Source organism: Salmo salar, chromosome ssa04 (genome assembly GCF_905237065.1).
Source record: "Salmo salar chromosome ssa04, Ssal_v3.1, whole genome shotgun sequence".
NCBI classification, from domain to species: Eukaryota; Metazoa; Chordata; class Actinopteri; order Salmoniformes; family Salmonidae; genus Salmo; species Salmo salar.
This window is the reverse complement of record NC_059445.1, coordinates 42,837,475-42,974,169: the sequence shown is the minus strand read 5'-3', so window position 1 is coordinate 42,974,169 and position 136,695 is coordinate 42,837,475. Positions and strand designations below refer to the sequence as shown.

General features: G+C 42.1%; 6 protein-coding genes across 19 annotated transcripts; 2 read left to right on the top strand and 4 right to left on the bottom strand.

Moving 5' to 3' along the window:
- Positions 1–3,255: 3,255 nt before the first annotated feature.
- Positions 3,256–7,294, top strand: fkbp2 (FKBP prolyl isomerase 2). The gene is made up of 6 exons (XM_014196461.2): positions 3,256–3,408; positions 5,556–5,713; positions 5,886–5,998; positions 6,209–6,255; positions 6,465–6,500; positions 6,627–7,294. The coding sequence occupies exons 2-6, from the start codon at positions 5,558–5,560 to the stop codon at positions 6,686–6,688; spliced, it is 414 nt and encodes a 137-aa protein (XP_014051936.1). The 5' UTR covers positions 3,256–3,408; positions 5,556–5,557; the 3' UTR covers positions 6,689–7,294.
- Positions 7,295–7,541: 247 nt separating this feature from the next.
- On the bottom strand, positions 7,542–11,782 carry ppp1r14ba (protein phosphatase 1, regulatory (inhibitor) subunit 14Ba). The gene is made up of 4 exons (XM_014196463.2): positions 11,088–11,782; positions 9,640–9,723; positions 9,402–9,434; positions 7,542–9,179 (listed from the first exon to the last, which is right to left on the bottom strand). The coding sequence occupies exons 1-4, from the start codon at positions 11,280–11,282 to the stop codon at positions 9,093–9,095; spliced, it is 399 nt and encodes a 132-aa protein (XP_014051938.1). The 5' UTR covers positions 11,283–11,782; the 3' UTR covers positions 7,542–9,092.
- Positions 11,783–22,942: 11,160 nt separating this feature from the next.
- Positions 22,943–72,712, bottom strand: slc8a4a (solute carrier family 8 member 4a). The gene is made up of 9 exons (XM_014196458.2): positions 72,070–72,712; positions 71,657–71,762; positions 48,529–49,941; positions 47,791–48,308; positions 27,249–27,355; positions 26,568–26,689; positions 25,961–26,060; positions 25,445–25,717; positions 22,943–25,303 (listed from the first exon to the last, which is right to left on the bottom strand). The coding sequence occupies exons 3-9, from the start codon at positions 49,864–49,866 to the stop codon at positions 24,924–24,926; spliced, it is 2,838 nt and encodes a 945-aa protein (XP_014051933.1). The 5' UTR covers positions 49,867–49,941; positions 71,657–71,762; positions 72,070–72,712; the 3' UTR covers positions 22,943–24,923.
- A 4,763-nt stretch (positions 72,713–77,475) lies between these two features.
- On the top strand, positions 77,476–82,720 carry bada (BCL2 associated agonist of cell death a). The gene is made up of 4 exons (XM_014196457.2): positions 77,476–77,954; positions 78,325–78,475; positions 78,648–78,874; positions 81,494–82,720. Exons 2-4 carry the CDS (start codon positions 78,334–78,336, stop codon positions 81,593–81,595), a joined length of 471 nt encoding a protein of 156 aa, XP_014051932.1. The 5' UTR covers positions 77,476–77,954; positions 78,325–78,333; the 3' UTR covers positions 81,596–82,720.
- An 8,344-nt stretch (positions 82,721–91,064) lies between these two features.
- Positions 91,065–94,162, bottom strand: zgc:77262 (RNA-binding protein 4). The gene is given in 3 exon segments (NM_001173948.1): positions 91,065–92,757; positions 92,759–93,479; positions 93,986–94,162. Coding segments are annotated over 2 exon segments (951 nt in total). The 5' UTR covers positions 93,347–93,479; positions 93,986–94,162; the 3' UTR covers positions 91,065–92,394.
- An 11,419-nt stretch (positions 94,163–105,581) lies between these two features.
- On the bottom strand, positions 105,582–131,094 carry mark2a (MAP/microtubule affinity-regulating kinase 2a). 14 transcript variants are annotated; one of them, XM_014196448.2, is made up of 19 exons: positions 130,959–131,094; positions 120,343–120,516; positions 116,430–116,483; positions 115,920–115,968; positions 115,654–115,719; positions 115,401–115,471; positions 115,246–115,302; positions 114,552–114,788; positions 114,320–114,439; positions 114,031–114,169; positions 113,536–113,648; positions 113,306–113,441; positions 112,989–113,140; positions 112,806–112,894; positions 111,634–111,771; positions 110,122–110,385; positions 108,821–108,847; positions 107,461–107,499; positions 105,582–107,081 (listed from the first exon to the last, which is right to left on the bottom strand). In XM_014196448.2, exons 2-19 carry the CDS (start codon positions 120,478–120,480, stop codon positions 106,646–106,648), a joined length of 2,325 nt encoding a protein of 774 aa, XP_014051923.2. In that variant the 5' UTR covers positions 120,481–120,516; positions 130,959–131,094; the 3' UTR covers positions 105,582–106,645. The 14 variants fall into 14 exon arrangements, with proteins under 14 accessions (XP_014051923.2, XP_014051920.1, XP_014051925.1 ...); XM_014196445.2 differs by lacking the exon at positions 130,959–131,094 and adding an exon at positions 129,583–130,914; XM_014196450.2 differs by lacking the exon at positions 130,959–131,094 and adding an exon at positions 129,583–130,914 and having other exon boundaries at positions 114,067–114,169.
- Positions 131,095–136,695: the final 5,601 nt, after the last annotated feature.

The following is a 136,695-nucleotide window of genomic DNA, read 5'->3' as shown; positions in this document are numbered from 1 at the left end:
TGTGGAGGGCTTGGGCTGGTGTGGTTACACGTGGTCTGCGGTTGTGAGGCCGGTTGGACATACTGCCAAATTCTCTACAATTATGTTGGGGGGCTTATGTTAGAGAAATTAACATTAAATTCTCTGTTAATAGCTCTGGATCACATTCCTGCTGTCAGCATGCCAATTGCACGCTCCCTCAAAACTTGAGACATCTATGGTATTGTGTTGTGACAACTGCACATTTTACAGTGGGCTTGTATTGTCCCCAGCATAAGGTGCACCTGTGTAATGATTATGCTGTTTAATCAGCTTCTTGATATGCCATACCTGTCAGGTGGATGGATTATCTTGGCAAAGGAGAAATGCTCACTAACAGGCATGTAAACAAATTTGTTCACAAGATTTGAGAAAAATTTGATTTTTGTGTGGATGGAACATTTCTGGGAACTTTTATTTCAGTTGATGAAACATGGGACCAACACTTTACATGTTGCGTTTATATTTTTGTTCACTATAAATACGTGGTGTTTATAGACAGTATGTACAATATACAAGTAGGACAAATATATGTACAGCAGTAGTTATATAGGATGAGCTATGTTGAGAATACAGTATGTACATATAAAGTGTTCAATTTACATAGAGTAGCAGTCTTTAAAGTGCAGGGTAGAGTACCGGATGGAAGCTGGCTTGTGACGGTGACTATGGTGCAAGGCAGGGTACCAGGCGGAGGCCGGCTAGTGATGACTGTTTAACAGTCTGATGACCTGGAGATAGAAGCTGTTTTTCAGTCTCTCGGTCCCAGCTTTGATGCACTTTTACCATCTCTGCCTGCTAAATGGTAGCAGGGTGCACAGGCCTTGGCTCGGGGGACTGAGGTCCTCGATCTTCTTGGCCTTCCTGTGACACCGACATGCTGTAGATGTCCTGTGCTCATGGAATGCATGCTTTGAGCTATTTACATGTGAGTAATGAATGCCATATGCTGCATTTGCTATTGGCCTATTGTTTACCTTTTTGTTGGTGACACTTTGATATCTTGATAATATGCAGCTGTTTAAAGGGTACTCCACAGATCAAACAATAACAAACGGGTGCCCTGCCTCTGTTTTGGTAAAAAGCTGAGGGATGGGCCTGGAGAAATGTAACCACTCTCAGATTAATAGACAGAGCTATGGATGCAAGGACCGACCATCCACGATATCAAAAGTATTGTTTTGACCATGTTATGAGGCTATACAGTGTTTGTTTACATTTATAATGTTTACAAACATTGGAGAAAAACAAGCTTATATTTTGGGTTCTCATGGATTGTGACAGTTGGACTAAGCTCATGAGGTATTTATAAATTATATTCTTCAAGAATCAATGGATACATATATATATATACTACCGTTCAAAAGTTTGGGGTCACTTATAAATGTCCTTGTTTTTGAAAGAAATGCAAAAATATTTTGTCCATTAAAATAACATAAAATTTATCAGAAATACAGTGTAGACATTGTTAATGTTGTAAATGACTATTGTAGCTGGAAACGGCAGATTTCTTTAATGGAACATCTACATAGGCGTACAGAGGCCCATTATCAGCAACCATCACTCCTGTGTTCCAGTGGCATGTTGTGTTAGCTAATCCAAGTTGATAATTTTAAAAGGCTAATTGATCATTAGAAAACCCTTTTGCAATTATGTTAGCACAGCTGAAAACTGTTGTGCTGATTAAAGAAGCAATAAAACTGGCCTTCTTTAGACTAGTTGAGTATCTGGAACAGAAACAAAGTACTTTCTTCTGAAACTCGTCAGTCTATTCTTGTGTTGAGAAATTAAGGCTATTCCATGCAAGAAATTGCCAAGAAACTGAAGATCTCGTACAACTTTGTGTACTACTCCCTTCACAGAACAGCGCAAACTGGCTCTAACCAGAATAGAAAGAGGAGTGGGAGGCCCCGGTGCACAACTGAGCAAGAGGACAAGTACATTAGAGTGTCTAGTTTGAAAAACAGACGCCTCACAAGTCCTCAACTGGCAGCTTCATTAAATAGTCCCCGCAAAACACCAGTCTCAACATCAACAGTGAAGAGGCGACTCCGGGATGCTAAGTCAAGGGGTCTGAATACTTTACAAGTGCACTGTAATCCGTGGTCTGTGGGATACTTGCAGCTGTCATATTGCTTGACCTGTTTTGATGGGATTTGTCTTGCCACTGTGCCGTACAATACTCTGTGACAGCATTAAACATAGTTCAATAAGTCTGGGTTTACAACAGAGGTAAGTCTGTTTCCTGGATATTACCCCTTTCATCCCTCTGATTTCAAAATTAAGACGTTACTTAATGGATTCCCACGGGGGAAGCCTGAAGCCAAGTCTATTAAATGCTCATCTCTCATGTCAGTTCTCTGCTCTCATGCAAAAAAGGAGGCCACATACACAACAATATGAATAATGCTAATAGCCCAACAGTCAAACATGGATTTTCTGATTATATCTTAGGCTTGAGGAGGACTGTATTTGTTTTGGTGGTGGAGAGGGCTCATTTTATTTAAAGTATCGGTGAGGCTATCCACAAACTGTCTTTTCTTAATGAAAGCAATCTGCTGCACATTAAGAATGGCAGTGTGGACATGCATATACAGTATATCAAATATGTTTAATCAGTCAGTTCTTTTTCAGTGTTCATTTAGGAAGCCTAATGTCTTTATTTACTAATAAGTAATCATAGACATAAGAAATCATTGAGAAGCGAGAGGGGGAGACCAATGCAAAGACAGTACATTGGTAACAAGAGGAGAAATGGAGTCAGAATGTAGAAAGAGAGAATGAGGCAGGCTGTATATCTTTGGTATGCATGGCAACGACAACCTTTTATAATGGTTTCTTCACCTCTCTGTCCCTTTCATCTCTCGCTCTCTTCAGTCTCTCGTTCTCTCACACACGTCTGAGTCATACGAACCCTAATGGAAAACCTTATTGGAAACGAATACAGTAATTACAGTGTAACTGAGGGCTCATCTCTAAGGGGAAAAGTGTGCAGGAGGACTTTCAATCAATATGCTGCTTTAGATCATAAACATTCCTGCATAGCTACATAGCCTGTGTTTGTGTTTGCGTGTGCGTGTGTGAGAGAAGTGTGTGTGTGAAATGATAATTCCAAAGTTTGGGTTCCTGTTTTTATTAATACACTGTAGATACAATATACGTAGCAGTCTGCTTTCCATTCCAACTTTAACGCCACTTTGGCACCACCTGGGGGAACGTTCAAAATCGACTATTTTCTCTGCTAGCAGGCTCTATGAGAACGAACCAATAGCAGGAGAGAAAGTCAACGCTTAGACATATCGCGACATTCCATTGAATCGTTCCATTTCCTCTTCCGAAAATTTTGAAGCACACCGACTATCTTCTGTGTGTAATTCAGTTAAAACGCTGGTAAGCTTCTTGGAGACATTACTGATACGTAACTAGCTTTTTGATCTGAAATTGGTTACGAATATTTATGAGCGAAACGCATGGCTAAATACATGTATTAGGGTAACTAAAGCAATTGCCACAACCGATAACGTTAGCTCGGCACAATTGTGGGCCATCGTTAGCTGTATTAAACATTTTCTGTGTTTTGATAATGACAAGTAACACAACTTGCCCAACTTGTTGGAGCTGTAGGCCTATCAAAAAGCTTCAATTTTATTATTGCTATAAGCATGTGCCCATTGATGATGAAGTGTAACAATCCTATGTTACTTTCAAGACAACGGTGTATCGAGAGAAAAAAACAGTCAAATCATGACGTGATCTTCTTCTCGTAACGTTGGAGGTCTAGAAACACCTGCCAGATCTTACAACGCATGGATATGTATGTATCAACGAACCACATATTATAGAAATCTGTCAGTCCATGACACTGTCGATTGGGTGTTAGGCACCCATTGGTCTACGCATACAACGTCTGAGCAGGGAACGTGACTATGGAACGCCGTTTGGGTCATTGCGTGTCAAAAAAATATACATGTCAAATCACACTATGTGACGTGTCGTGTAGCACCAGAATATGACTGCATGTCACATAATAATTTTACCTGTTCATACATTTTTTACATAGTTATTACACATTGATTACACTATCACTCGTATTTCATATGTCACAACGATTCATCGATAGGTATGCTACGATGCTGGTGAAGTTGTCTCGCGCATCTACAATGCTGGTCATTACAAAAAAAGCTAGCTAGCTCATGGATGCAAACAATGTTCTTCCCCCAAAACATAGAAAAACGACATAATCTGTATCCGTAGCTAGCTAACTATATAGCTAGGTGTCATGCTCTAAAATAACTCAAATTTATAAGACAGTTCTTATTTGTTTAATGGTGGTCAGACCCATCTAAAATAGCGACAAGTTTTAGCTTGGTACCTTAAACACACTAGTGGACTTTGCGGGTAGCCTTCAAAATAAAAGTAAAATGTCATTGACAGTGATGCAAATGAATACAAATAGTAGAACTAAGCCATAATTGAATAGATCATGCTAAACGAGGTTGGAATGTTATATAAAATCAACAAAAGACAATTTGTTAATTTGACAAAAATATGTTGAAATCACACTGGATATATTATACTTTAGAATTGCATTGGGGGCATACTTATTTCACTGTACAGCCTTACCTATGGATTGGGGATCAATGACATGTGGTATCAGTCTACTCAGTGACACCCAGAGAACGTTGCGGGACTCTGAAACAACCGTGAATTGAGCCACATTTATTGTCAACCTATGTGTATTGAACACTATTCCAGAGGAAAAACAATACTGCATGGATGTTTTGGAGTCTGATAACTCTGAGGAGGACGTTGGGAAAAAAATATCTTGGCTATTGAGTAGACTGATACCCCATTTTATTGATCCCCAATACTCAGCTAAAGCTGTACAGTGCAATATGAATGTCAGTACACACAACAGGCTGACTGGGGAGGGGATTTCACACAGTCACGTGATAAGAGCTACAACGCTAAGATTTGCGTAAACTCTTCACAGTTGTGTTCTCTGGCTGTCACCAAGTAGACTGATACCCCATTTCATTGCTTCACATTCCAACCTTGTTTAACATTATCTAGTCTAAATATGGCATGATTCCACCAATTGTAACCTTCTGCATCACTTTCAAAGAGGTACTTTTATTTTGAAGGCAAACCGCAAATTCCACTCTTGTGCCTAATCCATATTGTGGCTAGCTTCACAACACATAATCCGGTCCGGTAGAGCCTCACTAGCCAGATGAACCTAGCTGGCTGCTAATAACGTTAGCTTTGGGCGACAGGGTTAAGTAGCTTGCTAGCTATTTATTTTCATGAACTGAAGTTCAGTTTCAATAGGCGAACAACAAGTGGCTACCTAGTTAATACTTACAAGGATTCCTAAATCATTGCTAAGAATAATGAAAATGACTGCATGTTTTACTGGTCATTGTTTTCATGCTGGTTGTATTGGTGCTAGCTAGGTACCAAGCTAAAGCTAGAACGCGACCTATGAGATGTGTGCATACTTTGACGCTCATTTAAGTCTTTCACGTGTTCCCCAGATATGAGGCTGTGTCTGCTGTTTGTGGTCACTCTGTTGTCCTTGGCCCCGGCAGTTCGTGGTGGCGACAAAAAGAAGCTCCAAATTGGCATCAAGAAAAGAGTAGACAACTGCCCCATCAAGTCCCGTAAAGGGGATGTGCTGAACATGCACTACACTGTGAGTAATAAGGAGGATGCTTCACCTTTTGGACATTGAATGGAAAGCAATATATCTATTTCCATCTAATGCTCATTCAATGAATGTCATCCCAATATAATGGAGATCCAGAAATGTACACATTTGAACAAATGACAGTGTGTTTAGTCAATAACTGTGTGTTTGTCTGCAGGGAAAGCTGGAGGATGGAACAGAGTTTGACAGCAGCATTCCAAGGAACCAGCCCTTCACCTTTACTCTGGGAACCGGACAAGTCATCAAAGGCTGGGACCAGGGCCTGCTCGGGTTGGTGCCTGTTTTTATAAAAAAAAATCTTTGCCCCTATGGACTTGTGTGCTCATGCATGTGACTGGATGACTTGTGAAGGTATTACATTTGCAGACAGTGTAAACACTATAGAATGATGTGCTTTTGGATATAAGGTGTAAAAACAAATTGACCTTTGACTCTTGCATGTGAAGTTCTTAATCCACCAATCCCACTTTCTCTCATTAGAATGTGTGAGGGAGAGAAGAGGAAACTGGTCATCCCCTCGGAGCTTGGTGAGGTTGCACACTGATACTTCACACTGTTCCAATGGTCACTTATATCTTTCCTATGTTCTACTGATGACTACATCTAGCATGCATTATCCACGTAGATTATGTAAACCCAATCAGTTATCATGCAAGATAAAAAAGTCTTATAAGCCTTGGGGTCCATTTTGCCAGCCTCTGTTCTGACCTCTCCATTTATATTACTCCTTTTGTAGGATATGGAGACAGAGGAGCGCCTCCTAAGATCCCAGGTATTTCAGATATTTCTCTACATCTCCCACTGGCTTTCTCTACAAGTCACTCTCTGAGGTAACCATGTCTTTATTGTGAAGCGCTTTCTACTCTCTGTGTTCGTAACTACCCCGTTTCTCCAACAGGTGGTGCCACTCTCATTTTTGAAGTTGAGCTGCTCAGCATCGAGAGGAGGTCTGATTTATAGTGAACATTAACTTCAAGCAAAATAAGCGGCCTGTTAGTGCTGGTTTTAAGTCAGTGTGCTCTACCATAACTCCTAGACCAACGCACAGGTTGACCGTTTCTCTTTACCATTAGTCATTGTACTGAGGACTGTATAGTGCTATAAGCCATTGAAGACCCTGCATAATATACATACTATTGAACTATAACTAAGATCATATGTAACTGTGGTACTCCCTGGTGAATTTGAACTCCCAATGCCTTAAAAATGTCATCATTTTTAGTTCAGCATTCAAAGTTGCCCCTTACCTCATTCCTGTGTTACGTTTTCCTGAACGTTATGCCATGACCAGCTCTTGCTCTTTGACTTAAATTGTATCATCATTCTCATTTTGGAGTAATTTACCAGCCTGATAAGTGTAACTTACAGGGTACGTATCATGCTGAGACAACAGACAACACACATGCTATATGGTCGCACAAGATAAGCGATGGGGCACTATTCAGTAGGTTTTTGGGCTCTATTGAAAGGATTATTTGTAACAGATTTCCAATTTCACTACACTGGTATACAAGACTTGACCAATGGTCTTGTTTCAGTAAAAGATTAAAGATTTGGATTTTTAAAGTGTGACTTTTTTTCCCCAGAAGATATTTAGCTACAGTACCTTTACATTTAGCAGACTCTCTTATCCAGAGCGACTTACAGGAGCAATTAGGGTTAAGTGCCTTTTACGTCGACAGATTTTTCACTTAGTCGGCTCACGGATTCAAAACAACGACCTTTCGGTTACTGGCCCAACGCTCTTAACCGCTCGGCTACCTGCCGCCCCCCCCCCTTACAGTAATATCTGAAGTGCACACAAAAGTCTGAGTAGGTAAAACATTGAATTTTAATAAAAATGTAACAAATTGGCCAACAGCACCAGTAAGTATTGCTACATTACATGACTACAGTCTTGCAATCACATCTTGAACACACACACCACAGATAATACAGTCCCTACCTCCAGCAGATATACTCAATGGTTTGATTCAGTCTTCAAGGTGGTACACTGAATATGGTAGTTAAAAGTCTGCCCAAAATAACATCACAATGGGTCCCAAAAGAATAAGGAATGATGTTTGTCAGGTATACAGATGGTTATGATAGTCATATGGTATACAAGGTTGATTGACCTATCATGGAACCTTCTCGTATACAATGGAAACCAGAATGTTGTACATGGCTACGCTCCAGGGCCAACTGTCATACATCTCGAAAGACATCGCTTCAGCCACAATAGTCAATACAATCATCACTTTTGTCTTCTAAGGCCTTTCCAATCCCTTTTGCAGTGGTTAATGATATAGGTATATTTGGTTTGAGATACAAATTTAAAAGCTATGCAAAGCAAAGGCCTTTCTACACTCTCAGATCAGGTCTGAGAGAAACAGACCCCCCCCCCAGTCTCAGGCACCAGGCTGGTGGATATGGAGGGGGAAACAGTTGAACCATATGTTATGGTAGGACTCAAAAGCATTTACTGTTGTGATAGTTCATGTAATGAATTTCAATGGAGCCTAACCATTATTTTCCAATGTTTTCCTGTGTTTTATAGAGTCAGTCATGCACTACTCTCTAAATGAAATAACAGTATTTGCGCCATGAAAACCCGTAGGCTACTGATGTCATTACAGGAACTAATGTGTGGCATGCTGGTGTTTATATTTGAGTACTGTCCACACTTGCTCATGTCAAACGTATAACACAAAGTATAATGATCACTCCAATTAGTCCAGTGTAAAATGTTAAAAAGCCCTTCATGCTACCTCTCAAAAAAATGATTTGACAGATGAGTGCTCGGCTTGACATCATTACACAGACTTAACTACCGTATCCCACATAAACCATTCTCGGTAACACTTTGCTTGATCTATAAATCTCATAGTTAAAATGGCATCGTAAAAATGACATGGCTCGCGCTAATATCAACCAGTGACAGTTCACTATTTCAAGCTGTCATTATACATACAGTAATGTAAGTTGACCAATCAACAAGTTAGATTTGTTAGACTGTGTAATGTTGCCTCTTGTTATGATTCACTATAAGCTATCATTAGGTTTGTGTACTTGTCATGCTCCGCTTCTGACTTGTATAGCTCAAGTTAAACGTTAGCATGTTCTTCCTCCGTGTCAACAAATCAGTTTATCAATGCTATACTTTATTATTATGTTGTAACACTCATCACTTACTACTGTTTATGTATAACATGATTATATATCAACAAGAAGTTGTTTAAACAAAGAAAGAGACAGTAAGTGATTGGTCGATCCTCTTCCCTCTATCAATCCTGCCGACTCCGAGGGATTCTAGGTGCTGAGGGATTCTAGCTGGGTGTCCCTGTGTAGAACTGAGTTGTAATAGGTTGGAGTCATTCTGAGGCTAAGGGGGAGATTTTTCATTCTTTTTGGGCGGAGTGCTGAGTTTCTGCAGACCTTTAACCTTCTCCAGGAGAGCCGTGACAAAGGCCTGAAGTAAATGAACAATGGAACATTTTGTGAGACACTGAACAATTGTTATTATGCATGTTACTGTATTACAATGTTTTTCTAGAAACTTGGTCAAAACAACGTATGGGAAGTTGGTTTCAGACAGTTATTGCTTTGTTTCAGTGGATCAGTTGACCCAATGCTGGGCTTAAATAAATGCTTAACAGTAGCAGAGAATAATCTGATAGAATTTCGAACTTACATCTGTAGGTTTGTAACAGTCAACCAGCAAAACCTGCAAAACAATAGGAAGTGAAAGAGGAAATGAACCTCATTCAAGGCCAGATCCTAACTTCAGATCCACATGGGTAACTTCTGCGTAAATCATGTAATGATATCAATGGGAGAATTGCGATCAGCCTGAAGTTAGGATTCAATCCCTCAATACAAAAGGACAATAAGAGATGTGTAGTCAACAATGATTAAGGTTTAATGGTCACCTTGACCCTGGAGGCCCGGTCTCCATCAGTGGGCATATCCAACAGCTCATCCACGTCAATCTCCAACTCTGGAATCTCCTCCTCCTGCAAGAGGCAAAGGGAGAGAGTGATGGTGATAGACAGAAAAGCAGAGAAAATTGAGAAAACAACAGAGAGGGAGGGGACAGGAGGAAAAAACAGTGGTGAATAGATCAGACAGGCTTAGGATCAAACTAAATATTTCTGCACCACAGTCTCACCCCCTGAACATCCTCCACAGGTCCCCAATGTCCCTGGCTTCCCCCCTCTGCTTAACACAACAGGATGGGCTGAACCCCCCCTATGTGGTATGTACTGATAACAATGCAGTGACTTCCTGACCACTGCCTTGCTGTCTACTCAATTGAACATGACAGTAGAAGCCATCACTATAGAAATACAATCTGGTTTCCAGTTCATTGTATTGATGTTTAACTAACTATAGTCTACAGCCCAGGAGCCTATTCACGAGGTCATACTCTGGCACAAGCCTGAGGCCCAGAGTCTGTTGCCTAAATCAAAGGCTGATAAATTACAATATCTCCCACCATATGCCACCTTCTGCTCCTGCCAGGGTCATGATTAGTCCAATTAGCTCTTTACTTGCCCAGATGGTCTCTTTGAGGACCATTTGACATAGGTAATGGTCAATTTCATTACAAGAGCAATAATGTGTCATGTGCAGGTGCTCCATGTTACTACTCAGTCTATAATGTTGACCACTTTGTTCCCACTAACTTATCTGATGCATAGGTGCTACTGCGACCCTTTTATGTGAATAGTTCACGTGTTAACCATGTCAAGATGCCTATATCTCTCCAGTGGTCTGAGGGGTGTTGCCAAAAAAAACCTGTTGTTTACAGGGGTCTTTAAATGAAACCGATTACGTCATACTGGCTGAGGTTGAATGTGCCTCCTGCATTTCCATGGAGCAGCAGAGGGTGGGTGGGAAATCTATCCATAGTCATGTATATTTCCTTTGTTAGAGACAACCAGCTATTACCATTATGTAACATTAAAGTGGTCATATATCATAATCCTACAGAGCAGAGGCTGTACAGTAGTTGCTTTGCAGGTGCGTTGGCCATATTGCTCTGTGCCAAGGCCTACTTATCAATGAATGATGCACACCTTTTATTGGAACAGCACATTCTGTCCATCACTAATTGGGCAGATACCGAATTTCTTCAATTGTTTAGTACAGTATTTCAATGATGTGGCCACACCCTACATGTTGTCTGTAATTCCTATTCATATTTGTTATATTATTGAATTATTGTATTGCCCTAGGTTTTAATATTACTGCAATTATATAGCATGCATAAACTCCAATCAAAGTAGAGATCATTGAATATTGTACAACAACAAAAAATCTGTCATGGGGAATAGTCTGTGGTACACAATGAATCATAGAATGTGTCATTGCTTACCTCACAGTCATATAAATCCGTTAACTGCTCAATTATCCACTCCTCCAAATTGAGTCGCTTCCTCAGCTCTTTTCTATCGTATTTCACGGTTACCCGCCCTTGCTTCTGGACGACTTCTGTGTCCTCGGTACCGGGAGGCGTTTGGAAATAAACCCGCGCTTGAGCGGTTGAGTCCTGGCTTGTTAATGTTGCCATAGTCCTCCTATGTCCGTCTAGATAAGACTGGTTCGATTTTAGATGGGGTTATTTGGTCTTTCTTATCAGCAGTTTAAATACCGGGTGACGCTATTGTTCTCTCTGACCGAATTTGCATTGTATTTCACCAATTACTGAACTACTCATTAAAATAACGTAAGCTAGAATATTCACGCAAATGCTTCACACTAATTTGCAATTAGCGATGACAAAAGATTACAGGCTGGTGAAAAATAAGTAAGCATTTTGAGGATACAGAGCATTCTCCCTCGTTCAGATGTACAGTCCTATACCCGTGTAGGCAAGGTAGTTGCACCGTCCAAATCCGGTATTAGGCCTTGTCACTTGGTACATTCTAACACGCCGTTACATACCAAGTTAAATACTTTGTGCATTTCATTGTACAATGTATCCTACAAAATTCGTATAGATAAAACACATGTTAATAACTGTTATATAATTCATTGTTGCAGACTCCCATACCCCATATTTCTATTTTGGACTATCCCAAGTACCAAATGTCATTGACTGCACCTTTACCCCACCTTTTTATGGATAGTCCACGCAATATGAATGACATATAGGCCTGTAACTGAACAGTGTTTTGTAATTCCCTCCCGAAATTAAGACATAATAATTGCAACATTCAGACTGGGTGGAGTTTAAAGGGCTATAGCCGGCAAATCCAAATGTAATGCATTGGATATACCTTGATACTTGCATATAAAAACAAAATACAGGATAATTAACACATTTCCAGTGTCAAATTTATAAAGAAGGCAATACATTATAAGTGAGAATGCTAACCGTGGAAAAAGCAGATTTACCACCAGAGGGCAGACTGCAACCATTAATCCTATCTTCCTGGGAAGCAAAACCTTATCTGCATTGGCTTTGGTCAGCTGTGTAGTGTTGGATAAGATTTAAACACTTCTTTGGAAATATGGTCCCGAGCCATGTCCTCTATCATCATGCCATATCAATAAAACATGGTCGAAAGGTTACTGAGATACAGTTTGGCCAAGGCACACCTGCTGTGTTGAGCCTTAAGATTTCATCTCTTCTCTCCAGCCAGGCTCATGCTTGACAGTGGAGCCTACAGACAGTATCCTAGCTGAGAATGTGCCTGAGCAAAACCTGTAAATTCCGTCTGTTTATTGCAGTCTGGGGGGGTTCAGAGTTTGAGTGTGCCTCATCCCTTCATCCCTCCTCTTAATGCAGCGTGTCATTGGCTCAGTGGCCTTTTGTATCAGTGATCCCAGAGCTGCATGGTTCTCTAGGGCTGGGTCCCCCCCACCCTCCACGTGCACCCAGTGCAGTTTGGGAAAACATCCTCTAGGGCACAGCTTCCTCCTCCCTACCCATTTTATGTGAATAATCTTTGTAAAGTGAAGATTGCACTGTCCTACGAAAAGCCTATACAAAATACATGAGGTGTTCACAGGAGTGGCTCAGTTGTTTAAAAGTTAATCAGCAAAATGTAGCAAAGTGTAAAAATTTAAAATGAACTTCTTTGACTCTATTAACTCTTCCTTAAGTGGGTGGAAGGGGATTGAGAGTACATCTACCAGGACAGAAAGGCTTTTAGCTTTTCTCTTTTCTCTCAAGTCCCAAAAAGCCAGACAAACATTTACTCTCTAAGCAGAATATACATTTCGTTCCCAACAATCTGACAAGCGTAAGGAGCTGTGGTGCCTTACTGTTCAAGGGCTGCTACTGCGACACTACATGACCTAAATATGTGGACACCTGCTCATCAAACATCTCATTCCAAAATCATGGGCATTAATATGGAGCTGGTCCCCCCTTTGCTGCTATAACAGCCTCCACTCTTATGGGAAAGGCTTTCCACTAGATGTTGCAATCTTGCTGCGGGGACTTGCTTCCAATCAGCCACAAGAGCATTAGTGAGGTTGGCCTCGCAGTTGGCGTTACAATTCATCCCAAAAGTGTTTGATGGGGTTGATTTCAGGGCTCTAAGCAGGCCAGTCAAGTTTTTCCAAACCGATCTTGACAAACCATTTCTGTATGGAGCTCGCTTTGTTGCTCGGGGGTATTGTCATGCTGAAACAGGAAAGGGCCTTCCCCAAACTGTTGCCACAAAGTTGGAAGCACAGGATCGTCTAGAATGTCATTGTATGCTATAGCGTTAAGATTTCCCTTCACTGGAACTAAGGGGCCTAGCCCAAATGATGAAAAACAGCCCCAGACCATTATTCCTCCTCCACCAAACTTTACAGTTGGCACTGTGTATTGGTGCAGGTAGAGTTCTCCTGGCATCCGCCAAACCCAGATTAGTCCGTCGGACTGCCAGATGGTGAAGCATGATTCATCACTCCAGAGAATGTGTTTCCACTGCTCCAGAGTCCAATGACGGTGCCACGTTGAAAGTCACTGAGTTCTTCAGTAAGGCCATTCTACTGCCAATGTTTGTCTATGGAGATTCCATCGCTTTGGGAACAATTTTAATACACCTGTCAACAACGGGTGTGGTTGAAATAGCCACATCCACAAATTTAAAGGGGTGTCCACATACTCTTGTATATATAATGTATGATGATCATAAAGTATGTGGGAACTCTAGCAGGGCGTTTATACTTGTTTTAGGCACCAGACGTTTGGGAGAACTAGACATTGATTCTCATCTTAGCTGAATGATGTGTGCTCTATGGCAACCAACTCACCAATATTCAAATTATTACTGAAATGGAAAACATTGGCTCAAGTGGTGAAACATAGTATAGCTGTGTATCATGGTTAACCAAGTGGGATTACTTTAGCCATGTATTTGGGTTGGTTTTCTCTGTGTCTGATTCATCCTCGCTCTTGGAGGTGGCACTATGATGATGACTAACAAGATTCACCATGTGACTCATTGCACAAAACAACCAAGTTAGTTCTGATAAATTCTAATATATTTATATCTATACCCTCTGAAACTCTGCCATGTTCTCTCTGTGGGATGTTAGAGAGAATAAATCACACTTTTGCTCATATGGAAATTATAATGTATTTGTCATGGTTCTGAAGATCATTCAAAAACTCTGCATTTACTTTTGAGAAAGAATAATCTGTGTTGATGAGGAACAGACAGATATTACTGTATATTACTGTACTCTTGATTTCGATATTACAGTATATTACTGTACTCTTGATTTTGATATTACTGTATTACTGTATATTACTGTACTCTTGATTTTGATATTACTGCATATTACTCTATTCTTGATTTTGATATTACTGTATTAGTGTATATTACTGTACTCTTTATTTTGATATTACTGTATTACTGTATATTACTCTACTATTGATTTTGATATTACAGTATATTACTGTACTCTTGATTTTGATATTACTGTATTACTGTATATTACTGTACTCTTGATTTTGATATTACTGTATTACTGTATATTACTCTCTTGATTTTGATATTACAGTATATTACTGTACTCTTGATTTTGATATTACTGTATTACTGTATATTACTCTACTCTTGATTTTGATATTACAGTGTATTACTCTACTCTTGATTTTGATATTACAGTATATTACTGTACTCTTGATTTTGATTTACTGTATATTACTGTAAATTACTCTACTCTTGATTTTGATATTACAGTGTATTACTCTACTCTTGATTTTGATATTACTGTATATTACTCTACTCTTGATTTTGATATTACAGTGTATTACTCTACTCTTGATTTTGATATTACTGTATATTACTGTACTCTTGATTTTGATATTACTGCATATTACTCTATTCCTGATTTTGATATTACTGTATTACTGTATATTACTCTACTCTTGATTTTGATATTACTGTATATGTAGCGGGTACATGCTATTTTTACTAAACAAAACAGACCCATGTCCCCACTGCAATATTCATTTTCCAATTACATAAGTAATTATATGAAATTGTTTTAATTCGTGACACTGAACAAAACGTGTGCCCTTCGTGTGTCAGATGGCTAACACCTACAGTTTAGATATATGGAACATGACAAGCGTAGTTGTACAGAATGGAATCAATTTCCAATAACCACTATGTGCAAGTGATCCGCTGACCCTTGAGTTGCTCATGAATTGCTGCCGTGGCAACTGTGATGGATGACAGTGAATTTACAGTGGATGTGGTTGTCACTGCGGTGCAGGTGAAAATACAGCTGGCAATAACAGAGCTTAGCTCAGGTCACCGTATCATAATGTTTTCATCATATTTAGCTCCCGCTGTTAGCTTCTGTTCATTTGTTGGGTATTTTATTAGGATCCCCATTAGCTGTTGCAGAAGCAGCAGCTACTCTTCCTGGGATCCACACACAACATGAAACATAATATAGAATGACATAATACAGAACATTAATAGACAAGAACAGCTCAAGGACAGAGCTACATACATTTTTTTTAAAGGCACACGTAGCCTACATATCAATGCATACACACAAACTATCTCGGTCACATAGGGGAGAGGCGTTATGCTGTGAGGTGTTGCTTTATCTGTTATTTGAAACCAGGTTTGCTGTTTATTTCAGCAATATGAGATGGTAGTAAGTTCCATGCAATAAGGGCTCTATATAAAACGGTACGCTTTCTTGAATTTGTACTGGATTTGGGGACTGTGAAAAGACCCCTGGTGGCCTGTCTGGTGGGATAAGTGTGTGTGTCAGAGCTGTGTGTAAATTGACTATGCAAACAATTTGGGATTTTCAACAGATTCATGTTTCTTATAAAAATAAGTGATTGCAGTCAGTCTCTCCTCAACTCTTAGCCAAGAGAGACTGGCATGCATAGTGTTTATATCAGCCCTCTGATTACAATGAAGAGAAAGACGTACCGCTCTGTTCTGGGCCAGCTGCAGTTTAACTAGGTCTTTCCTTGAAACACTGGACCACACGACTGGACAATAATCAAGATTAGACAAAACTAAAGCCTGCAGGACTTGCTTTTTGGAGTGTGGTGTCAAAAAAGCAGAGCATCTCTTTATTACGGCTAGACCTCTCCCCATCTTTACAACCATTGAGTCCATATGCTTTGACCATGACAGTTTACAATCTAAGGTAACGCCAAGTAATTTAGTCTCCTCAACTTGTTCAACAGCTACACCATTTATTGCCAGATTCAGCTGAGGTCTAGAACTTAAGGAATGATTTGTACCAAATACAATGCTCTTAGTTTTAGAGATGTTCAGGACCAGTTTATTACTGGCCACCCATTCCAAAACAAAGTGCAACTCTTTGTTAAGGGGTTCAGTGACTTCATTAGCTGTGGTTGCTGATGCATGTATGGTTGAATCATCAGCATATATGGACAATGTAACTGAAGGAGCTCAACAAAGAATAAACATACTGTACATTAAACACAAGTAAAAGCAGATTTTGGTAGCTAATCCTTACAGAATCCACTCAAACTACAGGTAAAAACCAGGAAGTTTCATTTGAGGCAGAATCCTTTTCTCAGGATGAAATACTTGTTGCTGGTGTCGATGAGGGGGCTTTTCCAAACTTCTTTCAAAGGCTAAAAGAAACAGTGTTGCATAACAATACTAATCCTAAACACAAATGCTGGGAGACATGAATCCACTTGGGTGGTGAGGATCTATGTGGATTGGATACGCCAGTGTTGGGGATGGGTACACTGCACGCTCAGAGAGGGAGGGAGGGAGGGAGGGAGGATGGGGGATCTCCCATGCAAAGGCAGCCGTGAGAAGGCTCACTTGACAGTCCAAAGGCGCTTAGCCATCACTGAGAAAAAGCTGCTTTTCCTATGGGTGAAGCCGCACATTAATATGCAGAGAATTTATTAACTAGCAGCCATACGTCTGAGTTCAGCTCTTGTCCAGGTCTGGTAGTTGATGTGCCAGAACTCTCCATCATCACAGCAATATGAATATATCTTTGAGTCTGGGACTGACACACAAACAGTTTCCACACAAAAATAGATGAAAAGACCAGAAAAGATCCAGATAGACAAGAGATGCAATACTCCCACTGAACTGGTGGTTGTGGCAGTATTGTCAGTGGGCCACAAATAGGCTGGCCACAAACAGGCAAATAACAGTGCAGTACAACAGTGGTGTGCAGAACGACATCCCGGAATGCACAACTAGTCGGTTTGTTGTCACGGATGGGCTATTGCAGCAGACGACCACACCGGGTTCCACTCCTATCAGCTAAAAACAAGAAGAAGAATGATTTCCTGGCACACATTAGGTCTCTTGATACGAATTTAAACAACATTTCTATGCCCAGAAGAATTCAGGCTGTTCTGGAGTTAAAGGGGGGTCCTACCCGGGGGGTCCTGTACCTCAGTCACTATTAGAGTTGTTACAGTATCTCCACTAATATCATCTACAATTATTTTGCTACTATTCCCCTATCACCCTGGCCTAGTCGTATCTCTTTATAGTCATGTTTTGACAAGTTTCTGCTGCAGTGTTCTGAAGTAATTGAATTAATAGGGGTATTTACGGCCCTGGGAGGCTTCCATCCTCTGTTTTAATTTCTTTCTGCAATTCAGACATTTCTCTCTTCTTCCTTTCCCTTTCCCTCCCTTTCTCTCTCTAATGACTGTTTTGCACTGCTGTGCACTTCTCCTGTCTTTGGGGGAATAAGTCTGGGTCGGAAACCATCTGTCAGACATTCTGGTAACACCGGATCTTAGAAAGCAATATCATGTCTCTCCCCATTCATGCATGCATTTTCTTTTCATTAAAACGTAGTTTCTGCTTTTTTGGACCTTTTTATATCGCATCTAGAGTCAGGACTAAATCCCTTCTTTTTTTGTATTCATTTAGCTAACCCTCCGTAAATGTGTTTTATTGGGTCCAATTAGCAGGACTGAGATAAATGTTAGTAATAAATATTCATGAATATTGGAGTTGCATAACACACACTAACTCACTCATCACTCACTCTTTGTTGGGAAGTATATGCACCCAGAGCCCGATTCAGACTTAAGATAAGTAGACTTAACACGGACTTAAGTCAATAAAACATAGACTTAGGGCAGAAGTATCGGGGAAGATCCGCGTTATAGGCTATGTATCACTGCCTGGTACGGCAACTGCACCTCCAGCAACCGCAGGGCTCTCCAGAGGGTGTTGCGGTCTGCCCAACGCATCACCGAGGGCACACTGCCCGCCCTCCAGGACACCTACAGCACACAATGTCACAGGAAGGCCAAAAAGATAATTAAGGACATCAACCAACTGAGCCATGGCCTGTTCAGCCCGCTATCATCCAGAAGGCGAGGTCAGTACAGTTGGGACCGAGAGATTGAAAAACAGCTTCTATCTCAAGGCCATCAGACTGTTAAATAGCCAACAATAGCCGGCTACCACCTGGTTACTCAACTCTGCACCTTAGAGGCTGCTGCCCCATATACATAGACATGGAATTACTGGTCACTTTAATAATGGAACACTAAATCAAATCAAATCAAAATGTATTGGTCACATACACATGATTAACAGATGTTAATGCGAGTGTAGCGAAATGCTTGTGCTTCTAGTTCCGACACTGCAGTAATATCTAACAAGTAATCGAACAATTCCACAACAACTACCTTATACACACAAATATAAAGGGATGGAATAAGAATATGTACATATAAATATTTGTCACTTTAATAATGTGCACATACTGCTTTACTAATTTCATATGTATATTATACTGTATTTTAGTCAATGCCACTCCGACATTGCTCGTCCTAATATTTATATATTTCTTAATTACATTATTTTACTTTTAGATTTGTGTGTATTGTTGTGTATCGTTAGATACTACTGCACTGTCGGAGCTAGGAACACAAGCATTTCGCTACACCCGCAATAACATCAGCTAAATATGTGTATGTGACCAATCAAATGTGATTTGATTTATAGCTCATTAGAAATGTAAAGGCAACGTTCCTGCGTTCGCGGACACGTTAAACGCTGCATATGTCGGCTCAATCGGGTTACCTTGAAATCTTTACGCGGCTCTTCCGCCATACTGATGGAATCCAGACGTTAGTTAATAGGCCCTCATAGACCAGAATACAGAATACAGCACTATGGGGGGCTGCTGGTATCAAAACACCCCCCAGGGGGAAAGGAGTTCCAATGACGGACCTTAAGGTTATTATAGCTGGGGGTGGTGTGGAGGTGGACGGTTGTCAAAAACATTTGCTGAAAAACAGTTAGTGAGAGAACGAGGGTAAATTGACATATAAATACATCCCAAGATTTATGCCCATTGGTTGAGCGAGAGGAAGGTGATAATTGCAAGAGTGAGCCCATATGTTAAACCGCAAGCGTGCGGAATGTGCATAATTGTGCCGTGCTTATAGGCTATAGGGTAAATAGGTGAATGACATTCCGCACATGGCTAATAGGAAGGAGGAGAATAGACAAGATGATCATTTGTATGCCTTCCCACTAAGCCCGTAGAATAGGAAACAAAGTGAATTATGTTATGTTTACTGGATGATGTTAAACGAGCATTCAGACCAGCCTTCCTGATTGAACTTCCGCAAACTACATGACAATTACTGAATTACCACTTGGTGTTGAATAGGTATTTCTGTCAAATAGTATTTCATAAAACCAAGGCCAGATTATCGCAGCATTGCTGAAAAGACAAACTGGCCAGCCAAATATAGCAATATCAACTGAGAGAGTTCAGAGCATAGCGCCACACTAATATAATACAGAGCACAACACAAACAGTGCATCTCTCAAAAGACTCTTTACATAGGAAGTTGCACTACATCATATAAATAAATATGCCATTATATCATACAGTTGTTGTGCTGCTAAACTTTCCTCATGGGGACTCTATCCTAGGGCATCCGCCCCTGGGTTCAGTCTCTCCTACTCTATTCCTGAGTTCTTTTGAGCTCCCTCTTTCTCTTTCTGGGTTCAGGCTCTCCCAGTCTATCCCTGAGCTCTCTCTCTCTCATGCTATCTCTCTCTCTCGCTCTCTCTCTGTGTTCAGGCTCTCCGAGTCTATTCCTGAGCTCTCTCTCTCTCTCTCTCTCGCTCCCTCGCTCTCTCGTTCTCTCTCTGCGTTCAGGCTCTCCGAGTCTATTTCTGAGCTCTCTCTCGCTCACCCACTCGCTCTCTCGCTCTCTCTCACTCTCTCTCTGCGTTCAGGCTCTCCGAGTCTATTCCTGAGCTCTTTCTCTCTCACCCTCTCGCTCTTTCGCTCTCTCGTTCTCTCTCTGCGTTCAGGCTCTCCGAGTCTATTTCTGAGCTCTCTCTCGCTCACCCTCTCTCGCTCTCTCTCGCTCTCTCTCTGCGTTCAGGCTCTCCGAGTCTATTCCTGGGGTCCCTCTCTCTGCATTCCAACAATATGACATTCCTAATCAAAAATCAAGAGATAGCTATTTTGGTTTGAATGCGAACTGCTTCACAATAGCTAATTTACTCTATATGCTGTGAGTCAGAGTGAGAGAGAGACGAGGAGAATGACCTTAAATGGAAATTACAACCAACACGCCCACCTCACTGCACTGACACCAGACAACGCAATGACAGAAAGACAATGACTCTTTGAGAGGTTGCCTAGCAACAAGAAGTACTAAAAATACATGCAGAGGTGCGCACTTTATATTGCCTGTATTTGCTACAAGTATATGAATAAATGTATTATACACACTCTGAAGTATAAGCACATAAACTTTTGTTGTTGCCTAGTGACCAGAGAAATCCTTTTGAAGCTACAGAGCAGGAAACCTCCTTCCCAGGGGCGCCCCATACCTGAGGGAACCAACAGGCTACTGATGTCTCTGTATGACAAATGTTCCTTTCCTACAGTATTTCTGGTGATGTCCCAAAACAAATCTGACTGAGGACAATATCAACAACATAAATATGAAGGATGCACTGTGACGTTGTGTTTTTCTGTGATTTCTGTGTCGTATCCAATAGACCATAATGAATAATACATGCGTTCCTGTGCTAGCTAGTAGTCTTTTGATTGTTCATATTGACTATACATTCTCTTGAAATTGAATTGTGATTTTTACCCTCCTGTGCTGTGCTTGGTGTCAAACCAACTCTTGATACTGAAAACCGTCTGGAATAACAATTGAGCTGTGACATTTGACATCTGGCTGCAGCAGGCGAAGCATCTAAATGACTGAAATGCATTGCTACTCTCATAGATAAGAGAGAGATCATTAAATAGCATTCCACTGATGAGACACCATAGTAACCAGCATCGACTGGGTAATAGGGGAAAAGACCAAGTGATAAAGAGGGGATTGGAGGGAAGAGGGAATCGTGCCAGGTGCTGCAGGGTACACAGGTGCCATGGTTTCACTCCAACAGAGTCACAGTTGCCCAAATTGAGGCGTTCTGTGGCTTAATTTGCATAACTTTGACTTTAGTCGTGGCCTCCAGGATCTTATTTGAGAAACACAGACATTCAGTCGAGGCAGATTTACTATCCCCACAGTTGATTTCAGTTACACGCTACCAGAGTTGGGGACTTGCGTCTCAGACTTGAGTTACACCTAAGGCGCAAAAATACAGATTTGTGACTTGAGTCGGACTATGACTTCAGAACTGACTCAGATTTGTGCTTGATAACTCTGAGACTGAATTAAAATGTGTTCTAATACTGTTCAGTGAATTAAATCCAAAGACCAGCTAAGGTTAACTAACTACATGTAACTAATCAACTACAGGAATTCTTGTAGATTTTTCCATGCAGGATTCCTGTAAGATTTCTGTAGGATTCCTGTAAGATTTCTGTAGGATTCCTGTAGAATGCTCACTCTACTTGAAGCTGCTGTCGCAGCACAAGGATCTACATCAAAGAAAAGTGGTTAACGTCAGAGACATCCCTCCTTGTTACAGACCTGGAAAATGTATTGTCTGTGGGGAAACGGGGACTCCACTGAGATGGTTAGAGTAAAAGGTTATCAATTCCCTGCTTGTGGTGTGTAATCCATTGGGATGCCTAACCACAACAAGCAACATGAAAACTTCCTGGAGCATATGTTCCAGGTTGATCAGAGCAGATGGAGGAGGGTGAGGAAATGAGGACGCAGAGACTATGCTTAATGATTATGTAATGTAAGAAAAGTTATTTATGGACACTCTTACGGTGAATAAAAATCGAACAGTGAGAGAGCAATGAATGGGTCAGGTGTGGCATACTCTTAGAAAAAAAGGGGCTATCTAGAACCTTAAAGGGTACTTGGGCTGTCCCCATAGGAGAACCCTTTGAAGAACCATTTTTGGTTGCAGGTAGAACCCGTTTGGGTTCCATATGTAACCTTTTTACAGAGGGTTCAACATGGAACCCAAAGGGGTTTTTTACCTGGAACCAAAAAGGGTTCTACCTGGAACCAAAAAGCTTTCTCCTATGGGGACAGCCAAAGAACCCTTTTGGAATCTTTTTTTCTAAGAGTGCAGTAACTGGGTTAATGAACCTACTCAGTCATACAGTGGTACCCAGTCAAGCACATTCTTTTACACTGCCAAATGTAGTTCAAATTTACCAAAACAATGTTTACCGATGTGAATCAATAAGAACCGTAGCGGCTTACTGATTCAAACACGCTTTCTCTCTGCAGGGGACTGCATTTTTTACGTATCCTGTAAGCTCAGCCACCAGTTATGATTGAAAAGGGATCCGAGTCCCGATTAAGGAATAAACCAAACTCAATTTTGAGAAATGATAAATAAACAACTTTTATTTCCATTGATCATACATTTAGCGTGCATATTAATCCAAATAAAAGCATCAATGATCATGTAACTATGAATACATCTAGAAATGATAAGAATGGATCGGAGGATCCTAGATTTCAAACATAAGGTCTACACACTGTCCTTATGCAAATTATAGGAAGGTTTGGCAATCATTTGTTTGTGGTCTTTTTTTCATAACAGTACAGTATTGTCATAGTTCTTCTGTTACCATTTTCAAACCTGTATATTGGAATGTATGTGCTATGTTCAGGAAATAAACGAATGCTTAGGCTTTCAAAACGTTGTTTCTACTACGATGCAGTGCTTTGACATGTAGCAGTAATATGTTCAAAGCCTGAACGTGACGGTGACTAAACATTTTTTTTTGAGAGGATTCCTTGGAACATAACTCAGAAGTGTAGACATTTCATCATTGAAATCCATACCCCCTTGGGTAAACATTTTTTGATGGTATAAAGGCATGCCTTCCATCAAACTCTGAAGACAAGAAGTACAAATACCTTGAATTATCCACAACAATGCGCTCGCACACTCATACAAAACTTTAGGAAAAAATTAGCTTCAACATGGTCCCAAATGTATATTTCAAAGCACACTTTTCAAAAAGCAGGAAAACTCTGGCAGGTCTTGTCTCACATTGATTAGTGTCCTGTAAAAAAAAAAAAGGCTATTGGAAGAAGTCCTTACAAGACTAAGAGGTTGTCCCCAGACGGAGTCTGGGTCAGGGAACCAGGCAGTGTTATTCATATGTTGCTGTGCTTAGCTTGGAATCACATCGAGACTTTCACTCATGATGATAGCCGTATTAAAATGTTACATACAATACTTCAAAATGTTTCTATCATTCAATTCTTCACTCGATACATGCAAAACAACACACTCATGATCTCACTCTCCCACATGTACACAACTAGAAGGAGTATTAGGAGTATTATCTTTTACATGATATACAATAAATAGTTTGAGATAATAAATATGAACATTAATCTTATTAACAAACACCAACAGCTTTGTTCAACTGATCTCCATTTCCTGAATAGCATCTGACATTATTTTTTGCTCTCAGTGGCTGCTAATTCTAATGCAGTACCATGCAAACTGTAGTTCTTCCACTTCACAACCCCCATCACAAGTTCGCTTTTCAAACCGTGTTCCAAGATAATATATGGCAATGTTTTATCTACAAACACTTAGATTTTTCAAACATCTTTACTATCTTGGCATCATTTTCCCCCCCAAAAAATCCACAAGACAACCACATGACGTTGTTGAAAAATAAGAGAGAGGGTTAGGATGAGGGTGGAGGAGGAAGTAGTCAATGTTCAGGGCAGAGGCTGAGAATCTTCATGGGAATGATTGTGCTTGGTGGGCATCAGGGGTTAGAGAGTTGATCAACCAGGAACCAACGTTAAGACATGGGGAGAGGGAATATCTGATCCGGCTCTGATCTCTGAGTCAGTGTGCGTCATCTCCAAGACATTCAGACTGATTAACTAGGGCCGTACTCTATCTGAATGCAGAGATGCAGGAGAGAGGCAGTGGGGCTAAAATAGCTAAGGGTTCAGGATAGGCTATAAACAAAACGGGAGCATTCTCAGAAAAGTCAAGGGTCATTTTATTTCCCTCGTTTGTGCAGACAGCCTGGTTAGATAAAGCTACGCCTCAAGGCATGAGTCCTCCCAAGATATACATCAAGTCATTAGCTGGTCCCAGTATGCTTCCAACAGAATGACTAAGGCTTCCATCCACGTCATTGTAAATGGGATAGAAGTCTTCAGAGTCAAGTAACCACTGTAGCAATAATAATAACAATAGAAATACTTCATAACACTCAGAAAAGTACACAGAAATGAGCGGGATAGACATGTAAACAATTGGAGACAAGCTTTCTCCTTCAACCTCTCTCTCTCTCTCTTTCTCTCTCTCTCTGTCTCTCAGAAGCCTGGCACGTGGCAGTAGGCCTCCAGGGAGGCCAGCATGATGTAGAGGAGCCAGAGGGAGAAGAAGAAGAGGGAGGTGAGGAGTTTCGCGGTCCGCGGGCCCCCCAGTTCACCCCCTGCCACCCCGGCCCGGCGGCGGTACATCAGCACCAGGACGCACACGAACGCCATGATGGTGAACAGGGTGACGGAGAATGCCAGCGAGCCTGGCTGCACAAGGAATTTCTTGCCCTTGGTCTTCCAGTAGACGGCCGCGATGGTCCACGCCACACCGATGCCCAGGAACACATTCACTGCATTACTGCCTGTCACATTGCCGATGGAGGCGTCAGCGTACTGGTCTTGGATGGCCGCCACTTTACTGGCAAAGGTGTCTGAGAGAACATGCAGGAAGCAGAAATAGCTGGTTAGAAAACAGTGATTCTGGCACGGTTTAAAATTGGGACAACAGAGGCAGATACAGCCCAGAGAAAGACTGATAGAGAGAGACTACACAGAGATAGACAAGCGCCCACCTGGAACGGAAGTACCCAGGGCCACAAATACGACGGCAGTGACAGAGTCCTTGAGCCCCACTGTGCAGCCAAAATGAGAGGCCAGGTCCCCGGTCACAGCCGTCAGTACACCAATCAGGGAGATGGACACAAAGAAGCAGGCCCAGCCGTTCCAGTACTCTGTGGGCGGGACAAAGGCGAACAGAACCTTCCAGAACACTGTGAGGAAGTGCATGATGTAGTCGAAACAGGACGGCAGGCGCTCCTCCCCACTCTCCTCCTCATCATCATCACCTGGGAGAGAGAACGAGAGAGGTGTTTACACCGTTTCAAAATTCATGATCCTTTTGTTGCTTCAACTTGTATCTATAAATTCTCAAACAGCAACTTGCATGTCTGTGACTTCATTACCGCTCCTAAAGTAGTGTGACTTCTCTGCCCTGAACAACACACCTCTGACTCTCCGTTAATGCAAGAGCATGCAGCTTTAATGAGTCTGCCCCAGAGATGGTATGTGAAGGAGAGAGAGGCACTCACCTGCACTGACAGTGACAGCATTGACAAACTGCTCTCTCCAGCTACTGCTGCCCACCACCAGAGCAAGGTTAGTCTTCTTGATCAGCTTATCCACTGTGTTCTACACACACACACACACATGAACAAACACACAAACACACACACACAAACAAACACACAAACACACACACACATGAACAAACACACAAACACACACACGAACAAACACAAACACACACGAACAAACACACACACACACGAACACACGAACAAACAAAAAAGCAAGAAAATAACGACAATCCGATTTCAGCTATCGTAAAATAGAGTTATCAATTCATAGAATGGACAGAGAACTGTTGTATGGGGTGGATGAGGTCAGGGTTGGTCTGATGTTTATGCGGTGTGCAATGTCATCTTGCCCTGTTTGTTTACTACATTTGTTTGTTTAGTAATCTTTAACAGAGGGCAAAGACGCATCTGTTGGTTTCAGTGCAGATGATCTGACTGGTCTTTCTTTAATAAATATCATGCTGCAGAGACGGGATTAGACTGGGGGGGGCAGATGAGGACAGAAGGGAACAGAATAGAAAGGACTGCGCGTATGTGGGGGTTTGTTTTTGTGGGTTACCTTGAACTCGTAGGACTCCTCAATCACCACCTCCAGCTTGGTGTGTTCTCCTAGGCTGGGACAGCCCATCTTGGACACCTCCTCCTCATCAGTTCCTGCTGGCTTGTTGTCATTGGAGTCTCCTGTGAAGCAGAGGAACAATTCAATATCAACCTATCCTTACCTACTGCTATATAGCATGTATCGGTATACAAAAATGCTATGTAATTGACTTATCAAATGAATGCTCTGAGAATAAACAGTATACCAATGCATCGATACACAGAGTTCTGTGAGGGGGGGGGGAGTAAAAATGTTTTTCTCGTGGGTATCACGTTGCAGGACAACGGCACTGAGAATATTAAATCAGTGTGTGTATATATGTCTTTTTGTGTGTTACTGAGGCTTTCATCTGTATAGAAAACGTTAAATATAATGTTTGAAAGTAAGAAAGCAACATAACTATATTTGGAATAAAATCAATTACTGGTTAAGGATGTCATGTGTTGTGATTCTATGTGCCACAACCTTATTACTTACAACATGGAACTGCCGAGGTCAAATAAAACCTACAGCCCTTCCACAACTACCATTCTATCCTTATATACAGCCGTTGTGTTTTTCCAATGACTGATCGTGTGAAACAGAACATTTGTGACTGACAGAGATAACGTGGGGCTGCTCCTTTTGCTCTGCACTGACCGTGTTTCCGTCCAATCTCCAGCAGCACAGGTTCCCCCAGCTTGATGATGAAGGTCTTGTTCTTCTCATACTCCTCATCATCAATGACCTTCACCTCCAACAGCTTCCTGCAGACGGGGGACAGACAGAGAAAAGCATGTTGGGTAAGAACCAGTTAGCTCTTTCGAAGGAGAGAAAGATGGGGACAGAGAAGGGGGAAGGGGCAGAGGTGAGGAAGGGCAGAGAAATAGATAAGGGGTGGTGAATAGCAGAGTGGAGCGATGAGAGAAAACAGCTTGCCATCCTGTTTTTTTCCTTCCTTTGACTGGAGGAGAAAGTGAGAGTGATAGAAAGAGGAGAGCAGGGTGGGCTGCACAGATGTCCAGGATGCTAGTAATTAGGGTTCATTAATAATGAAGAAAGCCACTAAGGCAGACAGGGACAGAGACACTGCTGGGAACAAACAATTAAGCAGTTAAGCCATTCACATTATGGCCACGATGCACAAACACACACACACACCACCCCTAATTTTCCTCCAACCTTACCACTAGCTACCTTTTAAATTCATGTGTCTGAGCCTTATCACGTAAATGTAATTCACTATCGTCCTTTCTATCTCGCCCTCTAACCCAGACTCGTTGCTTAAGCCCTCACAGAGGTCACTTTAACTACATTTAATAAGAAATCGTCTGTATTGGTTGGCACGGTATTTATCTCATGACTTCCCCCCACCCCTCACTGCTCTCTCTCTCTATCTCTCTGTTTCCTTGATTAGATTCCAGTGACCCAAAAAGCCTGTCGGTGTGGTGACTCATATCAGTGTAAATGTGTCTAATGCAGCCTTGTCGCTCACTGGACTATTCCCATGGGTGGCTGAGCTCTGAGCTCCACTCCCTCCGCATGCCAGCCAAACACTTCAGAGCCAAGCTGATAGTGGTGGATAGCTATCAGAGAGGCCTATCAGCCCATGTTAAGACTGCAGGGCTGGCTCCAGCAGATGGGCCAAGCCACACAGCGTAGAGATAAGAATAGACCTGGATCCATTGTGATCCTATGCCCAGCAGAACTCTGGTACACACAGATGAGAGCAGGTGACAACTCTCCCTGTCGACACACTCCACACACAGACTGACGGGCCATCCCAGAAACCAGGCAGAGGTGCACACAGCCTGATGGAGACGGATGATGAGAACAGGAGGAATGAGAGCGAGCAGGAAAGCTGCATTTGTGCAGTTAACGTATTAAGCAGGAGGCCCTGGTCCGACACTATGGCCTTCAGGTATTGAATGGCACTGTTATTCACTGGAGCAAAAACTCTAACAGACACGTGCGCAAAGACACACACACTGTAAATAGGTAAATAAACAGGTAAATATAAATATATATAGGTAATTAACCACTCCACACACGTGCAAATTGACTTACTCCCCTGAGTACATCGCAACAGAACGCTCGCATTGAGCAGAGCAGTGAACCAAATAGCGAGCACGAGATTTTGCATAGTGTCTAACGAACCTACTGATATTTGACATGTTTTGAATGTTGATAGATACAAAATGTTATTATGGAGTGTGAAATAAATGTTTTTGGTGAATTCTAATGTGCACGCAGATAGTAGCCTAGGGTAGACTGTGTGAAAAAGTACAGCTACAGATTGAATTCCGTTTTTTTTTTTCTTTCATCAGAGCCACTGTTTGTTTTTATAAAACTTAAATTACATTTGTGGTGATTTAGAGTTTGGCCTCTTTCCGGGTACGCCTGCGATAAATCAACCAATTAGAGAACAAACTCTCCCGTTGCATTTGATTGCAGCCATCACGACTGAAGTAGTTACAAGATCATGTTCTGAATAAATACAATTGCACCACTCAGAATATTAAATGGCAATTCCACGGTAACGGAATTACGCTTTGACTCAGCGTCTTCATGTTAAAATGTATGCCAAACAAAAATCCACTGACTTAAATGTTTAACAAAACATACAAATCTATGCACAAGGCATACTTTTAACAACTTCCACTGAAAAAATGTACAAAAATGAATTTAACTGTGCAGATACAAACTTTGGTAACGTAATAATGGTAAAATCTCCCTCAGGTTTTTAATGCAAAATCACGTAAAAGCTGGGGTGTCAGCTATGACATGGCACCTTGAGTTTGAATTACATCATGGGTCCCTGATCTGTACTACACAGAAATGCATAACTATGGGTATGAATGTCATTCTCCTCATGTTTCACAAGTTTGGACATCACAGCACAGCACAGCACAGTAGAGAACAGTAAAGTAGAGTATACTCTACTCTATTGTACTATACTCTACCTTTCTGTACTATACTCTATTGTACTGTATTGTATTGTACTGTGCTATCCAAATGTGAAACATACGTCTATGATAGGTTCAGATTTGGTCCAGTCCGGCCCTTCAGTGGGCCTTAACAACAAGGCCAGGGTGGACTGAGCAAATTTCAACTACTTTTCAACGTCCATGGACGTCCCGTGTTGGTCGGTGCTCAGTGGGTGAGGATGCTGGTTAAATTAAATGGGTAGGTGTCAGTAGGAGCTGGGAGAGGTGACATTAACTGGAAGGAGAGAGAAGAGAGAGAGGGGTTGTCCAGACTCAGACTGTTTTAACACTTGGTTTGACCTCCAGAAAACAGAAAGAGAAAGAAAACAGCTATGAGCTGAACATAACAGTATGTCAGTGGAAGAGAGGACAGTAACAGGAGACACTATGAGTTGAACATAACAGTATGACAGTGGAAGAGAGGACAGTAACAGGAGACACTATGAGCTGAACATAACAGTATGTCAGTGGAAGGGAGGACAGTAACAGGAGACACTGAGCTGAACATAACAGTATGTCAGTGGAAGAGAGGACAGTAACAGGAGACACTATGAGTTGAACATAACAGTATGACAGTGGAAGAGAGGACAGTAACAGGAGACACTATGAGCTGAACATAACAGTATGTCAGTGGAAGGGAGGACAGTAACAGGAGACACTGAGCTGAACATAACAGTATGTCAGTGGAAGAGAGGACAGTAACAGGAGACACTATGAGCTGAACATAACAGTATGACAGTGGAAGAGAGGACAGTAACAGGAGACACTATGAGCTGAACATAACAGTATGTCAGTGGAAGAGAGGACAGTAGCAGGAGACACTATGAGCTGAACATAACAGTATGACAGTGGAAGAGAGGACAGTAGCAGGAGACACTATGAGCTGAACATAACAGTATGTCAGTGGAAGAGAGGACAGTAACAGGAGACACTATGAGCTGAACATAACAGTATGTCAGTGGAAGAGAGGACAGTAACAGGAGACACTATGAGCTGAACATAACAGTATGACAGTGGAAGAGAGGACAGTAACAGGAGACACTATGAGCTGAACATAACAGTATGTCAGTGGAAGAGAGGACAGTAGCAGGAGACACTATGAGCTGAACATAACAGTATGTCAGTGGAAGAGAGGACAGTAACAGGAGACACTATGAGCTGAACATAACAGTATGTCAGTGGAAGGGAGGACAGTAACAGGAGACACTGAGCTGAACATAACAGTATGTCAGTGGAAGAGAGGACAGTAACAGGAGACACTATGAGCTGAACATAACAGTATGTCAGTGGAAGAGAGGACAGTAACAGGAGACACTATGAGCTGAACATAACAGTATGTCAGTGGAAGAGAGGACAGTAACAGGAGACACTATGAGCTGAACATAACAGTATGACAGTGGAAGAGAGGACAGTAACAGGAGACACTATGAGCTGAACATAACAGTATGACAGTGGAAGAGAGGACAGTAACAGGAGACACTATGAGCTGAACATAACAGTATGACAGTAGAAGAGAGGACAGTAACAGGAGACACTATGAGCTGAACATAACAGTATGTCAGTGGAAGAGAGGACAGTAACAGGAGACACTATGAGCTGAACATAACAGTATGTCAGTGGAAGAGAGGACAGTAACAGGAGACACTGAGCTGAACATAACAGTATGTCAGTGGAAGAGAGGACAGTAACAGGAGACACTATGAGCTGAACATAACAGTATGTCAGTGGAAGAGAGGACAGTAACAGGAGACACTATGAGCTGAACATAACAGTATGTCAGTGGAAGAGAGGACAGTAGCAGGAGACACAATGAGCTGAACATAACAGTATGTCAGTGGAAGAGAGGACAGTAGCAGGAGACACTATGAGCTGAACATAACAGTATGTCAGTGGAAGAGAGGACAGTAACAGGAGACACTGAGCTGAACATAACAGTATGACAGTGGAAGAGAGGACAGTAACAGGAGACACTATGAGCTGAACATAACAGTGTGTCAGTGGAAGGGAGGACAGTAACAGGAGACACTGAGCTGAACATAACAGTATGTCAGTGGAAGAGAGGACAGTAACAGGAGACACTATGAGCTGAACATAACAGTATGTCAGTGGAAGAGAGGACAGTAACAGGAGACACTATGAGCTGAACATAACAGTATGTCAGTGGAAGAGAGGACAGTAACAGGAGACACTATGAGCTGAACATAACAGTATGTCAGTGGAAGGGAGGACAGTAGCAGGAGACACTATGAGCTGAACATAACAGTATGTCAGTGGAAGAGAGGACAGTAACAGGAGACACTATGAGCTGAACATAACAGTATGTCAGTGGAAGAGAAGACAGTAGCAGGAGACACTATGAGCTGAACATAACAGTATGTCAGTGGAAGAGAGGACAGTAACAGGAGACACTATGAGCTGAACATAACAGTATGTCAGTGGAAGGGAGGACAGTAACAGGAGACACAATGAGCTGAACATAACAGTATGTCAGTGGAAGAGAGGACAGTAGCAGGAGACACTATGAGCTGAACATAACAGTATGTCAGTGGAAGAGAGGACAGCAGCAGGAGACACTATGAGCTGAACATAACAGTATGTCAGTGGAAGAGAGGACAGTAACAGGAGACACAATGAGCTGAACATAACAGTATGTCAGTGGAAGAGAGGACAGTAGCAGGAGACACTATGAGCTGAACATAACAGTATGTCAGTGGAAGAGAGGACAGTAGCAGGAGACACTATGAGCTGAACATAACAGTATGTCAGTGGAAGAGAGGACAGTAACAGGAGACACTGAGCTGAACATAACAGTATGTCAGTGGAAGAGAGGACAGTAACAGGAGACACAATGAGCTGAACATAACAGTATGTCAGTGGAAGAGAGGACAGTAACAGGAGACACAATGAGCTGAACATAACAGTATGTCAGTGGAAGAGAGGACAGTAACAGGAGACACTGAGCTGAACATAACAGTATGTCAGTGGAAGAGAGGACAGTAACAGGAGACACAATGAGCTGAACATAACAGTATGTCAGTGGAAGGGAGGACAGTAACAGGAGACACTATGAGCTGAACATAACAGTATGTCAGTGGAAGGGAGGACAGTAACAGGAGACACTGAGCTGAACATAACAGTATGTCAGTGGAAGAGAGGACAGTAACAGGAGACACTGAGCTGAACATAACAGTATGTCAGTGGAAGAGAGGACAGTAACAGGAGACACTATGAGCTGAACATAACAGTATGTCAGTGGAAGAGAGGACAGTAACAGGAGACACTATGAGCTGAACATAACAGTATGTCAGTGGAAGAGAGGACAGTAACAGGAGACACTATGAGCTGAACATAACAGTATGTCAGTGGAAGAGAGGACAGTAACAGGAGACACTATGAGCTGAACATAACAGTATGTCAGTGGAAGAGAGGACAGTAGCAGGAGACACTATGAGCTGAACATAACAGTATGTCAGTGGAAGAGAGGACAGTAGCAGGAGACACTATGAGCTGAACATAACAGTATGTCAGTGGAAGAGAGGACAGTAGCAGGAGACACTATGAGCTGAACATAACAGTATGTCAGTGGAAGGGAGGACAGTAGCAGGAGACACTATGAGCTGAACATAACAGTATGTCAGTGGAAGAGAGGACAGTAGCAGGAGACACTATGAGCTGAACATAACAGTATGTCAGTGGAAGAGAGGACAGTAGCAGGAGACACAATGAGCTGAACATAACAGTATGACAGTGGAAGAGAGGACAGTAGCAGGAGACACAATGAGCTGAACATAACAGTATGTCAGTGGAAGAGAGGACAGTAGCAGGAGACACTATGAGCTGAACATAACAGTATGTCAGTGGAAGAGAGGACAGTAGCAGGAGACACTATGAGCTGAACATAACAGTATGTCAGTGGAAGAGAGGACAGTAGCAGGAGACACAATGAGCTGAACATAACAGTATGACAGTAGAAGAGAGGACAGTAACAGGAGACACTGAGCTGAACATAACAGTATGTCAGTGGAAGAGAGGACAGTAGCAGGAGACACTATGAGCTGAACATAACAGTATGTCAGTGGAAGAGAGGACAGTAGCAGGAGACACTATGAGCTGAACATAACAGTATGTCAGTGGAAGAGAGGACAGTAGCAGGAGACACTATGAGCTGAACATAACAGTATGTCAGTGGAAGAGAGGACAGTAGCAGGAGACACTATGAGCTGAACATAACAGTATGACAGTGGAAGAGAGGACAGTAGCAGGAGACACTATGAGCTGAACATAACAGTATGTCAGTGGAAGAGAGGACAGTAACAGGAGACACTATGAGCTGAACATAACAGTATGACAGTGGAAGAGAGGACAGTAGCAGGAGACACTATGAGCTGAACATAACAGTATGACAGTGGAAGAGAGGACAGTAGCAGGAGACACAATGAGCTGAACATAACAGTATGTCAGTGGAAGAGAGGACAGTAACAGGAGACACTATGAGCTGAACATAACAGTATGTCAGTGGAAGAGAGGACAGTAGCAGGAGACACAATGAGCTGAACATAATAGTATGTCAGTGGAAGAGAGGACAGTAACAGGAGACACTATGAGCTGAACATAACAGTATGTCAGTGGAAGGGAGGACAGTAACAGGAGACACTATGAGCTGAACATAACAGTATGACAGTGGAAGAGAGGACAGTAACAGGAGACACTATGAGCTGAACATAACAGTATGTCAGTAGAAGAGAGGACAGTAGCAGGAGACACTATGAGCTGAACATAACAGTATGACAGTGGAAGAGAGGACAGTAGCAGGAGACACTATGAGCTGAACATAACAGTATGTCAGTAGAAGAGAGGACAGTAGCAGGAGACACTATGAGCTGAACATAACAGTATGTCAGTAGAAGAGAGGACAGTAGCAGGAGACACTATGAGCTGAACATAACAGTATGTCAAACTGTGGTTTGTCACTATCATGATTTCCCATTGTAGCCAATTCAGTTGCAGTAATTCCGTTACAGATGTTTTGAATAATACCATTACCAAATAGGTAACGGAAGTATGAGTTTTAATCACGTAAGACTTCATAAACAAAATTGATATCAGTAAAATCACTATACCATTATGTCTTACTTCTGTGAACTGTCATTATCCTCCTCCTCATGAGTGAAAGAAATTATACTTTTTTTTTTAAAGATATGTGGATTTTTGGTAACGGAATTACAAGGCACACGCAGGGGCGAAAATCTGATATCAACTTTGGGGGGGACAATTACATGACATTTTCTCAAGAGCAATTCCTGAGGGGGACACCAAAAGTAGTGCTGTAACACATAGCCTACATTGTAATATGGTAAATGTATATTGAGGAACCAAAGAAATAAGGTGTTTGCCGTACTCCTAACTACCGGTACCCAAAACTACACAACTACTCACAACAGCAATACCATTGCCTTTAACAAATCTTAGTTCAGTCACCAGTTTAAGTTGAGAGTGGGGGTATCCATGGCATTTTCCAATTATGTTCCTATTTTACAAGTAAAAAAATGGAGAACCTTTCATAATGTTGCCAAACAAAGACTCAACAAACTTACCTGAGACTCCCCGTCTCTGCCAGTCTGTCCCTGCATATCTGTCCCCAACTCTGCTGTCTGTGTGCCATCTGTTGCCTAATCTGCCTAATGACATCATTGTGAAACATTTCCATTAGAATTTCATTTATTTCTTATTAACATTTTATCAACTAGTCTTTGAGATATTAGGCTACTAGGGTTCTTACTTTGCGTTTTGGTGTACTGAAAAATACTCTGATGTCCGTCTTTTATTTTTCTGCCATTTTTCTACCTGGCTGGCTGGCTACACACACACACAGTGTGTAGGCTATTTACAGTAGGAGATGGGCTTCTATCATCTTATCTTTTATCATTCTATTTGGGCTTCGATCTAAAAGGTAGCTAGCAAATGTGAAACGGATTAAAATGACAAGAGTTGACAGCTGTATGAGTTCACCATTTACACAACATATGCTGCAACCTTTTGTAATTTTAATAGTTTGTTTCATATTGGCTGGCTTCCAACAATAGCTGAATTTGCAAAGCTAGCGAGCACCAATTCAGTTTCAGTGGTGTTTGCTATAATCTTTGCTACCCGGGTTAAATAAAATAAATAAATAAAAGTTCCCTTGCGACAATTTAGCTTTTGCAACGAGACCATTAAATATATTTAAGACAATGGTAGAAGAGAGTGTAGTTCTGTTCAGTTTGGACTTCAGTTTATCGCTAACCTTATCACAGGGACTTTGAAGCACTAACTTACAGTAGATACACCCCTCTGTTACCTTGCCAGTGGATCAAACCATTGTGAGGAAAAGGGTGGGGGGGGTCGCAATCTTTTGAAACTTCAAAACGCGCTATTAAGTGTCTATAATCAGCACAATTGCTTTCATTGCGTATTATTAATATTATTTAAATTACATAGTTATGTTTCAGTGATATATTGGGGGGGGACAAATCATATTTTTCCCAGGATGGGGGGGTCGTGTGTCCCCCGTCCCCCCTGCGATTTCCGCCCCTGGGCACACGGCAATATTTCTTATAGTTACAGAAGGTAAACAATTTCTCCAAAACTAAATATAAAAGTGTTGATGTATTTTTTATCCCTTTTAAGACTTTTTCTGGTAGATGTTTTCTAAGACCCCTTTTCAATCTGTTTATCCAGAAATCAAAGCCTTTAATTATTCCTCATTTTTAAGATGGAAAATATAGACCCTTAGCTTTCATCTGACACCCAATTTGATATGCTCCTACTTACTTCACGTTATCTATAGAAATGCCCCAAAACACCAGAGCAAGGATTGGGTGGGATCACAACATTTGTTGAATAGACATTTCCAAATGTTCAATACATTATAGTTGAGTGTGTGAGTGGGGGGGCCTAAATAATTTGTGGTTCTCCAGCTTCGCGGGGGTTGCAGGTGGCCTCCAGTACGCCAGTCAATGGGAGGGGAATTCCCCGAAAATGATTTATAGACTGACCAGTATGCCTTTCTCTCTGGTGGGAGAACATGGAGAGATACAATATCAGGCAAACATAAATGTGTTAAGTAAAATTGCCTGCTGTGCCAAAGGTGAGCCTGTACAAGCACCGTCAAATTATGGTGTTTCATGCGCTACTGTGAGTGAAGTGTATGAAACACAAATAAATGGGGTTGGCATGGCAACAGGTAGCAATAATGTATGTTCTGTTAAAAAGTCATGGCCTTTGGTAAGCTAGCTCTAGTCTGAGCGTGGAAGAGGTAGAGGCTCTTCATGTTTCTGTTGTAACCCATCTCATATCTATTAATGGTATTGAAATTATATGAGTGCTTTGAAAGACACCAAAGACTGATGACAAACAACAAGCATTTTGGTGTGAGACCGATCAAAACTGACCTTGTTTTTTCCACCTTCACATTTATGTTGGATGAATCCTTGTCTCATTGTGTCTGTGGATTTGTGTCCCTGAGGGGTTGCTAGTGACAAGCTGCAGTATGGGTTCACCTGCAGCTCTGGTTCATCGTTCTAACACGGCATCTATGTTCCTGACTCAATGTGCTTCTGGATGAATGATGAAAAGGAGCTGGCGAATCCCTGAGGACTGACGATTAGAGAGAATGAAAGAATAGCTGGCCCTCTTTATGTCTACTGTCTTGTTCCCCCTCTTCTTCTTTACCTCGTTCTTCTGCAATACCCTGCATGTCTATTAACAATTCTTCTTTGTTCACCACTCATCAACTATTGATTCCAGCTGCTTCCCTCTTCCCAGATTAGAGCCTTTTTTCTGGCTCATGCTGCTTGCGCTTGTTGTTGTTGCACAACCACTGGATGGTTTCTCTAAAGAAGCCCAACTGACTTGTGATGCGTCTCTGTGAAATATTCCTCTTTGTTATTTTTCTTCTATTGCATTAAAGTAGAGTTAGTGACGCCTCACATCTGGGTTTATACGGTAGTAATGCGGCTTGAGACAGTGGTGAGGTCATTCTACTGCTCTGTGGGCCTGAGGCTAATGCATTGTAGGGGCAGGGCTGAAAAACGTTATACCTCTCCCAGGAGGAGGCTGCTCTGGCACTGGGAGGGAGACTCTGGAGAAAGTGTATATTAGGCAATATATAACTTTTTTTTTTATCTCTGTACTTCTCCATTACTAAAATTAATTTAGTATTCTTGCATGGCCCAGTACGAACGGCGCTTGTTCCCAATAGGCCGGCAATTTTGTCTGTGTCAGCCATTCTCAATGGCCAATGTAACGTGTGTGCTGGGAGTCGGGAAGCAAGTTCAGGGAGTGCATATTTTAATAAAGAAATGAACAAAACAAGAAAAACGAACAACGCACAGACAGGAAACTGAAACAGAAACAATGACACCTAGGGAAGGAACCAAAGGGAGTGACATACAGTTGAAGTCGGAAGTTGACATACACCTTAACCAAATACATTTAAACTCAGTTTTTCACAATTCCTGACACTTAATCAAAGTAAAAATTCCCTGTCTTAGGTCAGTTAGAATCACCACTTTATTTTAAGAATGTGAAATGTCAGAATAATAGCAGAGAGAATGATTTATTTCAGCTTTTATTTCTTTCATCACATTCCCAGTGGGTCAGAAGTTTACATACACTCAATTAGTATTTAGTAGCATTGCCTTTAAATTGTTTAACTTGGGTCAAACTTTTCAGGTAGCCTCCACAAGCTTCCCACAATAGGTTTGGTGAATTTTGGCCCATTCCTCCTGACAGAGCTAGTGTAACTGAGTCAGGTTTGTAGGCCTCCTTGCTCGCTCATGCTTTTTCAGTTCTGACCACACATTTTCTATAGGATTGAGGTCAGGGCTTTGTGATGGCCACTCCAATACCTTGACTTTGTTGTCCTTAAGCCATTTTGCCACAACTTTGGAAGTATGCTTGGGGTCATTGTCCATTTGGAAGACCCATTTGCGACCGAGCTTTAACTTCCTGACTGATGTCTTGAGATGTTGCTTCAATATATCCACATAATGTTCCTCCTCATGATGCCATCTATTTTGTGAAGTGCACCAGTCCCTCCTGCAGCAAAGCACCCCCACAACATGATGCTGCCACCCCTGTGCTTCACGGTTGGGACGGTGTTCTTCGGCTTGCAAGCCTCCCCCTATTTCCTCCAAACATAACGATGGTCATTATGGCCAAACAGTTCTATTTTTTGTTTCATCAGACCAGAGGACATTTCTCCAAAAAGTACGATCTTTTGGAGCAGTGGCTTCTTCCTTGCTGAGCGGCCTTTCAGGTTATGTCGATATAGGACTCGTTTTACTGTGGATATAGACACTTTTGTACCGGTTTCCTCCAGCATCTTCACAAGGTCCTTGGCTGTTGTTCTGGGATTGATTTGCACTTTTCGCACCATAGCATGTTCATCTCTACGAGACAGAACGCGTCTCCTTCCTGAGCGGTATGACGGCTGTGTGGTCCCATGGTGTTTATACTTGCGTACTATTGTTTGTACAGATGAACGTAGTACCTTCAGGCATTTGGAAATTGCGCCCAAGGATGAAGCCGACTTGTGGAGGTCTACAACTTTTTTTCTGAGGTCTTGGCTGATTTCTTTTGATTTTCCCATGATGTCAAGCAAAGAGGCACTGAGTTTGAAAGTAGGCTTCAAATACATCCACAGGTACACCTCCAATTGACTCAGATGATGTCAATTAGCCTATCAGAAGCTTCTAAAGCCATGACATCATTTTCTGGAATTTTCCAAGCTGTTTAAAGGCACAGTCAACTTAGTGTATGTAAACTTCTGACCCACTGGAATTGTGATACAGTGAATTATAAGTGAAATAATCTGTCTGTAAACAATTGATGGAAAAATTACTTGTGTTATGCACAAAGTAGATGTCCTAACCAACTTGCCAAAACTATAGTTTGGTAAGAAGACATTTGTGGAGTGGTTGAAAATCGATTTAATGACTCCAACCTAAGTGTATGTAAACTTCTGACTTCTACTGTCTATAGGGCAGGTAATCAAGGAGGTGATGGAGTCCAGGTGAATCTGATGACGCGCAGGTGTGCGTAATGATGGTGACAGGTGTGCGCCATAACGAGCAGCCTGGTGACCTAGAGGCCGGAGAGGGAGCATACGTGACAGTACACCCTCGCAGACCAAAATGACGATTCCAGGGATCAGGAGCAGACCGGTCACCTCTGCTGAGGCGTGGGAAACCTGTCAGTCTGGCTGAGACGCGGGAACATGGCGACCTAGAGCGCCGGAGAGAGAGCATACGTGACGGTACTCCCTCCCCGGCGCGTTCGGCTCCAGCCGCAGGACGTCAACCAAAGGGACGATCCTGGATCTGTTCATCTGTTGAGTTAGAGTAAGCTCAGTGAAAGTGATGTTGAGTTAGAGTAAGCTCAGTGAAAGTGATGTTGAGTTAGAGTAAGCTCAGTGAAAGTGATGTTGAGTTAGAGTAAGCTCAGTGAAAGTGATGTTGAGATAGAGTAAGCTCAGTGAAAGTGATGTTGAGATAGAGTAAGCTCAGTGAAAGTGATTTTGAGTTAAAGTAAGCTCAATGAAAGTGATGTTGAGTTAAAGTAAGCTCAATGAAAGTGATGTTGAGTTAGAGTAAGCCCAGTGAAAGTGATGTTGAGTTAAAGTAAGCTCAATGAAAGTGATGTTGAGTTAGAGTAAGCTCAGTGAAAGTGATGTTGAGTTAGAGTAAGCTCAGTGAAAGTGATGTTGAGTTAGAGTAAGCTCAGTGAAAGTGATGTTGAGATAGAGTAAGCTCAGTGAAAGTGATGTTGAGATTGAGTAAGCTCAGTGAAAGTGATGTTGAGATAGAGTAAGCTTAGTGAAAGTGATGTTGAGTTAGAGTAAGCTCAGTGAAAGTTATATTGAGTTAAAGTAAGCTCAGTGAAAGTGATGTTGAGTTAGAGTAAGCTCAGTGAAAATGATGTTGAGTTAAAGTAAGCTCAGTGAAAATGATGTTGAGTTAAAGTAAGCTCAGTGAAAGTGATGTTGAGATAGAGTAAGCTCAGTGAAAGTGATGTTGAGATAGAGTGAGCTCAGTGAAAATTATGTTGAGTTAAAGTAAGCTCAGTGAAAGTGATGTTGAGTTAAAGTAAGCTCAGTGAAAGTGATGTTGAGTTAGAGTAAGCTCAGTGAAAGTTATGTTGAGATAGAGTAAGCTCAGTGAAAATTATGTTGAGTTAAAGTAAGCTCAGTGAAAGTTATGTTGAGTTAAAGTAAGCTCAGTGAAAGTGATGTTGAGTTAGAGTAAGCTCAGTGAAAGTGATGTTGAGATAGAGTAAGCTCAGTGAAAGTGATGTTGAGTTAGAGTAAGCTCAGTGAAAGTGATGTTGAGTTAGAGTAAGCTCAGTGAAAGTGATGTTGAGTTAGAGTAAGCTCAGTGAAAGTGATGTTGAGATAGAGTAAGCTCAGTGAAAGTGATGTTGAGTTAGAGTAAGCTCAGTGAAAGTGATGTTGAGTTAGAGTAAGCTCAGTGAAAGTGATGTTGAGATAGAGTAAGCTCAGTGAAAGTGATGTTGAGTTAGAGTAAGCTCAGTGAAAATGATGTTGAGTTAAAGTAAGCTCAGTGAAAATGATGTTGAGTTAGAGTAAGCTCAGTGAAAGTGATGTTGAGTTAAAGCTCAGTGAAAGTGATGTTGAGTTAGAGTAAGCTCAGTGAAAGTGATGTTGAGTTAGAGTAAGCTCAGTGAAAGTGATGTTGAGTTAGAGTAAGCTCAGTGAAAGTGATGTTGAGATAGAGTAAGCTTAGTGAAAGTGATGTTGAGATAGAGTAAGCTCAGTGAAAGTGATGTTGAGTTAAAGTAAGCTCAGTGAAAGTGATGTTGAGTTAGAGTAAGCTCAGTGAAAGTGATGTTGAGATAGAGTAAGCTCAGTGAAAGTGATGTTGAGTTAGAGTAAGCTCAGTGAAAGTGATGTTGAGTTAGAGTAAGCTCAGTGAAAGTGATGTTGAGTTAAAGTAAGCTCAATGAAAGTGATGTTGAGTTAAAGTAAGCCCAGTGAAAGTGATGTTGAGTTAAAGTAAGCTCAATGAAAGTGATGTTGAGTTAAAGTAAGCTCAGCAAGAGGCCTCCCAGGTAGCTCCGGTTCGGACACCCGGACCCGACATCACCTCCAACACAAAAAACTACAAATAAAAAACATCCCCTGGTGTGTCCCTTTGGTGAGGCGTCATTCTGTAATGTGTGCGCTGAGTCAGGAAGCAAGTTCAGGGAGTGAAACATTTAATAAACAAAACAATAAAAACACACAGACAGGAAATTAAAACAGAAACAATGACACCTGGGGAAGGAACCAAAGGGAGTGACACATATAGGGCAGGTAATCAAGGAGGTGATGGAGTCCAGGTGAGTCTGATGACGCACAGGTCCGCGTAACGATGGTGGTAGGCATGCGCCATAACGAGCAGCCTGGTGACCTAGAGGCCGGAGAGGGCGCACACGTGACAGCCAAGATGAATGACATCTCTCTACGGTCTCTTCTTTCTCTGGAAACATCTTTCCATCTATTCTCTCCCACATTGTCTGTCTGGTTTGTCTGACGCGAATGGAGTAAATACAATTGCTTTTCTTCCAAAAAATTACTATTTATATACACCTATACCACTCTAAAATGTTAAAGTCATACATCATAAGCCCTGTTTTATCGATACTTTTTTATTTTTCATAGAGTAAGCCAGAAGGATAAAGCAAGCAAAAAGGAGCTGCTGAGGCGGAGAGAAAGCATCTCACGGAAGAGATGAGAAGAGGGCTTTAGGGAACAACTCTGAAACAGAGCCTCCTCATAATTACTGAGAGAGAGAGAGAGAGAGAGAGAGAGAGAGAGAGAGAGAGAGAGACAAAGAGAAAGAGAAAGTGAAAGAGAAAGAGAGAAGAAAGAGAGAGAGAGCGAGATCTGAGGTATGATATAAGATTATGAATGTAATGCATTTTTCCAAATGTTCACAGTTCTCTTCCCTGGCATAGGAATCATACACCTCTGTAGTCCCTAATTGTTTAACTTACACTGTGGGGGTGAGTGGCTGGGGGAGACTGAGCGGGAGACGAGTAGCGAGCGAGGGAGAGAAAGAGAAAGAAAGGCTAAACAAAAGGTGATAGTGTTAATGGCTAATCCAGCACGCAGGGCGCTATCTCTCCATATATCATCAGCCTGTCTTCTCTCTTCCCGCAGTGAAATACTTCTCTAATCACATACATCTGATGCTAAACTATAAATGCTCTACTCAGTGAATCTGAGGGGGTGATAAAGACAGAAGTATATATGGAGAGAGAGACAGGTAGAAAGATATGTAATCTGTTGAGTTAGAGTAAGCTCAGTGAAAGTGATGTTGAGTTAGAGTAAGCTCAGTGAAAGTGATGTTGAGATAGAGTAAGCTCAGTGAAAGTGATGTTGAGTAAGCTCAGTGAAAGTGATGTTGAGATAGAGTAAGCTCAGTGAAAGTGATGTTGAGATAGAGTAAGCTCAGTGAAAGTGATGTTGAGATAGAGTAAGCTCAGTGAAAGTGATGTTGAGATAGAGTAAGCTCAGTGAAAGTTATGTTGAGTGAGCTCAGTGAAAGTGATGTTGAGTTAGAGTAAGCTCAGTGAAAATGATGTTGAGACAGAGTAAGCTCAGTGAAAGTGATGTTGAGATAGAGTAAGCTCAGTGAAGATTATCTGTGTGATTTCCCCTGATTTAGTGGCAACAACACACTGTTGAAAGATCTACAGTACATAGTTCTGTAAATGCAGTTGTGTTCATGAGTCCTAACAGCAGACATAGTATTGTGGTAGCAGCATAGCCATGGTACATTAGCAACAATCACCATGGCACAGTAGCATGGTAACGGTAGCTTTGGCAGCACGATCCTGTGACAGAGATGAAGTCCCTAGTCCCTACTTACAAGCTTCCATGAACTGCGACAGAGCATCCAACGTTGTGTTTGATTTCCACGCCACATGTTTGTGTACGCAGTGTTAACGGCCACAGGGGGGAACGTAAATAAACCAGGAAGAAATAACTGCAGTGGGGTTCGAAATGTGCTGTATACAGGGGGCTGTTCAGTTTCATGCAGCAAAACATAGTCGCAGGGCGGAACACTTCCACCACCTTACCGCTGCACTAGCAATATTTGCACTGGTGTGTGTGGTAACAGAGTTTTTGTGTGTAAATGTGTGTTGTTTAAGTGATACCTTGCTGTGTTGTTTCATATTACGTTCAGTGGCGTACGGAAGGCATGGAAGCACCCAGACACACGGTAAATGGGTCTGAATCTATACATGTGTTTCTGCTGTGCTGTACTCTATTGTAGGTCTCAGTGGGAGCCCATGTGTTTGCATCAGCCGTCCACACTCCCCTGTACTCTCACATTATGTCTGTTTCTCTCTCTTCCTCCATCTTCCTAACGATATGTGGGCCGGCTGTCTATTTGTGTCCACACACAAAGAACACAAGCTTGGACACACACAGGCAGTGGTTTGGCGAGCGAGAAAAAAAAGAAGGCTTTTACCGAAGAGTCAGCGAGACGCCACACACACCCTCTGTGTAATGACTGAGTAGAGCATGCCAATAAGAGAACACTGAACTGCACTGAGGAGGGGGAAGAAGAGAGAAGCTACAGACTGTACTGTACACAGACATTATTTACATTTTATCCTCAAATAAATGCGCAAGAAAAAAAAGAGCAGGACAAAGCGAGGCAGATGTACAGTCTACAGACCCACATCAGATTTCTCCACACAGCCCTGAAGGCTGAAGTGATTGAGTGAGGCATGGAGCAGCTGCTACGGTGTGTCATAGAGGACCTTGGAGGGCTGGGGGGTAGTGGGTGAGGAAGTGGGGGCGCAGGTCACCCAACACTGCCTGCTAAGTCTAGCCAGGTCCAGTCCTCATTAACCACAGAGACACAGGGGTGCAGGGAGACGGAGACTTGGGAGCATGACCAAGTTTTTGACAGATAGTCCATGGTAACTCAGATACTGTATATTTATTGTTATGCGTTTGTTTCCTGCTCTACTTACACAGGAGGCTGTGAAATTGGACACACCCTTTTAACATCTCACCATAAGCCCAAAACATTCACAATGTAAATACAATGAAAATAAAACAGATGAATCCATCAAAATGATCTGACACCTCTCCTGATTTGTGACATCCGATACATCTCCAATGTAATGACACGTTTGGTTTTGGCAGAGGTATTGAGTTGCTCATCACTGCAGCTGCACCTGATGGCGTAGGGATTAGAGGCGATTAGGTTTCAGTGCTTTGGCAAAAGACAGCGTGTGATCTGAGCCGCCGTTTGATCTAGGCTGTGAGAGTAAGCAAACGGATAAAAACAAAATCAAACAGACTGCAAATACTAATCAAAGCTGTCACTATCATGGGGGGGGGGGGGGGATTCCCCAGTCAATCTGTAATTCCCTTCATTAAGAAAAGTAATACAAGTATCGTTATTGGAGGTGGCAGAATATTACCTGCTTCTTTTCAGATATCCCCTCCCTCTGGTGAGATAATATCATCCGTCCAATTAACACATTAAGGTGTGTACGAGTGTGTGTACTTGCGGTACTGAATTTGTGTATTCATGTGTGAGAGTGTATACAGTATCAGTCTTTTGGCTGAATCCAGGGTAGAGGATTTGGTTAACACATCAAAAAGACCAGCTAAAATGAGGGAATATGATTATGTGGATTAGGATTTGAATGTATTAAACACTATAGCTGCAGTATCTGTGTTTTTCCCCATACTGTGAGTGTCCTAACTAATTTACGTAGCTAGGTAACAGAGTGTAATTGCTATTCCAAATGACTGCCAGACGAGAAGCATGGGGAGATACGAGGCAGTACAGAATAAGAAATAAGGACAGGGAACAGAGGAACATAGAGAGATGAGAAGAGAGAAAGAAACCTTTGACATCTACTGTGAATACTCTATGCTTTTCACCTCTCCTAAAGATCTGTATTACTTAAATAGAACAAAACCGGTGTGTTCTTTCAATATCTCCAAAGTGTGTCCATAAGTTCAGAGCTTCTGGTTGACTCTGGTGAATTTCAAACACACTCATTTGCATTCAAAGCACTACTAACCCCTGACCCTGCCACTGTGGAGAGTGTGTGTGTGTGTGTGTGTGTGTGTGTGTGTGTGTGTGTGTGTGTGTGTGTGTGTGTGTGTGTGTGTGTGTGTGTGTGTGTGTGTGTGTGTGTGTGTGTGTGTGTGTGTATCAGAATGCTCAGGTGGTTATCGATCCAGTAGTTAGTGTAGCCGTAGAGCCAGAGTAGAGAGGAATATGACTGTATTGATCCCCCATGTAGAATCTGTCTCTCTCTCTCCCAGCCGTTAGATCTCTGCTTATATAACTGTCCCCTTTCCCCGTTTCCTTTCCTTTTTCATCGGATTGTTTTATGCTTGTTTTCCCTCTCCAACCTCCAATAGGAGAAGAGCAGATACACACTAATCCACAAAACTAGGGAATGTGACATCTCTCTGTATTTGTTTTTTAGGATCGGAGGTTTGTCTGTATAAATCCCAGTGCATCGATTGGAGCTCAGAACTGCAGGGCAAACGCACAGTATACTTCATGCATCAATTTTAAACTCATTCATCCTGGCTCCTTGTTAGTTTGCCTGTTAAAGTTGGCCTCCACCTTTCCTTCTCTCTCTCTCTCTCTCTCTCTCTCTCTCTCTCTCTCTCACACCCACATACATACACCCACACACACACACACACACACACACACACACACACACACACACACACACACACACACACACACACACACACACACACACACACACACACACACACACACACACACAAAGCCCCCTGGACTCGTGCTGGCTGGTGCCAGGCTACTTGAGTTGTGACTGTCCAGGGAGAGCCCGTTAGAGTCTGTTACGCTGTTTAGAAGAGAGGGTTCATCTGTCTGGTCAGCAGAAAACACTGACAGATAGATGCGCTAGCACACACAAACACATACACACAATAATGTCAATTCTCACTTACAGTACTACACAAAATCTGCATTCGAATGCAGAAACGTATACTCCTGCCCACTCAGCTACTCAACCAACCAACCCACACGCACGTGCGCGCGCGCGTTAATGTTCACACACACACACACACACACACACACACACACACACACACACACACACACACACACACACACACACACACACACACACACACACACACACACACACACACACACACACACACACACACACACACACACATCTCAGAAGAATGGACAACACATGCACCTGTCCCTCCACCCACCCATCTAACACACGTATACGCACTGCACTTTTTTCCAGCCCATGATTACCATCGCTTTTCTCGTCACACATTCCATGAAGCACCCGCCCACACACCACTCTCTGAGCTCTCTTCCTCATCAGTCAGCCAACCCTGCCTACAGTGAGAGATGAATGCTAAAACACTGCTTTGCACTCTCATCCCCTCTCTAACTCTCCTTCCGCCCTCTTACCTGCCTCTCTACCTCGAAATCTATCTAATTTTTCTCTAGTCTAAATTATCACTCAAATCATTACCATCACACAAACCCTTTTCATTTTCTAAAGCCACTGCCCTTCCTTCAATCAGTCCACTATTCTTTATTTTACATCATTTACATATTTGACTACACCCTTTTCAGCGATATTCATTTAGTTTCTTTTTATGGTCTCTCTTTCATTTCACTATATTGCCTTCTCTCTATGAAAATGGCGAAATCCCAAATGCCACACATTGTCTATCCATTACAATGAATGAACTCCCATAGAAACAACAGTGTTCTAATATAGCTACATGTATTCTTCCCTTTCATCACTTCCCATTCCTCTCGCTCTCTGTCCCCCACACCGCAGCCCCACTGTTAGATCTCCTGCTGTTTATCCCCTCTCTACGGCTCTCTCCTCTTCCTCTCCAATTCTGTTAAAAACGCTATACCCCTCAAAACTCAACTCAGGACCTAGAAGCCAGTTTCACTCATTTTTTCATTGTTCCCCTCCAATCAGGGACTGATTTAGACCTGGGACACCAAGTGGGAGCAATTAATGATCAGGTAGAACAGAAAACCAGCAAGAGTGGAATACCCCATATTCTATACCATACCAATGGGCCATATAATATCATACTGTAACACAACACACAAGTCATCAGCAGCAGAGCAGCGTACACAACAGGAAGTGGTGTTACTCACATGGTCTCGTCGTTCTGGAACTCCAGTTTCCCAGCCACCTCCTCGTAGTCCTCCCCAGCCTTGGCGGTGCCCTCCAGGGTGTGGTAGGGGATGGCCACTTTACCCCTGGCCCCGGACATCCGGTGCACCTTCACCTGCATGGTGCCCACGCTCTCGCTCACCCTCATAGACTCTACTTCAAACGTGAAGATGCCTGCGTGGTCGTCGTCATAAATGGTTACCGTGGCAGTGTGGGCGTTGCCCAGGGCGGCCTTGGGGGATACGTGGGGGGAGAGGTTCCTCATACTGCTGGTGGTGGTGATGGTGCTGGGCTCCAGGATGGCCACCTCGGCACGGTGGACGATGCGAGGGTTGCTGAGGTGCACGTAGAAGTGCTCGTCCTCTTCGAAGATGTCGTCATCAATAACCCCCACGGTCAGCTCCTTCAGTGTCTCACCAGGTTTGAAGACCAGCGTGCCCTCAGCAAATTCATAGTCTGAGCCGGCGTTGGCCGTGCCGTCCTCTGTCCGGTAGTCCACCTGAGGTGACCCAGGAACAAAATCAACTCAATGACGATTCAATTAATTCACTAGACAGGAGTAATTACTGGAGAAAATGGCCCCCTGGCTCGACCCTTATCTCATCTAAAAACCTTTCCCATTATTACATTTAGCTTGAGTGATTTTCAACATAATAATCTTTCCATTATACAGTACAATAAATCACAAAGACAAATATGAGTAGCTTGTCCCCACTGACCTTGACTGTGCAGCCGCTTTCGCCACCATGGCGCCCAACAGACAGCTTGAGCGAGCTACAGTTCTCAAAGCACTGGTAGTGTGAGGGTTCAAACTGCAGGTAGATGGTGTGGGGGTCCTCCTCCTGTCCGCTGGCCTCATGGCAGCTCACCACCTTCCTGGCCTGGTCGGCAGCATGCTTCTTCAGGATGTTCCCAGCACCGATCATCATGCGTGTGGCCTGGATGCGGTAGAAGGCCCTGCTCTTCTGCTGCTGGACCAGAACCTGGTAGTTGGCCATCTCAATCAACTGCTCTGTGTCCTTCTCTGGGTGCCTCTGTTTCAGCTCCTTCAGGGTGCGGGCCATGTCCCTCCGAGCCTCATCCTCTTCTGAGTTCAGTCCACCACCCTCCTCCACCCCCTCCAGCATGCTGTCCAGCACATCCTTGGGGTGGGGGTGGGAGTTGCCCCCCTGGCCGTCCATCTCCACATCCATCTTGGTGAACATGCTGTCCCCCTCTGTCTCGATGATGATGCCGCGGGCCTTGTCGACACGGTAACGCTTGTGGATGTACTTGTAGAAGAGCAGGCGTCGGTCCGCGACCCAGGCCTGAACCACACAGATGGGGAAGAACATGAAGGTAAGCACGGCCTCCCACACCTCCACCTCCCCCGGGGAGATGACAGCCAGGATCAGGTAGAGCCAGATGTAGGCGAAGATGCTCCAGGTTGCCGTGACGAAGAACACCCTCAGGTGCTTGATCCTGCGTGTCTCGTTCTCTGGCACCACGTGCACACAGAGGGCGATGATGACGAACATGTTGAATGCTGCGCTGCCCACAATGGTGCTGGGGCCCAGGGAGCCTGCCTCAAACGAGTGGCCACACACCTCGATGACGGACAGCAGGATCTCTGGGGCAGACGAGCCTAGGGCCATCAGGGTCAGGTTGGATACGGTCTCATTCCAGATGCGTACAGTGGCTGTAGTGGTCTCTCCGTTGGGCTTCTTGATGGTGATCTCTTTCTCCTGAGAGGTGATGACCTCAATAGAAGACATGAAGCGGTCGGCAATGATGGACATGCCCAGGAACATGTAGATGAGGGCCACGAAGTAGACGATGGCCCGTGCCACCTTGTCACCCACCGACGGGTTCTGAGGGTTCCACATGGGCAGGACCACGCCCTCAGAGCAGGGGTCTCCATCGGAGCAGTTGCTGGGCGGGCTGCTGGGTGCTGCATGGTCTGAGCCAGCCTGAGAGAGGTGGGTAAGCCCCAGGAGGAAGAGGAGGAAGAGGGAGGTGGAGAGGCTGGAGGAGGAGGAGGAGGGGTGGGCAAGGCTCAGAATGTGGGTGTGTAACATGCCGGCGTCCGGACATTCGAGTCAGCTGGCTCCAGAGATCAATCCACTTCACGTCTAACGTCTCAACAGACACCTCTGGAAGACACATGGGAAGAGGTGTAGTGACTTACAGACAACACTAGCACAAACACAATATTGATCATTAGTATTACATGGATTACGAACAGAAAAACAGCCCCGTCGCAAAAATCGGTGTCTTACTTCCAGACAAACTAAACACCTTCTTTGCCCGCTTTGAGGATAATACAATGCCACCGACGCGGCCCACTACCAAAGACTGTGGGCTCTCCTTCTCCGTGGCCGATGTGAGTAAAACATTTAAATGTGTTAACCCTCGCAAGGCTGCCGGCCCAGACGGCATCCCTAGCCGTGTCCTCAGAGCATGCGCAGAAGAGTTGGCTGGTGTGTTTACGGACATATTCAATCAATCCCTATCCCAGTCTGCTGTCCCCACATGCTTCAAGATGACCACCGTTGTTCCTATTTCCAAGAAGGCAAAGATAACTGAACTAAATGACTATCGCCCCGTAGCAGTCACTTCTGTCATCATGAAGTGCTTTGAGAGACTAGTCAAGGATCATATCACCTCTACCCTACCTGTCATCCTAGACTCACTTCAGTTTGCTTACCGCCCCAATAGGTCCACCGACGATGGAATAGCCATCACACTGCCCTATCCCATCTGGACAAGAGGAATGTAAGAATGCTGTTCATTGACTAGAGCTCAGCATTCAACACCATAGTACCCTCCAAACTCATCAATAAGCTTGAGACCATGGGTCTCGACCCCGGCCTGTGCAACTGGGTCCTGGACTTCCGGACGGGACGCCCCCAGGTGGTGAAGGTAGGAAACAACATCTCCACTCCGCTGATCCTCAACACTGGGGCCCCACAATGGTGCGTGCTCAGCCCCTCCTGTACTCCCTGTTCACCCACGGCTGTGTGGCCACGCACACCTCCAACTCAATCATCAAGTTTGCAGACGACACAACAGTGGTAGGCTTGATTACCAACAATGACGAGACAGCCTACAGGGAGGAGGTGAGGGCTCTCAGAGTGTGCTGTCAGGAAAATAACCTATCACTCAATGTCAGCAAAACAAAAGAGATGATTGTGGACTTCAGGAAACAGCAAAGGGAGCACCCCCCTATCCACAACGATGGGACAGCAGTGGAGAAGATGGAATGTTTTAAGTTCCTCTGTGTACAAATCACAGACAAACTGAAATGGTCCACCCACACAGACAGTGTGGTGAAGAAGGCGCAACAGCGCCTCTTCAACCTCAGGAGTCTGAAATAAATGTGGCTTGTCATCGAAAACCCTCACTAACTTTTACAGGTGCACAATTGAGAGCATCCTGTTGGGCTGTATCACCGCCTGTTACGGCAACTGCACCTCCCACAACCGCAGGGCTCTCCAGGACACCTACAACACCCGATGTCACAGGAAGGCTAAAAAGATCATCAAGGACAACAACCACCCAAGCCACTGCCTGTTCACCCCACTTCCATCCAGAAGGCGAGGGCAGTGCAGATGCATCAAAGCTGGGACCGAGAGATTGAAAAACAACTTCTATCTCATGGCCATCAGACTGTTAAATAGCCATCACTAGCACAGAGAGGCTGCTACCTACTTACAGACTTGATATCATTGGCCACTTTAATATATGGAACACTAGTCATTTCAATAACGCCACTTTAAGAATGTTTACATATCTCACATTACTCATCTCATATGTATATACTGTATCCTACACTATCTATTCTATACTATCTATTGCATCTTAGCCGCTCTGTCACTGCTCATCTATATATTTATATATTCTTATCCCATTCCTTTACTACATTGTGTGTATTAGGTTTTGTTGTGGAATTGTTAGATATTACCTGTTAGATACTGCTGCACTGTCAGATCTAGAAGCATAAGCATTTCACTACACTCGCAATAACAGCTGCTAACCACATGTATATGACCAATACAATTTGATTTGATTTTGATTTAGTAGCTGCAGATCAGTGAAGGGTCTGCAATGCATCCCTGGTCCTGGAGCCACGGAGTAGTCCTTGTCTTTCCCTAAGGCTAGGTGTTCCAGTGGTCAATCAGAATGTGATGTGGGGGAGTTACAGTGATAGAGTTCATTACAACCCACATATCTGGTTAATCAATTAAAGCCCGGACGACAATTAAAACCAGCAGACCACGTAAGTAGCTCTCCAGAAGCTGATCTATCGATTTTTACAGATGAGCACCACCGTTGTTTACCCACCTGAGTAATCTCCTATTTGCACTTACTGTAACCCTGTTTCTGGTGTTATTGGTGGTATAAAAGCTATTGCAGCTGCTGTTACAATAGCTGATGCTGTCAACTAGCACTTTATTCTCTGAATATCCCATCCAACAGCTCCTGGTTCACCCCTTCTCTGTTGTGTGACTGACTACCCATTGTGCTGTATTGTCAATGTTAACTCTGTAATATACCAAGCACGGTGTTCACTTTGAAATACACTTTTTGAAAACACTAACCCTTGTTCTTTTTAATGCCTCGGTCTATGGTGCTTAACAAATGTGTTAAACCGTGGCCCAGAGTCAGTGGTAACAATAACAGCGTAATGAGTAATGTTCACAGAAAGAGAAAGTGTTTTTTCTTTCTCATCCCTGAAAAGTCCTAGCTGAGGCGTGTTTTATATAAGAGCCTGTATCACGCATGGATGACCAATGACGCCTCTGCTTCCTTAGCCTCTCCTCTCTCTCTCTCTCTCTCTCTCTCTCTCTCTCTCTCTCTCTCTCTCTCTACAAACAGTACAGTACACTCACATCAGCAGCTCCTGTCCTTCCAAGCCGTACAGTGGTCCACAGCCATTCACCTCCTAGTGCCAGCCTCCCCCATTCCCCACCTCTCCACGTGCACTCCCTCCTAACCAGTCGCCCACCTCTTTTGATGATCACCCTAACCCTAACCTTAACCCTAACCCTATCCCTATCCCTAACCATAACCCTATCAGCAGCACTACAGGGCTGCTTTGTTACCAAACAATGAGACCACCGACAGCTATTGTACCACCAATAACAACAGAAACAGCCTCTCTGGGTAAGTGGGCATTTGGCCAAGGCGGTTTACTCACTAAAGAGGAGATAACTCAAAGGTGGGTGAACAGACCAGCATTGCTGATCTGTGGAAAGGATCCAGCCCTGTATTCACAGAGCACTGATGTTTTCATCAGCCTTCCTGTGCACTCCAATGGCTCTCCCTGGTACTTCCAACTACTTGGATGGGAATTATAGTGTTTACCATGCAACATAGCCCACGTAGTGTGAGACTGGAGACTAGCTGGAGTTCCCTAATGATTGACAGGTGAAAACATTCTGTGGACATGGCACACGCCATGACTGACTCCCATTTAAGGAGACAGGACGATAGGAAACAGTGATCTGAATAACAGTGAGCATCCCTGTCCACAGTCACTGGCAGTCAAATGGTTAGGTAGGGACAAGATCTCGGCGTAACATCGAAAGGACATCTAAGCCTCTGTGCCCCTTTCCATTGGTTTGGTTTATTGATTTGCACCCTTAACAAGGAAAGCGTCTTCAAGCATGGAAACCTTTAGCAAATGGGGCACATTGTCGAGGGGGTCAAAGATGAAATTGTTGCATCTCAAAAACATGCAGACATTCAGAGCAAAGAGGAAAGAATTGTATAACATTACAAGATGCCAAGAAGAAGATGACTGCATGAATATTAGGTTAAGAGACTCAGAGCAGACACAGAACTGGACATCAGCTGTGTGTGGTAGAGGTTTAATCAGTAGTCCAGCCAGCCATCGTCTCTCTCTGCCTCCACTCAGAATTCCCCATCAGTAACCACGGTGACAGGCCAGAAACAACAAATTGAGTTTGAAACAACATGAGCACACCACACAAACCCTAAATGTTGTGGTGCCATTTCTGATTTTTCTTGAGCAGAATATGCTTGTACAAATTGATTCAATTTCACTCCATGTTAAACTGTGTCTAGACTGGGGTACCTCATTCCTTCAACTCAATTACTATCTGACATTTTTAGGATAACTGTGCAAAAGCAGTTTTATTGTTTTCACATAGACTTGCTGGCATACCCACAGATTTCAGTTAGCATTGATGCAAAGAGCTGTAGAATAGCACAAAGGTAATTCAAACCCAATATATTTCCTTATCATTGTTGTTTTGTATGAGTCTATGGAACACTGCAAAACCATACCAAACCACCTACATGAACAGACGTGTGATAGGGGGTTTAGGTTTGGGCACCAAAAGCAGTCAATACTGTATTGACACTGTATCCTCCCTCTGCCTCTTCAGTCCATCCAAGTCAATATTTAGCACACCTCCCCTCTGTCTTCATTTACCTCCTGACAGCTATCCCCAGCAATGCTACACAGATCATGTAAATCATACAACACAGTAACTGATCGTTGATATACTCTTATGTTTGCAGTTTTCATAATGGCCCCCAGACCGGAAAATCGATTCAGTGCCAACATTCTAATACTGAGACTTACCATGAAGACGATCTCTTTAAGGTCAAGTAATGTAGCTGTCTCATTGATGTCAGCTAACAATGCAATATAATAGCATTGTTATTTGTCCAGGTTAGATCGTGGGGCTGCTCACCGCCAGCAGATAGCAGGGGGAATGAGAGCGGAGCAGCATACTAATGAAGGGAGCATTAGAGAGATGTTAAAGAACCCCTGCAGATCACCCCTGAGGTTCTTACACTAGAGAATCCCACTGAGCACAAAGTGGTTGAATCAACGTTGTTCCAACTTAATTAGTCAACGTATTGTGACGTGGAATCTACGTGGAAAATACATTGGATTTGAAAAAAGTAATACATTTAAACTGTTGTTTTGAGGGTGAATTTTCAACCACGGGATTATGTCATCATGGTAACAACATTTTAACATAGACAAACCTTAAAATATGTGAATTTGTACCTTTAAAACAACGTCCGATCGTCAACATTAAATCCACAATCAGACAAAAAGCAATGGTCTGGGCAGCACCTCCTACTGGAGAATTGATCTACCTACAGCTACCCTTTGGTCTCCCATCCAGGGTTTTAAGCAAGCCAAGCTTAGCTATAATATTTGTCACTGACTATCACCAATGTGCTGTCGTGAGAATGATTGTTGAGAGATCTCCAATTAAAAATGAGATATATTCACTGTTGCTATCAAAGCCATTCCAAAGGGTAGGTTTAATAGAGCAAATTATATGTGACCATACTTCACTCATATAACATGATTATATTTAGGCCTTCAACAATCAACAGCTATTGTTTCAATTCAACCCAGAATTCAACTAATAATAGACAAAACAATAGCCTAGGGTTTCAAGCTCTGGCTGATTAAAAAAGTAATGACATTTAGTGATGTTGAATTGTGTTTGGTTGTCAACACAACCAAATATCAACATTTGAAGGAGATGTATCTTCTGCTTGGATAGTTCCATCTGTGCCACTGACTTAGTCTGGCTTTAATCCCAGTTTAGTGTTTTTAATTCCAGTTTAGTGTCTACAAATGAATTCATATGTTGGATTCAAGTCTCCATCTCAACCAAACATCAAAGTTAAAGAATAGGATAAAATCAAATCAAACTTTATCCACATTTAAAGTTTGATTTGATTTAACTTTGATGTTTGGTTGAGATGGAGACATGAATCCAGCATATCAATGATTAATATGTTGACATCAGATGGAATTAAAGTCAGTGGCACAGATGGAACTATCGAAGCAGAAGATACAGTAAATATTTTAAATAGAAAACATAGCCTCTATTAACTTATCGACAAGTTAACAGATTATATGTTGGATTCAAATCTCCAATTTAACCAAATATAAAAGTTAAATAATGGGATTAGTGGCTCAGATGAAACTATCCCAGCATTAGATACATCTCCTTTATTGGTTGATATTTGGTTGCATTGTCAACCAAACACAGTTCAATATTACTTCTGCAATACAGTAAATAGCCTGAAGCTTTCTTACAAAATAATGTAACATTCAACCTTAAAATGACTAACACATCCATGGCCACATTCCTAGTGTACTGTAACTATACTTGACATCACAGGTCTGTGGAGATCTTTACATTTGCTGTAATAATCTGTGCAGAATATCAAACGGCATTGATCACTTGTATCATGTATTTTTAATGTAATCTCAACTACAATCCAGACCATTTGGTTCTGCTATTACATGTCGCACAGTGATAACACATTAATCTGATATATAAATAAACAAAATATCTGACATTGTATTCCCATTTGAACTTTGCTGTGCTTTTAAAATGGTTGAAAGCACAGTGATAGACAGGTGGGTGAAAATACAGTTGATGTTAGAAGTTTACATACACATAGGTTGGAGTCATTAAAACTAGTTTTTTCAACCACTCCACAAAATATCTTGTTAAGAAACTATAGTTTTTGAAAGTCGGTTAGGACATATACTTTGTGCATGACACAAGTGATTTTTCCAACAATTGTTTACAGACAGATTATTTCACTTATAATTCACTGTATCACAATTCCAGTGGGTCAGAAGTTTACATACACTAAGTTGACTGTGCCTTTAAACAACTTGGAAGTTTACAGAAAATGACGTCATGGCTTTAGAAGCTTCTGATAGGCTAATTGACATCATTTGAGTCAATTGGAGGTGTACCTGTGGATGTATTTCAAGGCCTACCTTCAAACTCAGTGCCTCTTTGCTTGACATCATGGGAAAGACTTCAGAAAAAATTTGTGGACCTCCACAAGTCTGTTTCATCCATGGGAGCAATTTCCAAACGCCTGAAGGTACCACGTTCATCTGTACAAACAATAGTATGCAAGTATAACACCTTGAGACCACGCAGCGGTCATACCGCTCAGGAAGGAGACGCGTTCTGTCTCCTGGAGATGAACGTATTTTGGTGTGAAAAGTGAAAATCAATCCCAGAACAACAGCAAAGGACCTTGTGAAGATGCTGGAGGAAACAGGAACAAAAGTATCTATATCCACAGTAAAACGAGTCCTATATCGACATAACCTGAAAGGCCGCTGAGCAAGGAAGTAGCCACTGCTCCAAAACTGCCATAAAAAAGCCAGACTATGGTTTGCAACTGCACATGGGGACAAAGATCGTACATTTTGGAGAAATGACCTATGGTCTGATGAAACAAAAATAGAACTGTTTGGCCATAATGACCATTGTTATGTTTGGAGGAAAAAGGGGGAGGCTTGCAAGCCTAAGAACACCATCCCAACCGTGAAGCACGGGGGTGACAGCATCATGTTGTGGGGGTGCTTTGCTGCAGGAGGGACTGGTGCACTTCACAAAATAGATGGCATCATGAGGGAGGAAAATTATGTGGCTATATTGAAGCAATATCTCAAGACATCAGTCAGGAAGTTAAAGCTTGGTCGCAAATGGGTCTTCCAAATGGACAAGCATACTTCCAAAGTTGTGGGAAAATGGCTTAAGGACAACAAAGTCAAGGTATTGGAGTGGCCATCACAAAGCCTTGACCTCAATCCTATAGAGAATTTGTGGGCAGAACTGAAAAAGTGTGTGCGAGCAAGGAGGCCTACAAACCTGATTCAGTTACACCAGCTCTGTCAGGAGGAATGGGCCAAAATTCACCCAAATATTGTGGGAAGCTTGCGGAAGGCTACCTGAAACATTTGACCCAAGTTAAACAATTTAAAGGCAATGCTACCAAATACTAATTGAGTGTATGTAAACTTCTGACCCAGTGGGAATGTGATTAAAGAAATAAAAGCTGAAATAAATCATTCTCGCTACTTTTATTCTGGCATTTCACATTCTTAAAATAAAGTGGTGTTCCTAACTGACTTAAAACAGGGAATTCTTACTAGGATTAAATGTCAGGAATTGTGAAAAACGGAGTTTAAATGTAGTTGGGTAAGGTGTAGGTAAATTTCCGACTTCAACTGTAGATAATAAACAAAAGTGAAATACACAAAAAAATGACCGTAAACATTACACTCAAAAAAGTTTCAAATGAATAAAAACATTTCAAATGTCATATTATGTATTTTTACAGTGTTGTAATGATGTGAAAAATAGTACAAAAGGGAAAATAAAAAAACATTAATATGGGTTGTGTTTACAATGGTGTTTGTTCTTCACCGGTTTCCCTTTTCTTGTGGCAACAGGTCACAAATCTTGCTGCTGTGATTGCACTCTGTTGTATTTCACCCAATAGATATGGGAGTTTATCAAAATTGGATTTGTTTTAAAATTCTTTGTGGGTCTGTGTAATCTGAGGGAAATATGTGTCTCTAATATGGTCATACATTTAGTAGGAGGTTAGGAAGTATAGCTTAGTTTCCACCTCATTTTATGGGCAGTGTGCACATAAGCTGTCTTCTCTTGAAAGCCAGGTCTGCCTTTGGCAGCCTTTCTCAATAAAAAGGCTATGCTCACTGAGTCTGTACATAGTCAAATATTTCCTTAAATTTGGGTCAGTCAGGTATTCTGCCACTGTGTACTCTCTGTTTAGGGCCAAATAGCATTCTAGTTTGTTCTGTTTTTTTGTAAATTCTTTCCAATGTGTCAAGTAATTGTGTTTTTGTTTTCTCGTGATTTGGTTGGGTCTAATTGTGTTGCTGTCCTGGGACTCTGTGGGGTCTATTTGTGTTTGTGAACAGAGCCCCAGGACCAGCTTGCTTAGGGGGCTCTTCTCCAGGTTCATTTGTCTGTAGGTGATGGCTTTGTTATGGAAGGTTTGGGAAACGCTTCCTTTTAGGTGGTTGTAGAATTTAACAGCTCTTTTCTGGATTTTGATAATTAGCGGGTATTGGCCTTCTGCTCTGCATACATTATTTGGTGTTTTACGTTGTACACTGAGGATATTTTTGCAGAATTCTGCATGCAGAGTCTCAATTTGGCGTTTGTCCCATTTTGTGAATTCTTGGTTGGTGAGCTGACTCCAGACCTCACAACCATAAAGGGCAATGGGTTCTATAACTAATTCAAGTATTTTGAACTGGGCTCCCAAGTGACGCAGCAATCTAAGGCACGGCACCTCAGTGCTAGAGGCGTCACTACAGACCCTGGTTCAATTCCAGACGGAATCACAACCCGCTGTGATTGGGAGTCTGATAGGGTGGCGCACATTTGGCCCAGCGTCGTTAGGGTTTTGTCGGGGTAGGCCGTCATTGTAAATAAGAATTTGTTCTTAACTGACTTGCCTAGTCTCTCTCTATATATAATGTCAAATAATCACAATTATTCCAAGATACTTCTTCAGCCAGAAGTGCTTTTTGAGGTTGGTTAGGTTTTGGTTTGATTATAAAAAAATAATCACAGATTTTCGTTTTTGTTTTTTAAATAATTGTTTTCATTAAACGCACTATGCATTATGTGGGTTGAATGCTGTAAGAACGCAGAATAAAACAATTAATAAAGGTCCCATGATGGTAGCTGCTGCCCATTACTGTTATTAATTATTAACCATAATTTATTCACTTTACTTTTTACCTTAATAAAATATTTATTTCATTCCAAAAATCACTATTTTGTAGTTCTTCAAAGTAAATAAGGCATTTTTTTATGACTGCTGAATACCAAATATCAATCCCTTACATGCTGACCACACTGCTCATACATGTTGTTCAATTATTGCACCCACAGTGCTCGCGCTCGTCAACGAGCGTCTGTGTTGCCAAGTGCTAAAATAGAAGTCAGTTCTATTTGTGACGCTGAACGCGGTGCAAATCCTGCCTCTCCCATCTCCTCCTTGGTTTATAGAAGCAGATATCCACATGCCATCTCCTCATTGGTTATACCTACATGGGTGATTGAAAGATGACTAGAAATGATTTGGTTGACCGTTTTATGTGTGGATTAATTGTCAGAGTAGAGAACCTTGTGCATTTCAGGTAAAATAACAACTCAACGTTTATATCCCAGGACAAATTAGCTAGCAACAGCATGCTAGCTAAATAGGACAAAATAGCTAGCAACTGCAAGCTAGCTAGCTAAATTGCCATAAATGTTTAATGATTTTTGACCTGTCCACAAATAAATATAATTGGTTCAGAGTTTGTTTTGATATTTCAACCTGCGTGTCATGATCTCGTTTGGTGTGTGGTGACAACATCAATTTGCGCACGCGCGCGGCCGGTTTGGGTAAGGTGTTATATCATGTATTTTCAGGTGGAGAACACGAGATCACGAAGCAGACCGAACAAGTAAACACGCAATTGTGTTCATTGTAGTTAATTACCATGTTTTATGCACTAAACTATGTAGATATATTGGCCTTTTTAAAACTACAACTCCCTACTACATCGCACAGTTCAAGAAGGATCGGATTTATCTTTAGAGAAACTGTGCGATGTGCGCATTGAGCTCACCGAAAAAACAGAACGAAATGGAATTCAAATAATTTAACTGACATCAGTCAATTTAGTTGTTTAAAAAAAGAAAAATAACAGACATTTCGGTTAATCGCTCAGCACTAGCCAGTGATTCATGTTTCCTTTCACTGTTTGGCATAATTTCTGTAAATACAAAACACAGATAACCAAGGCAGGCAAGACTGTTTATTTCAAATATATGAGGCTTTGCTTCATGGAAGTGACAGAGCTGAGGTTTAAATCTTCCCTTCTTCATTCAGCTAATTTAAAATGGTTTCCTATTATCTACAACATGCACATTCGGATAACACAGAGGGAGGGACAAAAGAAGAAAGAGAGAACAGTGAAATGGCAGAGAGTGAGAGAATATTTTTTAAACCCCTTCCTGAGGGAAGTGAGGGATTGAAGACTTGACTTTGAAGTCGTGGATGGGGAAAGGGAGGGGGCAGGGAACCTACATCACATGCATGGCAGCAGTAATGTGGAGAATTACACTGAACAAAAAATATAAACATAGCATGCAACAATTTCAAAGATTTTACTGGGTTACAGTTCATAAAAGGAAACCAGTCAATTGAAATAAATTCATTAGGGCCTTATCTATGGATTTCACATGACTGTGAATACAGATATGCATCTGTTGGTCACAGATACCTTAAAGAAAAGGTGGGGCGTAGAAAACCAGTCACGTATCTGATATGACCACCATTTCCCTCATGCAGCATGACACATCTCCTTTGCATAGAGTTGATCAGACGGTTGATTGTGGCCTGTGGAATATTGTCCTCTTCAATGGCTGTGAGAAGTTGCTGGATATTGGCGGGAACTGGAACACGCTGTCGTACACGTCGATCCAGAGCATCCAAAACATGCTTAATGAGGTGACATGCCTGGTGAGTATGCAAGCAATAGAAGAACTGGGACATTTTCAGCTTCCAGGAATTGTGTACAGATCTTTGCGACATGGGGCCGTGCATTATCCTGCTTAAACATGAGGTGATGGCGGCTGATGAATGGAAAGATAATGGGCCTCAGGATCTCGTCACGGTATCTCTGTGTACTAATTGCCATCGATAAAATGCAATTGTGTTCATTTTCCGTAGCTTATGCCTGCCCATATCATAACCCCAACGCTACCATGGGGCACTCTGTTCACAACGTTGACATCAGCAAACCGCTCACCCACACGATGCCCGGTACAGTTGAAACCAGGATTCATCCGTGAAGAGCACATTTCTCCAGCGTGCCAGTTGTCATCGAAGTGAGCATTTGCCCACTGAAGTTGTTTACGATGCTGAAATGCAGTCAGGTCAAGACCCTGGTGAGGACGACGAGCACGCAGATGAGCTTCCCTTAGACGGTTTCTGACAGTTTGTGCAGAAATACTTTGGTTGTGCAAACCCACAGTTTCATCAGCTGTCCGGGTGTCTGGACTCAGGCGATCCTGCTGGTGAAGAAACCGGATGTGGAGGTCCTGGGCTGGCGTGGTTACACGTAGCATTTTATTGTCCCGAGCACAAGGTGAACCTATGTAATGATCATGCTGTTTAATCAGCTTCTTGATATTCCACACCTGTCAGGTGGATGGATTATTTTGGCAAATGAGAAATTATCAATGACAGGGATGTAAACAAATTTGTGCACAAAATCTGAGAGAAATTAACTTTTTGTACGAATGGAACATTTCTGCGATCTTTTATTTCAGCTCGTGATACATGGGACCAGCATTTTACATGTTGCGTTTATATTTTTGTTCAGTGTACATACCGTTGAAGTCGGAAGTTTACATACACCTTAGCAAAATACATTTAAACTCAGTTTTTCACAATTCCTGACATTTAATCCTAGTAAAAATTCCCTGTCTTAGGTCAGTTAGGATCACCACTATATTTTAAGAATGTGAAATGTCAGAATAATAGTAGAGAGAATGATTTATTTCAGCTTTTATTTCTTTCATCACATTCCCACTGGGCCAGAAGTTTACATACACTCAATTAGTATTTGGTAGCATTGCCTTTAAATTGTTTACCTTGGGTCAAACTTTTCAGGTAGCCTTCCACAAATTTTCCACAATAAGTTGGGTGAATTTTGGCCCATTCTTCCTGACAGAGCTGGTGTAACTGAGTCAGGTTTGTAGGCCTCCTTGCTCGCACACGCGTTTTCAGTTCTGCCCACAGATTTTCTATAGGATTGAGGTCAGGGCTTTGTGATGCTTGGGGTCATGCTTGGGGTCATTGTCCATTTGGAAGACCCATTTGCGACCAAACTTTCATTTCCTGACTGATGTCTTGAGATGTTGCTTCAATATAGCCACATAATTGTACTTAGATGATGCCATCTATTTTGTGAAGTGCATCAGTCCCTCCTGCAGCAAAGCACCCCCACAACTGTTCTTCGGCTTGCAAGCCTCCCCCTTTTTCCTCCCAACATAACAATGGTCATAATGGCCAAACAGTTCTATTTTTGTTTCATCAGACCAGAGGACATTTCTCCAAAAAACACGATCTTTGTCCCCATGTGCAGTTGCAAACTGTAGTCTGGCTTTTTTATGGCAGTTTTGGAGCAGTGGCTACTTCCTTGCTCAGCGGCCTTTCAGGCTATGTCGATATAGGACTCGTTTTACTGTGGATATAGATACTTTTGCACCTGTTTTCTCCAGCATCTTCACAAGGTCCTTTGCTGTTGTTCTGGGATTGATTTGCACTTTTCGCACCAAAGTACGTTCATCTCTAGGTGACAGAACGCTTCTCCTTCCTGAGCGATGAGACGGCGGCGTGGTCCCATGGTATTTATACTTGCGTACTATTGTTTGTACAGATGAACGTGGTACCTTCAGGCGTTTGGAAATTGCTCCCAAGGATGACAGGATGAACCAGTCTACAATTTTTTTTATGAGGTCTTGGCTGATTTCTTTAGATTTTCAATGATGTCAAGCAAAGAGGCACTGAGTTTGAAGGTAGGCCTTGAAATACATCCACAGGTACACCTCCAATTGACTCAAATGATGTAAATTAGCCTATCAGAAGCTTCTAAAGCCATGACATAATTTTCTGGAATTTTCCATGCTGTTTAAAGACACAGTCAACTTAGTGTATGTAAACTTCTGACCCACTGGAATTGTGATACAGTGAATTATAAGTTAAATAATCTGTCTGTAAACAATTGTTGGAAAAATTACTTGCGTTATGCACAAAGTAGATGTCCAAACCGACTTGCCAAGACTATAGTTTGTTAACAAGAAATTTGTGGAGTGGTTGAAAAACTAGTTTTAATGACTCCAACCTAAGTATATGTAAACTTCCGACTTCAACTGTACATGCCTAAACACACACATGTTGCACACCCACGCAAAATGAAAAAAAATACATATTTTTGCATACCAGGACACAAACTGACAGACAGACACCGAGATGATAACTCATAAATAAATACTGCTGGAGTGGGATCTTATTCTCAACACTGCGATACAATATTCAAGGTGTTCCAGTTTTAAGACTGCCATGACAGTTACATTACACAATCACATAGGCATAAGGTTCTAACCGTAACCCTATTTAATTGAGTTGATACAAACACTACAGTACCGTCATTTGTAAGGCATCAAACGTGATAGAAAATGACATTTTAAATAGGTCAACGGCATTCCCCTTGAGTTGTGAAACATGAAGGCTATCCTAGCTCAGCTCCTTGCATATTCAGTGCTGTCAGGTTCCTCTGTTTCAATATGCTGCACACTCGTCCGCACACAGATTCATATTCACAGCACATGCGACACATTACCATTCAGACCATCCTAAATAATCTCAAACAGGACTTGAGGAACAGAATGAAATGGTTCCACACTAATTTCTGAGGTGAATGTGCTTTTCATTTCATCGCCTGCTCCACTCAATAGTCTGAACAAACACAATCCAACAATTACTTAACCTATTTATCCTCAGAGAGATGTTCAGGTAAGTAAATGTGTAACAAGCAATGGAACTATGCTTTTCTACAAACCTCCATCCTCTTATCTAAAACCCTGTTCAATCAACCGCTTATCAGGTTTCTGTGATAATGAATCCAAAGCACATATTTTTGCAGCAAGAAGAAAAATAATATTTTTGACCCCGACCTCAACAGGATCAGCAATCAAATCAACATTTATTTGTTGAGTAAACAGATTAGCAGATGTTAAAGCAGGTGCAGCAAAATGCTTGTGACCCCACACTGGCGGTGACAGCACTCTCCGAGGGTGTCTCAGGGGGAGTTGGGATATGCAAAAAACACATTTCCATTTCACACATGCCTATAAAACACACTATAGTACATATATAAGCACCCACCAAATTACAACAGCAGTTGTTAATGAAGCAAGCCAGTAAGATGAGTTCAAATTCACAACTGTTGATGTTTACCTGTCAGTGCTGCGTGTCTGTTGTTGCAACATAACCCCATGTGCTCTTCTGCCTCTGATGAATGATGAATATAAGGTCAAGTGAGGCCACCCAGCAAAAGGCCACAGGTAGTTGCCTGGGAGAGACCACAATGCAAAAGGCCACAGGTAGTAGTTGCCTGGGAGACAGCATCTGTAGCATTTGGCATTTACCAGCCAAAAATAACACTACTCTTTTTTAAACTTTCAATTGGTGACATTTGCCTAGGGGCAGACACAGCAAGATTCTCCATTCCTCTCCTCTCTATGTCTCAAGTAGCAGCTGGCAGTCTTGTTGCCCCCGTTCCCCATGTCCGCTTCAAGTTTTCTGTTCCACTAGTTGTGTTGCCAAATAACCCCCATATGTTCTCTTCTTGGTCTTAAAACTTCTCTGTACTTTGCCAATCTATATCCACACGTCTTGCACAGCCCTTCTCCTTTACTCTTCACTGCTACCCCCTCCTCCTCCTCCTCTCCCCCTTCTGTTGGCAGTCAAATTTCCATTCAAGAGTCATTGACATTCACTCAGCTTTCCAGGCCCATTTCATTTCTTGAATCAGTAATTATATAATTGCATAATTACATAGAGATGAAGCCGGTGTGGGCACATCCCCAAATAGCTGAACAAAACCAGATACCACAGAAAAGCATTTATATGAAGGGAAGTATTAACATTGGTACTATGCCTTCTTACTATGGCTAAAGCATCTTCTCCTTTCAATTATCATTAAGCAAAAACACCAGACATTTCTAACAGCAGAAACAACTTTCCTTATAATCAGTGTCATGCACAGCTGGCTGAAAAAGGTGTATATCCGCTGGGTGTCTTCAGGTGTGACTTTGTGTTTTTACTTTGTCTGGTGAGAAGTGTGTAGCCTGGCATTATGCTGGGCAGAGACATTCACACTGCCCACTCATGTTGAGAGAGAGAGAAAGGGAAAGAGAAGAGAGAGAGCGTGATATAGACAGCAGTGGAGGCTGCTGAGGGGAGAACGGCTCATAATAATGGCTGGAATGGAGTGCAATCCGGTTCCAAATGATTGGCACCTTTGATAAAGATGACAAAAAAGACTGTATAAAATAAATAATACATATACTGAGCTACAGGTAACTGCCAAAAGAAAAGAAACAGCAACATAGTGTCTTAATAGGGCGTTGAGCCACCACGAGCCACCGGAAGAGCTTCATGGTAGCCAAAATAATGGTCAACTGGGCGTGACCATAAACTTGATGGGATGTTAATTGCTTAAGGAATTTATGAACCACACCTGTGTGGATTGGGGAAGCACATCCTTTCAATATACTTTGTATCCCTCATTTACTCAAGTGTTTCCTTTATTTTTGGCAGTTACCTGTATATTGTATGCCCCAAATAATTGGGGAATTGTATTATTCTATACTAATGCAATTGCTCAGAGAAAGAGATTTTGTTTATCAAAAAGATAGGGGTCATAATTATTACCACCACTGTTTTCAGTACTCTAACACCCTCCCCTTGCGAGGATAACGACACAAATATTTTATGAGATTGGAGAACACGTTGGGAGCAATTTCAGACCATTCCTCCATACAGAATATTTCCTTTGTCTGCTCTTATGGACTGCCCTCTTCAATTCAAACTGCAGAGACAGATGGCAATTGCAAAATGTTGATTTTGTGGTCAATTAACCATTTCTTTGTGGATTTTGATTAGTGCTTGGGATTATTGTCTTGCTGGAAGATTCACTTCCACCCCCTGGCAGAGGCAACTAGGTTTTTGGCTGAAATGTCCTAGTACTTCATAAAGTTTATGATGCCGTTGACCTTAACAAGGGCCCCAGGACCATTGGAAGCAAAATAGCCTCATAACATTAAATATACACCACCATAATATTTGACCCTAGTTATTTGGTTATCTTCTGCATTTGCTTCTGTTTTTCAACACCAAATCCACCGCTGGTGTACCTGGCCAAACAGCTCTATTTTCATGTCATCTGACCAATGCACCGGTTCCAATCCATGTGCCAGTGCCGTTTAGAAAACTCCAGGCGTTTACATTTGTTGGATGACATGAAAATAGAGCTGTTTGGCCAGGCACACCAGTGGTGGGTTTCTACTTTTTTGCTCATCTTTATAAAGAGTGACAATAATTATGGACCTGACTGTATGTATGCATCATGAGCATTTCATAATTAAAATGTCATGTCCAATTCAAAATAGAATTCACTCTACATACAAAACATTATTTTCCATGCAGGGAGGAGATAAAAAAGTTGAGCTTTCCATCCTAACCTTTAACACATCTCCATAGAGGTAGAGTCCCGGCTGGCACATAACGTTCTAAGAACAATATGTTTCTAAGTGCTTGGTGAGAGTGTGGTTTTCCTATGGTTATTTTGCATATAACCTCCCACAACATTCTGAGAATGGTGCAGGATACCCAGCGAACACATAATGTTCTGAGAAACATATGCTTCCTAGGTGGGAATAATTTCAGTACTTCAGCAGAATGTTTTCTGCAGGTTTCCTCATGGTTCTATACACTATCTTGTTAAGTGTGTTCAGGTGTGTTGGCCGCGCCAACTAATTGGCCACCCCTGATCTTAATGACTGCTTGTTTCTTTTGAAATGAGGTCTGTTTGAATACACTAAAATGAACAGCTTTGTATGAGTAAAAAAAGAAACATGGCATGCTACAGTAGCTCAATCCTGTTGGCGCAGCAGACTAATTCCATGGATAGAGAACAGAAGATCATAGGTTTCGAAACTCACTGACGCCGTGCCACAGTAAAAAATAAATGTGTTTGCATGATTAATGCTTAAGCAAATTAATTTCCTTGTGTCCTATCAGTACTTGGAGTTCAAAACAGTTAACCCAAATTAAGCTAGCGGTGTTATTAAAAATCTTATTGCAACATCAAAACATTGTTTATTTACCTTCAAATAACCAATCATTTCCTTTCTCAGAACATTAATAAAACCTCCCAGGAAAACGTTCAGGGAACCATAGTAAAACGTTCTCAGAACCTCCCTGCAACTTAAAAATGCACGTTCCCAGAACAAGCAAAATGTTCACTTCCGTTCTCATATCGTTTAAAAAAAGTTCATTTTTACGAGGGAGGGAGAGAGAGTGAGAGAAAGAGGGGGAGAGAGAGTATGGGATTTAACATTCTCCATATGGATTCTCTTCACCGGGGTGGAGCCCAGGGACATACAACATAGTGTGCTTTTAATTTCAGGAAAATAATCGGTAGCACTTCCGAGCTCTCCTACTCCTCCTGTCTTCAGTGGTTTGTGTTAATCAGCAAGATTTCATCAAACTGGTGTAGCTGTTTCTAACATGCAGAATCAGAACCATGGACAGCATCTGGAAACACCAGAACAGTTATGTTGCTCTACAATGATCTATAGCAGTACTATGAAAGTACTTTGCAGTACATGTTTGAGTGGACAGGCAATGTTTGCCAGATTTAATTTGTCAAGCGCCCTCATATTTTAAGAGGGAATGAGACCTAATGTGCCATTCTATCATAACAATATAACAGGTTGGTAGCTTGGTTCCAATTAGTCACTTCAAGATGTTTAGTGGTAAGGGTCTGTGTCAACATAAAAAAACGATTGCATAAACATTGCAAAAGACATTTGATTTTCTCAGTCATTGTGACACATGCCCTGTTATTGCATCTCATTAGATGGAAGATGCGCGTTAATGTTACACACACACACACACACACACACACACACACACACACACACACACACACACACACACACACACACACACACACACACAGTCAACAAAATGTGAATAATTAACCAAGACCCTGAGGACCGTTCATCAGTTTCTGTTGAGAGATTACAACGCCTCTGCAACTTCATTTAGTGCGTCACAAAGCCAAACACTAAACAGGAAACAGACATTGAATCTAAAATGAACATTCCTTCAGGACTAAAGAAGAAAGGATCCATAACCATGTTTGTGCATTCAGTAAAGCATCCCAGGATTCACTGTGCACAGTGGATAAGTTTGCCATGTTAAATTGTAATGGTCTAGGGACTGGGGCACATGTTTTTCTATTCAATCGCCTGATTGGGGTCCTGGAAAGCTCAACACAGTAGAGAATAACTTTGGGATTTGATGAACACAGAGGTCTCTGTGCACACAAAACAGAACACGTTGACCTATTCCTTTTAGCAATTTGTAAGACTGGAATGACATTTGGGAGACATTTAACAAAATGCCTCACTGAAGCCCACAAAAAGCTTCTTCCACATAGCACATGTGTTTAACCCTCTCTTGAACCCCAGGTTCTGGGTGGAGCTGGGAAATCCATAATCATGATAAGAATGTGTATGTGTTTTCTTTTGGCTTCCCAATATCCAGAGCATGGATCACATGAATTGTATCTATCCACAACCTGCATTAAGATGAACTCAAACTTTAAGTGAGTTCATCAGCAGTAGTAGGGGATGAACATGCAACTTCTGTCACCAAGACCCCTTGCTTGAAAAAGTACACAGGGTTCGACAACACAACACTGACAACAGACCTGACCTAAGTACATGAGAATACAAGACCCCTGGGTTTACACAGGCAGCCCAGTTCTAATCTTTTTTTCACTAATTAGTATTTTGACCAATCAGATCAGCTCTGAAAAAGAGCTGATGTGAAAATATCTGGTGTGATTCGTCAAAAGACCAATAAGTGAGAAAATAAATCTGAATTGGGCTGCCTTGGAAACGCAGCCGACATGACCTAACACACCAGCACATGGTACATTTCCAGATTTCAGAGGAGATATATCCACTGTTTTCAATAAATCCACGTGCAGGATCATTGTTGTGATATTGATCTTTTTAAAAATGGTGACAAACCGATCTATTTTAGACCCAACATGTGATCTTTCTTTCAATGCACATTTTTCTCTGAGAGGCATCCCTGAACCCTGGCAGTACTATTACCCACCCACATCCTGGTGAGTCGAACAGGAAAGTTATCTCTGTGGTTGTGACTTATGAACTGAGAAAGACAGTGAATCCACTACTCACAACCAATCAGATTGCAGGATTGCAGAAGCAGAACAAATATTGGTGGAATACGCCAGCAGTCAAAGTTCATGTCTCTAACCAAACCTCAAAAAACAGCAAAGAATGGTACTAGAGCCAATCCAGCTCAATGAGGATGTTGGCCATGGACAGAATGTCTCAACTTGACAAAATAACCCTACTGTACATGTAAAAACAGACATGTTGATACTTGTATCTTAAGAGAGGAAACTATTTTAAATCTGATATAATATAAAGGACAATAAAATAGGACTGATACATTTAATAAATAAACTAAATAGGCACTAAAATGACAAAGATTAAGTAATTATGTCATTTTAATAGATTCATGTTTGCGTCATGTTTCTGAACATAATTGAAATGGTATTTATAACACTATATAACACTGAACGTACTTGTTCTTACAGACCTTTATGACCAAGTCCAACAGTAGCTACTGAACTCATAGGAGCACAGAGCTTAAATTACTATGGATTTGTTCAATGAGTTGCTGTCTGCCATTGTTCTTTTTCACACCAGCTCCTTAATAATAATAATAATAATAATAATAATGTCACGTCCTGACCAGTAAAAGGGGTTATTTGTTATTGTAGTTTGGTCAGGGCGTGGCAGGGGGTGTTTGTTTTGTGTGTTTTGTGTGTTTCGGGTTTTTGGGGTTTTGTTCTATGTTATTCTATTTCTATGTGTTTATCTAGTTTTTCTATTTCTATGTTGGGGTTTTGGAACGATCTCCAATTAGAGGCAGCTGGTTGTCGTTGCCTCTAATTGGAGGCCAAATTTAAGTGGGTTAGTTGTGTTTGTGGGTGGTTGTTCCTTGTATAGTCTGAGCACCTTACGGGACTGTTTTCGTCGTTTGTTTTGTGTAAGTGTTTTGTTGTTTTTCCTTCAAATAAAGAAGATGATAAATATACCCGCTTGCAGTTTGGTCCACTCCATACGACGACTGTTACAAATAATAACTGAAACCTCTAGGATGGGTAGTTAATGTATCGCACTAAAACACAACTAATCACATTTACCATCCTCTAACCTAGAAAATGAGATCAGAAATATTCAAAATGCAAAAATACAAACGGCTGTGTATCAAAGAAAGCTCCAAACCCCCTTTCTCTCAGCATTCAACGTTTGTCCAGAGCCAAGCCCTACGAGAGCAGATAAAACCGGAACTGGATTCCCCTAACATGTGGTAAATAAAAATAGAACCACTAACTCAACATTAGATTATTCAGGTGAAGAGCGAAGGCATCCACAGGATTATGTAATATATGGTCTAAACATCTCAGGTCTCCATCCTCTTTTTCTCATCCTTCATAAGTATCATTAAGGGAATCTACATCACCTATGCAGCACAACATGCACGCTGATGCGTTGCACTAATGAAAAAAACACAAATATAGAGGTTCTCTTCTCACACCAATGCATATGTTTCATCCAGGAAACAACACGGTCATACTACCAGCAATTCACCTTGTCATTTAATGTCATTTGTCTGGTGGAAAAACACTACTTTGGATGTGCAATTTGTAGTTACAGTGTTGCTGCGGTACAATAACACTCTGGACTCAGGTATAACCTAATCTCAATGTGTTATGTAAACCATATTGACACATCTTAATAAGACAAGTATTTGTAGCATTACCATGACAACACTATCATGAAGAGGATTTAGAACATTACACTAACACACAGGTTGACAATAAACAGGTGTGTTATAGACAGCATCAACAATTGGACACAATACTGTAGCTGAGGTACTACAAACGTTAACAAGTAAACTTGTAGGGTACAAACAAAGCGATTGACTGAGGTTATGACAAATGAGTTATTTGAGTTATATTACTTCCATAGTTTTAATAAAAACACACAGTATTCCATAGTCTCTTGAATAGGTCAAACTCTCTGTAGAAAGAACATTATTATCACTCACCTGAACAGCGCTCTGCCAGCAGGAACTAAAAAACTTGTCTTAACAGATCATCATCCTTAGCTCTTCGGAATGGCAGGGGACAAGCAGGTTTTCTTCCTATCTGGTACTGTTGCAAGACAGGAAAATAACATCAATTCTTAAAACTCGGTTGATAAGAGATACACAAAATGACACTAGCGTTCAGAATGAATATATTTTTTAAAGGTGCACACAATATCCTATATGAAGTTGCCTGTATCCAATCCAACGCACCTCCTCCCAATGAGACAACGTGTTGGTTAGCTTATTGTTAAACAACCTTGTTTATCGTTAAAGTGGTAGCTTATTTGCGGAATGAATATGTGCAAGGTAAAGTAATGATTAATCCATTTGGTTCGGTGTTGGTCAATGCATTGTATAGCAGTAATACTCACTTGCTGCTGCCCAATATAGCAGCCTCCTGTCCTTCGACTCCTTCTCCGTATACAATGTGGCACAGCAAAACTCACTGTATGTTGCCTCCAAAGAACACTAGCCTATCAATGGTGCTCCTTTTTTGATGCGCTGGATCTTGGAGACGTCGTTCAGCTTACCTAGACGCTTCTTCACGAATAGGCTTCACAGGCAGGTTTCCTTGCGAACATGGATTGAATTGATATGCTATTCTCGGTCATTTTATTCTTAATAAATAAGGTCTTGTATTCAGAATCTTTTGTTTATATTTGATTTATTTTTTAAATCTAATTTGGCACTAGTCTCTGTTAACCAGGCAATGAGCGGGTGTTGATGCTGAATTATTGAGTCTAATGATTGACACAGTGCTGGATCGTTTAAAGACCCTCGCTCCTTTTGGATCGGCCATTTATTCTCCACAGCAACCAGAATACCAAACTACTGTTTGTCTGCACTAAATTAACCAAATAATAAACAGGTTCAGCAGAATGTTTCACAATTAACCTACAATGAATTGGAAAATGCTGTTTCTCAGAGTCCATTCGAAGAATAGCCTACGATAGAGAGATGCACATGGGTGTAGGCGCGAATGAGTGATGGAAACGGACCCAACACTCACATCAGCATCAGTAGAGCATAGAAGCAAAGGCAATGGAAATGGGGGAGAACGGGAAGGATAGGCAGACACGGGGATATCTGCAAATGCAGCCCTCTCTTATTTCGCTATCAATGGACAGGGTTAGCAGTGGCGGTTCTAGACCATTTCAACTGGGGGGGCCAAGCTGAGGCCAGTTGTACTGTTAGAGGGGCCAGTTACATTAGACGTAATTGTTGTCATATCGTTTTCTTCACTGCATTGCAGGCATTAGCAAGCAAAATACCATGTTCATAATCACTCACCCTAGTGAGGGTTAGGCACCATGCAGAAACAGTGCAGGAGAGGGTACAACAGTTTATAGCAGCGTGTCTATTGAAACATTGTAATCTCCTTAAATCTTACTGTTATAACCAGAGGTTACATTGGGGTAAGTAAAGAATGGCGCTCCACGGCATACTGTAGAATGTGAAATTTAATAGATGTATTTAGGTTGAAATAAATTATAATGGTAAAGCAACTAATTTGGGGAATAATTTACCGCCTTCAAGAACTAAGTGTAACCAAATAACCTTTGGATGGAACCCATGGTTGTAACTCCCTATGAGAGCAATGTTTCAGACATTTTGAAGAGGGTTATGGTCTTCATGGACAGGGGAACTGATAAACAAATGAAATGGTTGTCACTCTGCTGGTTTTGGAGTAATGGACTGCCCACAGACTGGCATTGTGTCCATGGTTGCATAATCGAAAGCCACTTATAATCACATCATTCTTGATGAGCTCCAGCCCAGTGAGCGACAGCAGACCTGGCCTCCACAAATGTTCACTGAGTTTCCCCTGACAGCAGGGCCTCCCTGCACAACCTTAGGCTACTAAACAATGGATATATATTCATGTAATATCAAGTAATCATGTTTTCTTTGTTTTGCCTCTCACGGAAAGCACCATTAGCCTACTTGCTCACAGTTACAGATTTGAGCCACCAAGGCATCTACAGTAGCAAAGCCATTCAGGTTAGTTGCTCAGGGCCAGGGCAGGTGAGTAATCCAATTCCCCAAGCCCCTGTGGACATCGACTCAGTTTAAACCAGGGATGGGCAACTCTGATAGGGTGGGGGCCACAAAAAATCAGAACTCATCATGAGGGACCGCAGTCTGTGTACCCACATGTGCATAACCCCTCCTCCATTTTGTGCAATTCAACCCATTTTGCCATGGGGTGTAGAGAAAATGTTGCCGTTTTAAAGAAAGTTTGCTGCAATTCTACACATTTTGCCAATGGGCGGAGAGTAAATTTAGCAATTTATAACTAATTTCATGCGATTCTACACATTTTTCCATAGGGTGGAAAGAAATGTTTGCGGGTTTTAATATGATATCTGAGTGAGACTGACTAACAAAATCAATGGGGGCCCCCCAGCCGGTAATTTGACTATGATGGTTAAGTTTAGATAGCTGGCTGCTAGACTAACTTATCAATAAAAAAAAAAAAATTGCTGACATGGGTTAATTGAGTGACTATCATTGACTGACATAGCTAGAGACAAACTGATGATGCACATCCAAATTTCAAAATTGCACCTTGTATATTCTACTATTCTAACTTAGAACGAACAGTATGTTGAGACCTCAACTGCGTGGTTCTGGTACCAGTTCCAACCGACATTTTCACTTAAAAATTGATATGTGGACAGCATAGATCGAGATGGCTTGCATTGAGTAATAACACTGATTCTGACAGACACAGGAGTATGTATCTTCTACCTGTGTGAAGCAGGATGTGAAATCTGACACCACTTGAAGCTGGGATGTCTGTCCTACCATTTAATTAGCTCTTTCGACTTTCCATCAACTCCTGGCTGAACTCTATGTCACAGCCACTAACAACGCGTATGTCTGAAATCCTTACATTGTAATGCAACAGGAGAGAGTGGTTTTGCTGCTGTAGCACATTCAGAGCTCATTTATAGCCAGTAATCTAAAATAATTAATAGATTTTAAACAAAAAACACTTTCTGTTTGTCATAAACAGTCAATATTAATATGAGATGAAAAGTTAGCTCCTAACAAGTCCAGGAGGCTAAGCTAGAGCTCTGTGAGAAGTTCACAGCGATAGGGGCAGATGTTTTGATGAAGAGAGACCTTTAGAAAATATGCACACTAAATATGCAAATATGTATTTTACAGTTATAAGGAAGGTGAAATCTTATAGTCATTTTATTAATTGATTATACTATATTTAGAAACGAATATAAGTCATTTCAAGCCTTAGTCATACAGTTTTGCTGAATAGGAAATACATAATGTAAAATATTTTATTTTTTCATCACATTTGTACTGTGTACTTGAGCTTGTGTCCTCAAAAGTGACTACACCTCAGCAATTTCTAACTATTTTTAACAGAAAGGTGAGATTTTAACCTTTCTTTGAGTATGCAGCATTGCTAGTTATTGTTTGTGGCCCTGTCATGCTAGATAATTACTTTATCTATCACTCAGACCAGATTACATAGACTACATCTTCGATTAAATGTAGTTACAAATGATCACCCCATACTAACGTGCACAAAGGGTCCAGTAATCTGGTCTGAGTTCATAAACTAAATCAGTAATCCCGGATGAGAAACAGCAGCAGTAAGATTTACTGTACAATAAAATACTTAAACAAACCGTCCAAGCTCAAAAATGATAAATAGAAAACAAGCCCTGAAGGATTTAGGTTGATACCATCAGAAATATTGACTATAGGCAGCCTTGACACTGCTCATTTTCTAAGACACTAGAAAACAGAAAATATCTCCCAAACAGTGTGTGTGTGTGTGTGTGTGTGTGTGTATTCATCCCTTTGACTACTGGTAATGGTGAGACTTTCAGTGAGTACACAGGAACTCTAATAAGGAATATTTAATTTCTTCCCTATCATTGCATGTTGCCTTGACATGTTGAGTTGTCTGTGGTAGAGACTGTGATCCAAACTTAGACCCATGAAGTGCTAGATAAAGTAAAACACTACAAACTACGAACAATTCCAGCAAGCCTACTACCTCGCTTTCCAAAAATGTTAGCAGGAATGACCCTCCCTTATCATGAATTAATGTAAATGCACTTGTAGTGGTTGATATGGACTCAACATACTAAATTACAATCATGGATTTTGATTGGATGATTTTATAGCACGCTACAGTCAAGTAATTTACAGCACAGCTTTGATGTATACAAGTTTCCTGCTATCTAGTGGCCATAAAACGAAACTACAACTAGATAACTATAGTAAATAAAACACCATATAGTAAATAAAACAACATATAGTAAATAAAACAACATATAGGCAAGATAGAGGCTGTATCTCAATGTTTTTTTATGGCTTCCTTTCCTCGTCGCCTTTCTGGCCACCTTCTCATCTCAGAGGACTTGATATAGTGTTGCACATTTTCTAAGTTTACCAGTAAATTGCCAGAATTTTGGCGACTTTACATTTTTGTGGGGGGAATTTTAACACATTTCTTTTTTTGGGTACTTCAGATTATTACAGGGGTCTGTATCTGGCCCTCTGTATGTCCTTATCAAGTGTAAAAATATATAAAATAATCAAATAAGATGATCTTAAAATAGAACTAGAATGACATTATCCTAAATATAAACCATCAACTTAGTGAATGCCATTTGTTGTTTAATATGAGGGTTTCAGCATGAAATATCCTTTATTTATTTTTTACACACTTTTATTTAACCATGTCAATATTTGTTGTAAATGTTCTGGTGCCCAACTGGTGGCAGTTTTTTGGTTCACCTTTATTTAGGCAGGTCAGCTCATTTACAACTGCGACCTGGCCGAGATAAAGCAAAGCAATGCGACAAAAACAACAACACAGAGTTACACATAAACAAACGTACTGTCAATAACACAATAGAAAAATCTATGTACAGTGTGTGCAAATGTAGAAGAGTAGGGAGGTAAGGCAATAAATAGGCCATAGAGGCGAAATAATTACAATTTAGCATTAACACTGGAGTGATAGATATGCAGATGATGCTGTGCAAGTGCAGTTGTGAAAAAGGCAATAGCTGGAAGAGTTACAGAGTTAATTGAAAATAATGCCATTGTTGATTAGATGCTTTTTTCAGCTATTTTCTCTTGAACCATATGGTATATCCACTAAAAACTCATATAGACAAATAATACTATGTACGAGTACATTTTTTAAAAAGGTATTCAAGTACAAATTACACAAGTTACCCTAGATTGCCATTGATTACCTGTTTATTACAAAAATGACTGAACATTCCAGTAACGGTAAATTACCAGTAGTTTTCCAACCTTAACTTAATGAATTAAATCATTGGATTGGAGACATAACCAGTGGTTTTATGTACTGGTGCTTTTGAGGGAAGGGGTCTGGGGAACAAAAGCAGACATATGTTGACGTGATGCCCATCATTACAGGTCCATCATCATGGCCAGAATACTGTTCTGCTTCAAACAAATGAAAAATAATTAGGGGTGATATCTCAGATAAATCCACCTTCTCAAATTCGGAAATGTGTCTACCTAATGTAAAAGTGTGTTAATTCATGTGCTAATCTAAATCTCCACGACAACACATCTATGATTCACTACAGCAGGGATGAGCGAAGTGGTAAACAAGTCATGAGACCGCACGAATCGTTTGGCTTTCCATAACCCTTTCGCAACAGTGACGTCTCGACAAGACAGTCACTCAAAAAACCCTAGCAGCGTGCGCTCATTGGCTCTCTGAATGCCAGTGGCAGTCGATTGGGTAAAGAGCTACTACTACAGTGGCGTACAAGACGACGGAAGACAACAAAAACCTCGGGTGCGTCGCCCGTGATAGCGTAGACTGTAAAAGTAGGTAATCAAGACATTTCGATAAGAATTTGAAAAACTCGTCCACTGAAATAGAATTTTGCGAAGACAATCGTGAAGAAAATAACATGTCAGGTAGCTAGTTATACAAGTTAATTTTGAACATTTGATCCGGCTCCCTGTGGCACACAAAACAATTCAACGACTAACGTTAATCAGCTAACGTTAGCTGAAGGTAGCTAGCCCGTTACTATATTTTTGTATTTGGGTGTGCCACATGCAATGCGAGGGAATCATCACCGACTGGTTCGTGGAAAATGTCACATTGAAAGGAGGAAAGACAGAAATATCATATCACCTCCAGTTTAACATTGACAGAAGAAGAGGATAACCAACATATAATCAACCCTTTTGCAAGTCATCAGGACTCAAGACAGGTCATTGGGTAAGTTCTAGCTAGCTAACTGGTTACTTGACAAAAATATGTTGCAGATATTTTTTAAAAAGTTCAATTAATATTTGTGACAATAAAATACATTTATAGTGATTTTACCAACACCCTGTGGTGATAGTATGTCCTTACAGTAGATATACACTGAGTATACAAAACATTAGGAACACCTTCCTAATATTGAGTTGCAGTTCTTGACACAAACCGGTGAACCTGGCACCTATAAGGGATCATAGCTTTCACCTGAATTCACCTGGTCAGTCTATGTAATGGAAAGAGCAGCTGTTTTTAATGTTTTGTATACTCGGGGTACATGGCTATAATCAACACTATCATTCACTGTGGATGTCCATTTTCTCTTCAGATATTTACAATGGACCACACACATGATTGTGTGGATGACAACCCAGAAACCATGAATGAACATGATGAGTCTGACCACTCAGGAACCACACACTACCCAGAATTTCAGCGCCATTATGTCTCCACTAGGACGGGCATCAGACCACGACCAGGTCAGAATCAAACTAGAATTTACCCACAAACTTATCAAGCTTGGAAATGTAATATAATATGAAAATGCATTAATACTCAGTTTGGATACATGTGTGAACCTCTTAAGTTATGGTTAGATACATTTAAATATATCTCAATTTCCCCCTCCCCCATCCCTTTCCACTCACACAGGTGGGCGAGTGCGGCTCTACTCCGAGTCCCAGGTGTGCTCCCAGGTTGGCAGAAGGGACAACACAGAGTTTCAGGATGTGATGACTCCTACTGAGGAGGGCGGTGGCGATGGGGCTCCTTTCCGAAGCCGATCACAGTCTGCTCCTCCTACACTGTGGGCTGCAAAGAAATATGGCCGCCAGCTGAGGAGGATGAGTGATGAATTTGACACCTGGCTCGACAAAGGGGTAAGATATGAGGTCAGACAGAGGAGTGTACAATTGAAAGAGTGGGGACAGAGCAGACACTAGTTCCCATATACTATACATTACTATACAGTAAATGTGTAATCAATTAGACTTCATCCTTCGCTACATGAATGGACTCCAAAAGTCTAGGCGTAATGCATATATGTACTGTAGGGAGCTAATTTACCAGAGTATCACTACTTGACAGTGATTGCAGTAAAGACTGCTTTATAGGAACGTAATGATTCACCATCGGTCCCCGATTCAAATGTTTAAAATATGACTAGATCGGTCCGCAGGCCCCAAAGGATCCAAATGTAGCATGCATCGGTCAGAAAATTGATTCAAACATTAAGAATTGCCGATTCACCAACATGTTTTGCTCATATTACTTTCTTTCTACCTTTCAAAAATACCTCTATTGTGACAACTGATGCGTCCTCTCCTTCCGTGTTGAACTAAGTATGTAACTGTGTTGACAGTCATTGATCCACAAGTCATTTTGCATGCTGAACAACCCTAGCCACGTGTGCACATTTGTTCATATCCTTTGCTGGTTAGTGAGTTATTAGCCTAGTTATAGCTAATTTGCAGTCAGCAATAGGGGAGTGGTTGCTTCCTACAAGAGCACAAAACATGTGCATTTCTAGACATCTTTGAAAAGCGAGTCTGGTAAAGAATCTTGTATTTTGAGACTGGCTTGAATAAGCTAAGTAGCCAATAGGCAGAAGGGAGCATCATTTGTCTGATTCTGTAATAATGGTATGGTGATGTATTTTTTATTTTGGAAAGTGGTTTCTTGCATCAACACCATTTTCAGTCACCTCCTTGTCTGAAGGACAAGTGGATAAACAGGTTCATGTCAAGCCCTGCATGTTTTTTCTAAAGTCTAATGGAATGTAGGCCTACATTGAACACCACACATTGGCTGCTACTGTAGGCTGAACGACATAACAGCTATTTCCATTTAAAAATGTTATGGGATGCATTTTCTCCATTGTTTATGATGTTAGGCCACTCTGTTAGGCCTACATTATTATCAAATGGCCACAATAGCCTACTTGACCACTGTTAAAACTAACTTAAAGCTGGTAGAGCCTCAGAGTTCACAGTAAACGTTCAAGTTTGCGCTCAGCAGACCTGAAATTTTCTCAGTTCCGAAAGAAATTAGAGGCAACAGGGAGCCAGGCCCAGCCGATCAGAAATTGCTTTATTACAGACAGAAATGCTCTTCAGTAAACTCTCACAGGTGAAGAAGCTGGATGTGGAGGTCCTGGGCTGGTTACACATGGTCTGTGGTTGTGAGGCCAGTTGGACATACTGCCAAATTCTCTAAAATGACGGAGGTGGCTCATGGTAGAGAAATTTACTTTAAATTCTCTGGCAACAGCTTTGGTGGACATTCCTGCAGTCAGCATGCCAATTACATGCTCCCTCAAAACTTGAGACATCTGTGGTATTGTGTTGTGTGACAAAACTATACATTTTAGAGTGGCCTTTTATGGTCCCCAGCACAAGGTGCATCTGTGTAATGATCATGCTGTTTAATCAGCTTCTTGGTATGCCACACCTGTCAGGTGGATGGATTGTCTTGGTAAAGCAGAAATGCTCACAAACAGAGATATAAACACATTTGTGCTCAAAATGTGAGAGAAATAAGCTTATTTTGCATATGGAACATTTCTGGGATCTTTTATTTCAGCTCATGAAACATGGGACCAACAGTTTACATGTTGCGTTTATATTTTTGTTCAGTATAGAATGGAAAATGAGTATGTTTATGCAACAAATGTTAGTGCATCTTATCGCATCGAACCAAACTGCATCGATTCGTTCTCAAATCAAACTGAATCGCACAAATCTTTTCAAACTAAAACGTATTGTTTCTGTATTGGAGCCCATGTATCCAGTAGTGCTGGAGGTCGGTTTGGTTTTTCGGTTTCGATAAAAATGTAAAAAAAATATGAATTTCGGGTTGAATGCTGTAACACAGAATAAAACAATAAAAGTCCAATGATGGTAGTGGCGTCCCGTTACTGCAATCACTTACTATCATTTATTCACTTTACTTTAAGAAAATATTTCTGTTTTGTACATTGAGTATACAAAACATTATGAACACCTTCCTAATATTGAGTTTCACCCCCCCTTTTACCCTCAGAACAGCCTCAATTTGTCGAAAGCATTCCACAGGGATGCTGGCCCATGTTGACTCCAATGCTTCCCACAGTTTGTGTCAAGTTGGCTGGATGTCCTTTGGTTGGTGGACATTCTTGATACACACGGAAACTGTTGATTATGAAAAACCCAGCAGCTTTGCAGTTCTTGACACACTCAAACTGCTGCGCCTGGCACCTCAATGTGTGCATTGAGCTCATAGAAAAAAATATTATGAAATGTAATTCAAATAATCGATGTCGGTCAATTAGTAGTTTAAAAACGGAAGGAAAAAAAAAACATTTTGGTTAATCGCTCTCTGATTCAGAGGGGTTGGGTTAAATGCGGAAGATACATTCCCCCTTTCCCAATACCGAATCATTTTGAGGGGAAAGACGCACAGCCATACTGCTTTACATAAAAATGTATAGAGTTGACCTTTCTATCCATTTCCCTCCCTAGGAACCCAAGAGAGGGATAAGCCCAGGAGGGGTCAAGCAGGAGGTCTCCCGAGGATGGTTCTCTTTCCTCTGGAGTCCAAAAAAGGCTGAAGGCAGGGAGTGAAAAATCAATACAGTTTGCACCTCTTTCAGAGACCAAGGCAAGAAGGAGCTCATACTCATTTCCATAACGACTGGACCCCAGCTGAAATATTCACGTCCCATGTGCATACTTTTGTGGAAATTACAGTATTTTTATGGAAAATATCACCAGTTCAAATGTGACCTTTTTGTACAATCAAATCAAACGTTATGCAAAAATTAATTGCATAATTGAAAATATGTTGCAATAATTAACAATAAGTTATTCAGTGCATAATAGATGCATTTTCTAAGCGACAATCTCTTGTGCTACTGATATATTTATAACATATATTTGCAGAGAAATTTCATAAATTGTTCTATTGAAAATGTTCTACATTTGTAGGTATGAATTTCAAGATCTAATAATCAATGGTTTTAAATTCACAAAATGTAAATATACTTTCGAGATTCTTAAAATATGAAACCTGTGAAAGAACAACTGATCTGTGATGACAATAATTATTAGACAGATATGTTGAACACAATTTTCTATTATACATATTTTTTTTCCCGATTTCAATCGTTAGCAATGCTAGTCTACTGAATGCTTTAATCTGCAAAAACATAACGAATTCTGACTTCACATAAGCTCTTATAACTCTTCAAGTCTGGGTTTTGCCAAAAATGTAATGTCTTGACATTCTACAATTATCCTCATACATACTTTGACTGGTACACTCAGTTTATTTTGGTATTTATCTTAAACTTAGAGACTGTACATTTCATAATGTTCTTTCATTTGCAATCATCTTTAATTTATTCTGTATATTTTTTCAATTGTATATTGTGCATATGGATATTTAAAACAAAAATGAAGACATATTTACAATCCAGGCCATATACACCCTTCTCAACTGCCTTATATGCAAATATTCTGAATACTGTTAAGTCTTCGGTTGAAGAAATATGAGTGTATAGGGCAGTCTGGTGTAGAACAACTATGGTCACTGCCTTCAGTTATAACTGATATTCTACTTGAAACTTTGTGTGTCTTAACATTTTGATATTTCTCCTTTTCATTAATAACTGTTTTTACATCTTTTTTATTTTATGTAACAGATTAAATGATTGAAAATTGCTTATTAAAACTAGTGATGCACCGATATGCCATTTTTGGCCAATACCAATATCCAATATTTTCCTTACTAAAAGACCCGATACCGATATTTAACATTTTAGAGTCCTTTTAAGCATTCTAGTACAGTTAAATAGTTAACACACACATGGACGCAGCGGTCTAAGGCACTGCATCTCAGTGCAAGAGGCGTCACTACAGTCCCTGGTTCGAATCCAGGCTGTATCACATCTGGCTGTGACTGGGAGTCCCATAGGGCGGTGCACAATTGGCCCAGCGTTGTCTGGGTTTGGCCGGGGTAGGCCGTCATTTTGAATAAGAATTTGTTCTTAACTGACTTGCCTAGTTCAATTAATGGTGGTCAGACCAATCTATGTGTAGCTAGCCACAATAAGGATTAGCCACACTAGTGGACTTTGCGGTTTGCCTTCAGAATAAAGGTATGGCATAATTCTACTATTTGTAATCATTTGCATTACTGTCAATGACAAACTTTTATTTTGAAGGCAAACCGCAAATTCCACTCTTGTGCCTAATCCTTATTGTGGCTAGCTTCACAATACATAAACCGGTCGGGTAGAGCCTCACTAGCCAGATGAACCTAGCTGGCTGCTTATAACGTTAGCTTTGGGCGACAGGGTTAAGTAGCTTGCTAGCTATTTATTTTCATGAACTGAAGTTCAGTTTCAATAGGCGAACAACAAGTGGCTACCTAGTTAATACTTACAAGGATTCCTAAATCATTGCTAAGAATAATGAAAATGACTGCAGGTTTTACTGGTCATTGTTTTCATGCTGGTTGTATTGGTGCTAGCTAGGTACCAAGCTAAAACTAGCTACCCCAGAAGTTGGGGTCGAACAAATTATGCTTTATTACCAACGCGGTATTGTAAACACATCGTTCGTGGCCGGTGTTTGCTTGTTTGCAGACTTTTTTTGTGCAGCTTTGACAGTGCTACTGTATCTTTTTTGACATGCAAAGACCCAAACGACGTTCCATAGTATGTATGTCGTGAAGCTAATAGCAGTGATGCTATTACTGTGTAACTCCGGTAGGGCAACGTCTGTAAAATAGCGCACTTGGTAGTGTGTACCGGAGCTCGACCAGTCGGCGAAAGCCAACATCACCCACGACAGAGAACGATTGATTGTCAAGGGCAAATAATTCCATTATCTTGGCTTTAATGGATTTTGCTTGCTGAAATTTTGCTACTCTTTCAAATGACTGCTTGATCCACACAGCAGATATTGTGGGCTAGTTCAGGAACGCTCTGTTGCACGTCTAGCGCAACATTTTACGTGTCGTCAGTACGTCATGTACGTACGTTAAATGGATACGCAGTCAGCTTTGACATCCGGTTTAGCACATTGGGGCATTAAAGTAGACATCGGCCTATACCGATGTTGGCATTTTTAGCAAATTATCGGCCGATTCCTATATGTTCACCGATATATCGTGTATCCCTAATTAAAACGCAACAATTGTTATTTGCAAATCTTTGTTGAACATGATAAGCATTTTAACATGTAATAGGATACAACTATGTTAACTAACCTATTGGCCAAACATTTGTTCAAGAATCAATAAACTATGTCCTAAACATAATATGGTAAATGAAAAATTTCATTATATGTCGTTTGTAGTTCAGAATTACACTTCAAACAATGTTCAATGACCAATCAAATATATTGTTGTGGGGCTCTCTCCTCTAGACCACACTAGTGGGATCTCTATTGCAGAACCTTGTTCCACTGTCCATGTCAGACAGTCTCTCCATCCAGGTCAAAGTCAAACACTTGTCCATTTTCTCTCACCCTCTTGAGCCGTAAAGACCTGGGTAACATAGCCACACCCTACTGAGTGGCCCACCGCAAGAGCACCTGGGAGGCAGTTCTGCCATGCCCCTCCGCCATAGCCACAACTTATGGTTCGACAACAGGGTACATTTCCCTAGGGAGGTATACGCCTGGAAGCAGACCACTGAGTGCCTGCAAATCGTCCTCCGCTCCCTCTGTGCCAGTCTGGGATGGAACTCCACCTGCAGAATGGCAACAAAGAAATAGAAGGCAATCAGAGTTCAAATCCCAGGCCAGTTAAATCAACGCATTAAGAAGGAAAGAAATTCCACAAATAAACTTTTAACAAGGCACACCTGTTAATTGAAATGTATTCCAGGTGACTACCTCATGAAGCTGGTTGAGAGAATGCCAAGAGTGTGCAAAGCTGTCATCAAGACAAACGGTGGCTACTTTGAAGAATCTCAAATATTAAATGTATTTTGATTTTTTTAACACTTTTTTTGGTTACTACATTATTCCATACGTGTTATTTCATAGTTTTGATGTCTTCACTATTATTCTACAATGTAGAAAATAGTAAAAAAATTAAGAAAAACCTTTGAATGAGTAGGTGTATCCAAACTTTTTGCTGGTACTGTATATATAAATAATGGTGTGTAAAGACAGTATATGAATTGAAGTGACCAGTGTTCAATGACTATGTACAGTCGTGGCCAAATGTTTTGAGAATGACAAAAATATTAATTTACACAGTCTGCGGCCTCAGTTTGTATGATGGCAATTTGCATATACTCCAGAATGTTATGAAGAGTGATCAGATGAATTCCAATTAATTTCAAAGTCCCTCTTTGCCATGCAAATGAACTGAATCCCCAAAAACAATTTCCACTGCATTTCAGCCCTGCCACAAAAGGACCAGCTGACATCATGTCAGTGATTCTCTCGTTAACACAGGTGTGAGTGTTGACGAGGACAAGGCTAGAGATCACTCTGTCATGCTGGTTGAGATCGAATAACAGACTGGAAGCTTCAAAAGGAGGGTGGTACTTGGAATCATTGTTCTTCCTCTGTCAACCATGGTTACCTGCAAGGAAACACGTACCGTCATCATTGCTTTGCACAAAAAGGGCTTCACAGGCAAGGATATTGCTGCCAGTAAGATTGCACCTAAATCAACCATTTATCGGATCATAAAGAACTTCAAGGAGAGCAGTTCAATTGTTGTGAAGAAGGCTTCAGGGCGCCCAAGAAAGTCCAGCAAGCGCCAGGACTGTCTCCTAAAGTTGATTCAGCTGCGGGATCAGGGCACCACCAGTACAGAGCTTGCTCAGGAATGGCAGCAGGCAGGTGTGAGTGCATCTGCCTGGTGTCAAGAAGGGCAGCAAAGAAGCCACTTCTCTCCAGGAAAAACATCAGGGACAGACTGATATTCTGCTAAAAGTACAGGGATTGGACTGCTGAGGACTGTGGTAAAGTCATTTTCTCTGATGAATCCCCTTTCCGATTGTTTGGGGCATCTGGAAAAAAGCTTGTCCGGAGAAGACAAGGTGAGCGCTACCATCAGTCCTGTGTCATGCCAACAGTAAAGCATCCTGAGACCATTCATGTGTGGGGTTGCTTCTCAGCCAAGGGAGTGGGCTCACTCACAATTTTGCCTAAGACCACAGCCATGAATAAAGAATGGTACCAACACATCATCTGAGAGCAACTTCTCCCAACCATCCAGGAACAGTTTGGTGACAAACAATGCCTTTTCCAGCATGATGGAGCACCTTGCCATAAGGCAAAAGTGATAACTAAGTGGCTCGGGGAACAAAACTTCGATATTTTGGGTCCATGGCCAGGAAACTCCCCAGACCTTAATCCCATTGATAACTTGTGGTCAAAACTCAAGAGGCGGGTGGACAAACAAATTCGGACAAATTCCAAGCATTGATTATGCAAGAATGGGCTGCCATCAGTTAGGATGTGGCCCAGAAGTTCATTTTACAGCATGCCAGGGCGGATTGCAGAGGTCTTGAAAAAGAAGGGTCAACACTGCAAATATTGACTCTTTGCATAAACTTCATGTCATTGTCAATAAAAGCCTTTGACACTTATGAAATGCTTGTAATTATACTCAGTATTCCATAGTAACATCTGACAAAAATATCTAAAGACACTGAAACAGCAAACTTTGTGGAAATTAATATTTTTGTCATTCTCAATCTTTTGGCCACCACTGTACATGTGGCAGCAGTCTTTAAGGTCCAGGGTAGAGTAGAGGGTAGAACAGTGACTCAGGCTAGTGGTGTTTAACAGTCTGATGGCCTGGAGATAGAAGCTGTTTCTTAGTCTCTCGGTCCCAGCTTTGAAGCACCTGTACTGTCTCTGCCTTTTAGATGGTAGCGGGGTTAACAGGCTGTGGCTCGGGTGGCTGAGGTCCTTAATGATCTTCTTGGCCTTCCTGTGACACCAGGTGCTGTAGATGTCCTGGAGGGGAGGCAGTGTGCACCCAGTGATGTGTTGGGCTGACCGCACCACCCTCTGGAGAGTCCTGCAGTTGTATACTGTGCAATTGCCGTACCAGGCATTGATACGGCCCGGCAGGATGCTTTCAATGGTGCATCTGTAGAAGTTTGTGAGGGTCTTGATGGCAAAACCACATTTCTTCAGCATCCTGAGGTTGAAAAGGCGCTGAAGCTTTTGACCCTCTTCACTGCGGCCCAGTCTGCTGTCTCCCGATGTCCACGATCAGCTCCTTTTATTTGTTGATGTTGAGGGAGAGGTTATTTTCCTGGCACTACTCGGTTAGGGCTCTCATCTCCCTGTAGGCTGTCTCATCATTGTTGGTACATTTACATTTACGTCATTTAGCAGACGCTCTTATCCAGAGCGACTTACAAATTGGTGCATTCACCTTATGATATCCAGTGGAACAACCACTTTACAATAGTACATCTATATTTTTTTGGGGGGGGGTTAGAAGGATGACTTTATCCTATCCCAGGTAATCAGGCCTACCGCTGTTGTGCCAGCAAACTTGATGATTGAGTTGGAGACGTGCATGGCCACGCAGTCATGGGTGAACAGGGAGTATAGGATGGGGCTGTGGGGCCCCCGTGTTGAGGATCAGTGTGGCGTAGGTGTTGCTGCCTACCTTCTCCACTTGGAGTCGGCCTGTCAGGAAGTCCAGGACCCAGTTGCACAGGGAGGGGTTCAGACCCAGGGCCCTGAACTTAGTAATGCGCTTGGAGGGCACTATGGTGTTGAAGGCTGAGCTGTAGTCAATGAACAGCTGTGACATAACTTAAAAACTGTGCCCTTGCTGTACCCAACAAATCTTGAGGGTATTAATGTACCTGTAGAGCAGGGTTCACCCTGCAGGTCTCCAGCAGCTCTGTCAGGTGTCTTAGAGAGTAGTTTGAGACCCCAATTGCTCTGAGCATCTCATTGGCATGCAGCTCCTCCATGACAGTGCAGCTGTGGGCTCGATGCTGTTTATTCCTCTAGTCCTCTGGGTCCAGACCCTCAGTCTCAGGCCTGTGGATCAGGTACAGGTCCCCCCTAGCCCCAGCCTCTCCAGTCTACGAGCACAGCCCTCTCCGACCATTGGGCCCATTTCCGCTGGGTACAGCTTAATGATGAGGAAGATCAAATCAAATTTATTTATAAAGCCCTTCTTACATCAGCTGATATCTCAAAGTGCTGTACAGAAACCCAGCCTAAAACCCCAAACAGCAAGCAATGCAGGTGTAGAAGCACGGCGGCTAGGAACAACTCCCTAGAAAGGCCAAAACCTAGGAAGAAACCTAGAGAAGAACCAGGCTATGAGGGGTGGCCAGTCCTCTTCTGGCTGTGCCAGGTGGAGATTATAACAAAACATGGCCAAGATGTTCAAATGTTCATAAATGATCAGCATGGTCAAATAATAATAATCACAGTAGTTGTCGAGGGTGCAACAGGTCAGGACCTCAGGAGTAAATGTCAGTTGGCTTCTCATAGCCAATCATTGAGAGTATCTCTACCGCTCCTGCTGTCTCTAGAGAGTTGAAAACAGCAGGTCTGGGACAGGTAGCACGTCCGGTGAACAGGTCAGGGTTCCATAGCCGCAGCAGAAGATGTCAGCCTGCAGGCGCCCGGCCCCCCACAAGGAGTTGCTAGAGCGCGATGAGCCAAGTAAAGCCCCCCCAGCCAAACCCTCCCCTAACCTGGACGACGCTGGGCCAATTGTGCGCCGCCCTATGGGAGTCCCGATCACGGCCGGTTGTGATACAATCCGGGTCTGTAGTGACGCCTCTAGCACTGCGATGCAGCGCCTTACACCACTGTGCCACTTGGGAGGCCCATGTGGATTTTCTTTTTTTCAAAGTTTCTTTATTGCGACAAATTATGAAAACTTTACCTTTCGAATAAATGATGGTTGCCGAACAGACTAATTTTGAAGGTACGCTGGGTATGTGATGTTATCACGAAGCCTAACTATAAAGTTCCATTCCCAATTTAATTCTAAATGCCTACTGCTTGCAAAATCCATGTGTTTAACTATAAAAATGTTTCTTTCCATGACAAGGATTGTCTTGTCTTTCAAGAATGCCTGAATTGCTTTACATTAGACTGTGGCAATAAATACATGATAATTATTAGAATATGGCAAATGGTATAGAACATTTGTGGGCAGAACTGAAAAAGCGTGTGCGAGCAAGGAGCCCTACAAACCTGACTCAGTTACACCAGCTCTGTCAGGAGGAATAGGCCAAAATTCACCCAACTTTTTGTGGGAAGCTTGTGGAAGGCTACCTGAAACATTTGACCCAAGTTAAACAATTTAAAGGCAATGCTACCAATACTAATTGAGTGTATGTAAACTTCTGACCCAGTGGGAATGTGATGAAAGAAATAAAAGCTGAAATAAATCAATCATTCTCTCTACTATTATTCTGACATTTCACATTCTTAAAATAAAGTGGTAATCCTAACTGATTTAAGACAGGGAATTTGTACTAGAATTAAATGTCAGGAATTGTGAAAACTTGAGTTTAAATGTATTTGGCTAAGGTGTATGTAAACTTCCGACTTTAACTGTATATGTTTAACACAGGGTACACAAACATGTTGTAGCATCTGAGCGAGGTTGGCTACATTCCAAAAATATTTCATGTTTTCCAGTCATTTGCTTCACGCACTTCATCAGAGGCACCGGGTCACGCATTTCAGTAGTCAACAGTTCCTTCAACTACTTCTGATCTAAAAATCTAGACGGGTATAAAAATAACAAACACAGGCTAAGATCAAATGAATGAATGAGTTATTTCACTTTACTGCAGATGATCGAGTGGCCATATTGTAGGATTAAATTGTCTCCTTTGCTCATCTCCTGGATAGGCTTTTACTTTTACTACCCAGATCCTTCCATCAGAAGTTCAAAACTGTCCTTTAAATATTCAGGTAATGCAGCATACTATTTTACATAACAGAATTAGGTGTTTCCTCTTAACACACAGACACACGCGATGAAGAACACAAGTCATGCCCAGCATTGGAAATCAATATAATTTATTGCACAGCAGATGATAGTAAAATAAGTCTTAAAAATGACGGCTGTTAAAATTCACTTAATTATAAATGAATGACTAATCGTTATGCTTAAATACTTACCAATCCTTAAATATACCATAAGGAACCGTACAAAGTGACGTGCTTTAGACAGAATGGAAGAGGAAAGAGGGTCGAAAGAGGACAGTATCCGAATCTAATCCATGTGCTTGAAAAGGGATCACATGGGCCAAATCCTAATTACTTTCCAGAGTTCTTTGTCCTCATTCTCACGTGTCAATCAAGTCCTTCAAGACCAGATCAGCAAGGACAGAGAAATAGGACATTTCAGATTAGATTTTTTGGACATAACTGAAAATGTGCACCATTGTGGGACCATGGATTAGACTGGGGAAGTGCACCATGGAGAGGTTGCAATGTTGCACACCATCAAAAGAAATACATACTAAAACATTATCAGAGACCATGCTGGGGGCTCTGTGCATCCTTACATTCAATGTCAGTTCTTTCAGTTTTCCTGTCAAGCTCATTACACAACTTGTCACTTACCTTTTTCAGATGGAAGAAAGCTTCCATAGAATAGCGTATGTACAAGATCAATTAAATAGCAGCAGGTAAGGGTTACATTATACCGGTCCTACTCCTCTATTTGGAGAAAGGAAGTGACTAAACAAAAGGGAAAAGCCATGTGTAAGGTCTTCCACAAAAGTGAGTTTAGTCACAGTTTATCCCCCTGTGGGGGGTTGTTTGTGGAGGTAGGTTATATCAAAGTTCCTGTATACACCCGACACCTTACCTCCAACAGATGTTTGACCTCCAAACACCTCAACACCATTGACATTGTTCTAAGCTACACGCTTGATCACCGGTGAGAATGCTTTTTTCCCCCTTCAATTCATATTTGGTTGTAAAAGGACACAAACCATTTCAATTAAACAATTTGTAACTGTCAATCATGTATTTGAGCAAGAATTATTCCACTATCAATTCGTAAAGATATAGTCAACTAAAAAAGAAATGAAATGAAAAATCGACGGGATCAGAGGTCGAACATTTATTTAAGCGGCCAAATGACAACAGCGGCTGATCAAGACATTTGTTCATGTATTTCTTCTAATAAAAACAAGTCAGATTTGTCCTTATAGGCGTAGATTTCTCAATTATTTTATCTTGGATTACATCCATTTTATACAAAAACAAAACGGACAGCGAGTGATTCATATGCATAATGTCAAATAGATATACAGGCTGACTCCGGAGGTGCAACAATTTTTCGGTGGTTATCTTTTTATTTAGTCGTCAAGTCGATGAATCGGTCGTATCGGGTTTCATTTCAGAGACAATGCTTTATCCTATGATGCTGCACCGAACGTGGCAAGGCCTTCAGATGAGATGAGCTTGGTCAGCTGATGCAGTGTGCTTGGTTAGTCTGTCAGCTAGTTTGCACACAACAAACACCCCAACCTTTGAATTGGGGTGAATGACAAAAACCTGAGTGAGAGGGATTTTAGGGGACTAAAATCCTCAGGAGGAAAATAAAAAAGAATGTCTTCGAGAAAAGTGTATCAGGACTTGACAACAAAATAAATGTGATAGACAGGTATGATATAAATAACTTACCACTGATAATTACATATCAATTTCCCTTCAAACTGTCTCAAAAAAAGCAGAAATAGTTTGTCAGTGCCATCCACTCAATGTAGGGCGGGATTCCCCAATAGGTGGCCCGTAGTGATTTTATTTACCGATTTAGGAAATATGTTCAGAAGTATTACTACGCATAAAGAGGTATATGTGATCATATTCCAATGTAATCAAGGTTTGAAATTATTCTGTTTTTGTCAAATATGATCGGTTTTGGATACTTGCGGTCAATTTTCAGTGTCCAAATTATTTATAACTATGTTCTGGCATTCCAACCATCCGCTGAAAGAAAAATCTGCCCACGGCTCAATGTAATTGAGGACCCCTGATGTAGGGTCTACTACACAAAACATAATTCCTATACTACATTAAAAAAAACTTAAACTCCTTCAAAAATTGAAAATATGACATTAATATTAACAAACATTCAAAGACACAAGCCTACCACCTCAAGTCTAAAAATCTGGCAACAATGAAACACTAATATAAAATGCATTCATAGACTGCTGATATGGCTGGTGATTATTCATGATCAACAAAAACTAGGTCAAAATCAATTAAGTGTGCTGTTTGACTTGACAAGTAAGCTTTATGAATGAACAGTATTGTTCCTATTACCCGTTTTTCTATATAATATACAATTGCACCCAGCTTAAAACTGCGCACTCATTGCTAACACACTCATACACAGCATCTTCCCCTAAATTCAATTTCAAAAAGTGCCCTTAGTAGCCCCTACCAAAACCATTGGAGTACTTCTCCTCAAAGTAATCATCCTTATCAAAGCCTGAGCCCAGAGCATAGCACATAGAGGAAGGAGGGGGCACAGAGCTGCCACCAACACAATCTCGCTCGGCACCCCTTCGGGCATAGCTGGCAGAGGAAGGTGGGGGTGGAGACCAGCTAGCCAGGGGGCTGCGCTCCCGGTAATAACAGGAAGTAAGGGGGGGAGAAAGTGGCCGCTGAGGGAGTGAGGGAAGCCGTCGCTCATAAGGATCCTGCTCATAGTAACGTGATGAGGAAGAGTATGGGTCATGGCGGACACGCCTCTCATATAGGTCACACTCATAGTAGGCCCTAGGGGGGGGGTGGGGGAAGGGGAGGAGGATAGCGACCACGAGGTGGGTAGTAGTCACCGTGTGGAGCTCGAGGCGGGAGGTAGTGAGGAGCGTGAGGTGGATAGTGGTGAGGTGGGGGAGGGTAGTCATCCCCTCTGCCATTCCTGGCTTGATTGTTGCGGGAGATGGATACAAAGATCTTTTGGCCCTCCATTTTAGAGTGGTTTAACTTGGAAATGGCCTCATAGGCCTCATTTTCTCTCTGCATGTGCACAAAGGCAAAGTTCTTCACAATGTCACACTCTACCACCTTACCAAACGGTTGGAAGAGCTCTCTTATCTTAGCAGCTGTGGTCCCTTCAGGGACATTCCCTACGTAGATCTTGGTGGCATTGCGGACCTTCGTAGTGGCAAACTCCACAGTGATGCGCGCCCCATTCAGCTCATGCTTATGGAGTTCTGCCACTGCCTTCTGGGCTTCCTCCTCCTCATTCATGTGCACGAAGCCATAGTTTTTCAGAATGTCACAGTCTGACACCTGACCGTATTTCTCAAATAGAGTACGCAGTTCTGATTCTGTGGTTGAGGAATTCACGTTTCCAACAAATATCTTCACCATTTTAGTATGGTAGCTAACAAGACACAGTCTTGACTTAGCTGTTGCAGAGAAAGGTGGGTGTCAAGTGTAAATGAGGATTCCTGGAGGACTCTTCTTCAGCACTCAAACGGTGACAGAGCAGCTTCTTCAGTCTCTAAAACCAAAATTAAGAGGAGTTAGATAGCTATTAAGATCTCAATAGAAACGTTATAGTAAATTGGAGTCCTGGGGGTTTTCTCTGGCACACTCTTGGCTCTTAGGGGTTAACATTAGCTAGCTTGTTAGCTAGAAGCTTGTTGCAGCCAGGCTAGGGTCAGAGCTGACTAGTATATTTGCTAGTACATTAGCTAGCTGACTGATAGCGAGTTACAAAAGGACTTACCAAATACCTTAGTAGATGTAGACTACTGTAGATAGAAAAATAATTTTGCTAGTGTATGTAAGGTTAGCGAGCGAGCTAGCTAGCCAACTAGCTAACAGAAAAGCTGCCAGCAGCAGGCTAGCTAGCTAGCAAGCTAACAACGTTATAGTAATGTTAGATATGTTTAACCGTTAGTAACTAACTACATCAAGCTAACGTTACCTAGCTACCTTTTGAGGTTGTACGAACCAAGTCACTTTTGTTTTGTCTATTTCTGTACAAATTAACTTTAATCTCACCTTGCCAGTTAGGTTACGTAGCTAGCTATGTAACGTTACCTTCCTTGTACTTTGACGGCTTCTCAACAGCCCCACATCGGTTTCCACTAGATAACACAGCCACAAAGTCACAATTGTCTATATAGAAAACTTTATGAAAATACAAACATGATTTTTGGAATTTAATTTAAGGTTAGGCATAAGGTTAGCAGTGGGGTAAGGGTTAGGTTTCCAATAAGATTTTAATAAAATCAATTGTAGAAATAGGCGGGGTTTATGACTTTGTGGCTGTGGTAACTAGTGACTACACCTTCTCACTGACAGCAAATGGCGTGAGCCAGGCAGTAAGCCAGCTGGCTAACTGAAGAAGGAAGAGGAGTTTGTCGTGCAGCTGCGTACCAATACCAAATATATTCTAATATAATCTATCTGTGCCAATACAGTCTATAGTGGCTTCCTTCCCGTAGGAGATTCTCCTCTCCTCGTCTTTCTTCTTTGGTGGGGTTTATCGGCGGTTGGCATCCAACGTTATGGTGCCTTACCGCCAGCTACTGCACTGGAGTGTGGGCCATAGACATGGAGAAAGTCAATCCTACCTGCCAGCCTTGTTGCTCTCAAAAAATATAAAATATTTCAGACTATATCTAAATGCGTTCTACTCAATATCCTCTTTAAACGAATTTCCTCTATCCCTTCTCCCTCATACTATATCTCATCCTCTCTCTTTCCCTCTGATGCTGCCTACACTGTAGCAATACATGCTCCATGGTCTCTGTTTCCTGGCAATAATCACACTTTCCTGTTGGATGCTTTCCCATCACATTTATTCAACTGGCTGTCCCCCACCCTTAATCTTATAAAAATAGCCTCCTCTCTTCTGTCCCTTGCTGTCCCTTCCAGGCTGTATCACAACCGGCCGTGATTGGGAGTCCCATAGGGTGGCGCACAATTGGCCCAGCATCGTCCGGGTTTGGCCGGTGTAGGTCGTCATTGTAAATAAGAATTTGTTCTTAACTGACTTGCCTAGTTAAATAAAGGTTCAATAAAATAAATGTTTTGCCATCCTCCCCGACTTTCCTCTGTACTTGAAATAAATGCCTGCCCTTAGTATCTCTATTCCACTGCTCCTGCCATCTCTGCACCATCACTGTCCATATCAGGCTTTTTGCCTCTGCCTTGCTCATTGAAACTACAACATCAACACCCCCACTACTAAGTGCTTGTTTAGCCAGTACATCAACTGCCTCATTCCCCTCCACCCTCACATGGGCTGGGACCAAAGTAAATCCTTTCTGTATACACATTTGTGTAATCGTGCCATGGGTATGTAGCACCTCATAAAGCAGGTCTTGTCTGCTACGTGAGCTTAAGGACTGGAGACTCATTAACACTGCACATGAATCAGAGCAAATAAGTACTCTGTTTGGCTTGACTTCCTCCACCCACTGCAAGGCCAACACTATCTCCTCCGTCCTCCTTGACACAGAAACCAATGAGTGGTATTCTTCTTCTTTGGTATCATGGCGTTTGCACATTTTTCTTGTGCAGGCCACCACTGTTTTGTTTTGTACACTTTGTACAAAATAATAAAACGCAGAACTACAGGATGTTTCTTAACATAACTCTTTATTAACTAGCTACAACTACATGTTAGCCTATCTCCAACCACGATCAACTGCCCATGACCTAACCGTCTGGGTGGTCTTAACCAATCACCGCACAGTATGATACGGCGGTAAAATGCATCCAATTATAATTCAGTATGTATTCACATATGAATATTACATCCCCCTTCTTTTAAACAAAATACAAATGTTTTACATATTCTAAGCTTTTCTTTTGGATACGTGCTCTGTAGTTTGAACTCAAGGCAAGTAACCATTTATATTGCATAATACACCAACTGAATCAACATAGACTCTGAAACAATGATCCAACTTTTTAAACAAGGGATTCTCAGCAACTCAGCTTTCACTGTAGAAATGACATCTTAACATTTCAAACAAATACAATACCAAAGCATGTCAAGTGAACTTTCAATAACAAGTTTACAGTCTGGAACGCTTTTAGGGCAGCGATCCGCCTACACCCTTTGACATTTCACAGGTCGAGGACAGCTCTGGGCTTGACCTCTCTTCCTGACCTTGTGCGATATGATGTTGAGCATGCTTCTGTGTCAGTCAACAGCTCTTGTGGTGTTGCAGGTAAGTGTGGTGTATGTTGTGCTGTGTGTGTGTTTAGTCCATCACGTTCTCTTTCAGGGGAACAGTTCATCTCATCAGTGTGTTGTTCTTTTGTGTTCAGTAAGTGACGACGATTGCGGCGGTACACTGCTCCTTCTGCTGTGCGGACGTGATATGAACGTTCAGTGTCAGCTGGCTGGATGACGACTGCTGGTTTCCAGAGGCCATGCTCCTGGATTCTAACTGACTCTCCGTCGATCAGTGGTGGCAGTGGTCTAGCTGACCTGTCGTAGTATCGCTTTTGTTGTTGTTGTCTCTGTGCACGTTTTTCATGCATTTCCTTGTAGCTGACAACCTCAGGTTGCAGCTGCTGGTTGGTGCTGGGAAGGGTTGAGCGAAGTCTGCGGCTCATCAACAGCTGGGCTGGTGATTTGAAGTTGTCAACTGGAGTGTTGCGGTATTCAAGGAGACTGAGGTAGGGGTCTCTCTTGTCTGCTTTTGCTTTGTCCATGAGTGATTTAGCAATCTGCACAGATTTTTCAGCAAGGCCATTACTTTGAGGGTAATGTGGGCTTGTGGTGACATGTGTGAACTCCCATGCTTTTGTGAAGGATTCAAAGTCATTTGATTTGTAACAGGGCCCATTGTCAGATATTAAAGTCTCTACAATGCCATGCCTGGCGAAGGCTGCTTTCAGCTTGTGTATCACAGCTGCAGATGTGGTGCTGTGAAGCTTGTCGAGTTCGAAGTATCTGCTGTAGTAGTCCACTGTTACGATGTAGTCCTCGTTGTTCCAGGTGAACAGATCGGTTGCCACAACCTGCCAGGGTCGGTCTGGGATACAGTGAGGTAACATTGGCTCTTTGGTGTTTGAGGGGCGTCTTTCAAGACAGATGGTGCATCTACCAACAATGTCCTCTATTTGTTTGCACATTCCAGGCCAAAACAAAATGTCCCGTGCTCTCTGTTTGCACTTTTCCATGCCCATGTGTCCAGCATGGATCTTTGTCAAAATCTCTTCTCTGAGACTGGTAGGAATAATGATTTTCTCTCCTTTGAAAATGATTCCGTTGATCTGTGATAGTTCATCACGATGGTTCCAGAATTCTGAGACGCTCTGAGGGCATTTTCTCCTCTCCTCAGGCCATCCATCCTGTATGACTTTCCTCAGCTGTGTGAGTTGTGAGTCCTTGTCTGTTTCTGCTTGGATCTCCTTCAGTTTCGTGTCACTAACTGGTAAGTTGCTGTACACAGTGTGCACTTGCATGTCCATGCCCTCACTGAGGCTGCTGTCCTTGTAGGTAAGAAACTTCCTGGAGAGTGTGTCTGCGACAGGGATGTCTTTGCCTGGACGGTGAGTGATTGTGAAGTCGTATTTTTGTAGTTGAAGGATCATTCTCTGTAGCCTTGGCGGGGCTGCAGCTAGTGGTTTCCTCATGATTGACTCAAGGGGCTTGTGGTCGGATTCCACAATGACTTGTCGTCCATATACGTACTGATGGAAACGTTTACATCCGAACAGAATGGCATAGAGCTCCTTTTCGATTTGAGCGTAGTTGATTTCACAGTCTGTGAGAGATTTGGAAGCGTAGCCGATGGGCTTTCCTTCTTGCAGTAGCACTGCACCTAGTCCATACTTCGACGCGTCCACTTGGAGTCTGAGCTCTTTGTTGGGGTCGTAGTAGGCAAGGATTGGTCCTGGTTCTCTCGTGATCAAGTCTTTCACATTCTGGAAAGCAATGTCGTGTTGCTTGTCCCAAAGAAACTCACTGGACTGCTTTAGCAGTTGACGCAGGGGTGCATTAGCATTGGAGAGGCTGGGTGCGAACTTGGCTAAGTAGTTGACCATGCCAAGCACTGTTTCCAGCTCTGCACGGTTCTTTGGTGGCTCCATTTCTTTTATGGCTGAGATCTTCTGTGGATCTGGCTTGATTCCATTCGCTGTGAGAAGATGTCCGAAGTAGCTGACCTCTGTAGCGCTGACTGTGCTCTTCTCGGGGTTGAGCCGGACTCCTCTCTCGCGGGACCTTTGCAGCATCGCGCGGAGGTTTCGGTCGTGCTCCTCTTTGGTTCGACCATAAACAAGGATGTCGTCCACAATTGCCACAACTCCGTCGAGGCCTTCATATACTTCGTCAATCTTTCGCTGAAACTCGTCTTGGGCTGAGATAATCCCAAAAGGCAGGCGACGGAACCTGTAGCGTCCAAACGGTGTGTTGAATGTTGTGAGCTTAGATGACTCTTCTGTGAGCTTGATAGCCCAGTAGCCTGATCTAGCGTCCATGACACTGAAGTAGTGTGCTCCCGCTAGCTTTTGCGTGATACCATCTAGCGTCGGTAAAGGGTAATGGGGCCGTTTGATAGCCTTGTTCAAGTCTCTTGGGTCGAGGCATACTCGGAGCTTGCCTGTGCGTGGTTTCTCCACCACCACTAACGCGTTTACCCAGTCAGTCGGTTCTGTAACCTTGGTGACTATGTCAGATTGCTCCATGCTCTCCAACTCTTTCTTCAGACGGGCACGGAGAGCAAGGGGAATCTTTCTCGGTGGGTAGACCACAGGGGTTGCGTCTGGGTCAAGGTGAATGGTACATTCTCCTGGGAATAATCCTATTCCTGTAAAGACATCAGCAAACTCCTCCAGTACATTTTCTGTCTCTACTGGTCCTGTTACTGATAAAACTAGCTTGATGAGGTCCATGTCTAAACATGCTTTAAGACCTAGCACTGCAGGTGCTCTAGTGTCAACAACGTAAAAGTCCAACATCATGTCACTTTCCTTGTATTTGCATTTGAAAGTGCATGTGCCTTTTACTGGGAGCTGTTCACCACCATAACCATTCAGTCTGCGCATGGTGGGCTGTAGCTCGCACTCAGATGTCAAGCTGCGGTACTTATTCAGAGGAATAATGTTTACTTGTGCACAAGTGTCTAGTTTGAACTTTAGCTTTGTGCCTTGTGTTCCTATCTCAATGTCAGCAAAGGCTTGCTCTGTCTCTGATATGTGACTTTTCTGTGTCACTGAATCAATAAACAGTTCATCATCATTTGACTCTTTGATTGACATTTCATCTTCACTCACTGTGTGTACTGTTTTTCCACGGTAAGCTCTGCACACTTTTGCAAAGTGATTCCATTTACCACATTTAGTACACTGTTTGCCTTTAGCTGGGCAATTTCCTTGTTCGCCATGCACTTTGTATCCACAATATCCACATGTTTTGGGGCGTTTTGAGTCTGTGTCGCTCTGTTTTGGAGTTATGTCTCTCTCCGTTCTGAAACGCTCTCTCTGGGCACCGGAGGTGTGCTTTGATGTCTGCCTGACTGCGTGCACTGCTTGTTCACGTGATGCGCTCGTGCTGCGGCGCGAAATGGTTTTCATCTGAGCCTGTGCTAGCTCGTGAGATCTGGCTATGTCGATAGCTTTGTCCAGCGTTAGCTCAGACCCAACATTCAAAAGTTTCTCTCTCACTCGCGGTGAGTGTATTCCAAATACAATACGGTCCCTGACCATCTCATCCTTGTTTGCATAATCACAGTCTTTCACAAGCAGACGCAGCTCAGTCACAAACTGTTCAAAAGACTCGCTAGCTCCCTGTACTTTCTCATGGAATTTGTACCTATCGAAAATTGTATTAGTCTTCGGCACAACATATGCTTCAAAACGATCGTAGTATGTTTTCAGTACCTTTGATTCAGCCTCGGTAAGTGTCCATGTGTTGTAAATATCTCTCATTTTTTCACCGATCCAGAGGAGCAGGTAGCTACATTTTTCCTCTTCTCCTCTTTCCTTCAGGGGACCCGTGAACATTAGCTCCCACATGCTGTTTGTACTTACGCCATGCATCGGGTAAGTTTGTAGACTCCCAGTCCATTCGAGGTGAAGGAACTCCAGAAAAATCCATCTTTTAAGACCATTTACTCTGACACCATGTTTTGTTTTGTACACTTTGTACAAAATAATAAAACGCAGAACTACAGGATGTTTCTTAACATAACTCTTTATTAACTAGCTACAACTACATGTTAGCCTATCTCCAACCACGATCAACTGCCCATGACCTAACCGTCTGGGTGGTCTTAACCAATCACCGCACAGTATGATACGGCGGTAAAATGCATCCAATTATAATTCAGTATGTATTCACATATGAATATTACAACCACCTACTGTAATGGGAGTGTGTGGTCAATCAAGTTACATTTTGTGATACCCCAAAAATAATTTCACCACCAACTAACCCTACACTTATATACCACTATTTCATATTCTTTTTACACCACATTCCACCACTTTGAGCCAAACTAATCCTACACCAGGCTAACGGCCTGGGAGGATGGGACTCTTTTGTTAAACACACCTTGTAAGTCTTTTGCAGTAAAACCTCATACACACAAGTACTTCTCTGCAGCTGCCACCACAACATCTACAGTGCATACTGAAAGTATTCAGACCCCTTGACTTTTTACACATTTTGTTACGTTACAGCCTTATTCTAAAATGGATTAAATTAAAAAAAAATCCTCAATCTACACACAACACCCCATAATGACAAAGCAAAAACTGTTTTTTAGAAATTTTGCAAATGTATAAAAAATTAATTAAATAAACATATTTACATAAGTATTCAGACCCTTTGCTATGAGACTCAAAATTGAGCTCAGGTGCATCCTGTTTCCGTTGATCATCCTTGAAATGTTTCTACAACTTGATTGGAGTCCACCTGTGGAAAAATTCTATTGACTGGACATGATTTGGAAAGGCACACACCTGTCCTTATAAGGTCCCACAGTTGACAGTGCATGTCAGAGCAAAAACCTTGCCATGAGGTTGAAGGAATTGTCCGTAGAGCTCAGAGACAGGATTGTGTCGATTCACTGATCTGGGGAAGGGTACCAAAACATTTCTGCACTGAAGGTCCCCAAGAACACAGTGGCCGCCATCATTCTTAAATGGAAGAAGTTTGGAACCAACAAGACTCTTCCTAGAGCTGGCCGCCCGGTCAAACAGAGCAATCGTGGGAGAAGGGCCTTGGTCAGGGAAGTGACCAAGAACTCGATGGTCACTATGACAGAGTTCCAGAAGGACAACCATCTCTGCAGCACCACCCATCAGGCCTTTATGGTAGAGTGGCCAGACGGAAGCCACTCCTCAGTAAAAGGCACATGACAGTCTGCTTGGAGTTTGCCAAAAGGCACCTGAAGTACTCAGACCATGAGAAACGAGATTCTCTGGTCTGATGAAACCAAGATTGAACTCTTTGGCCTGAATGCCAAGCGTCACGTCTGGAGGAAATCTGGCACCATCTCTACTGTGAAGTATGGTGGTGGCAGCATCATGCTGTGGGGATATTTTTCAGCGGCAGGGACTGGGAGACTAGTCAGGATCAAGGGAAAGATGAACGGAGCAAAGTACAGAGATGAAAACCTGCTCCAGAGTGCTCAGGACCTCAGACTGGGTCGAATGGTTCCCCTTCCAACAGGACAACAACCCTAAGCACACAGCGAAGACAAAGCAGGAGTGGCTTCGGAACATGTCTCTGAATGTCCTTGAGAGCCCGGACATGAACCCGATCAAACATCTCTGGAGAGACTTAAAAATAGCTGTGCAGTGATACTCCCCATCCAACCTGACAGAGATTGAGAGGATCTGCAGAGAAGAATGGGAGAAACTCCCCAAATACAGATGTGCCAAGCTTGTAGCTTCATACCCAAGAAGACACTAGGCTGTAATCGCTGTATGTTTTTGCTTTGTCATTATGGGGTATTGTGTGTAGATTGATGTGGAAAAAAAAGATGTAATCAATTTTAGAACAAGGCTGTAACATAGCAAAATGTGGAAAAAGTCAAGTGGTCTGAATACTTTCCGAATGCATGTGTATGTTTTTCTATGATTTACATTCAATTTCTGCCGTACATTTTTAATTTTTTAATTTTACCTTTATTTAACTAGGCAAGTCAGTTAAGTTATTCTTATTTTCAATGACAGCCTAGGAACAGTGGGTTAACTGCCTTGTTCAGGGGCAGAACGACAGATCTTTACCTTCGATCTAGCAACCTTTTGGTTACTGACCCAACGCTCTAACCACTAGGCTACCTGCCGCCCTCAGTTGCTAAGAAACCAACCTTACTGAAGCACAAATTCGTATCACTCTGTATCGCCCTATGTCTGCTCACTCTTGACGCATCATCCTCTACTCTCTTCACTGCCTCAGCATACAGCACCTTCTGTTCTACTCGGACCCGGGAAACCTCAACCAGTCTCTTGCAGTCAGCAACATGGGCAACCCCAGAATTGACCGTTTTTTTCCACCGATACTACACATTCCTTTGTCCCATGCCCTCCTGCACACTTCTCACATCTCAGAATCTCCCTCCTACACACTGCTGCAACATGACCATAAGCTTAGCATCTAAATGACCAGTGGGTTCGGCACAAAAGCACTCACATGGTAACTGACATATACTAACATAACTTTGTCAGGTGAAGACTGCTTCAAAACTAAAACGGAAACAGGAGATAATGCAGCTGTTGAGAACCAAGGGATAACTATTGTAAGGACAAGCGCATATCTGTCTTCAATTACCGTACTGCAGAGCTGTTGCAGAAAATAAAATATTAAGACGGGATCAAGAGAGAATTGGCAGCCAAAAACATCATATACTCTCTGATGTTCCCTGCAAAGCTACGCATCACCCATGAGAGCAAGACCCACATCTTTGATTCAGTGCCTAATGCCGAGTCATTTCTGCGCTCCATTTGGATTACACCACCTTCCAGAGCTGAGGACAGGGTCTGAAAAAAATATTCCAACTATGTGGCAAACTGTTGGGTCCAGAAGAAGTGAGAGACAGATGGACTCAAGGCCCAAGAAGTAGCCTAAATCTACCACAGAACATTTTGCAGTCCACTTTGAGTGCATGGAATATTTCATCCATGCTGGTCTGTTTACAGGCTCCACCCTTTTTTTGCATCCAGGCTACCCCTATTAAACAAAGTGAAATTGTGTAGTGATAAATATTAGTTCAGATATACTATAATATAGGCCAAAATATGTTTCCACAATTGCCCCACTACTGGGTCTTGTGAGGATCCCCTGGTTTAAAGAACACAACACCAAGATCTGCAGTCCAGGAATGCGTAATTCTTCTGTTCCAATTCACTGTCCAGTCTCCTTTCGTTTTTGTGATTTTCATGTTGTTTCTATGTGTGTTTGTTGCACTGTGTTTTGTATTGAAACGGAAAACAAAAGAGCATTGCTGTCTATAGTTATTGGTACATGGGAAAAGGTCAATTCAAATCAAGGTCTTGTGATTTATTAGGTACACCACCCCGTTCACAAAAATAGTTAGCTCCTACTGACAGTGAGTCACGTGGCCGTGGCTTGCTATATAAAGGAGGCAGACAGGTATTCAGTTACTGTTCGATTGAACATTAGAAAGGGCAAAATGGGTGACCTAAGCAACTTTGAGCGCGGTATGATTGATCGTCGGAGCCAGGTGCCGGTTTAGGTATCTCAGAAAGGGCCGGGCCTCCTGGTCTTTTCACGTACAACAGTGTCTAGGGTTTACCAAGAATGGTCAAAAAAAAATCAAAAACATCCAGTCAACTGCAGTTCTGTGGGCAAAAACAGCTCGTTGATGAGAGGTCGAAGGAGAATGGTAAGAATTGTGCAAGCTTACAGGCAGGTCACTAACAGGCAAAGAACTGCACAGTACGAGTTGTGTGTTCTGGCAATCTTGAAACGCACAACACGTCAGTCCTTGTCACAGATGGGCTATTGCAGCAGACGACCACACCGGGCTCCACTCCTATCAGCTAAAAACCAGAAGCAGCAGCTCCAGTGGGCACGCGATCACCAACACTGGACAATTGATGAGTAGAAAAACATTGCCTCATCTGACTAATCCTGGTTCCTGTTGCGTTATGCTGATAAAATATAAAAATGAAATATCACATTTACATAAGTATTCAGGCCCTTTATTCAGTACTTTGTTGAAGAACCTTTGGCAGCGATTACATCCTCGAGTCTTCTTGGGTATGACTCTACAAGCTTGGCACATCTGTATTTGGGAAGTTTCTCCCATTCTTCCCTGCAGAGCCTCTCAAGCTCTGTCAGGTTGGATGGGGAGCGTCACCGCACAGCTATTTTCAGGTCTCTCCAGAGATGTTCTATCAGGTTCAAGTCCGGGCTCTGGCTGGGCCACTCAAGGACATTCAGAGACTTGCCCCGAAGCCATTCCTGCATTGCCCTGTTGGAAGGTGAACCTTCACCCCAGTCTGAGGTCCTTAGCGCTCTGGAGCAGGTTTTCATCAAGGACCTGACTAGTCTCCCAGTGCCTGCCGCTGAAAAACATCGCCACAGCATGATGCCACCACCATGCTTCACCGTAGGGATGGTGCCAGGTTCCCTCCAGACGTGACGCTTGGCATTCAGGTCGAAGAGTTGAATCTTGGTTTCATCAGACCAGAGAATCTTATTTCTCATGGTCCGAGTCCTTTAGCTGCCTTTTGGCAAACTCTAAGCGAGCTGTCAAGTGCCTTTCACAGAGGAGTGGCTTCTGTCTGGCAACTCCACCATAAAGGCCTGATTGGTGGAGAGATCCTTGTCCTTCTGGAAGGATCTCCACAGAGGAATTCTGGAGCTCAGTCAGAGTGACCATCAGGTTCTTGGTCACCTCCCAGCCCAAGGCCGTTCTCCCGATTGCTCAGTTTGGGCGGGCGGCCAGCTCTAGGAAGAGTCTTGGTGGTTCCAAACGTCTTCCATTTATGATTGATGGATGCCACTGTGTTCTTGGGGACCTTCAATGCGGCAGACATTTTTTGGTACCCTTCCCCAGATCTATTCCTTGACACAATCCTGTCTCGGAGCTCTACGGCAATTCCTTCAACCTCATGGCTTGGTTTTTGCTCTAACATGCACTGTCAAACTGTGGGACCTTATATAGACAGGTGTGTGTGTGCCTTTCCAAGTCACATCCAATCAATTGAATTTACCACAGGTGGACTCCAATGAAGATCAATGGAAACAGGATGCCCCTGAGCTCCATTTTGAGTCTCATAGCAAAGGGAATACTTATGTAAATAAGGTATGTTTAAAAAAAAATAGTTTTTATATAAATCTGCAAACATTTAAGACCAGTTTTTGCTTTGTCATTATGGGTTAGTGTGTATAGACTGAGGGAAAAAAACAATTTAATACATTTTAGAATAAGGATGTAACGTAACAAAATGTGTAAAAAGTCAAGGGGTCTGAATACTTTCCGAACAACTATATATACACACACAGTAGCATTTCTGTAATGTTTATGGTGAATATACTGAGTCTCTCTTAAGCTTGTGCAATTGTTCTGCATTTTCTTCATTCATCAGCAATGTGGGCATATTAAAGTGGGCTTCTATAACAGATAACAAAACTGAAAAGCACAAGCAAAGAAATCATCCAACTTTGTTTATTCTTATAATAACAATATTAATAATTATTTTCTCCAGAGAAAGGCAAGGGAACTCCGACATTCCAGTGCAGCACATTGAAACCAACCAGCAACTCTTAATTACATTACAATCCACCAATAATTATCAATTGGCCCTTAATTATTTAATCAGATAAATTACCCCTACTGTAAAAAAAAAAGAAAAAAAAAAGATTTGAAGGGGCTTGGGGAGCAGGCAGGTGAAGGCTCGCAGAGTGCAAAGAGTTAAAGTCTGCACTTCCATGGTAGCCTCAAGTAAGACACTGTACTAATATGTAAAAAAATGGCAGAAGCTTTCTGAACCACACAGAAACACCTTGTGCAACTGTCATTAGCTGATCAAAATTAGAACATGTGAAAACCAATTTACAGCTGTAGTGAATATGCGTTGTACCTCAGATACATCTGTCTAATCATGTTGTACATTCAGTGTCAAACTGCAGCTCTCGTCATCTGTTCAAAACAGACAGCTGAAAATGGGGGCAAGATGCTCAAGTACAGTAACATGTTGCTTCGACCATAGATTGGGCTTGGTGCAGGATAAGCAAGGGAGAAAGGCCTGAGGGTTACAGCTGGCTGAGTTCAGGGCCATCTTGGGCTCAAAATAAAAATAAGAAACCTACAAATCAGTTCATTATTTTTTTTAACTCATTTCCTTTCATATTTTCCACCAATAAATGTATTTTGGAAAAAGATGATTGTGAGGTTTAAGAGAAACAAAAATGTCTCAGAAGACAACAGAAAAGTCAGAGGCGAGAGAGGGGCCAGACACCCCAAACTGAAAAAAACATCCCCTTCCAAGAAAATTAACAATCCCCTCAAAAACGGTCTATACACACACACAACCTCCCCTAGCCACTTTGCTCCCCCCCACCCACCCACCCAAAAAGTCTCTCCATGCTCCTTTGCCTTCATCTCAAAAGCTCTCAGTTCAGTCTCAAAGTCCAGCCTCTTTGCCTTTGTGCTCCAGTCTGTCTCCATCCACCGTCCGACTCATTGTTATCATCACTACCCCTCTTCCACAAGCTCACAGTTTGAGCTCATTGGCAACCTTGGAGGCGATGTTCTTGAAGGCGATGGATGTGCCAGAAATGCGCTTAAAGCGAACCCCGTTAAGGGAGAGGCGGGGCAGCTTGCACACCTCCATCTCCCACTCGACAAAGTCGTCACGGGCGGGATTCCCAGACACACACAGCAGCATGTAGCGCTCCCGCAGCTCAAACTCGCAGCTGTTGGAGTCCAGAACCTTCCGGATCTCCTTCATCATCTCGTTGGGCTCCATGGAGGAGGTGGTTTTCATGCTCCACGTGAAGCGCAGCGAGCGGGGCTTGTTGTCCTTGGAGGTCAGGCCCGGGGTCGTGGTGCTGGGCACCGTAGAGGTGGACGACAGGGAGTCCTTGTTCTCGTCTCCTGCAGAGCCCAGGGTGCCCTTCTCCAGCTTCTCAGCAGTGGTCAACATGGGTCTGAGTTCGGAAAGAAATCAGGAAAGGAGAGTAAATATAATAAAAGGCAAGGACAGAATGAATGAAAAACAGACAAAACAGCAAGGTTACAGGCTGGTTAACAATGCATTCAATCACAGGGGGAACCAATGACAGCATGAGCATGAAACATTTAAGTTGTGCATTTACATGGACTCTTCAATGAGCAGCATACATGCGTCTCTTTCTGTTATTAAAAGATCAATGCTTACATTGTCAAAACCGAAGGAGCTATACTGATCATATATAATCAGCATGCTATTCTTTACACCACCTAAATCAATTAATATGATCATTATTGATTGACATTTTTTTCACTGAATCAACAGATTGATCAAATTGTCACTATCATAATCCTCACCTGTTGGCCTCATCTCGACCCTCTCCCTCATACGGGCTCCTCAAAGAAAATCGGCAAAAGTTTAGTCTCCCCAAATTCCAATTAGACTTTATTACCAGGTTAGAGCAAACACCATCAACTCCCATTGCAACCCCTGCACCTTCAAATTCCAGATTATATAGTATTTGTCTTAGAAATTATACTGTATGTATCCATAGATTTCATTCATGTGACCTCCACTACATTTTAGAGGGCTATGAGGAAATAACTAGGTCTCTCTAATTCTATTTCAAATCCCCAAAAATGATTTACACCCCCCCGAAGTGGAATCACACAATCCATGGATACTGCTGTATTTTTGTTTAGCATACAACTGGAATGAACAGTCAGAGATCACATCTTTGTCTGTTATGTTAATAAGGCCCATCACCACCATCCAATAACCCCTCTCCTCAAACTCCCACAGCAAGGCATCCATCAGAATAAAATAAACAGCATCGGTCAGATGCATATGCAGGCATTCTGCGGACCTATTCTCAGTTTCCCAAGGTGCCCAAAACCTTAAGTCTGTGCCCACCACAATTATACGACGTCAAATACATGCACTCCTTGACGCAAGTTTTTGTAAACGTCAAAATATTCAATCTTAAATACTGAGAATATTATATTAGTGCCAAGAAATAGACGGCTCTAATGACACTTCAGGGAACTAACTCGAAATAGAAACAAAAATAAGCCAAGTTAAGAAAAAGAAACAGCAGGACGTTGCTGAAATATGAGGTTGTTTAGTGCAAACTGCAAGCCAGGACAGTGGCCTGGTATCAGACAAAAGAAATGCAGGAGATATCCCTCCCAAAATAACAGTGACGTGACATTTTCAAAATCAACAGAAATAATCCCTACTCCTGTCTGAGCATGTAATGTTGAAAGCCTTCCCACAATACAGGCAGCTGACAATAGCATTAAAGAGTTCAGAAGAATGCATGTTCTTTTCAACGATCACCGTCTCTCTGTATTCTAAGCTTCTTAGCTTTATGCACACTGGGTAGCATAAATTGATCACAGACTGGGCTGCACAGAGGGTTTTCTATTCAATTGGCCAAGGACCCATAGGGCAACACTCAACACTAACGAGACAAAGAAACCGGGATGAGAGAAAGAAGAAAGGGATGAGTATCATTCACTGAGGGATGATGAGAGCAGCAGATGACGGTGACCCAGGCGATGGAGAGCAGGGTGAGTTAGTATAAAAAGGCAAATTGTTACAAAAATCCGTATTAAAAAAAGAAAGGGTCATGACACATAAAATAGCCTCACAGTGGAGAGATACGACAAGGTAAAAGTTGAGGAAAAACGCAAGGGTGTGGTTATTTTTGCCTACCTTCTGGGGAATCTGAATGAGAGATTTCTACAAAGAAGGGGAGGGGGGAAGAAAAAGAAAACTGTATGTACACAAACGTGCGCATAAACAAACCACAGCAAATCTGTTATACATGTCAGTCAACTGAAAGAGATGAATACTTCCCCCGGTGTCCCTCAGGAGGTGAGCTGCTTAAGCCAAACAGTTTGTCACTAAATGGCTGTTAATGTAGGTTGACATTACCATAGTCTTCAGGATGTTAAGGGCAGAGCAGTTACATGAACAATGGACTCGGATTAGGACTAACGTTAGCACTGGATGGGAGACATGCATGCCAATTATGATATATTTACACTGTGTACAAAACATTAAGAACACCTGCTCTTTCCATGACAGACTGACCAGGTGAATCCAGGTAAAAGCTATGATCCCTTATTGATGTCACTTGTTAAATCCACTACAAATCAGAGTAGATGAAGGGGAGGAGACAGGTTAAAGAAAGATTTTTAAGCCTTGAGACAACTGAGACATGGATTGTGTGTGTGTACCATTCAGAGGGTGAATAGGCAAGACAAAAGATTTAAGTGCCGTTGAATGGGGTATGGTAGTAGGTGCCTGGCTTCACCGGTTTTTGTCAAGAACTGCAACGCTGCTGGGTTTTTCATAAATCAACAGTTTCCCGTGTATCAAGAATGGTCCACCAACCAAAGAACTTTCAGCCAACTTGACACAACTGTGAGAAGCATTGGAGTCAACATGGGCCAGCATCCCTGTGGAACGCTTTCGACACCTTGTAGAGTCCATTCCCTGACGAATTGAGGCTGTTCTGAGGACAAAATGGGGGGGACTCAATATTAGAAAGGTGTTCTTAATGTTTTGTACACTGTGTATAACGCCTTAAATTGTACAACACTAAGAATGTATCAATAAAACAATTAAACTATAGCAACACACTCTGATTTGTATTTGAAGGTATTTCTACACAGAGTAACTTCGCTAGCAGCTCCAACTACATGTGTGGCAACTGACCATAGCAACAGAAATATGCACAGCTCCAAACCAACTCAAACTAAAAAAATAGAGGGGAGTACTTGTAGTCAAGCACATTGTGAACACAAGAACATTATGTCCAGACCCCCAAAAAATAATCACAGGGACACAGTGAAGAGAAGAACGAACAGTCCAAAAATCACAATGCACAAACACGAATACCTCACTGTAATTCTCACACTCTCATTCACTTAAGGCAAGATGTTCAACACCAGGATGTGATCAGCAAAACAGAAAAATCACCACAGGTCCCCATTCTCCCATTCTCTCACCTGCGCACAAATTTAGAGGTGAACTTGCTGAAGATACCAGTGCCCCCAGCTCTTCGGGCCTGGCTGTTCCCATAGGAGAGGGAGGGGGATGCTGGGGGACCATTGTAGGTGGAGGCATGCTGGTCCCGCGTCGCCCTCTGCTGCCCGGCACTGAAAGTGCTTCTGGTGGCCACATTTCTGGGGAAGTTGGATCGCTCAGTCGCCGTGGAACTGCTGACGTTGTGGGCAGAGGGAGACGCCACTGGTACTCTCAGAGGGGCAGTGCTGTTTTTAGAGTTTTGTAAGTAGAATGAGTAGGCAGAGGAGACATTTATAGATTTCATTATCACCATGCACATCAACATTTTTCCCCATTGCTGAAGCTATTTCCCACAAAGAATGTATGATAAAAACATAATTGAGCTTCAGATAGTGAAACAAAAAGTTCAGTAAATGCATATAATTTATATACAAATGCCACAGTTGTAAGAGTGATTAAGCCTTTGGTAAAAACAATGTAGCTGCTACTATTAGGCTACAACATGCCATCCACTCTGCAAAATCCCCCATGATTGATTTTAATCTTGAAAGATGAAGCCTAGTAAAATGACATATTGCCCAGAAAACGACTACAGCCTCGTGACCCGCCACGGGTAGCAGCAGGTATAAACTACAGACTGAGGCCAGTGAAGCTTTGTTGGAGTGTTAAAATCAGAGGCTCTCTGCATTATCACAATCAGCGTGACACAGTAGGATCAGCTAACAGGGTAACAACGAATGCAGCATCACTACAAAGAAGGAAAGGTTGGGGAAGGGGCGTGGAGCCGTGATACTGTTGATTATGTCATGGACCACACATTGTCATTGAGGTTATAGCGAAACCACGTAGTGATAAAGTGGATTACATGTTAACCAATTGATAAGTGAATGACATCCTAACATTAAAGCTCATTCACTTGGATTAATTTTTTTTTACAATGTGCATGGCCCATGATATGTCAGATTTTGTATGGACAGGAAGTTACAGGAGGTATTAAAAAGAGATTACATGACATGCACACCAGCCAGGAGCTGAGAGAGTTCAGGCTCAGGCAAAAACATGATGGCACCGGCCGGGCCACGTTCAAAGTGTGATGGTGTTTGATGTTTAACTGAGGGTTTGCAGGTACACATGAACCATGGGTTGGCAGGTTCTGGCTTTTATGTGCAATATTTGTGCTAGGACTGGTCGGATACGGACAGAAGTGTTGTGGAGAAAGGCATTTCTCAAAGAGATAGGGTGCTTGTAGGGTGAGTTTCAGGGGGTGGGGAAAGTGGCAGACAGAAAAAAAAGTAGGGTGCTTTCAATGGTGCTCTTCCAGCAATATTGCTACCCTTTTAACCCCTACATCTGTGATCTTTCTCTACCTATTATGAATACCCAATGCTGAGAACTGCCACCAGGGACCCTCTAACCCAAACCCTTTCATATCCACTCTATTCTCCCTTCTGACGAGTGGCTGTCCTTGTGTTCCCCTCTCTGGTGCCACTTGCCTGGGCCGGTGTGCGTGGATGTCTGGGGGGGTGGGATGGGCAGAGGTGGACAGGGACTTGTGGTGTCGGGGGCGGGAGGAGGAAGAGAGAACTGCGGCTGCCGAGGCTGTGGAGGCGCGGGACCCTGGGGTGGTTAGGCTGGGGGAGAGAAATTAATAAACCCAGTGCCGACCGCCCCCCCGTGAGGGGTGGAAGAGGGCCATGGGGTAATCAAAGTTAGAAGTGGGGAGGAAGCGGGGGGGAAACGGAGGGAGGAAAACAACACAGACAATACAGGAGCTCAGATAAGGCAGATTTGTATTAGATGACTATACAGAACAGCTTCCATTAGGGGAGCTTAATGGAAGACTGCATTATTTCTGGGAAGCATTGCACCCCAAAGAAGAGATGGAGAGAAAAACTGTCAGAACAGAACACAAGTTTTTGGAAAGAAAAAGTGTCTTAAAAATGCATAAAGGAATAAAATGCATTAACAAAAAAGAAAAATGGGGACAATGTGAACGTTACAAAACCCTATTAAATTAAAAAGGCATATTTGACATAACATTGTGTGAAAGGGCCATTTTGTCAGCGAGGAGAATGTGTGCTAGTGTGTTCAACCAATAGTTTAGTAGCGATGGTGCTGACCACACCGTGTCAGTTTGCCCTCTCATCATCTCTTTCAAGCAAACATGTCTTAGTCACATGCTGTTGGCAACGCTGCTCCCCCTCTCCCACACAGAACATGTTCTTTAAACACGTTCCCTCTGCATTCTTCCCTTTTTGTGCCTGGAAGTAACCTGCATATAAAAGCAGCCAGCATCATAAATCCCGGAGGAAGGAGTGCAATCTGACTATCAGGGTCAAGAAATGATTATGGTTTCAGTTTATTGCAGATGCAGTGTTTTACTTTGTGAGTAAGCTGGCCTTGAGTATATTTTGAGTCTTTCATACATTTTAGCAGGTGTCACTAATCCATTATCAAAGAGTTCAAAACTGCTCCTGTGTGACTGTGTGTACACTGGGAATCCACCTGCCAACTGCTCTGTGTTAAATCCACTGGCGGCTGGCCACTGCTTGTAAACACTGCCACCTAGACATGTGACTAGCCCCAAAAACAGAGCTCCGCTGCCATGTAAAAGTGTGTGTGATTGGGTGTGTGAGAGAGTGCGCGCACGGGTGCTTGTGTCTACCTGTCCATTCCGTTCTGAACCCCAAGTGTGGCTCTCTCAGGGACTGGTGAGTTTCGACTGCGACTCGTACCAGTGGACAGGATGCTGTTCTGTAGGACCGATAGAGGAAATGATGTAGAGTACAGTAGTGTACATGCCATCAACCCTGGAGTGGCAGGCATGCAGAACAATAAGTCTACTTACGGTGGAGGGGGTCGGGGTGCTCCTCTTACGATCTGCTGTAGCTAAGGGACTGGGAGGGACTTTAGTGGAGCTGCCAGTGCCAGAACCTTTCCTCCCATAATCCTCTGCTGTGTGCTTGTTGTCGCCCTGGGAACGCTTAGAAGCTGAAGAACCTGGGAAAAAGAACAAGAGAGACAACAGAAGAACGGAAAGAGTGGGACAGAGACGCAAAGACGGAGATCAATACAAAAAGATAGTTGAGACAGACCAAAATAAGAGCATTTGTCCTAAATAGCAGTACATTTACAGTATCCTCAACAATCCAAACAGCTTCCTACCTGCATCTGTTGCTCTCCGGGGCTTCTGATTAGATGAGGTACTGCGCTGTACCTTGTGAGAAGGGGATTGGGCATTGCTGTTTGTGAGGTCACTTCCTGGGCGGGGTTTCATTGATAGGCTGATGCATTCGTCCATCTGAGGGGGAAGAGGAGGGATGGTCATAAATATTACCATGGCAGGAGTTGGACACACTTTGCTTCTACAGATATTGAGTGTATACACTTTGTACCTCAGAGTTCCTGTAATCCAGTAATAGATATGTGGCCATGACTTCATTGTATTTTTGGTTGACGAGCGAGTCCTGGATCTCCTCCGCAGAGTAGCCCATCTGCAACATGATATCTGGACAGAATGGAGAGAAAAGGTCAACCGTACAACCACATCAAGGACAGAAGTACTACGCACACATGTAGCATACTGCAGAGAGACACATATCACTAACACAGGCACATGATTCTACAGACAAAATAGTTAGAACATAAAGGCATATCATTTGAGTCTAACAAAAAGGTCTAGCATTTAGTTTTACTAAACATGTAGGCACATGTCAACACAGCAAAGGGCATGTTACGCAACACAGAGGTAGGCATACTAAGACTAACAGGGCACGTAAAATAAGACTACCTTCAGATAGAAGGGCCCTCCCCCAATTAATGTGACCTCTAACCCCTTCCCCAGTAACCCCTCTGCTGCCACCAGCTCATCCACCAGACGCCTGCCCCACCTCTCTTCCACCCCCCCGCTCGGTCGGGGTGCTGACCTGTCCTCTTGGGGTCCTTGTAGTCTGGCTGGGGCTCGATGAAGGGCTTCAGCTCCTCCTCCTCATGGCCTACGTTCATCCAGCGGTCTTTCATGATCTGCTGCTGGACACAAGCAGAGAGAGAGGACAGAGTCTTGGGGTTAATGGGGAAAGGAAGGTGGATAGAAAAACACAGTACTAACAGTGACAGTTGTCTCTACACAATTCTGGTTTGTATCCAGCGGAGGCAGTAGCTAGGTGAGGTACTATTAACCTCCAGGCTGCCCCTCTTGGTTGGGTTGAGAATGAGGAACTTCTTGAGCAGGTTCTCGCAGTCTGTGGACATGTAGAAGGGAATCCTATACTTCCCCCGCAGAACCCGTTCGCGCAGCTCCTAAAGGGAAGACGAGCGCAACAGACAAGGATTAAAGTGAGGTGTGGGTAGGTATTCAAGAACATCACGTGTTTACCATGCTTCCCTTCCACCTCCACTGTTCCCTGCCCACCTTTAGGTTCTGTCCGTCGAAAGGCAGAGATCCGCTGACCAGTGTGTAGAGGATGACCCCCAGGCTCCAGACGTCCACCTCGGGGCCGTCATATTTCTTCCCCTGGAACAGCTCCGGGGCGGCGTAGGGAGGAGAGCCACAGAACGTGTCCAGCTTGTTCCCCATGGTGAACTCATTGCTGAAACCAAAGTCTGCGATCTTGATGTTCATGTCAGCATCTAGGAGTAGGTTCTCTGCCTGGAGAGAAATCATTTTCTATTGATACCAGTTCTTTCAACAAAAATATTTAAAGAACACCAACATGAACATGGGGGAAAAAAGTATACTCAAAAGGCACTTCAGCCCAGCTTAAATGAAGAAAAAAAAAAGGGTGGAGCCCAAAAACATTCCTTACCCCAGGATACTTCTACTGGTGACTATCCGGGAGAATAAAGAAAAAAAAGGAGCACTGTTGCTGGGTAAATCTGACGGATTTATTGACGGGGAAAAACAATAGGCTTACGTAAAATCAGATATACGCAGCAACAGAGTGCTCCTTCTTGTTTATTCTCTGGGGTAGTCACCAGTTGAAGTATCCTGGAGGTAAGGAATGTTTATATGCATTTCATAATGTAATAATCTTGATTTGTCACAAATGGATCTCTTTCTCTACATTACACATCAAAACACTTCCCCATTTCTTGTCTATCCTCACCTTCAGGTCTCTGTGTACGATGCACTTCTGGTGGCAGTACTGTACCGCTGACACTATCTGTAGCAAGACAAGGAGCAACAGCTAGGATGACCATTCCCTTTTAAACAGTATTGTCAATAACAGGAAATGAAACCAGCAGACAAACAGTGTCTCACCTGTCTAAATTTGGCTCTGGCCTCTTTCTCTTTCATTCTCCCGTGAGCAACAAGGTAATCAAACACCTCACCTGAGGAGAGGGGTTGAGGGGGGAGACAGAAAATAGGGGAATTTTGAAGAAAGCAGTGGAAACACAAAAGAGGATAAAAGGTTGAGTGAGTAAAAAGAGTATGTGAATAAAGCGAGACAGAACTGATGTTATTAAATGCTGAAAACAGAACGTCAGGTTGAACTGAGTGGGTCTTTACTCACCTCCACTGGCATACTCCATGATCAAGTACAGCGTCTTCTCTGTCTCAATAACTTCAAATAACTTAACTACAGAGAAAAGATGATACATTTTGTTCAATTCAATCAAGACAACACCTTCCATCACAACTTACCGGTCACTTTTCAAAATGTGAACTATGACCTCTACATAGGCAGCCTCCACCAATAAGCAGGCAGGCAGGCGAAACATGTTTTTGTTATTTGGTTGGGGATGATAATCTTAAAAAGGTGGGCAGCACAAAGCTCACCGATATTTGGGTGATTGAGCAGCTTCATGATCCTCACTTCACGAAACAGCTATGGGCAGGAGAACAGAGACATTAACAGAAGATCAATCAGTTTATATGCGACAAAGTCAGAGTTTATCCGATATGATTTTAACTCTATACTCCAAGACTGTATGTGAAAATCACTGTGTGCATGTCTCCATGCATACATTTCTGAAGAGAGTACTGGCACCCCACCCAAACCATCACGACAGGAAGTACTTGGGTCTAATTTCCTGTAATTACCCCCATATCCTGCCCTAAGCCCTACAGAGGGAACTACCCTCTTCAGGAGAAGATTGGGGTTAGGGACTGGAAGATGCTTCAAGAGGATGGATGTGAATAAGCAATGCTCGTCACAATCTCTTCTTGATTTTAGCTGTATTCTTTCTATTTCAGAAATAAACAGTACCTATCCGAACATGCACACACACACACACACACACACACAAAAAAACATATGGCATTAACCCAGCATCTCATTGTCCTCACCTTTTGGAGACTGGAAGAGTTGAGCTGTGTTTTGTCTATGATTTTCACAGCCACCTTTTATAGGAGGGGGGGAAAAAGTTAGACATGAGTAGCTCCTGACTTGAACTATACCAGCCACCAGTGGAAAGAGCTGGATGAGGACTCTTTCCCCCCAAACAACTCTATTGCTCTTGGTATTGTTTCTCCATGTGATGTCCCACTCCAAGCACGCATGGCACATCAATAGGGATGTAAACATTTCTGGTATATTTTATTTCAGCTCATGAAACATGGGATCAACGCTTTACATGTTGCGTTTATATTTTTGCTCAGTGTAGTTGGGTGACAACCAATGTAATTTGCTGGGTCATTGTTACCAAATGTGCTGTAGAAAATGGTGTTTTACCGGCATAGTTGTGTAGGCTACCGGAGTGGACAACTCGCATTTTGCTGATTGCACATCTAACTGCTGATCGGGGCTTTGAGATTGCCCGTTTCACAATAATAGTTTTTGTAGTTTTGCTTTAAACAGTCAGTGCATCTGGTCATTTTTACATGAAAATGGTAAAGTTGTAATTTCATTACAAGGACTGAAATCATTTGTGTGAGCACCAGCCCATGATTTGATCTCATATACAAAAATGTGGGGTCACGCAATAGAACAAAATGAGATCATTTTAAAGTCATTCACAGTGCTTTATTAAGAAGTGTAATAGACTACTGAGATGGTATTCAAGAAATAAGTTGGGTTGACTATTAGGCAATTGTTATATTTTACTGTTAAAATAGGGCTCCAGAATTCTCTTGCTCAATAGAGATGAATTTGCCCACGTCTTTATGTGCACTAATATCATAGGCCAATTTATTTGGGGCTAATTTACACCTGAGTAACTGGAAACTCAAAAGATATTAGCTAGATAGTCAACTCTAAATATATAATACACACTGCTAGTAGCCATGTATTAATCTAACAGTAAATGTAATGTCCTAAAACTTCACAGTTGTAGCCTACTATCCAATGACGCCTATGCAATCACAAATCGCCGATGCGCATTTCGCGCACTTTGTATCTCAAAGCCATATCAAACATATTGCTGAATATTCAGTTGAGAAATAAAAATCCTACCTACAGAAAGCAGAGAACCTCCTCTCTTCAATGGCAACAACAATATTACACAGGATTGCTGTGTTTTCCCCGTGGTTGGGTTTTGAAATGTTATCAGAACACTTTTCCGATGCAACCAATTAAAAATATAACTCGCACAGCCAAGTCAAAGGGTTGCAAAATGCGACTAAATGGTCGCAGTCTGGAGCCCTGTATAATGACAAGTTAATTAGTGGGTGACGGGGATATCAGAATAAAGTAGGGGGACATAAAACAAATTCCCCCTCCCCCCAATTGGATAGTGTTAGATGCTCAGTCTGCCCTATGGCTCAGCTCAGGAGTCTACACACCCACCAGGGGTCGCGTTAACGCCGAGTTCTGCATTTTTCACAAAGAAAAAAATATTAAACTCGTAAGAAATGCATTTAAAATCTGCGTTTACAAAATGCAGAAAGGTTTCTTATTGTAATTTCTGTTCGACAGACTCATTTTGTGCTTCAGTTGCACTTCTCCACTCAGATGAGAATTCCCGAATGGGCATTCTATCAGCAGACAGCGCTCTGACCGATGTGTAGCCTACCTTTGTCTGGTAAAATGCAAGATTAACTTCAAACAAAACTTAAGAAATAATGTAGCCAGCCTCATTTCCTATGATACACACAAATACGTTTTTGCATAAAATACCTTGCTTTTTAACTGAAATTAAAGCTAATTAACTTGTGTGGCTGCTAGCAAAATACAGTGCCTTCAGAAAGTATTCACACCCCTTGAATTTTTTTTGTAATATAGCCTGAATTTTAAAATGGATTAAATTGAGATTTTTGTGTCACTGGCCTACACACAATACCATAATGTTAAAGTGGAATTATGTTATTAGAATGTTTTACTAATTAATTAAAAATGAAAAATGAAATGTTTTGAGTCAATAAGTATTCAACCCTGTTGTTATGGCAAGCCTAAATAAGTTTAGGAGTAAAAATGTGCTTAACAAGTTACATAAGTCGCAAAGACTGTGTGCAATAATGGGATTTAACATGATGTTTTAATGACTACCTCATCTCTGTACCCTCTGTCCCTCAGTCAAGCAGTGAATTTCAAACAGATTCAACCACAAAAGACCAGGGAAGTTTTTGTATGCCAGGGCAAAGCAGGGCACCTATTGGTAATAAAATAAAAAGCAGAAATTGAATATCCCTTTGAGCATGGTGAAGTTATTAATTACACTTTGGATGGTGTATCAATACAGTCACTACAAAGATACAGGCGTCCTTCCTAACACAGTTGCCAGAGACGAAGGAAACCGCTCAGGGATTTCACCACAAGGTAAATGGTGACTTTAAAAAACAGTTACAGTTTAAAAAGGCTTTGACAGGAAAAAACTGAGGATGGATAAACATTGTAGATACTCCACAATACTAACCTAATTGACAGAGTGAAAAGGAAGCCTGTACACATTTTTTTTTTAAACGCATCCTGTTTCCAATAAGGCACTAAAGTAAAATGTGGCAAAGAAATTAACTTTATGTCCGGGGCAAATCCAACAACACATCGCCGAGTATCACTCCTCATATTTTCAAGCATGGTGGTGGCTGCATCATGTTTTGGGTATGCTTGTCATCGGCAAAGACAAGGGAGTTTTGTAGGATAAAAAGAAAAGCGCTAAGCACAGTCAACATCCTAGAGGAAAACCTGGTTCAGTCTGCTTTCCAACAGACACTGGGAGACAAATTCACCTTTCAGCAGGACAATAACCTAAAACGCAAGGCCAAATAGGCAATACACTGGAGTTGCTTACCAAGACGACATTGAATGTTCCCGAGTGGCCTAGTTACAGTTGACTTAAATTGGCTTGAAAATCTATGACTTGAAAATGGCTGTCTAGCATTGATCAACAATAGTGTACATTCCAGGTGTGCAAAGCTCTTAGAGACTTACCGCTGTAAATCACTGCCAACGGTGATTCTAACATGTATTGACTCAGGGGGTTGAATACTTATCTAATCAAGATATATTCATGTTTTTTAGTTATTTTTATAACTGTTAGAATTTTTCTTCCACTTTGACAGAGTATTTTGTGTAGACTGGATTTAATTGTAATTTTGTCAACATTTTAATCCCATCTTGTAACACAACAAAATGTGGAAAAAGTAAAGGGGTGTGACTAGTTTGATGGCATGGTACCTGTAGTGTTGCACTTCTGTTGTCATCTGATGGAAATGAAGCTTTTTTCTCCCAAATGTGTTGCACTAATGTATTTTCTATGAAGGAAAACTATATTTGCACACTCCTGACCACTCTATTGACAAAAAAAAAACACTTGACTTTCAATATAAAACGCAGGTGAAATGGTATAAAACGCAGTCTGAAATTTTGAAAACTAACGCGACCCCTGAGACACACACACACACACACACACACACACACACACACACGCCACTCAGCTCAGGGAAGTCAGCTCTGACAGATCCAGTTCAGAGGGCCAGCTCCTGAGCTCCATCAGATTTTGAATTTAGAATGGAAAATGAATGTGTTCAGACAACAAATGTTAGTGCATCAAATCATATCGAATCACATCGATTCCTTCCACTAATCAAACTGAATCGCACCAAATCGTTTCAAACTGAAAGTATCATATCAGAGCCCATGTATCTAGGTGCGTATCAAACCGTGCCTGAAAGTATCATATCAGAGCCCATGTATCTAGGTGCGTATCAAACCGTGTTTGAAAGGAAAGAGTCACATCCCTAATAACACATTAACAAAAAAGCAAAAACATCATAGCCACTAAATCCAATGTTTGGACTTGGTTTGATCTCAGTTTATCCTCACCTCTTTCCCTGTGAGGACATGACGAGCCAGTTTGACCTTGGCAAAGTTGCCCTTGCCAATGGTTTTCAGCAGCCGGTAGTTGCCAATGTGTGGCTGCTCGTCTGGCGTCGTGGCGACAGAATTCCGGCACCGCGGCATATTAGGATGCCCACCTGCCTTGGACTCCGAGTGAGACTGAAAGAGGGGAACAAAATTCTGTTAGGAGTGGTGAATTCCTAACACTAGCCTACACAACACCTCTGACACAAATCCAGACAATGCATTTTAGACTCCCATCAAAGGAGAAAGAGCCTTGGATCCAAGGAGACCTAATAGAAAAACGCAACTGTGAGCATAACTTGATACTGTCCAATAGTGTTGATCTCGCAATCTACATAGTCACTGTATAAAAATGAAATAAAGTCGCACACTATATGCTCCAAACTATTTAAATGGGTCAACCTAACCCATTAAAATTGTTAGGAGCATATACTCCCCTCTTTATTTGGACAGTGAAGCTGAAATGTGTAAATTTGGCTCTATACGCCAGCATTTTGAATTGGAGATCAAATGTTTCATGAGGCGATAGTTCAGAATGTCGCCTTTTATTTAAGGGGTTTTCATACATATCCGTTTTACCGTTTAGAAATGAAAGCACTTTATGTATCTAGTCCCCCCATTTGACATTTTTTCCATCAGTATTTGGGGTCATTCCATGTCATTTCAGCAAGCCATGATACCCACCATCTCAGACTGTTCTGGAATTGTTTCTGTAGTTAGAAACATAAGATAGCGTTCCTGAAATATTTTTTTTAACATTTCACCCAAATTACCTTTTTTAATTTATAGAATTCACATAATATTCAACAGTTATAGCACCAAAACATCCAATTTGGACCAAACTTCTTCCAACAGTGAGTAAGACATGAGCAATCCAATAAAAGGGTCAAAAGTCACCCACGGACCCCCCCACAGCAATCCCACCCCATCAACCAGCATCAGTTATCTATTTCTGATAGGTAGTATGGAGATGCTGTGAGTATTGCTTCTTTATCCTTTGTTATGTATTCCCTGTGAATCTGGTGAAGTTTTTTCCTCCCCTGTTCAGAGAAATTAACCATTGACGTTGCTTGCATTATTTACCGTAAATTAGTGTGAAAGTAAATTAGTGTGAAATTACCAGGTTTTGCCCACTGGATGCCGCTCTTCTTGCTACTTCCGCAACACCCTTTTATCAATTTTACTAGTCTCTTGTGTTCATTAAATGGATCACAACATTTTCTTTGCAACTTTGGGCAGAAAACCAATAGCTTGTGACTCCAATGGCTAATTTCTCTGAACAAAAATGTTTAAGATTCACAGGGAAAACATTAAAGGCTGAAGAAGCAATTCTCCAAGCAACAGCTCCATACGTCAGACCGAGAACTGATACTGTATACTGGTTGTTGGGGTGGAGGGGGTTTGATCATTTTATTGGATAGCTCATCTTACTCGTTGTTCGGAAAAATGGTCCAAATCGGATGTTAGGTACTATATTTATTGAAGATTATATGAATCCAATCCCCCCCAAAAAAATTAAATGGCCAATTCATTTGTTTAATCTAATTATATTTCATGAATGATCATCTTATTTGGTTTAAACTAAAGAAACTGAGATGGTGGGTGTCGAAATCCTCTTGTGCTTTTTGAGGTGGAATGACTAGACAAATTCACAATGATTCAATTAGTCAAAAGTTTAGTATTTGGTCCCATAATCCTAGCACACAATGACTACATCAAGTTTGTGATTACAAACTTGTTGAATGCATTTTCAGTTTGTTTTGGTTGCGTTTCAGATTATGGTTTTGCCCAATGGGAACTGAATGGTGAATAATGTAACGTGTCATTTTGGGTGTTAGCATTTTTTGGGTGGTAATGACCTTTGTTCCTAACTTATCCTTTTTCACAATTCATTCATGATTATCTGTAATCATGTTAGCATCCTCAAGAATGTAGCAGTGTTCAGAAATTAAGGGTGTACGTTTCGCAGTTTTGGGGTCACGGTTCGGTAACGTTACAGCGGGAAAATTAAATGGCAACAGTTACTGTAGTTCATTTGGCAAGAGACACAAAACTAAAAAGCACCCTATTTGTGGTCCAAGACCAGCTTCTGTGACCGCATTCATAATGTTCCTGGCATTGTCTGTTGTGACAGGGATGTTGGACGTCAAGTAGAGGTCTTCAAATTTATGCATTAATAAATATTGACACCCGTTCTGAACGGACCCGAGGACAACTACACCAGTTCCTTATAGACCTGGTTGGATCCAGACCCGGTCCAATCAACAACATGTAGAATAAGTCAAGGGGTATGAATACTTTCTGAAGTTACTGTAGACTGTGCAACTTTCTTTTTATACGGTTTACTCTTCATTAGTTAAAAGAAAATATGTATTGGTCGTGTAAACATATTGGTTGTGTAAACATATTTGAGATGTTATCGCAGTAGCAGTGAAATGGTTATGTTTCTAGCTCCAACAGTGCAGTAATACCTAACACACACACACAAAAAAATGTAAAGAAAGAAATATCAGAACAAGCCATGTCAGAGTCCAGAATATAAATATATGTATATAATGGGTGTGAAAGACAGTATGAACAGTATATATGAATAGAAAAGCTGTGTACAGTAGTAGTTATTTAGGATGATCCTTGACTAGAATACAGTATACGCATATGAAATGGATAAAACAATTTGTAAACATTATTGAAGTGACCAGTGTTCAATGACTATGTACATAGGGCAGCAGTCTCTAAGGTGCAGGGTAGAGTAGAGGGTGGTAGCCGGCTAGTAACAGGGAGTATGGTTCAGCACCTCTACAAAAATTTCAGCTCATGCTTTTTACTAATCTACATAGTCACCCCACCTCTCAGCTAATGAGGCTGTCACTGACAGAGGGCCTGTTTGTCACTGCTAGCAACTCAAATCCACACTGACAAGCAAACAGGACAGAGAGAAAGTGTTGGGGGACTGAAGAGTGACTCAAGAAGACGAAAGTGAGCAGACAGAACGGGGGGGGGGCGAAATCAGAAAAAAATATGAAGGTACAGTACTTTTATGGGGAAAAGTGCAAGGGGGTAGTTAGTGTGTGGGAGCCCCAGAAAGCAAGGATGAGAAAGTGACTGAAAGGGGGGGGGGGGGGTCTGTTTACATGTCTCTGCCACACTCTGCTCTCTCTGTATTCACAAACTCTGCATTGTATCCTTTTGCGCTTGCTCTCTCGAGGAGATTGTTACCTTGTGAGCATACGTAAGTGGACAGAAAAGCTATTGTTGACACGGGCACCGTTTTGTGTGCATTGTTCCGCATGGACCTTAGTTTCCGTGTTCAAGTCTGGGCCCAAGGCGGAACAACTTCTCTGCATTCTGAACTGGAAAATTCGATGGATTCTTATCAAGAGCAATGTTAATGTCATTTACAATGAATTGGACAGAAATGTCAAGGCTATTTGGCATAGGGTGAATAATTGACAGTTGACAAAAAACGTTGTAATATAAGTCAAGTTCTGCTCTCCTACTTATTCCAAGAAGAAACAAAAAGCACAGGCTATGAGACAAATACAGTACGTCACATTTCCCAACAAGCCACTTCCCTTTCAGAAACAAAACAGCATTCCACATAAGATTTTTTTTTTTAAACGCACCAATATCTGCATTTCAAAGGTGTGCCTGCTTTGTGTTCAGTTACGTAACACCTGTGTAGTGTCTGTGTTGAGTCCCGCCCCAGAGTTTTCATAGAGCGATAAATCAGAAGCTTGTTGCAAGTCTGCCTGTAGAACCAGCAGGAGCCAATGAGCCAGAAGGCAGCTGTCATCTAAACGCTCCCTCCCTCCCACACTTACACAACAAAAAAACACACTCTGGCATAAATGCATGAGGAAGTGCCTCATCACAGAGAGCTCCATACAGAGCAGAACAGGGTAAGCCAGACTACCACACTTTCAGTGTGCGGACCTCGTTTTTGTTTTCATTTTCATTTCTGTGCTGGCAGACATGGTTTAGCCATCACTCTACAGTGGATTTGTTGTGTGTCAGGAGTGTGAGGGAAAGTGTCCACTGTATGTCAAAGACGTGTCTTGCACCCAGCTCATCTGCAGAGGATGCTCTGCAGTAACAGAGCGTCAGCAATGCAGTCGCAGTCCTCACAAACACAGCTTTGACCTTCAGTACAGCAGCCGGCACTTCTATCCCTACCAGATACGCACATTAGTCTACCACACAAACTAATAAACGCACTCGCAGAGGCTGGCACACAGACAGCAGCACATTCAAAGATTACATAAATAAAACACATGTTCACAAATAGCACATAATATCAGACAAAACCGAGAGCAATGCAGACATACCATCAAAGTCATGGAAGCTCAGCTCCAGGGCTGACAGCGAAAGACAGAGAAAGGCTGAGGAGAGTGCAGCCAGGAAAAGCCTGAGGGACCTAGAGGTTCTCATCAATAACATATACAGCCCCACATCTCTCTGTTCAGCTCATGATCAGCCTCAGGTGGAGAGAGGCAAGAACCACAAGAACGACACTCAAACACTTGAAGACGACAGATTTGAAATTCAAAAATCATGTCTCTATAGAGCCGGTAGTATTAGGGCAAAACCTCACTTATCAGCCGGCTATCACTGTCAAAAAGACTCATACATTAATCATTCAGCGATACGCACAAAACTACACATGCAAATGTACTTGACCTGTTATGATGCTTGATGTGGGACATGTGGACTCCATCCATTGCTAACAGTAGCATGAGAACTGACCATCCAGATACCATTCAGGCTATAGGAACCTTGTCACTTCCTCTATGAAGAGACAGACTTCAGCCATGCTCTAAGAAAAAGGTGTGGACAGAGTTCAGATTGTAAATGTCCCCCTCGCCACAGATTTCAAAGCATAAAGGGGGTGTTGATGGCTTGGATGGAAGTGGGACACAGGGGGCCATGAGGTCTCAGGCTAAAATAGGACACAGCACGCACAGCCAGGCTCTCCAGAGGGCCAGACAACCTCGCCGGTCCCAACCGCTCAACAGGAAGTTTGTTTGGGTAATTTGAGGAAGTATTGCAATTACACCCCCCCCCCCACCCAAAAAAAATTGAAAAAAAAGTTAAAATGGCTGACACAATGACAGGGTCAGGTTCCTAGTGCCAGTGAGACGTGCCTAGGTATGTCTGGCTAAGGGAACAGCAGCACTGGTGAGACATGACCTGGGAGGGAGGCAGCCTAATGGACAAGAGCAGACATGCTCAGACAGCTGTGCCACAGATACAATCAGGAGAAAGAAGGGAGGATATGAGAGGGAGAGAGAAAAAAATAGAAGGGGGAAGGTCAAGGATTCCCCAATACTAAAGAGAATACAACAGGAAGCACAACTTGGTGATGAGTTTTAAGGAGATCAAATTGATTTTAACAGATGAGCAAATCAGTGTATTGTAGTAGTCTCTGTACCACACCCCTTTTAAAAACACTGCCCAATTACCTTTTCAAACATTTACCTGGTGTCAAAATCAGGTTACTCACACACAAACACATGATCAATGTTCTCAGTAACTAGTATTCTAGTAACTCCTTCAAGAATTTAACCTGAAAACGTTATCCTGAAAGAGGATAATAGGCAAGCGCATGCTCTGGTCCATATATAACATCAAAGGCCGATGATGAACTAGCTTTACCCATCTACCTTAGCAACCATTCTCCCTCTTAACCCCATCTCCCTAGTCCAGCTTAAACCATCAACACATATTTCTTGAAATGTATTGCCGTAGCCATTCACAACTGTACCCTCTAAAAGTATCTGTTGACTTACACTTGTGCCTGTTGTCACAATTGCACTAATGTTATTTTATACTTGATAACTTTAAACAATCGAGAACATAAGATTCGTTGGAGTAATGTGCAATGCTGCTATGAGAGGTTGGGGAAATGCTTTAGCGTTGCTAAGATCAGAAGGAATGGTCCTTCTCTGAAAAAGTAGTCTTGCTGTGGGAGTGTTGCCATGGGGACCCGCTGCTTAAACCTGTCCTCTACTCTGCCCTCCCCAACCTTCTTATACACACACAGAAACAAAACACTCACTCACTCCAGCCTAGCTGTCGCCTCACATCTCTCTCTCCTTAACATACTCTGAGAAAAGCATTCAATTCAGACTGAGCAATACACAGTAGTCAAACAAGGACACAAGCACATTTTTTCCAACAAAAAAATAGCCTAGGCCTAAAGACGCAAACATATTTAATAAAATAAATAAAAAAATAGGCCTATTAGTAATTGTTAGGCTACCTGTCAGAGGAAAAGTGGTCCTTGCCTGCTCAATTTATTGAAACTTAAGAGGGAAAGAAGAAAAGCGAGTAAACAAAGTAACAGACTGGTGGGGAGAGAGAGATGAACTGGTAAATAAAGGAGGCGAGTGAGCCAGCTTGTCATTTATCTGGGTATTAATATCACACATGGCTATTTCCAGTCAGGGTAGCAGCAGCAAGAACCACAAATAGACACTAACTGAGCTCTCCCTCCAGTCCCCTCTCCCTACACTTCTGACAGTCCTTTACCTCAATAACACGAGTAGAACATCCCGAAATCAAAACACATGGCATAGTGGAACTATGGGGGAGAGAAATGTCAATTGCAACCCAGTTTTGTTTAGTCTTTAATTATAATTGAGCACAACTCAAGCTGCTAAAATGAAAAGGACCACAACCATAGGCCTGCACAATCACATAGACCTACACTGCACTGGAGGGAAAACACACCACTGGGGCTCTGGTTTTATATATTCTATACTGAACAAAAATATAAACAACATGTAAAGTGTTGGTCCCATGTTTCATGAGCTGAAATAAAAGATCACAGAAATGTTCTATACACAAAATAAGCTTATTTCTCTCAAATTTTGTGCACAAACTTGTTTACATCCTTGTTACTGAGCATTTCTCCTTTGCCAAGATAATCCATCCACCTGACAGGTGTGGTAGATCAAGAAGCTGATTAAACAGCATGATCTTTATACAGATGCACCTTGTGCTAGGGACAATAAAAGGCCACTCTAAAATGTGCAGTTTTGTCACACAACACAATGCCACAGATGGGTGGGACCATGTGAAATCCATAGATTAGGGCCTAATGAATTTATTTCAATTGACCGATTTCCTTATATAAACTTTAACTCTAAAATCGTTGAAATTGTTGCGTTTATATTTTTGTTCAGTATAGATAGGCTACCTGTCTATGTTGTAAGAGAATACATTAATTTGTAGGCCTAACTGTAAAAATACTTAGAACTAAAAATCAGGACAACTTTTTCCTCAAAGAAGACAGCACAAGCTACAAAGCTGAGAAATAAAAGGAATACCCCTAAAAAAAAAAAAAAAAAGAAAAGAATAAAATAAAAAGGAATACTGGATAGTGATGAATCCTTTCAGACAAGAAACCAAATCATTTTAAACAAAGCTGGAACAAGAAGAGTGTTGACACAAGCTTTTAAAATCATCCCACTCCTGCCTATGTGAGCTATTAATACCCACAAGTATATGACTGGGGTTAGGTCATGACAGAAAGACCACAGAGAGAAACCAAGATCACTAAGGGAATGGCTAGCAAAAACAAAGACACTGTCACTGAAACCAGATAGTAAAAACCTAATTGTTTTCAATAGGCCTACAACCAGATGAATAAATATTCTCTTCATCTTTCATTGACCAATCATAAATATGATGCCATATCCAGAACCATAATTACTAACAAATGCAGGAGAAACCTACAACCAGATGGATAAATATTCTCATCTTTCATTGACCAATCATAAACATGATGCCATATCCAGATCCATAATTACTAACAGATGCAGGAGAAAGTGGGAGGCAGGTAGCCTAGCGGTTAAGAGTATTGGGCCAGTATCCTAAAGGTTGCTGGTTAGAATCCCTGAGTTGACTAGGTGTAAAATCTTCCGATGTGCCCTTGAGCAAGGCACTTAACCCGAATTGCACCTGTATGTCGCTCTGGATATTAGCCTCTGCTAAAATGTAGAATTACACACACACACACAGGGAAACTCTGACAGATGTGTGTGCATACAAATAACGCTAATCCGTCCAAAGTGGAGAAAAGAAGCACTCCCCTTGGCCTTCAGACATATCCTACGCCCAGCTCAACTGGAAATGCTGGTTTTAACGAACAGAGAAACTGGGGTAAGAAGAACATTGAGAGTCCCTGGTCAACAGCAGTCTGTAATAAAACAAGCTGGGCAGGGTACCACTCCTTGCTTCAGCCAAATTCAGTGGCAAACAAAACTTTGGAATTAGTAGCATGTGCAAGTTAGGGTATTTTCACCACAATGGAATACGTCAACATCTCTGCTACCCATGTACAAGGATCAGCAATTTGTGATTTGAATAGACAATTGTTTCATAATGTCATTATTGACTAAAACATTCATGTCAGTAATGAGAGCCAGCCTTCACTGCAAGCAGATGTGTGTTCATGACTGAGTTGCTCCTCAAATGCACAAATGTAAATTATGCTATCCTCTACTTACACCTGATTTGAGCTATTCCTACTAAAGTATTTGTATGATGGAATCCCCCATTCCAGTTCAGACATGAGCTACTGGCTAACACAAACAAGATGGCAGAGGATGCAGCTCACACTAAACAGTTGTAGAAGTGGCAATATCTAGTTGGGCCTACAACTTGACTTACTGGGAGTGAATGATCTGTTGACGAGTTAGACAAAGTCACTCAAACAATGCAGGGGCATACAGGAAAAGGGGAAGACCTATAAAGTTGCCAAAAAATATAAACGTGATTGATATATTCTGTGTAGACATTAATGTTAGAGATTACATCTGCTCCTGTTGACCCGATTTGAAGAAGACATGGAAAAGTGAGTTTTTAAAAGTATTGGCATTTCCTACTGAAATGCTTCATAAAGTGTCTAAACCTGGTTACAATAATGTTTCCTAACTAGTTAGGCTTTTAGCCCTCCAACGTTATTTAATCATAGTTCGCTAGCTAAATATCTATACAAAATAATACTTCAATTCTACACCATGCAATACCTCCTAACCACAAACAATGTGTGACTAGTAAGGTAGCCAAGTTAGGAAGATAGCAAGCCTGAGGGCTAAGAAAAGAAAGAGGGTTTATGTGGTTTAAGTTAACTAGTTCAGGCTAGCTAAATTAGCTACCTAAAAATGGTCTGATATACCGCAACTGCAGTTGGCTTACCTGGTTTGACGAATGTTCAATTGTTAATAATGGCGTCCGGGTTGACATCTTAACAGATTTTCGGGGGGTAACTTCTTAACAGAATCTCAAAACTCAATGTACATCTGTCCTCCGTGTTTGTTATTGCTGAACTGGGGACTATATTATTTGTGTAGCTAATTTAGTTAGCTAGCCAACTTATCAAAAAGTTACTCATACGTAGCCTTAGCTCGAGGCTAACGTTAGCTAGCTAACGTTACGTGTCGAGGAGTAATTAAACTAGCTAGCTAGCTAGCTAAAGTTCTAGCTAGCTAACTAGCTAGCTATCCAGCTAGCTGAAGTTACTCAATCGTCAATGAAATACCATACCTAGTCCAGGTAGTAGGAAGATAACGTTAGTAGTTAGCTACCTATCAATAGAATAAGTACCGTTCGAGTTCAAAGCAAAGTTCTGGATTCACAACTATCTGAAATAACAGCTATTCACGTGAAAAGGTAACCCTGCATTCACAAGCTATCTACATTGGTACGCCTATTCCACTCAATGGAGAAAAGTGGTCTGCCAATTACACACGGAGCTGTGCAGTGGAAGGATGAGCTGTCAAGTTAGAGGGATATGCTAGCTAAAGCTCCACCCAAAGCGAGGTTTGTTCCCACAAGTAGACGGTAAAATCTAGTCCGGGGATTCTACCAAACTTTGGCCACGCCGATAGCAGCAGCCCAAACGTCCTCTTTAGAGGAATAAAAAAAAAGGTCGCTAGTTAAATATCATTAACTATAATACAATATCGACCCTCAGTTGTAATGATGAAAACGTTATCTGCAAGCTGCTTTGCCAACTCTAGGTTGTTAGCTAGCGTAGGCTAGTTTCCCACCACGGCAGAGGTAAGAATCCGCGAGTTAAACTGAAAATGAACTGCAGTCGCTTTGACTAGCCGGTTAGCTAAAATGGTACACGAGCAACTCAACCGCAACGTCCTGTATTCTTCCTGACCAGCTATCAACGTACGTTAGTTAGCTTGCTATCTTACTTGGCCAGTAAGTTAGCTCGGTCTGTCTTTGGTCTTGCTTTTATAAATGTGATATATAAGTTGTAGCTAGCTGTCTACGCTAGCATGTTTGAATATCAGAATAGCTAGCCAAAGCAACATATGTAATCAAGTTTAATTCCGAGTTTGTCCCTCCGCGCTATGCGAGTATGTTCAGTTTGCTGGGTCGCTGAATCTCGGGTGGGCTATAGACTAACTAGAGTTGAAGCGCCCCCCAGGTTTCGACTGCGTCTACGCTGATTATTTTCCAGCTGGCCAAACAACCCAGTGTGAAATCAAACACTAGCCATAACTAGCTACACATTTACCGCAATATCTGATGGGTGTAAGCAATATGGTGGAACCTACCAGGTGTCTAGGAGCTTTTTTTTTTTTTACTCATCCGATTATTTCAGATCTAAGAAGGTCTGACTTGATTTCAGACTAGCCATTCAAGTTATAATTATGTTCATCTGTCACCCCCACGAATTGTGTTAAACAGACAGTGGCGTACCGAATTCAGTGTGGTTGAAGGAAATAAGAAGCCACTAACAGGAAACATTAGCCTGGGTACCAATCTGTTTATGCTAACATTACACCCATTACGCCGTGTCATATGCCAAATTAGCCCAAGATGTGCTAAAGGCTAGTCTACTCTTTTAACGTCCAAGGCCCTTATGTTAAGAGGTGCTCTGGCAGCCAACACAGTCAAATATTCCATCTGAATGTGAATCGATACTCGATTGCAATACGGTTTTATCTACTTTCATATCACATCAAATTAATTGTACAAATGCGAAATATGCACGTACTGTTTTAACACAGTTCCAGCCAGTGCTTTTATGTTACAACACCATTCAGTCTTCCGTTACACACAGGTGTTCAGAGATGCTAATTAGAACAGGTGGGCACCTCTCTTCTGTAAACGAGCCATAACCTGTGGGACCCGTGTTAAAAAAACAACAACCGTCTTTTACTTTTTTTCCCCTCGATGACAAGGTTACCGAAACAGTACCGCAAGCAATAATTATTTAAAAAGAGCTTCGGTACTGTTGTACACATTGGCCGAGCCATTGTCCATGTTTCAATTGAGAACCCAAGAGGCCCCCCTCTTGTGTAAACGAGAGCTAATGCTAAACATGTTTTCCATGACCAGGAGTGGGAATATAGCACAAACAGATTTGGGACCAGGCTGAGGAAACAAGGTGCTATTGCAACTGACAGATCATTTTCTATCTGCAACACCTTAAATCTTCTGTCCCATTAAAGCCTCAGGCCCTCAAGAAACAGCCCCAAACCCACTTATGTTAAATGTTCATCCAAGCCCATCATTCAAATAACAGGGGAGCTAGAGGAGACATGGGCATCCCCATATCAAATCAGGACTCCTCAATGTGAGCCCCCACCGAAAAAGTAAAACATTTCTACGAGCACCCTTCAAGAGGCATTGGGTACCTCAGGAATCATTGTGTAAATCGAACAAATCACATTCTGAAACTACACAAGGGTAGGACCCAATGATGTACATGTACAGTGCCTTTAGAAAGGACTTATTCTAAAATTGATTAAATAAAAAATATCCTCAGCAATCTACACACAATACCCCATGATGACAAAGTAAACCAGGTTTTTAGAAAATTAAAAACATTTTAAAAAAGATACCTTATTTACATAAGTACTCAGACCCTTTGCTATGAGACGAAACATTTTGCTCAGGTGCATCCTGTTTCCATTGATCCTCATTGAGATGTTTCTACAACTTGATTGGATTCCACCTGTGGTAAATTCAATTGATTGGACATGATTTGGAAAGGCACCCACCTGTCTATATAAGGTCCCACAGTTGACAGTACATATCAGAGAAAAAACCAAGCCAAGAGGTCAAAGGAATTGTCCGTAGAGCTCCGAAACAGGATTGTGTCGAGGCACAGATAGCATTGAAAGTCCCCAAGAACACAGTGGCATCCATCATTCTTAAGTGGAAGAAGTTTGGAACCACAGAGACTCTTCCTAGAGCTGGCCGTCCGGCGAAACAGAACAATCGGGGGAGAAGGGCCTTGGTCAGGGAGGTGACCGAGAACCCGATGGTTACTCTGACATAGCTCCAGAGTTCCTCTGTGGAGATGGAAGAACCTTCCAGAAGAACAACCATCTCTGCAGCATTCCACCAATCAGGCCTTTATGGTAGAGTGGCCAGATGGAAGCCACTCCTCAGTAAAAGGGACAGCCCGCTTGGAGTTTGCCAATAGGCACCTAAAGGACTCTCAGACCATGAGAAACAAGATTCTCTGATCTAATGAAACCAAGATTGAATGTGTTGGCCTGAATGCCAAGTGTTACATCTGGAGGAAATCTGGCACCATCCCTAAGGTGAAGCGGGTGGCAGCATCATAATGTGGGAATGTTTTTCAGCGGCAGGGACTGGGAGACTAGTCAGGATCGAGGGAAAAATGAACGCAGCAAAGTACAGAGCGATCCTTGATGAAAACCTGCTCAGGACCTCAGATTGGGGCGAAGAATATCCTTCCAACACGACAGCGACCCTAAGCACACAGCCAAGACAATGGAGTGTCTTCAGGACAAGTCTCTGAATGTCCTTGAGGGCCCAGCCAGAGCCCGGACTTGAACCCGATCGAAAATCTCAGAAAAGACCTGAAAATAGCTGTGCAGCGACGCTCCCCATCCAACCTGACAGAGCTTGAGAGGTTCCAAGCTTGTAGTGTCATACCCAAGAAGACTTGATTCTGTAATCGCTGCCAAAGTTGCTTCAACAAAGTACTGAGCACAGGGTCTGAATACTTATGTAAATGTGATATTTCAGTTTTTGCTTTGTCATGGGGTATTGTGTGGGTGGGGTGGGGTGGGGTGGGGGGGGGGAATGAATTTTAGAATAAGGCTGTAACCTAACAAAGTGGAAAAAGTCAAGGGGTCTGAATACTTTCTGAAGGCACTGTATTCACAAACCATTACTTCTGCACTGTTACAGCCTGAATTTAAATTTGATTCAATGGTGGGTTTTTTTGTCACTGATCTAGACACTACCCCATAAGGTAAGTGGAATTTTGTTTGTAGAAAATGTTAGAAAAAAAGCTGAAATGGCTTGTGGCAAGTATTCAACCACTTTTGGGCAAGCCTAAATTAGTTCAGGAGTAAAAATGTGCTTAACAAATCGCTTAAGTTGAATGGACTCATTCCATGTTTGAATGACTACCCTATCTCTGTACCGACACATACAGTTATCTGTAAGGTCCCTCGATCAAGTAGTGAATTTCAACAACCGATTCCACCACAAAGACCAGGGAGGTTTTTCCAATGTCCTGCAAAGAAGGGCACCGATTGGTAGATGTGTAAATAAAATAAAAGCAGACGCCGAATATCCCTTTGAGCATGGTGAAGTTACTAATTAGGCTTTGGATGATGTATCAATACACTCAGTCACTACAAAGATACAGGTGTCCTTCCTAACTCAGTTGCCAGAGAGGAAGGTAACTGCTCAGGGATTTCACCATGAGGCCATTGGGGATTTTAAAATGGTTGGAGTTTAATGGTTGTGATGTGAGAACTGAGGATGGATCTACAACATTGTAGTTACTCCACAATACTAAATAACCTAATTGACAGAGTGAAAAGAAGGAACAGAATAAAAAATATGCATCCTGTTTGCAACAAGGTACTAAAGTAATACGGCAAAAAATGTGGTAAAGAAATTAGCTTTTTGTCCTGAAAATAAAGCATTATGTTTGGGGCAAATCCAACACATTACTGCGTACCACTATATTTTCAAGCGTGGTGGTGGCTGCATCATGTTATGGGTATGCTTATCATCGGTAAGGACTAGGGAGTTTAAAAAATAAATAAAATAAACGGAATATGCACAGGCAATATCCTAGAGGAAAACCTGGTTCAGTTTGCTTTCCAACAGACATGGGGAGATGAATTAACGTTTCAGCAGGACAATAACCTAAAACAGAAAGCCAAATCTACATTGGAGTTGCTTACCAAGACGACATTGAATGTTTCTGAGTGGCCTAGTTACAGTTTGGACTTAAATCGGGTTGAAAATCTATGGAAAGACTTGAAAATGGCTGTCGAGCGATGTTCACCAACTTGACAGAGTTTGAAGAATTTGTTTAAGAATAATGGGCAAATATTGTACAATCCAGGTGTGCAATGCTCTAAGAGACTTACCCCAAAAGACTCACAGCTGTAATCACTGCCAAAGGTGCTTCTACAAAGTATTGACTCATGTTTCTTAAGTAAGTTAATATTCCTGTATTTCATTTTCAATACATTTGCAAAAATGTGTTTTCACTTTGTCAATTTAGCGTATTGTGTGTAGAAGGGTGAGAAGAAGAAGAAGAAAAAGTAATCAATTTTGAATTCTGGCTGTAACACAACAAAATGTGAAGTAAGTCAAGGGGTATGAATACTTTCTGAAGGCACTATAAACACATATTGCAGGGCCCCAATTCATCTTGAAACCCCAACACAGGCATTTACTAGTTTTTGCTGCCCTCTGTTGGTTATTGCTTAAAATAACAGCATTTCAAGCTTTAACTAGCCTACAAGTTGACCTACAGTGCCTTCTGAAAGTATTCAGACCCCTTTACTTTTTTCCCATTTTGTTACGTTACAGTCTTCTAAAATGGATTACAAAAAAAATCTGCAATCTACACACAATATCCCATAATGGCAAAGCAAAAACAGGTTTTTAAACATTTTTGAAAATTTATTTTAAAAAATAAAACAAAGTAATACGTATTTGGACCTCGAAATTCAGCTCAGGTGTATCCTGTTTCCGTAGATCATCCTTGAGATGTTTCTACAACTTGATTGGAGTCCACCTATGGTAAATACAATTGATTGGACAAGATTTGGAAAGACACACACCTGTCTCTATAAGGTTCCACAGTTGACAGTGCATGTTAGAGCAAAACCCAAGCCATGAGGTCAAAGGAATTGTCAGTAGAGCTCCGAGACAGGATTGTGTTAAGGCACAGATCTGGGGAAGGTTACCAAAAAATGTATGCAGTGTTGAAGATCCCCAAGAACACAGTGGCCTCCATCATTCTCAAATGGGAGAAGTTTGGAACCACCAAGACCCTTCCTAGAGCTGATCAATCGTGGGAGAAGGGCCTTGGTCAGGGAGGTGACCAAGAACCCGATGGTCGGTCTGACAGAGCTCTAGAGTTCCTCTGTGGAGATGGGAGAACCTTCCAGAAGGACAACCATCTCTGCAGTACTCCACCAATCAGGCCTGTATGGTAGAATGGCCAGGCGGAAGTCACTCCTCAGTAAAAGGCACATGACAGCCCGCCTGGAGTTTGCCAAAAGGCACCTAAAGACTCTCGGACCATGAGAAACAAGATTCTCTGGTCTGATGAAACCAAGATTGAATTCTTTGGCCTGATTGCCACGTGTCACGTCTGGAGGAAAGCTGACACCATCCCCAAGGTGAAGCATGGTGATGGCAGCATCATGCTGTGGGGATGTTTTTCAGTGGCAGGTACTGGGAGACTAGTCAGGATCGAGGGAAAGATGAACGGAGCAAAGTACAGAGGGATCCTTGATGAAGACCTGCTCCAGAGCTCTCAGGACCTCAGAATGGGGCAAAGGTTCACCTTCCAACGGAACAACGCAGGAGTGGCTTCGGGACAAGTCTCTGAATGTCCTTGAGTGGCCCAGCCAGAGCTCGTACTTGAACCCGATTGAACATCTCTGCAGAGACCTGAAAAAAGCTTTGCAGCAACACTCCCCATCCAACCTGACCGAGCTTGAGAGGATCTGTGGGCAAGAATGGGAGAAACTCCCCAAATACAGGTGTGCCAAGCTTGTAGTGTCATACCCAAAAATACTCGATGCTGTAATCGCTGCCAAAGGTGCTTCAACAAAGTACTGAGTAAAGGGTCTGAATACTTATGTAAATGTGATATTTTTTACAAGTTAGCAAACATTCTATAAACCTGTTTTGGCTTTGTCGTTATGAGTTATTGTATGTAGATTGATGCGTGAAAAAAAATGATTTAATACATTTTAGAATAAGGCTGTAAGTTACATTTTTTTAGAAAAAGTCTAAATACTTTCCGAAGGCATTATTTCTGAAGCT

Coding starts and splice junctions, on each gene's coding strand:
- mark2a (XM_014196445.2), bottom strand. CDS start 129,630: ATGTCAACCCGGACGCCATTATTAACAATTGAACATTCGTCAAACCAG. Junction 115,969..116,429: donor ACTCTTCCAGTCTCCAAAAG/GTGAGGACAATG, acceptor TCCTGCCCATAG/CTGTTTCGTGAAGTGAGGAT. Junction 107,500..108,820: donor TCATTCAGATTCCCCAGAAG/GTAGGCAAAAAT, acceptor ATTTTCTTTGAG/GAGCCCGTATGAGGGAGAGG.
- bada (XM_014196457.2), top strand. CDS start 78,334: ATGGACCACACACATGATTGTGTGGATGACAACCCAGAAACCATGAAT. Junction 78,476..78,647: donor GGGCATCAGACCACGACCAG/GTCAGAATCAAA, acceptor CCACTCACACAG/GTGGGCGAGTGCGGCTCTAC. Junction 78,875..81,493: donor ACACCTGGCTCGACAAAGGG/GTAAGATATGAG, acceptor TTCCCTCCCTAG/GAACCCAAGAGAGGGATAAG.
- slc8a4a (XM_014196458.2), bottom strand. CDS start 49,866: ATGTTACACACCCACATTCTGAGCCTTGCCCACCCCTCCTCCTCCTCC. Junction 27,356..47,790: donor TTCCAGAACGACGAGACCAT/GTGAGTAACACC, acceptor CCCCGTCTGCAG/GAAGCTGTTGGAGGTGAAGG. Junction 25,304..25,444: donor CCTGGGTACTTCCGTTCCAG/GTGGGCGCTTGT, acceptor ATGTTCTCTCAG/ACACCTTTGCCAGTAAAGTG.
- ppp1r14ba (XM_014196463.2), bottom strand. CDS start 11,282: ATGGCAACATTAACAAGCCAGGACTCAACCGCTCAAGCGCGGGTTTAT. Junction 9,435..9,639: donor ACCGGGCCTCCAGGGTCAAG/GTGACCATTAAA, acceptor ATTGTTTTGCAG/GTTTTGCTGGTTGACTGTTA. Junction 9,180..9,401: donor ACTGTTACAAACCTACAGAT/GTAAGTTCGAAA, acceptor CATTTACTTCAG/GCCTTTGTCACGGCTCTCCT.
- fkbp2 (XM_014196461.2), top strand. CDS start 5,558: ATGAGGCTGTGTCTGCTGTTTGTGGTCACTCTGTTGTCCTTGGCCCCG. Junction 6,256..6,464: donor GGTCATCCCCTCGGAGCTTG/GTGAGGTTGCAC, acceptor CTCCTTTTGTAG/GATATGGAGACAGAGGAGCG. Junction 6,501..6,626: donor AGCGCCTCCTAAGATCCCAG/GTATTTCAGATA, acceptor TTTCTCCAACAG/GTGGTGCCACTCTCATTTTT.